A 144,179-nucleotide genomic window follows, 5' to 3' on the forward strand; every position below is an offset into this window, starting at 1 on the left:
TCACATGTAAAACAGGCTGGATGAACGGTGAACTTTTTTTATATGAATGATTTAGTTTGATTTAGTTATGAATCACTTTATCAAGTTCTCGTCTAGTACGAAAGAAAATCCATCATTTTTAATATATGACAATTTCGAAGCGCACTTATCTAAAGCAATGTTAAATTTAGCAAAGGAGCATGGAGTGACCATTTTGACATTACCGCCTCATTTCACGCACAAGTTACAACCACTTGATGTGGGAGATATGGAGCCATTTAAAATTGCATATAATGCAGCAATTGATTTATTAATGCTCCACACTCCTGGAAAGACAATTACAATTTGCGAAGTGGCTGCATCTGTAATATACCTTTCAAAGAGATTGTTTTGTCATTTTGTTGCATGATGTTTTCAACTTTATGATTAAAATGTATTTTAGACTTAAATCTAAAATTAAACGAATACATCTAACCTAAAGCGAAAATATAAATATCATTATTAACCTTACATATTTCAGGGTGTTATCTTTAAGTTACCTCCGACAGTGTTTTTAAAAATAAAATCAATTACTTAAAATTTAAATGTTAAAAACTAAACTAAATAAAATAATATATCATAGAAAAAAATAATGTTAGGTACAAGAAACAAAGTTTTTGTTTTTTTTCAAAAGTGTAGTAAAATTTTTTCAAAAGTATTATATGACTTAAATCTAATTTACTTGACGGTAAAGTAAAAAATTATTTTTATACGCAATTTTAAATCGTTAGATTACCTTTTTTTTTAAAAAATTCAATTTTTTCGGGGGGTATGTCTACAGATGTACAAGACGTACCCTAGATCCACCCCTGGTATTTAACAATAAATTTAGAAAGAAAAATTATTTTTTTCTCTCTAAACTTTTTCTCTTTAAATTTATTCAAAGTTTAAGATTAGTAATGTAAGGTAATTTTTAAGTTTTGAACAAGTAATTCAAAGTTTAAGATTAGTAATGTAAGGTAATTTTTAAGTTTTGAACAAGTAATTAGTTACTAAATTTATTAGTGAAATCACTTTTTATATTTTATATTATTTATATTTTTTATATTATATTTTTATATTTTTATATCCTGTAAGACAGAAAATTTATTTAGTTACTTTCAGCATATGCAATTTATTGTTGCTTAATTTTAACAATTAACTCTTTTAATAACTATTAATAAATTGCGTCACATCAGACTAATCGCTATTACGCAAACTATCAAATTTTATCGTTAAGAAAAATGCGCTCATCTAATTAATAATTAGCTCGGAAGCACGTCATTAAATATGATCATTTTCAAGCCTGAAGATATGATGAAGATAAGCCTGGAGATAAAGCCGGAAGACTTTATATACTTAGAGTTTATTGAGGTAGTATCCAGCCATTATTTTGGTGAAAAATGAAAAAAAAAAAAATATCTTATAATATTAAGAATATTCTTAAATAATCGTAGAATATTAAGAATATTCTTCTAAAACACCTTAAGGTATATTTCAATCACATAGCAACGGCCATAGCAACCTTTTATCCTTTAAGTCAGTCCCTAAAAACTAAACATGCCAGGCCTTGTAACTATTCTTTTTTTAATGTTTTAAGTTTATAATGGTCTAAATGTCATAAATCTAAGTCACATTGCTATTTTTTAACGGTTTAACATTGTTTTGTAGTCTTTTTGAATTCAGATAAAATAGTGCTTTTAATTTTTGTATCTAACCAATTACAGTTAAAGGTTGAAAAGTAAATTATAGCAAACAAAAAAAGAATAATAAGACCAAAGAAAAGAAAGTTTAATGACAATCAGCATAATAATTCCAATAACACCAATAAGCAATTTGAAACAAACACAGGAACTTGTTCTACAAGTAGTAAAAAGCTGAAAAATAATCTTGAAAAAACATTATTTGATAATGATGAATTTATATTTTTATGCATTTTAAACAAATGAAAATTTGTTTTGAAAAGTATGCTACTTGTAATATATGTGGTACAAACCATTCCAGGTTGCATAATCGTTCAAGACGTTAGGAGTTTTCTTTGTTTTTTCAAATTTCCTGCAGTGGTTGTGCATTTAAAGATTCATTTTTCTTCTCCTGTTACTAAAAACAATAAACCTGGTATAAATACTAGTGAAATTATTATACGCAGTGTTATGGCATTCAGGGAGATTGGCAGAGGAAGAGGTGCAATGTTAACTTTTAACACCATAATGAACATGCCACCGAAATAAAAAACCTAGTTTTGACTGTATTAATAGAAAACTTCATGATGCTTATATATCAGTTGCTGAGCAAAGTATGAAAAATGCTGCTATGGAAGTCAGGAGAATACTGAAACCTGATTTTAATATGAATGATGTCATTGATTGTGATTTTTATATCGATGGTACCTGGCAGCGGAGAGGATATTATTCTTTAAAAGGTGTAGTGATGGCAACGTGTCACGACAACAACAAGGTATTGGATACTGTTATATTATCTAAGTTTTAAAAAGGTTATCGAATTTGGAAGGAAAAAAAATGGACACTTAAAAATGAGCAGCGGAAAGTTAATCATTCCTGCCAAGTAAACCACACTAAATCAGCTGGTGCCATGAGTCAGCTGGTGCAACAGAAATGTTCTGCTCTTCAGTAAATAAATATAACATTTGCTTTCTAAATATCTTGGGGACAACTAGAATGTATTGGGCATTACCAGAAGCGTACAGGGAATCGACTAAGTCTTAAAAAAAAAGAATTACAACGGGTAAAACTATCAGATGGAAAAGATAGTTTTACCCGTTACAAAATTATGTTGGAATGGCTATTTTTGCCAAATAGCCATTCCACCATAATTTTGCAACATGTTGCAAAATTTTGTCGGAATGGCTATTTGGCAAAATTCAAATAGTCTTTTAGAAATGAGGAACTCCGTAATAGCTTCTCTTCATTATTGCACTAATTTTACTTCTGAAGAACATCGTCATGTATTTTTCATTTAGGGTGAAAAAAGCTGGTGTAAATGGCAGTCTGATATAGCAACTTGTCAAGTTACATACAAGAAAAAGTTTAATTTACCAGTTGCCATTATGGAAAAGATTAAGGCAGTATTTTAAGATCTAGCCAATACTGATATGCTTACGAAATGTTTGCACGGCATGACTCGAAATGGAAATGAAGCGTTTAATCAATTAATTCGGAACCGTTCCCCTAAAACTAAATTAAACTCTAAAGCTGTTGTTGAAATGGCTGTTTACTCTGCAACCATTACTTATAATGTTATATACTTATAACGAAACATTAACTACTATTATTGTAGCCAAAATAAAGTGTTAAAAATATATTTGAGTAAAAGCGACAACAATTTTTCAGAAACATGCAATTCTTTTTTCTCGTAACATTTTCAGGCATATGCTAAACCCATTACGTAAACTGCCAAGATACCTTGTACTCCATAAAACGCAATGTTTTAATAATAAAACGCATTGCTATTTTGCAACTCTGTTCTTATTTTAAAAGGTTTAACATTATTTTGTTGTTCTGATTCCATCAAGTTTGGTTTAAGTTGTTTGGGACGTTTGAGATCTTTGGGATGTTGTTTGGGACGTTTGGGATGTTTTGGAAGTTGTTTGGGACGTTTGGGATCTTTTGGACGCGATCTACAACGTCGTTGTTCCCGTTACTGTAGCCTTTAAAATTAGAAAATTTTTCTTTATAATAATTTAAGTGAATGTAGCAATTAATCAATAAATGTTAATATAGACAACAAACAAACGCAAATAAAGTTTAATAAACTCATTTAAAAATGTGATACTAGCATATAAATTAAAAAAGAATGTTAAATATAGTGAGGCAAAAAATGTTGAACGAGGCAAAATCAATTTATTTGTCTTACGCATGGCATTTTTATTTGTATCTTACGACAAACATTTTATTAATGGATGTTAAATCACAATTCTAATTATAAACTTTCTTCAAATTTTATTGAATAAAATTTTTATTCCTTTATTCGAGATAAATATTTATTTTTCGAAAAATCTAATTTATAAGTATGCATTATAAATCTACAGTAAAAGCGCTAGTCAACGAATTCAGCTGGGTAAAAAACATTAAAAGGTATCAAGTAACATAGGTGTCAAGCTAGTAATCAGAAAGGTATTTATCATATTTTTTCAGGCAGCACTTGATTATAATATTTTAATATAAAATATAAAAGCAATCTCGATAACCACAGATTTAAAGTAACGTTTCCTTTGAAGTCAGTAAAATAAAACAAACTTAACATGAAAAAAACGACTTAAAAAAATTCGATTGTATTTGTAAATTATACCAAACTAATGCGGGATAACATTTATCTTTCTTAAATATATTTTTTATTGTCCGAATGCAAATGCTGGTTGATAATGAGTAGTAGTGTGAAGCGTTTAAAAAGTGGCAAAAATTACCTGAAAGAACTAGCTATAATCTAGAATGAATTTTGATAGGAATTAAAAAAAAATAGGTAAATTTTAAATGACTGTGAATTGTAAATAATAGATAAAATAAATAAAGAAATAAATGAAAAAAAATAAAGATAACTAATTAGGATTATTCCCATCAGCAAACCGTTTAAGTGAAGCAAAAAGAATAATTAAATAAAATCGAATAAAGGATGCGACTAACATGTACAATAAATAATATCTTTACAACGAAATACTGTGTACTAAGACAAAAACAGCAAAGAAAAGAAGTTTTCAGAGTTTTTCTTTTAGATCTTAAACTGTTTTTCATACTTGTTTATTCTATCTTTTGATAAACTGACTGTAGTTTCAGCTGCATCCATCAGTGTTTTTTTAAAATCCTTGTCATTTCTGCGATTTATGGAGAACTTCTGTTTTGGGGAACTGCTGTGTTTGTAATTTATGGCGCCATGTATATATAGTTCTTTTGCCTGAAGTTTCCTACTAGAAAAGTAGCAAACTTAGAACTAGAAATAGCCTTTGCAATAACCCGTGTATCTGTCCATAAGATGTTATTAGTCGAGCCTATTAAATTTCTGTCATTCACCATATCTACCAGATCATCGTAGATATCACCAACTTGATAAAATAGAGATTTTAAAGTATCGATTTGACCAAGTTGTTAATTAACATTGGTTTGACAATAAGATCAGAAACAGAATACACAATGCAGATTAATATCAAATATATTAACGTAATGCACCAGATTAAAGATCAAAGCCCAAATTCAAGGTATGTGCACAGACAGTTAAATTTAAAGTTGTACGCAGCAAAAAGCTTGGAAATCGACATTGTTGTAAACGTTGATGTCGATTTCTGAGCATTTTTTTATGTAGCTAGCTTTTAGTGCCGCTCAAGAAAATTCTCCGGTCCATCTGACCGCTTTGTTTGGTTAAATTGTGTCAGAATGGATTTGCTTTTATTGCTGGACACTGTACAGTCAAACAAAAGATAACAATCAAATAAATCTTCTAAGCTTTGCTTCATAAAGTTAGAAATAATAATAAAAACAAAACAGAAAAGCTATCTAATTTTATTATAGGTTTAAATTATTGTTTTGACTATCATTGAGCGTTTTAAACTTTCGCTCTACTTTTGAATTTTGAGGGATTCTGACCAACTTTCTCTTTGCAACACTTTTTGTCGAATTCTTCTTGTCTAAACTCCTCTCAAAAGCTAAAAAAAAAAGGAAACCAGAATATGAAACCAATATGCGTAATTACAAGAAAAGCAAGCATATTATGATATTAAAATAAGAATTTAAAAAATTAAGTGAGAAAAAATGTTATAAAGGCATTACAAAAAACTACATAAAAATTAAATAATTAGAATTAAAAAAATTTTCAAATATAAGTTAAATACGTACACTATAACTAGTAAACAATATATAATATTAAACACATAATAAACACGACTAAATAAGTATATGTGTGTATATATATATTTGGGTAATAACTACTAAACACATAATAAACACGACTAAATAAGTATATGTGTGTGTATAAATATATATATTTGGGGTATTCAAAAAAAGTAAATTTTCAAATCTAAAAAACCATACTCCTAAATTTGGACAAGTGTATAAAAAATGAGCCTCACAAAGTTTGAGCACTATCAGATCACTTTTGACCCCCCTCAAGCTAATAATTTAGGGAAAAATTGACCAAAAATTGTCATTTTCGGGCCCCTTGAGGGAGAGGCAATTTTTTTTTTTTTAATTTTTTTTTTCCTGTAATATGTATATAGGCCTATATTTTTGTTTAAAATATATGTGGTTTTTTTCCTACCTCTCAAAAATTTATGCTTGGTAATATTGAAAATCATGAAAATTAGTATTTTTGTACTTAAGGTTTGATTTATATGTACAGTACGTGCCAAATTTGTCACCATGTCTAAACAAAGAAATATTTTTTTATTTTTTTTAAATAGGAAAGCTGTGAAGAAAAATGAAGTTTTAGTTTTATTAATTAAATTTAAGACTTAGCTAACTGAAAATATTGCTTTTTATTAAATTTAGAGGATGTTGAATTTTTTATTTTTATTTTTATGTGAAGAGCTAATGGTGACAATTCGTCGCAAATGAAAGCAAATAACATATTGTAGTAAATTAGTTTCTAGTGTATCCTCGCTTAAATTTAATTACAGCTTGAATTCTTTCAGGAACACTAGCAACCAATTTGCGGCATTCCTCGGGTTTAATTGAGTACCAAACCTCTTGTACACAAGCCCAAAGTTCATTCTTATTCTTAAGTGGAGTTGGAAAGTTGTAGACCCGTTGTTTAACTATTGCCCATAAATTTTCGAGTGGGTTAAGATCAGGGCTCTTCGCTGGTCAGTCACTGACTTTCAATTTTTTTCTCGTGAAGGAATTTAATGGTCTTATCAGCCTTATGCTTGGGGTCGTTGTCTTGCATGAACATCGTGTTACTTACAGTTCTGCCACATTTTTGAAGGGACTTGAAATATCCGACCTTAAGGATGTTGATATAGTCATCAGCGTTTATCATTCCATTAATTTCCACTAATTCACCGACTCCACGAGCACAGAAACATCCCCAAAACAAGCGTTTTCCTCCGCCATATTTAACGGTTGGTGTGAAATCTTGAGCACTTAATGGTAAATTAGACTTTCTCCAAGTTTATCTTATACCATCTGATCCAAACATATTAGTTTTACTTTCATCTGTCCAAATCCAGTCATAAAAGTCATCAAAAGTCATGTGTGCATGAAGTTTAGCATAAATTAAACGAGCTTGGCGGTGACGAGAAACTAACAAATGCTTCTTGATCTTTCTTCTGGATCAAAAACCAATTCTTTTGAGCTCTCGATTGACTGTCCGCACTGAAGTATGAGTCCCATAGCTGTTATTGATTAAATTAGTAACATCCTTTGCAGTTTTAAACTCTCCAGAAGCAATTAAATGAGCGATTGTTCTTTGGTCTCTTGGTGTAAAAATTTTTATTCGACTACTTTTAGGCTTGATTACTTCGAAATCATTGCGCAATTTAATTTTATATATGAGATTATGAGACTTTCCAAACTCAGCAGCGATAGGATTTTCCGGATTTAAGCCTTTCCAAAATATTTTTTTTTAGTTTAAGATTTATTTTCCTCATGATGATAATAACAATACTTTTTTTATGTTTTGTAAAATCAAACTTTAAATAATATTTAATCGTTAAAAATCTGTGAAAAGTTGATAACTCAATCATTTTAGTTATAAGGCTATTAATTTATGTCGTATGCCTAATTAACTGTGGAAAAATTATGTTAATTGCTCTCATTTGCGACAAAATTGTCACCATTAGCTTTTCACATAAAAATTGAAAAAAAAAATTCAATATCTTCTTAATTTAACAAAATGCAAAATTTTTAGTTAGCTAAGTCTTAAATTTAATTAATAAAACTAAAATTTTATTTTTCTTCACAGCTTTTTTTTTAAAATATATAAAATATTTTTTTGTTCAAACGTGGTGACAATTTTTGCACATATTGTAATATTGTTTATGTATATATATATATATATATATATATATATATATATATATATATATATATATATATATATATATATATATATATATATATATATATATATATATATATATATATATATATATATATATATATATATATATATATATATATATATATATATATATATATATATATATATATATATATATATATATATATATATATATATATATATATATATATATATATATATATATATATATATATATATATATATATATATATATATATATATATATATATATATATATATATATATAACCAAATAAATCAGCCCTGTGTGTATTTACATATACACACAGGGCCACTCTGACTATTCCCATGACATGCCAGAGGGAGCAACCAACTTCATTTTGCCAGAAAGAATAAACAGTGGTTGTTTGTGACCTCAGCAATATCGTTTATCTATATTGAAAAAACCACTAATTTTCTATATTGAAAAAACCACTATTTATCTATATTGAAAAATCAAAATGAGCAAGACTAAATAAAAAGATAAATTTTTATTTAAGTTTTAAAACAGAAAAAACGTTCGCAAATCTAATAATAATCAAGTTCAACTCTTTATCTTTTTTCGCATCACACCAAGCCCATCATTAAACTTAATCTTTTAAATTGTACTGGATTTTTGTTCTTGTGATCTGAATACAGATCGAACTTTGTCTACAGTTGTGGACAAAGCATTTATTATATATATATATATATATATATATATAATAAATGATTATATATATATATATATATATATATATATATATACATATATATATATATATATATATATATATATATATATATATATATATATATATATATATATATATATATATATATGTATATGTATATATATATATGTATATATATATATATATATATATATATATATATATATATATATGTATATATATATATATGTATATATATATATATATATATATATATATATATATATATATAATATAATATATTATATATATACACATACATATATACATATATATATATGCATATATATATATATATACATATATATATATATATATATATATATATATATATATATATATATATATATATATATATATATATATATATATATATATATATAATCATTTATTTCAGACAACAAATACAATACAAGGTCCATAGTAAATCAAAAAAAATAAAAGTCAATTAACAATTCTGTTTAATCCATACGCAGCTAAATTATTACTGGCGCAGGCAACAAGCTTTTTTTTTTTAAATTTTTTTAAAACTATGTCTACAGATAAGCAGTAAAGTATCGAGAGTAGGCAGACCCAGCTCCATAAACATATTTTTAGCACTTAAGTACTTGTCATAGTCAAAAAATATTTTAGCACCTTTCTTGTAACATGACTGTAGATTTAAAAAAAGTATTTACACTATAGTTAAGCCACAGAGCAGCATTGTATAAACAGAGGCAGTACCCCTTAAATAACTGTATTTTTACCCTTATTGAGCATCTCTTAAATTGTCTGTTGAGAATATTTGTATGTGTATTCAATCATTTCATCTCTCTATTGATTTCAGCATCATCAGAAAAATTATTTTCAATTATATGACCTAGGTAATTAAATTTTTGAACAAAAACAAGTTCGTAACCAGCTAAGGTAAATAAAGGAAATTTGTTTGATACAACTTTACATTTTTGTTTTGGGTTAAATACCATGATCACTGTTTTCTTGGTATTAAATGACATATTAATGGCAGTGGTTTCAACATTTAATGCAGTTAGCAATTTTTACAATGCAAACCAAGACAGTGCAATTAGTATGATATCATGATCATATGCCAAAAGATTCAAAAAAATCCCACCTATGTTACACCCAATATGCACATTTGTAATATTAAAAATCAGTTTTCGTATGTAGAATCTGATCAAGAATGGTGAAAGAATGCCACCTTACCTTCCACCGTCGCTTACATTAAAACTATCAGAGTTTGCATTCTGCCATCTGACACTCATAGTTTGATTTTTATACCAGAATGCAAGTAGGCGGACAACATTCTTATTTATACCCTGGTCAATTAATTTAGAAAACAACTTCCAGTAATTAACACAATCAAACATATATATATATATATATATATATATATATATATATATATATATATATATATATATATATATATATATATATATATATATATATATATATATATATATATATATATATATATGTATATATATATGTATATATATATATATATATATATATATATATATATATATATATATATGTATGTATGTATGTAAATATACATATATATATATATATATATATATATATATATATATATATATATATATATATATATATATATATATATATATATATATATATATATATATATATATATATATATATATATATATATATATATATATATATATATATATATATATATACAACGGAAAGGAGTACCGTAGCAACAGGTTACAAAAAGTTAACGATTAAGATTTTATTTTAACCCTGCAAAAAAATTAAATCCTCATATAAGCAATAAATGCAAAAAAAGATAAAAGTTTCATCTTGTTGAATAAATAAAAATTTAAAAATATCTACGTTAAAAATTTTTTTAAAAAAGGTTTAAAGATTATAAACAAAAACAGTAAAAGTAGCTTTAGCTGAAAGTAGATTTTATTCACATTCCAAGGTCTTGTATTCTATTTAAAACATTTCTTAGTACAGCTGCAAGTTATTTTCACAATAATTTCATTTTAAAAAGTTGTTAGAAACCTATTTAATTATCTAAAATTAAACAAGTTACTCGTTGTCAATGATAAGTTTTTAAAAACGTTACATCCGTAACCATTTTTAAAATTCTTAATTATTTTTAACTCAACTGCGCTTGCGTATAATAACTTTCTACTTATTTCTTATGTCTAAACGACCGTGCGTTATTGCATGATATTAGAGAGTTGTTAATGCACTTAAATTTAGTTTAAAATGTTAAAAAAATGTGCATATAAATTTTATATACTCGTCGCTCTCACGCTAATGGCATAAAAAGGACCTAAACATTTTAGGTGTTTATTGTTAACAGACTCCGGTTATCGCAATACTTTTGAAAAGCTTGACATAAACATGAACATATAAATGTTTGGAGTTTACTCTATGTCGTTACATGAAGTTAAATTCTCAAACAAAAACAAAAAGCTTGCCACTGGCCTGGTTTTAAATATGTGACTGAAATATGATTGTTAAAATACTGTGCATTTTTGTTAATTTTTTTACTTTTAATTTTTAAAAATTTAAAGTAAAAAAATTTACTGAAAAAAAAAGGAATTTGATGTTATTTAATCTGCATGATAAAATAACATCAAGACACTTTTCTACACAATCGACCATATAATTTTAAATTTGTAAGTGTGATTTTTTTGAACTATTCTACTAAATTCGCTATATTAATTAAATTAAAATAAGCGGTTGGTTATGAAAAGTTATAAATTTTTTTTAAGTTATTTAATTTTACTTTTTTACTTTTTTAACTTTCTTTTTTTTTTAAACTAATCTTGATGTTATTTACATATTACAAACACAAGCAATCTAACCAAAATAAAAATTATTTCTGAAAATGACTAACTAGAATAATTGTTAGATAATAATAAAGAAATAATTATTGTCTGGAATAAACTAATTGAAATTAGTTCAAAAAAGTGGAGTTCTTCAGTTGGCTCTGAAAACAATTTTAAGATGTACTTTTATTAAATTTAAAAATCTGATAAACACTCCTTTAATCATATAAATTATATCAGAAAGTTTAAAGACTTAATAAGTTTTTGAAAACAGTTTTAGCAGTCGATGTCCTTGAGGATACCTAAAATTTTATATTGCGTCATGTTACCATAACAAAATACTTGATTGAAAAAGCAAATCCAAAGAAAAAAAACTAGCGAAAAAGCACGCTCTAACGAACAGTGACTTAGTCAAGGTTTACACATTCATTAATTACCCATAGCTTGGAAGTTATGCCCTCTTCCCCATTCCTTCTTCCCCCTTTTCCCCGACAAAGTTTCATTATAGCCGCTTACCTATTTCTGCTCAACAAAAAAAGGAAATAAAAATCAATGATTATTTAGCAACTCCTATTAGCACTCATGCGGCAGGGAGCCCGCTCTATACTACTGGTATACCCGCATGTTTGCTACATTTGACCCTAATTATAATAGAACTATCCTTTTTTTTTTTTTTTTTTTTTTTTTGGTTTACATTTGTTAATCGTTGTACAGCTTAAAATAAAAAATAGTAAAAATAATAATATAAACTTACAATGATAAAAAAAAGTAACAAATATAAACAAGGTATCTGAAAGAAGATCACAAGGATCTTGTCGTCAGAACCTCAAATAAGCATTTAACAAAGATAAGATAAAAAAAAAATTAATAAACTTTTACAAAACTACAAGGTAAATAATCTGATCTGAAGAAAGATCAAGATGATCTTGTCATCAGAATTGTATACAAGAGTAAACCAATGTGGAAGTTAAAAAGTAAAAAGTATATGAACAATAAATAAAATTAGTAGGAATAAAATTCTATAAACGTAAACATGTATATAAACAATAAAAAAGTAGACCAAAAAATATTTTTAAGTTTTACTATTAATAATAACTCAAAATATTATCTAATGAAAGAATGAGATTTTTCAGTTTTTTTTTAAAAAGGCAAAAAGTAATAGGTACTTTAAAATTAAAATTCGGCAAAACAAGTTTATTCCAAAGGTGTGGCGCTCGATAGGTAATACAAGAACTATCCTTTATGATATACGTGAAAAAAAATCTTTTCCAAATGCCCCACCACAAACACCGCCTACATGCGTGAGATTATTACCTGAAGAATTATCCAGAAATGCCCTTAGACAGGCAATGGATTTGAATACGCTACCTATCTCAAAATTTATTTTAAATCAACATAAATCAACTGTTCTTTGACATAGTAAATAATATAACTTACATTTTACTTACTTAAAAGTAAAGTATAAAATTTCAAAGAAAAAATTTACTTTTATTTGTAAAAGTAAATAACAATTTTTTTCAAATTACTTTTATGTAAGCTGTTATTGCTTATTAGTTACTTTTACACGTAAAAGTAATTGTTGTTATGATGTAGTTTTGTTTTACTTTGTAAAGTTTTTTTTTTCTTTTCCATTTATTCAACCAAAATTGTAAAATTACAAAAATTACTTTTATAATTTTACAAAATTAGGTTAGGTGTCACTCATATAGTTAAAAACTAGTCATTGGAGTGACGTAAGTAAGTGATATGTTTTTTAAAAATTATTTTTACGTAAGTTTACTTCATAAATAACTTTTTTCACATTTAAAAAGTAAATTACATTTCGGTGTAAATTTTTTACATAATTATAACCAAAATTACTTTTCAAAGTAATTTACTTTACACGACTTACCATTAAAAGTAAGTTACATTTACAAGTAAAAATGCTAGTAACTTTTACTTGTAAAAGTAAATTACTTTTTCAAGTAACAGTTTCTCATTTAAAAAACTTAAGTTAAATAATTAAGTTTTACACGTTAAATAATTTATGTAAAAAAAAAAAACGAATTATTTTTAAAAGTAAGTAAACTATATATTTTTATATGAGTTATGTAAAGCAATTTATTCGTAAAATTAATTTGCGTTTTTAAATCAAAATAAGTAAAAGTGACATCCCTATTCTGAAACGTTTCCGTATCGTCGAGTTGCTTTTCTGTTTCTGATAACTTAGTTGACTCTTAAATGCCATAAATAGTTACATTATTTTCTCGCTTTTTTTCTTTGTTGTTCAATGGAGAATGCGTATATCTGTTAGATGTTTAATGGGGATTTTTTATTTTTGTTTGCAACTGGATTTTTGGACAAGTTTCATCTAACTCCATTTGTTGTTCCTTTTGACTTACTCTAGTTAGGTTATTTTGGCCAGCCATTTTGCAGATTCAACTTCAAGAAGTTTTTAAATTGCGTCATCAACTTGTTTTAATTGAGTTGGTCTTAAATTGGTCATTGCAAATGAGATTTATTTAACAATACAGATTTAAATTTAATATTTAAATGTCAGGCCCGTAGAAAAAAAAAATTATTTGGATACATCTGATTTTTTTTAAACAACTTCTAACCCCCTCCCTCTTTAGAAAGGAAGGGTAGCGATTTCAAAAAAAGACCAACTAGCCCATGTTACAATGTATGCATATATATATATATATATATATATATATATATATATATATATATATATATATATATATATATATATATATATATATATATATATATACATATATATATATATATGTATATATATATATATATATATATATATATATATATATATATGTATATACATATTTATATATATATATAAATATGAATATATATATATATATATATATATATATATATATATATATATATATATATATATATATATATATATATATATATATATATATATATATATAAAGAGAGAGAGAGATCAGAGTGTAAACTAGCCCTGTGGAGACCCGCCAAACGCGGTATCTTCCCTTCCTCTTTAAAAGAGGATGGGTAGAGATATATGTATATATATATATATATATATATATATATATATATATATATATATTTGGTTTTAAAATAAACAGTTCTACGAAACATGCAATTATCTAATTTGTTTGTAAAATTACAAATTCTTTTAAAAAATCTAAATATACTTTAGGTGTTTTCATCGACCTATCGAAAGCAATCGATACTGTCGATCATCGAATTTTGACACAAAAACTGAAATACTGTGGAGTAAATTACAAAGTCATAAAATGGTTCAGAAGTTACTTATCAAATCGTAAACAGTTTGTTTTTAGTAATAATAATTATTCTAATGAGTTTCTAAATATTTCATGTGGCGTTCCCCAAGGCTCCATTTTGGGACAACTGTTGTTCTTGATTTATATAAACGACCTAAATAAAGCCTCAAATTTAATGAGTATCATGTTTGCTGATGATACCAACTTATTTATTTCCAATAATGATATTTAAAAACTCTTCTCTAGCATGAACGAGCAACTTAAAAATATATCCAAGTGGTTCAAATGCAATAAACTAACTCTAAACAGTAACAAACCAAAATGGACTCTGTTCCATCCTGGCTCAAAAAAAGCTTATTTACCCCAAATTTTCCCAAAATTATCATTGATGATACTGAGATACAAAGACACTATGTCACAAAGTTTTTGGGTGTTTTTCTTGATGAAAATATCACATGGAAAGCACATATTGACTATATTAGTACAAAAATTTCCAAAAGCATTGGAATTTTATATAAATCGAGAACATGTTTAAGTAAAAAAATTTTCACTTTATATTTGAAGGTGAGATAAGTGTGAAATATATCAAAATTTGACAAAACAATCTTATTCCAAAGATACGGTGCGCGATAAGCAATACAAAACTTATTTAACTTGGTTCGACAAAAAGGTTCATATATGAGAAAATTATATCTAAGTGAATATTTATTTATTGGTTTTTCACAAAAGAGATCTTTAAAGACAGATAAGGACAAGTCATTTTTCCACAAATACGTAAAGCATAAGACATTAAAGACATTAAGCTCATATATATTGAGAATTTTCATTTCAATAAAAAAAGGTTTGGAATGAGTGTATCGATCCGCAAAATTAATTAAACGGATTGCATGCTTCTGACGGCGGTAAAGACATTGTAACTTTTTTCTGTGCTTCCCCATACAATATTTGCATAATTTAAATAACTATGTATAAATGATTAGTAGAATCAATCAATCAATCATATATATTCTGAAAAATAATTTCATGGATATTTACAAATAGTAATTCTACTAATCTTAAGTAAACACCAAAAATATAGATCTTTATATATTTATAATTAGTAATAATTATAAGAATAGCAATAATAAAAATAATATAAATAAAATAACGTTTATAGTAATAAACAGTAGAAATTTATAGTAAATAACAATAGAAAAAACAACAATGACAATTATAATAATAATTATAATAACAAGAATAATTAAAATAATGACATGTTATAAAAACTTAAAAAATAAAAACTTGTAAAACTTGTTTTACAAGTTTTTTATAATTTAACAAAATTAGGTTAGGTGTATGTAGTTAAAAACTTGTCATTGGAGTAACACCTAAATAAAATTAACAAACAAACAAAAAAATTAACAGCAATAACAATAAATAAAATCATACGTAAATTAAATTCATTTTTAAAAAAATAAGACAAAAAATAAAAAAGTAATACAAATAAATATGAAAACGCTCAATAACAAACAAAAATGAAAATAATTAGTAAAACAACACAAATAAAAACAAACTTTACACAAACAAAAACTTATGTTATTTTTGGCGAAAAAAGAAAGGTGTAGAAAATGCGGTAAAATCGAAAAACAGAGAACAACCAAAAAAAACAAACGCACTAATAATAACACACTTTACGCAAATAAAAAGGCAAACACATAAACTACAAATTGAAGGCACAAACTACAAAACGAAAATGCAAACACAAAAACTTCCTCAAAGTAAAATAAAATAAAAAAGTAATAATAATTTGTTTTATCTATTTATTTTTGCTGAAAAAAAAAGTTGTAAAAAAATTGGTAGCGATTTATTTTTACGTTTTAATTAGTTCTTTCTATTATTACTTCGAACTTTTTACTTTTAAATTGGTACTTTACTTTTAATTGATATTTTTTGTTTTGTTTTTGTTCTATTAAATCTGTTTGTTCTTTTATTCTTTTATTCATTTTCGTGTTTCTTCAATCCTCTAATTCGTTTATATCTTGTAATAGTTTTCTTATTTTACTTTAATTTTAACTAATCTTTTTGATTCTTCAAAAAAATTTCCTTCGCCTTTTCTTTTCTCTTTTTTTCCTCTTCACCGTTAAATAAACGCTTCCGCCATTTTTCAAATAGAGGGTTAAACTTTTTTTTATTATGTTTTGTTATGATCTTGTTTTGTTATGCTACTTGGAAAGACTACATATCTTTAAGTGCCTTTTATTTAACCAAAGGCTTAATTAGGTTTCTTTACTATTGCCAAGCAATGGCTTTATAACGTGAGTTTGACATTAGAGAAGTTTAGTTGAATTTCAAAAATGAACTCCAATCTAGTAATACTGAAACATTAAAAGCAACAAACATTTTCTTTACTGAGGAACCTAAAAGGTTATAAGAGAATAGTAAGAAGAAATTGCAAAGCAAAATTGTAGATAAAGTCTGAATGGTATAGTTTAGTTTTTCACACAGAGTCTATAGATAGTAAACAAGTTTTTAATGCTTTAAGAGTTGTGTCTTAAATAAAATTCAAATATAATAAAAGAATAATTTCAAAAAATGTCTTAGCTATCTTTTGTTAAACAGCTATTTTCATTACTAGACGTCTTTGTAAAAACTTCATTTAGCATTGTACAGTTTTTGCAATAAGTTTTTTGACTTTAAGTGTTTATAAAGTTTATTTATAATTAAAAGTTATTTATAAAACTACATAAAAAAATTTACATAGCAAAATCTTGTATTTAAAAAATTATAATCTGTATATATTATACATTACAACAACTGAGTATTTTCGAAAATAATTTTTTTTAGTTTGCAAAAATAATATTTTCAGCTTGTGACCATTTTAGCGATGATAGTGACGTCATTTAACCATCGAAGTCATTTAAAATATTATTAAAACATTTTTGTAAAATACACTCAATCTGGTCATAACTGAATAAAAAAGTGAGGGGGGGGGGGGTAAGCATAGTTTTTTGGACTTACCCAAAAAACTTTGAAACGAACAAACAAACATGTTATGCATGATTTATTCGTAACGTTTTGCGCAATATTGCGGAACTTAGAACATGAAAATTTTGCGAATAAGTTATAAAGAATCTTTACAACTCGCAAATTATGCATGATATATCTTTACTAAAGATATTTCAAGCTTTTAGGAATTTTAACCATAGATTGCCGGGCGAAATGGTTTATATTTAACGTTTCGGGAGAAAATAAATATAAAACATGTTTAAGAAAATAAATATACTATGAAAACATTTTTATATTATATTTATATCATGAAAACATTATTTACAATTAACAATTTACTTAATTTCAGACACTCCAAACAACCTTGATTTAATACCAATTAGTAGCAATTTTTGAACATGGAGCAGGTTTCTATGAAAAAGAAGAAGAAGAAGAAAAAGCGTACCAGTGTCGTCAAGTTGACCGGATGTCATTCAAAAAAAACGTCATCAACTAAAAGAGATATTCAGTATTTTATTAAACTAATAAAATGATCTGAGAAGAACAGCATCACAACAACACATTAACAAGAACAGTATCATAATAATACGTTAACAAGAACAGTGTCGTCAGAATACGTTAACAAGATCAGTGTCATAGTAATTTGTTAACGAGACAACACTAAAATAATATTTAAAGTACAAAATTGTAGAATTAAATTTTTTTTGTTTTAAACTCCTTTTACTATTAAACGTTTCACATACGCAGCATGGAGGTATGACAGATATATATTACCCAACTTTGACAACAATACATTTTTAAATTTCTGGAATTATTTTTAGACGAAACTAAAGATTAGAACAAAGAAATTAAAACACAGGGCTTTATAGCACTTTAAAATTATATCATCAAACATTTTGTTAAGCTCAGTACTCAGATGGTCAAGCAAAGAAACAATGATAACCAATTTATAATAACTTGAAATACAGTTTTGAAGCTTCAAAGCATATATGGAGGTGTTGATTAACAACATTTCTAAATATAGAAACAAAATCTTTTAATGCTTGAATAAGATTCAAACTTTAAAATATATAATTATAACTAGGTAAACGTAAATCCGACCTTAACGGAACCTTTTTCTTTGTCAAAATTTTGTGCCACCTTTTTTTTCTGTATTTTTAAGAGCGGTGTAATTTGAAGATGTTATAATTTCTCTGTGCTATATTTTGAGACATTTGTATTAATATAGATTTTTTTTAAGTAATAGAAGCGTTTAACTTTATTTTTATAATGAATTCATTGTTGTTTAAATCTTCCTTGTTGTTTGTGCATTAGGTATGTATTGAAGAAATGCTGAGACTTTTTTTCTAATATATTCAGGAATCAGCAAAAACCTTTTTTCTTGCTACCTGCCAAATTTCATGAAAAAAAAGCACCCCAGACACCCTACAAACTCACCCAAAATACGTACTTATTTTTGACTTGAGTTCCGCTATACACACGGGTAGTTAGGGGAGGGCGTGTCATAATAAACATTTGAACATTAATAATGTTTAAATGTATATTATGATATAAAATAATATTATATATAAATATATAATAGTATATATAAGAATGGTATATATAAAATAATAAAATTTGTCATTAACTTTAGTAGGAGAAGCAGTTGCAGAGGTTGCACCATTAAATATTCTATTGATATTTTATGACAATTTTTGAGACAGAAAACCACAGGAATAAAAAAATTTAGTAAAGTATCCATGCCACGAATTCACACTTCATAACATCCAAAGAAAAATCAGTAACAGCTTTTATTATATATATATATATATATATATATATATATATATATATATATATATATATATATATATATATATATATATATATATATATATATATATATATATATATATATATATATATATATATATATTTCGTCAATAAACAATCATTTTACAATGTTTTTTGTAAAACTTAAAAATTATATCTTTATATTCTGACAAGAGCAAGTAGAAAACAATGCGTCTTATCACCCTCAGGGGCGGATCTAGGATTTATTTCTCCTTTGGCAATTTTTTTTTAGAAAAAAATGACCGCCCCCCAAACTCCATAACCCAATTCCTCCCAGATACCAAATAAATACTATCCCTCCTCCGTTGATTATTTGTGAATTTCCCTTCCCTATCCACTCGGATTCATAATTTTAAAAACTTTCCATTTCCCAGGTGTGGGGGCCTACCAACGCACAGTGGGCCAGAATACACTTTTACTGGACAAAATTTATAACTAGTTTAATATTAGGGCTGTATTGACTAAAATTAGGATGAGTAATAATGTCTGCGCTTTTTATGAAGATGTTATTTTTTTAATTCGTTGCTTTGGATACTAAATTTTGGATAGCAAAAATCTAATTTTGGTATTTGCAGATTTTTTTACGAGTGCTATGTTTACCAAATTTTAAATAAGTAGTTGACCAAATTTTATATAACCTACCAATATGAGGTCGCGCTGTATAAAATAGTGAATATATTTTTTATTTAGTTGCTATGGATACCTAATTTTGTTTAGCAGCAACTAACTTTTATTAGTTTCACATGTTTTATTTGTGATATGTACACTATTTAGCACGTATTTTATTATGAGATCCTCGCTCGTGAAAAGGAAAACTTATTTAAGTTTAATTTGATTAGTATTATTACACGTGCTATTTCACGTTGCTAGATAAACTTGTTTTCCTGTTGAAAAAAATTATATGATTAACTAGTGTTATTACACGTTGCTAGATAAACTTGTTTTCCTGTAGAAAAAAATTATATTCTAGCTTAATTAATCAGTTTTTCTAATTAACAGATTTTACAAGCGTCTACAGAATTTTTAAAATTTGTATGGTCATATTGTTACCATGCATTCACAATCATCAAAAATCTTTGACAATGTATGCTATTAGTAGTACAAGCTTAACAAACAATAACTCACAAGAATTTGAAGCTTACAAAGTTGTAATTTTTCTTTCCTTTGTTTTTAATGATGATTCTTGAAATGATAATGTAGGTCTGTCGTGTTGTATGTTTTTACTACCCTTCATTAATGTGGTATTAAAATCATTTTCAAGCAAGCTGAATTCTTCCTAATAAACTTTGCACTGGTTAGTTTACTTTGAATCCATCTTTTACCATAATCAAAATAAATAAACGAAATTGACTCTCAAACTTTTCGCTTTGAAACTCCCAATCTTGTTCTTTAATAAAGTCGTATGCAAGTATACTGTCTTCTTTTTCATGTATTGACAGACTGTTGAATCAAATAAATTAGTGAATTTTGCTTCTTGGGACACTCGTTAAGCCTTAATAAAAACAGCATTTCAATATCTAAAATGAGTAGCCACAATCAAACCAAGCAAAATAGGTTATTAAATCCATTTGGTTTGACAAGCGCTAAATTAATTAGAACTAAATTTAATTAATTAAATTTTGTTCTTATTAATTAAATTTTGTTCTTATTAATTAAATTTTGTTCTTATTAATTAAATAATTATTAACAATAATATGTTTAAATTAATATTTTACTGAACAGTAATATGTTTATCTTAAATATAGTACTGTTCAGTAATATGTTTAGTATGAGTAAGACCGTATTATATATTTTCCGCGTTTTTTAAAATTTTGTGCAAATAAAAATTTTTGAGCGCAATTACAGATTTTTTGTTTGGTAAAAGAGTTCAAACCTAAAAGAAAACCAAAGTGGCGCCTTGTGGCAGCCAGATTTATGAAATTATTAAAGCAAACATATATAAGCTTTAAAATATCTGAGTATAAAAGCAAGATATAGCAATAAAAAAATATATTGTCAATTAAAAGCAAAAGTTTAAAATGTAACATATTAAAACTTTAAAATATAACAAATTAAACATATTTAAAATTGCTATAAATATGTTAATTACTTACCAATTTTAGTCTAACAACTTTTAAAATCTAGGTAATACATAGAGTTATAATTTAATATTTTAAAAAGCGCAAAATTTTATGTAAATGTTATTTATTGCCATCGATTTTTTAAACAACATATTCACTTTATAATTTTTTTTTTCTACATTTGCGTCTACTTCAACCACAGCATTATTACATTCATTGAAAATTTAAGTGTATATAAACGGTTTTAAATTGTTTTATAATATCTTTACAATGATTTGAAACCATTTAGACATCAAAATTCTGATTTTGGTTTTTATACTTTTGTCCAGTCACTGGCCCACTGTGCAACGCAATGCAACGCTCCCCCAATGGGACCATCCTATTTGCATGATTTGAAATGATTTTTTTTGTAGCCATTAAGACTTGGTGATAGCATCTCTTTATAAAAATAAGAACGCAACTTCTTTAGTAATTTTAATTAAAATAATCTTAGTGATGTTCAGATTGGAATCAGCGTTACCATCAGCGAATCATATAGCATCAGCGCTAACAATGGTCTTTTTTATATGCCGATTTTTAGCCAATTTTGAGGATTACTAATATCATTAATCACATATGACCAAAGATATTTTTCTACAGTAAAATAATGGATTTAATGGAACTATAATTAATCCGCTTAAATGAAACTATTTAGCTTTCTAAACTATTTATTAAGTTGCAAAATGAAAAGATAACCAAGAGCTTTATAACTAAAGACAATTTTTTAAATTAAATTTATAAATGAATATAACATATATACTTATATATATATATATATATACATACATATATATATATATATATATATATATATATATATATATATATATATATATATATATATATATATATATATATATATATATATATATATATTTATATATCTTTAAAAGTCATATCTTGTTCTACAATATGTTTATAAATAAGTTGATTTTAATAAAAAAAGGCAGTGTACAACTATTTTTTTAAATATATTTTAGATATAATAATATATTTACGTTATTTCGTTGACCTTTTGTGGTCAGCGTCATCACGTAATGAAAAAACGTTTACCTGATGACGTTGACCACAATAGGTCAACGAAATATGGTAAATATATTCTTATATCTAAAATATATTAAAAAAAATAGTTATACGCAGCCTTTTTTTTTTAAATCGACTTATTTAAATACATACATATATATATATATATATATATATATATATATATATATATATATATATATATATATATATATATATATATATATACATATATATATATAAATATATATATATATATATATATATATATATATATATATATATATATATATATATATATATATATACAAGTAAAGTTTATACAATCTTTGAATCACTGAAGCGTTCATGTTCTCACGAAAGGGTTTAACTTACGATAATCATTTCTTTGCACTAATTTTTTCATAACTTCTTGAGTATCTGGAACTACGTCTGTATTTGTATACATCAATGCTAAACCATTCAAACGATCTCTAGACATTAATCTTGACCAGGTTTTCAATCTGCGAAGATTTGAAATAGATCTTTCACAAGAACATGTTGTCACAGGTGAAGTTGCTAATAACTGCAAACAAACAAAAATACTGGCAAAAGTTTTAATACATGAAATTGACTTTAGAGTATCAGACACATTGTTTGGAATGGGATAATTAGTCCAGTATATCGCCCGAAGATCACTCCGCTACTAAAGCAAACGGGTTTGGCAAATATTTAGAAAAAAAATCTGAAAAAATTTTAAAACTCTCCCTCCAATTATTTTTTTCTGATGAACCATTAAGCAAAGAAATTATTTTATCAGGGATAATACTCAAGCCATAGAACAATGTTAAATTGTCATTGTCAAACCTATCAGAAAGAGCTAAATCTTAATGATCAACTACAGAGATGGTTAAAACACGTTTAAAATATTCTCATGTATTCTCTGCTGGATAATTATCGCCGTGGATTTGCCTTAGAATAGCTCTTTTTCAACATTCATCAACCCCAAAATTTGGCCCCAATTTGCTAAGCAATAACTTTGGCATCAAGATAGCACTTATCATGAAAACTAACACTTTTGTTTTTAAAAGTCGTTATTCTATTAGTCAAACAGAAATAAGATCTATACAGGTTTGAATATCTAAACTGCTAGATTATAACATTTTAGTAACTACATGTGTTTCATCAAAAACAGCTCTAGTCACAACCAAAGAAACATTAAATTCAAAGGTGGTAATCAATTTAAATAAAGATATAGCTGTTTGAGAGTCTGCCCCAAACTTATTACTGTCTTTGCTTATGGTTTCAAGGGAATAAATTATTGGAACATACAACTCCTTAAATGTGTCTAACTCATCTATTCTTTCAAGCCACCTTGTTCGACAAACATCTTTTAGTTTTTTGTTTTTTTATCAGGATAGTGTTCTGAAATCATTGTCTCGAGGATAGAATTAATTTTAATAGAAAGATTAAAATAATAAGAAACCTCTTTTATGTGGTTCATTGCATTACAGAGAAATTGAACTTCGCAAGAATTACACACAGCTAAGCTCAATTGAGGGCTAAAACAATGAGTGTATAAAGCCTTGTTGTTTAACTTTAAAATTCGTGCAACAATTCCCTTTTTTGTTTCAGCTACAGCTCCAGCACCATCATAACCTTGGCCTCGACAATTAGTAATATCTAAACCTAGGGAGGTACTGGTGTCAAAAATATCTAAACCATTGTCGTTGTGTATAAATTTAACAAAGTCTTCAACAATGTTATTACCACTGTCAACATAATGCAACACTTAAGACATTTGTGATTTGTTTGAAATATCAATGGCTTCATCTGATAAAAAATTTGGCAGTCTTTATATTGAAAACAATTTTATCAGAAATTATCTCACCACAACAGAATTATATTTCATTCTGCATAGTTTTTGAAAGGTGTGATGCATTTTTCTTGTGGTTTTTAAGATGATTTTCTAATTCAGTATTATCACCTCGAACACGATAACTAAGAATCGCCATGAAGTTTCCAACATTACAAGAGGTACTATATTGCCCAACTTCTGAGTGATTCTGAGAGTCATTATTATGTCCTTTTAGAGTCCTTGACGGCCATTCATAATAATAGTATAAATTAACGGCCCAAGTTTTTTTTATTCTCAGATATCTTTGCAAGGGTGTTTTGATCTATGATTATCATAAATAGGTTTTGTATCACCAGCAGCTAGCCTCATATGAGGCAATGATGCTTTTTAATGATGTTATGTAACATCATTAAAAAGACTCTGTTTTTGAGAATGCAAACCATTTAAGTTCTGATCACAATGGCGTTTACAGGCTGGGAAAGCATCATTAAAATTTTTCAGTGGTTCTTTAAACAACCCTGAAACCTTGTAACTCTATGCTAGAAAATCATCTCCAAATAATACACATGGCAAGCAAAATCCACCATTTAATTTTTTAGAATAACAAAGCCAAGAAAATTTTTCTAGCCATATCATTGAAAACTTTTTTTTGTTTTTTTCTTGTGGAAAATTGAAAGAATTATCTGGGATAAACACATTCTTTACTAAATGAACAATTTTTTGACGAAACAATATTTTGTTACATTGTAACTCTCTTCGTCAATTAGAAAGTCAATTGAGCTTTCAAGATTAGACACAATCAAACATTTAATGGTATCACTACTGAAATTATCTTTGGCAGAAAAATCAAGTTCAGATGATTTTGAAGGTTTAGTAGTTCCTTAAGAGGATATAAAAATTCCAAAACAGTTGCCTTTTTTTCCTTTGTTGGAGTTTCATCTAATTTTAATAATAATGCTATACATTTTTTTAACAATATGTCTTCCGGCTATGTATAACTCAAGTTTTATTATAAGTAAATGAATTAAACTTTTGAAAAGAGCCATCAAATTTTTTGTCTGGCATCGTAACAGACAAAAAATTTCTTTTACGTGACTCTTTAAAATCATAAACAACAAATGGTACAAAATGATTGAGTGTAAAAGCAATCCCTGATGGTAACTTACCTATCCGACAGAACATTATATTTATTACTTTGTTTTTTGTTGGCTTCAACTAGTTTACCCTTGGTTTTATTAATCTGTTAAATGCAAAAAAAAAAACAAACGATAAAGTCCAAATTCAGGATAATGACAAAAAATTTGTTAATTGACAACAGATGAAAGACCTAAGATACACATAAAAGATGACCATTGATTTTCAAAGCAATTATTAATTGCTTTGGACCGAACACACTCTTCATTTTTAGTGATATCTTGATCAACGACAGTTTTAGAAAGATTTATTAAATTTCCAGACTATTTATGCCTAAATTATAACCCAATCAACCAAATTTTAGGCAACCATATTTTCTTTATTTCCAGACTTTTTAAGCCTAAACTATAACCCAACCGGCCAAATTTTAAGCCAATCAGGCTAATTTTCATAATTTCCGGACTTTTCAAGCCACAGATTTGGCGAAATTTGTTTCGCCTTAAGCACAAAAAAGCCATTCGCCTAATCATAGTTTTTAACACTATCGGTCATTTCCGCGGTTTGCAACATTGTTGTTTGCCAACTTTGTGCAACCGTAAAGAATAAAAAATTCTAAAGTTTCAAAAATGTAAAGTAAGATCCACTTTAATCATAATACAATACTTCTCCTTCGGCGGCCGCCTAATCCGCCGTACTGTAGGTCCGCCAATGACCCTGCTCCTATGTTTGTGAAAATTTCAATAAAGTTTTTCGAAGTTATGTTTTTCATGTCTTTATTCAGGATATAGTTCCACAAACGTGGTCCTCGACATGTAATTGAGAAGTCTGATTTTTTAAGGAATGTTGTTGGGATAAGAAAATTGCCAATGGAATGTCTTGTAGTGTATTTGTGACTAATTATGGTGAAATGAAGTTAAAAATATGTGGGAAGCATGTTTTTATAAATTTTAGGCATAAATATCAGACTTTGATGGATGTTTGGTTCATTAATATTTAAAACATTAACTTTTTTAAGTAAAGGCTCGGCGCATGCATATCTACCTGCATTCAAAATTAACCGGCTCCCTTGCTTTTGTTTGTTATAATTTTTTTTAAAGATGATGAATAATTAGGTTATATTGCAATAACTAATATGGCTATAAATAAATGAAAAATACAAGCTTTTTAAGCACATTATATTCAAAAGATGCTTCGTTTTGAAAAGGATCCTAAGAGCTTTTGAAATGTTGTTTTTTGCTAATTGGATATGATTTTTCCAATTTAAATGATCGTCAAATATTATGCCCAGGATTTTCATTGAATGAACTCTTTTTACTTTAATGTTGTTTATAAATAAATCAGGAAGTTTCAGGGGTATGTTATCAATTTTCGAAGGTTTTGTGAACAGAATGTATTTTGTTTTATCAATGTTTTCGGACAGTTTATTGACTTTAAACTAGTCATTGAGATTTATTTGCTCTGTGTTTAGAGTAAAAAAAACAAATTTTAAATTTGATCCCGAAAAAAAACTATTAGTATTAACAGTATCATAAGCAAAAAAACAAAATTAAGTAATTTAGAGGATAGACGGATGTCATTAATATATAAGAGAAACAGCAGAGGACCAAGTATTGAGCCCTGAGGGACACCACAACTAATAACTTTTAACTGCGTACAACTTAAATCATACGTCACACATTGTTTACAACTTTGTAGATAAGACTGCAGCCATTTTATATTAGAACTTTGAATTCCATAAGTTTTTATTTTATAGAGGAGGATTCGGTGATCGACAGTGTCGAATGTCCTCGATAAATCAACAAAATCTCCAAGTGTATATTTATTGTCATCAAATCCTTTCAAAATATTGTTAGCCAAATCCATCACTGCATGCTCAGTGCAATGATTTCTCCAATACCCAAACTGTTTAGCATATAAAATTTTGTTTTTATCAATGAATATATATTCTATTATACATAATACGTTCGAGAACCTAAATTTTTCTCATTATGCTTTCGTTTCTTAATAGCCACTTTATTTACCAAAATGGCTGACCTCTTACTCAAAACGTTTTTTCTGGGACTCAACTGGTATGATCTCAACCTGGATGGTTTTGGTTCATCAGAAGAAATCATTAAAGCCGGACAAGTAGAGAAAATGGCAATAACAAAAACAAAACTGTGTTAGTTAAAGTTGTGGTTAACTGCATTGAAACTTTTGTAGCAGATTTTGTTGTTTAGAATACAAAGAACTAGTTGCAGATATCAATCAAATGATTAGAATCTCTTGAAAAAATGTTTGCAGAAAATTAGAATATACTGACCATTGATGCATGATCTGATTTTGACAAACTTAATAGTTAAAAAGGTTATTGACTAGTTTAGAAGTTATTTTAAACAATTCATTGTTGGTTATGATTATATACAATACAAGCCTTTTCTAAAGTCATTGTTTAATTGAGCAGGCAATTGATAGTTGCAAGCAAATAACTTTTAGCTTTACCATAAAATACACTGTGACTCTTTTTGGGGCTTATGATGTACTAAAAAAAGTATCTACAATTATTCAAATAGATCATCTCATTATCAATTTTATTTTTCTGAAAAATAGTAAAAAATATATAATAAAACAATACTTTAATAATATTTATGATTTATATATTATATTGTTATCATATTTACTATATATTCGCTAAAATTATATTAAATAATGTCATAACATATAACTATATACTATAAATAATATATAACTCTATATTAAGTATATATTAAATATAGTAATTATGTGCTCATTATAATTGTGATTCAAACCCAAGCCTCCATAAACAAAGTTGGAAACAAAATATTTGGTAGCATCCATTGCATGACAAAAAAGAGCATGAGCGTTGACAATATTTTTTGATTTATTCAGGTACATAAGAAACTGTTTTATAAAATTAAATGAAATGTTACAAAAATAAATCAACATGCCTTCAACACAAATGCACTTCAAAAACAGAAGCGAAGTTTTCAATACCAATGAAATCATTAAAAACGTTGAGACTTGTGAAAAAATCACAAGATAAAACAAACTTAAAATACCCTACTTTTAAAATAAAGTTTGGATAACAAAATACATCCGCACAACTTCTACTTTGAACAGGCTGTTAAAAAGTGGTCACATATTTTAACTTTAATCTTGGTGCCATAAAAGCTAAAAAAACACGTACCTAAAAAATGCAATATAAGTATAGTACACAATGTAAAAAGACCTTCAAAAAAACGCGTGTATAATTCAAAGTCTTACTAATTTTTATAATTTTTGTTAAACTACACATCGTTTATACTACTCTGTAAAGAATATATATATATTCTTTACAGAGTAGTATAAATATCAGTTTATATGGTAAATATACTTTATAAAGTATATATTTACCATTTAAACTATTCAAAAAACGATAATAGTCTCAAAAACAAGAATTTTAGGAACTTCAAAAAAAAAATGTATTTTTAACAAGTTTTCTTTTTCTTTGACAGTTAAAAAAATATAAATTATTATAAAGGTTTTTTTATTAAAGGTTACACTCTGTTAATATTAATGTCTTTAATTTTCTTTTGTATAAAATACTAAAATACTGAGTATTTTATACGAGGACTCGGGTTTTAAGTTGGAGGGGCACAATCATCGATTTCTAATAAAAACTCCTATATATCTAAAAATATCTCTATATCTTCATAAAAAAAAGGCCTTTCGAAAAACAATTTTTTTTCAAAAGTAAGGGATGGTGTAGGAAGGAGAGAAAAATGGAGGCGGGGGAGGGGAGGGTACAAAAGTATTATACGTAGCTTAGCCACAGCTCAGCCAGGAACAATCACTTCATAAATAAATTAGAAATTATCTTTAATTTTATCATTATTTAAAAGTAATAGTTTTAGTTTATGTTTAAACAGATCAAGAAATGTAATTGTATTATTAACAAACTTTACAATATCCAGAATCGACAACTATCTCATAACAAGTTCCGGACGTTTCTCTCTTAATAGGTTCCGCATAACAATTCGGACTTACAGTCAGATACATCGCAGCATGTCAATAAATGGGTGTGAGACATTGTTTTATAGTCAAATAACTGTAGTGATTTAGAATAAAGTATTAGAGACTTTCAGCCTATTTAAGATTTCTTTTTTTGCATCTGGTACCAACAGAAAGCCGAGTTAAACAAGTATGTCTTTTTTTTTATTATTTAATGATTGTGAATTTTGATTATTTCTAAATTTTCATTTAATGTTAATAAACAATATATTAAGTATTTAATTTGTATAGAAATTAAAGAATGTATTGAAATAGTTTTCAAACAAAACATTGGATATTTTAAATAATATATCTATATATCTATATATCTATATATCTATATATATATATATATATATATATATATATATATATATATATATATATATATATATATATATATATATATATATATATATATATATATATACATATATATATATATATATATATCATTGTGCTCTTCCATTTTGTGCTTATTTACACATTCATACATGACTGACTTGGTATTTCAGAATCAAACCATTTATGGCAGAGTTTTCTACCAACAATTATTTCAGAAAGTAAATCATTCTAGTCAGATCATCAGTAAAGTTAAACCATATAAGTCAGATCATTTTAAATCATCTAAGAGTTAATAAAAATTCATTTTTTTCATGATTTAAATGAGTTTATTTCATTTAAATATAGTTCATGCAGCTCTCTCTAAATTTCTTTTTTCTTTTACATCTATTTTTTGCCGTTTGCATGACTGCCTTTCTGAAATCTCTGCTCTCAATACAGTATGGTTCAGTTGGTTTATCTTTCTTTTTTTGCAAGCCATGTGAATCGATCACATAAGTAACTTTTCTTAGATAACTTATTTAGGCTATCAAGATAATCTTTATTTAGGCTATAAGATAATTTTTTATCTTAATTTGCATGATATATAACCCATTGTTGCGTTAGGCGATCTTCCTTTGGCATCACTAAGAATACTCATTAACTTTTCACTATCTATATTGTTAAGCATTGTACTTGCTGTCTCTTCCTTTAGTGTCTCAGTAATTAAAAGGGTGAAATATCTCTCATATTAAAGATTCAAGACATCTTCTACTGCAATAAGACAAGCAGAAGCCCTTTAGATAAGTCCTTCAAAAGGTAAAAATGAAAGTAATATGATTAAACACTAGCATTGTAATTGGTCTAAAGTAGTAAAAAATTGTTAGCAAAAATTATACAAGTTAAAAATATAAATTAAAACTGTTACTAGGCTGCAAACAGTTATTTGGCTGCAAATAAATAAAAATATTTGTTAAATAATTAAGTTAAACAAAATGAAGTATGAAGACTGAAGAAGAATTCTGACTAAATATTGTGTCTCATCATAAGAAATAAAAATTCAACTTAAAAGTTTATTTTTAAAACAAGAATATTATTTAATAATATTATTTAACTAAAGTATCAATAAAAGTTTTATAAATTTTTTTTTTTATTATTTAATTATATAAAATTTTTTTATAATAAATGTAGTTCAAAAAAAAAAATTTTATAAGCGACGACTTTAAACAATGGTTATCTCTTTAATAAACATTATATAAAAATCATTCAAGTTTATACGCTGGAAAAGAAGAAAGATTTTGTTGAAAAGGAAAATAGAACAAATTTTTTTTGAAAGTTATTAGAACTTTGATCTTTACTTTTTTGATTATTTTTATTATTGTTTTATATTATTGAAATTAATTATTTATATTTATTAATTATTTATATTTATATTTTTATATTATTGAAAGACATTTATAAAAGTAACACATTAACTCTAATGATTTTTATATATATTATATATATATATATATATATATATATATATATATATATATATATATATATATACATACTATATATATATATATATATATTTATATATATTTATATATATATACGTAAGTGTATATATGAATAAAGAAAATATCTTTATATTATCATGTATAATATTGTATACTTGAAAGAGTGCTCAATAGATAAACTAGAGCTATATAGTATATATGTTACTGTTATCCGCAGTACCAGGAATTAGCTTAATGCTAATGTTTGTAATATAATTTAATATTGCAACTCTGAGTTTCATGTGTTATCACAATCATCAGGCAAGTAATAAAAGTTTAATTTTGCTACGATTTGTTTAGAGGATGTTACGGTTTATATTTTGGATCGTTATGTGGCGGAAATCGATTAGTAGTTAGGTTAATAATATTATTAATTTGTTTTTAGTTGGCTAATAATTGTGAACGTGTTATATGTTTAATGTTGTTTAAAATATTTTTTATGTGTTAATGTGTATTATTTGTGTATTAAAAAATAATAAAACAAGAATTAAAATTGATATAAAAATATAAATATATAATATTATGAAATATATTACAAAAGCTGTGTATGTTAGTAATTTATTAGTTAGCCTAGATATATATGGAGTAGATTAGTATAGTTATTTTTATTTTTAGTTGTTAGTCAGGTTTGAAGTGAGCTTTGTAATTTTTTAATAAGAATTTATTTTCGTGGGGGCACTTTGATATAATTTCGGTTCTCTTATTTAACAGTTCTTCAGGTTTTGGATATGATATAATAGCAAATTTCTCATACAGACATAGTGGGCATCTTTTGGTAATATTCTAGTAAATATTTGGAAATATTCGGAAATATTCAAAATATTTGGAAATATTCAAAAAAACATAATCTTTAATCAGTTAACAACGTCTTTAAACCAAAAGTTTAAAGACGGTGGATTTCAAATAGACATAAAAACAAATATTATATCACTTAACTTCCTTGATGTAACTTTCAATTTAGCCCAAAACACCCATAAGCCTTTCAAAATACCCAACAATTATCTTCAATATATCCACATATCTTCTAATCACCCACCACCAATTAATAAAAACAGGCATTCGCTTTTTGAACATGGTAGACCTGCATTTTCAGGTTGGTCTCAAACTTCATAAAATATTAAATCAAAATACCATTAAAATAAGCTACTCATGTATGCCAACATCAAGTCCATCTTAATTCGCACATTCACAGGATATTACATAACCAAGGTAAAGATGAGAGGAAAAAATGCAAATGTGCCAACAAATTCATCTGCCCCATGAACAATCGAAGCTTGTTGAAGAACATTATTTATCAAGCCACTGTGTTGTCAAATAAACCTGACTAGAAAGAAAAAGTATAACTTGGCTAATGCGAAACTCCACTCAAATTCGGTATGCTAATCACCTAAAATCTTTTAACATTAATAAATTTAAAATTGATACCGAGTTGTCTAAAGAAATTTGGGACATAAAAGAGAAAATGTTTACACCCTTAATTAAGTGGAAAATTGTGAAATGTTGCAATCTTTGTTACTTCTTGTCAAAACTTTGCAATCTTTGCTTATACAAAAAATTCCTTGTTTTAACATATAAAGGTGAAAACTTAAATCAACTCATTTCATTAAATAAACGAAATGAGTTGATTTCAAAATGCAGACACAAGAATAAGTTCCACTTATCTTTTTTTGACACCGGTGATTAGCTAATCTTTTGTTTTTTCTTTGGTGCTATCAATTATGTCTTTCAGAGACATAAAGATTTTCATAGTGTTTTGTAATTTTTAGCGGGTTTTTTTGTTTTTGATTTTGTATTTAATGGCTTATGATAACCGTATAGGAATGAAACTTGAAGTACCATAGAAAAAAGTTTTTTATCTTCAATATATTTATATGCATATACATGTATATATATATATGTATATATATATATATATAAATATATATATATATATATATATATATATATATATATATATATATATGTTTATAAATAGGGATGTCTTTTTTGTAGAAACATCAAAATGGGACAGTTTATTTCTTATCCAAAGAAAGATAACATTCTTCATAGTCAAGTGTTTCAGTTAAAATTTAGTGAAAGTGTTGGAGTAGATTGGAGAATTCTTGGACGTTATTTAAATATCGGAGAAAACGATATTGACATTATTGATCACGATATTATTGAAACTAATGAAAAAGCCTATTCAATACTAACAAAGTGGATGCAAATTAATGAAAATCCAACACTTAAGGGGTTAAAAACAGCTTTAAGGAACATGAGGAGAATGGATCTAATAAGAAAAATAGATGAATTAACAAGTAATTATTTTTAAATCACTTTAATTTAATAATAATTTGAAGCCAATTAATTTGGATGCTTGCTGAGGTTTTTATATTTATTATAACTTTTATATGATAATTTAAAATAAGTTTTTTCTTTTGAAGAGTCTTTTTCCGAAAAACCAGGTAATACTCAAAGGTGTTATACTTCAATTACACCCAATTTTTTATATAGTAACGCTATTAGGGTAAAAAAGAAGCCTGTAATTTTTTTTTTCCAATTATTTGTAGTTCTTGAGTTATGGTTGGTTAAGCACTTTTTTTAATACTTAAAAAGTCATAATTGGAATTTTTTATTTTTTAGACTAAATATCAGGCCTTGTTAAGAAGTGTTGCGCAGCTCGCATTTTGCCTGCGAAAAGACAATTTGCCTACGCGTTCAGCAGTTTTGCGCTATGTAAAAACTTTTATCTTCTAGAATATTTAAATTATTTTTTGATGTGGTTAATGTGATGTTTATTCCGAAGAAATAAAGTCGTTAGTAAAAGCATTTAACCGCAATTGTAAACTAATAGTTTTTTTGTTAAAGAAACAGTTTGTTTAATAATTTTTTTGTTGTTGTTAAAAATTGGTTAAAGAAAATAAAGTGTTTTAAGTTTTATCTTGAATTAAATATATAAATTCCTTTTAAATATATAAATTACTTTTTGTCATAATAGTTTAAAAAATGCATGATTTATTTTGAAGAAAATATTTTATTAATAAGATATTTTATTTTAAGTTTATTGTCAATTCAATCTCTGAATTGAAATTGCGCTGAATTGTTTTTATACAAAATAATGCTGATTAATTTGTGCTAATTAAGTTTGCCTAAAAATATAAAGTTTCTTAAAACTAAATAATAATTAATAGGTTGGTAATATTTGGAATAAGGGGTCGTCCATAAAGAACATGCGCTTTTATTTCAACCTCCCCCTCCCCTTCATTTTCACATATGCTTTTTTGAGTACCCTCCACCTCCCTAAAAGTACATACGCTTTTAATCTACATACCCAATATTTTATGATATTTTTTATTTAGTATCTCCTTACTTTTATAATTGACTCCTGCCCCCATCTCTTATATATGCCATTTGCAGACCCTTTCTCCCGCATACGAGCGTGCATACTTTATGGAGAATTCATAACTTGCCATCCTATGTTGGTAATGCCAAAATTATCAGGAGAGCTTTAAAATTAAAATTTACTCCAAAAAATTTCAAAACAACTGTTCTGGCCAATTTTTAAATAGTTTTTGTTTTATAGTTGTGGTATTATATATAATTTATATATTGTATAGTTTATTTTATATTTTTTATTTATATAATTATTATTAATTATATTTATTTATAATTTTTTTGCTATATGCGCTACTTAATCAAAAGTTAACCGAAAATAAAAGATAAGAATTGCAAAAAAAAAAAAAATTAGACCTTCTCTATTGTAGTGTGAATAAAATTAAAAAATTTTTTTAATGTAACTATGTTACATCCAATATGCATATTCGTAATATTGAAAATCTGTGTTCTTATATAAGAATTCCACCTTGTTGTACACCATTGCTTATGTTAATGCTATCAGAGTCTATTTTCTGACATCTGACAAACATAGTTTGATTCTTGTACCAAGATGCAAGTAGACAGACAACATTCTTGGCAATAACCTGATCAATTAATTTAGAAAACAGTTTCCAATCATTAACACTATCAAAAGTTTTGTTGAAATCTATAAAGCATGTGAATACATGGCTTCCTCTAGAAATATAGTATTCAACTGTCTTTTTTAAATAATATGTACAAGGCATTGTGGAATGATTTTTCTTAAAACCAAACTGAAAATCATCAGCATTCTCATGAGATTTGATTCTTTCTAATAAAATACCGTCAAATATTTCAGAGCCAGTGGGAGAGATTGTAATTGCTTTGTAATTATTTACATCTGTTGAGTCTCCAGTTTTAGATTTTACTAAAGGTATTATCGTGGCTTCACGAAATGTTGATGGCAAATGTCCATACAACAAGCATAATTTAAAAAAATACTTAGATATAGAGACAGTCCTCCATATATAAATGATTCCATAAGCAAATCATCTGGCCCAGCAGGTTTTCTATTTTTTTGCTTATGCAAAGCATTAGTAACATCTATAATAGTAACACTAACAGGTATATCTAGCAATGAAGAATGCACTTTCTGTTTAAACTGTGTTCTATGCTGGTAATCATTAAGTGAATTATATAGTGCTTGAAAATGTTTCTTCCATATAGTGGCGATGTCCTTGTCACCAGTAACTCCACCAATACTAGCAACATGATTGGTTGCCTTTACATTATTAATTTTATACACACTGTTCCAAAACTTTAAAGGATCACCATTATTGATATTCTTTGCACATCTGTAAACATACTAGCAACATGATTGGTTGCCTTAACATTACTATTTTCATACACACTGTTCCAAAACTTTAAAGGATTGTCATTATTCATATTCTGTGCGCATCTGTCAGCTTTAATTTGCTCAGTATGACTTTTACAATGCCTAAAAGCAAATTTGAATACTGCCCAAGTTTTTTTCATTTTTTTCAAGATAATTCCATGTTTAGGTTTTCCAGCAACTACCCATTGTTTGAATGCATCCCTGGCTAACTCATGTTTATCTGCAACATAGTCATTCCATTCAGGAACATTAAATTCTGAATTTAATTTTAAACCCCTATGAGGTATCACGTCAGCCACAACAGATTGCATACATTTTACAATATTATTGTAAAAAAGATCAATTTCAGAAGCAATACATTCATCAACCCTCGGAATTAGGAAAAATGAGGTCGGCAATTTTTTGCCGACCTCAAACTGTTAGAGGTCGGCATAAGGTCGGCAAAAAAAATTTGATACAAAGGGGTTACCGTAAAACATAGAAACAAGGTCGGCAATTTTTTACCGACTTCAAACACTTTAAGGTCGGCAGTTAGGTCGGCATTAATTCCAAGGGTTGCATTCATGAAGTACAAAACAACTCTTTGAAGTAAATAATCCACCCTTTGTTCATATTGAGTAAAAATGGAATAGTCACAAGCTTGCCAATCCGACTTTCTAGGTAACATTTTGAAAGAAGAGTTACTATCTATTGTAGCAGCTTTGCTATTTATGGAGCATAAAATTGAAAAAAATAATGGCATATGGTCTGATGCTATGACTTCTGTTAATACTAAAATATTTGCTATTAATTTATCTACAACATGGCTACATAAGACATGATCTAGCCAAGAAGTATTCTTATTATCAACACTGATATAGGTAAAAGCATTATTTAACCTGTTTATATCAGATTTAACTAGATTATTTTCAGCTGCAAGATTTGAGAACTCATCATAAAGTCTTGAACCTTCATGACAATTAAAATCACCTGCAATAATAGTGTATACTGTATCTGTTTCTACTATAATAGCATTCAATTTATCAATATAGGCTTGAAGACTCTAATCATTGTTGTAATAAGTGGGCATGTATACATTCATAAGCAGCAACGGCCCAATATTGGTATCAATACGCAAGCATGTAATCCTTGATTCAATTGATTCAACAATTTTAATACAGCTTGTAAGACTTTAGTGATACAATATCGCAGTACCACCATAAGGCCTTCCATTTAGTACATTTGATGGTATGTTGACTGCAGACAAGTAAATACCATAGAAATCAGGATGTATACTGTTCAATATATTAAGATCACACGGCAATAGCCAATGTTATTGTAATAACACAAAGTCATATGATATACACAAATTTTTAATTTAAAATAAATGGTTCTTTAGAGATCAGCAATTGAATGAACAAAAAGACAATGATTTATAATTGGTAGTCATTTCTAGGTTGAAAATATCTTCGCACTAATAACCCCTTCGGCAAACTGCCATTGGCATACAACAATCAATTGTACTTTTCATATTGAGAGAATCGACACTAACAGCAACATAGAAAGACGAATATCCATCATGCTTTGTTTTTTGCTTTTGACATTTAACTGATTTATTATTTTTAATTTGCAAAATATCATAAGTGCCTTCTACAACTTCGTCCTCCGTAGTAGTGGATTCAAGATGCAGCGCAAACATATGGACAGTGTGTTTGCTAATTTTTGCTATAGATTTCAATCACATATTTGTCACTGATGATCTCAAAAAATAGGCCTTTGATTTTTTTGGTTGTGTAATACTTTGTTCTGGCTGTTGTTGATTCTGCTTCCTTGGTATTTCTCTTTTGACAATCTCAGAACTAAGAGTTTGTAAAGATCCATTCCTCAACGATGGAAAGTCATGATGTTGCAGTGCGCCTGGTCTGTCAAGACATGGATTGTGCTTTGCTCGATCAGTTTTGACAGCAACTAGATGATCAAGTGTGGTTCTCATGTTCAATAGATCATTTTTTATCTGAACAAATTGCCTCACTTCGGCTCTAAGATATGCTACCTCCTGTATAAGTGCACTTACATCAATATGTTCTGTACCAACTGAAGGCAACCTTAACAGGTCGCATGCATAAAAAATGGGTAGTTCATTGAATGGATCCAGCAAAACCTTAAGAATATTTCAGACTATTTTTTTTGATTTTTCAACACCTTTTGTTTTCAAATCTGTTTTTCTCAGGCAATATCAATCTCATTTCAATTTATTTAATCATTTAGTTTCCACTTTAAGGTAAAAATCACATGTTATTTTCACATTGTAATCCATTGTTAAAATATCCATTTTGCTTTTCAGAAAACACAAAATTTCACTGTGAACAGGTAGATTGATATCAGCTGCTGCCATATTATCCCTATCAATTGTATTAATTCCAGTATTCTACCATAAGTATGAAAACAGTATTCCATACAAGAATGAATATTAGATTTATAGAGCTAAAGAAAGCTATAGTATATTGTTGTTTCATTAAGCAAACAGAGCCACTTTAGTGGTAAGAAAATTTTAAAGATCATTCATATAATTGAGAAACACAAGTGTGGTGGCTCTATAAGCCATTCAAAAATCTTGCATGAGTCTTTTTATTTGAATATGGGCCTATTACCTCTTTTTACTTTTTTTCTGAAAAAAATCCACAAATATTTTTATATTTACTTTATTTTTTTATTTTTTTTGAAAGATGTTTTGAAAGTGTTAGTCTTTTCAAATTTAAAATTTACAATTTTTTATGTTTTGCATCATATCATAAATACATTAGAAAAATAATCGTCAGCAACAGTTGTTTTTCTGATATTTATTCATAATGTTTCCTAGAAAAATTGTTAATATTTATTTAAGCATCATAATGTTTTAAAGCATCATAATGTTTTTAAGCATCATAACTGTAGTTACTTAATATAACTGAAGATATTTGAGACCAAGCATCATTAAATCAATACCAACAATGATCACATCAGTAATATATACTCAAGCAAAGAAGCACCATTTATAATAATGCTCTCAGTTCTTGTGTATTCAAAGGTAAGACCAATTTGATTCCAAATATCCAAAAATATGATACAAAATCTTGAAAAAGAATCATTATCTGGTTTAACCCACCGCTCAACGCCATAACAAGCATAGCAAAAACATTTTTGAGTACAATTGATAAATGTTTCCCTTAAGGCCACAAACTTCACAAACTTTTTAACTGAAACAAATTAAAGGTTAGTTATAGCTGCCTTCCAAACATTGAGTGTATTATTACTTCTCATAATAAAAGTATATTATTTAATTCTCATGAAAATGCCAATTAATTATGCAATTGTCGACAAACCAAATCTTTTAACCACTCATTGAAAAAATTGTTACAAAAAATTTTATTTATTTTTGCAATGTAAAAACTCACCAAGAAGAAAAAGGATATTATTACATTGGCCTTACCAAGATAATTCAAAGATAGGTGGTATAAACATAGAAATTCTTTTGTTTATGAAAGTAAGGCAAACTCCACTGAACTTTTCAAATTTGTGTGGGAATGCAAAAATTTAAGCTTTAGAACCTGTAATAAAATGGTATATTTTCGATCAAGTGGAGCCATTCAAACCTGGTGGTAAATTTTGCAATTTATGCTTGACAGAATTACATCACCATTATATTTTCTTAACAAACGAACTGAGCTCGCCATGAAAATAAATTTCTTATAAAGAACCTTAATGTTATCGAAACAGACACTCCATAGCTTTTTTTGTATATAATTTTTGTCATTACTTTTTTGTTGTTGTTACAAGTATATATATATATATATATATATATATATATATATATATATATATATATATATATATATATATATATATATATATATATATATATATATATATGGGCATTTCCAAAAAATCACTCACGGAACATTGCATCTGTTGCATTAAATATTTTGAAAATAATGCAATTTGTAATAACCGATTTACTTTTACTTAATTGACATCTATGTATATATTACCTCTACAAAGTATGTTAGCTACGGGTTGCTTCATTATAGAATAAATTAATTTTTTTATGGAGTCACGCACGGAACAGAAAAAAGCAAAAAATAAAAAATTATTAAATGAACCCTATTTTCTCTGAAAATATATTAGTGACGAGTGTTTTGTTTTTTATAGGTAATAATACAAGCATTCTTAAAGATTATTACAAAGTTACAGAATTCAACAATGTATCTTTGCTCCACAGTAGTAGTTTAAACTAAAATCCCGCACAGACAAAAAAAAGTAACGAACGGAACATGCAAACATTAGTCATTTTTGGATTGTATTTTTAAAAATAAATCAATTGCAACTATCATAAAGAACATATATATCAATACCAATTAATTAAATACATGTTTGATTAAAAAACAATACTTTAATTTATTATATTAAAGATATATAATGTATTATATAGTTACTATATTATATTAAAGATAAGAAAGATATATCACATTTTTAAAAATAGGTGAAGTTGTAACACTTTGGCTCGATAATAATGTGTCCACGGTTATCAAAGTGTGGTTGCGGTACTAACGGTTTTAACTCACACAAGTCATGCCAGGAGAGGTCGTCTACAGATGGGTATATAAAAATGAGTTCGTTTTGTTCTTTTAAAAATTTTATATGTGCCATATTATCTAAAATTTCTAATACTTTGGCAAGGTATGTCTTTGCTCTACCAGCAGAACGCAATTCTACAAAGACAAATATACCTGGGGATATAGTATTAAATTTGTACATTTCAGATGGAGATGATACCGTGTTTATCAATAATGAAGATGATGAATTTTTAACAATGTTTACCATTTCTGATTGGTTACAAACTGCCATAAAAGCACCACCAATATTAAAAAGAAAAGAGTGGTGCCGACGAATACCCTTGACTTTAAACTTATCTTTGAGAAGCGTCTCATCGATCTCACTTTGGTTTGCGGTAATACACTCATTTGTAATCGAGATGATCTAAAAAAATGAAATTTAATAATCAAAAGTTTCATATCTACAAGCTTCATTTTGAGGTTTTTTCTCTAAATAATGACTTACATTAATTTTGGTATTTTTTGCAATGCTCACAAAATCTTCTAAACAGCGACAGTATCGTTTTCCAGATTTTACTGTTGTCCAAACCATTCTTTTTATTTCTCCACCTACGCCATCAACTGCCCCCTTTCCGTGTGATGTTGCAAAAAATGACCAACGAATCTCAACAAGATCAGATGATAATTTGTACAAGTTATTCATGGCTGTCATGACATAAGAGTTTTTGAATTGAGATAAAGGACCATCAGTGAAAAAAATGTACTTTACAAATATTATGATAACGACTTAATAATTGTTTGATAATGAACAAGACAGCATATTTATCATGAAGTAAACAATCGGATACAATGACATAGGAATGTGTATTGTTCTTGCTCCAAACTGCAGCAGTGAATACTGTTAGTTGCTGATGAACCCAGTAAGCAGATTGAATTTCACTTTGCTCCATTATGGTGTAATTTTCACTGAAATCCATTTGATTTTAGAAGAATTAAAAATATAAATAGATGAATAGTTAGTTTATAAATATAAAAAAAAAGTTTAATACAAAATTATTTAATTTTGTTATCGTACTACAAATAAAATTACAGTTTTACTTGTATATTCAATTCATTTTCTGATACATTTTGGCCACATAAACGAAAATATGCACTTAGTTGTCGCTTTATATACACATGACATCTATAATCTAGCAATTGATGATGCAGTAATATGCACGCCTCTAACAAAGATGTTAGTGGTTGTTCAATTTTCTGCGCATTTTCTGAGGACCATTGGTCAAAAACAAAGAGCGGTTTATTTGAATTGTCACCAAATGAGTCTATTACATTAGAAACATAATCATCAAACTTTGGCAACCCACAGTTTGCTATACATTCCATAAACATGCAAGATTGGTTGTTTTGATTACACACAGTTCTGTCAATTATGTCTGACATAATATTAAATTTTTTTTGAAGGGCATTTGTTAACAACCTGAAATTTTCATAGTATAAGCAAAGGCAAATATCGTGGGGAAGATCGTTTACTAGCTTGACATAGAATGGCCGCAGATCGTAAAACTTAGATTTCCCCACTTTTAAATTGATATGCTCACTTTTAAAAAGTGAATATGCTTCTCCTATGGTCATCAGCATGTGATGAATTTGTTTCTAAAAGAAAAAAAAATTTGTTTACAAAAACTGAAAACCTTATTAAATAAAATGCGATTCCTACATAAAAACGATGTTTCATACCTTCTCTTTTGTTTTCTTATTAATAGCAACATCTTTGCGTCCTGGAGCCATTCTACTAATATCTTCTCGCAAATAAAAATCAAGAACTTTGCAATTAACATCGTCCAAACCGGCGTAGTCAGGGCCTGATTCTGAAATATCAGAAAGTCGTATGTTTTCACGTTTACAAACTGCTTTTAAAAGGTATTTTCTTTTGTTTGAATCGGCTGGTAATGCTGAATTAATTTTTTTAAGTGCCTTTCCAAAACTCTGCGGAGATAAAAAGGATTGTTCAATATCAGATGTAGATTGGTTCACCTCTCACTTTCGCTTCTTTCTTTCGCAATCTTTTCGACGTACTTCCTCCTTTTCCTTTTTGCTCATGTTAGCTCTTTTATTTTTCATTCGATTAGTTTCAGTAATCCGATATTCTGGATGTTTCTTTCTAAATTTTTTCTGAACTATTGAATGCTTAACTTTGTTCATTGTAATTCTAAATTCTTTTAAGCAACTGTTATCAATCTAACTAATATATACTCAAACTAATTAATTAGCAAATATGCGATTCAAACGTTATTAAGCCAAAGGAAAATAATTATCACGCATGGATTAATATTTGTCCGTGCGTGATATGTCTGTGCGTGATGCAAAAAAACAATGCTAAAATGTCGTAGAAGAAAAAAAATACTTTTGCCATTCTATTCAGTTAAAACAAAGTAAAAAAAATTACTTTGAAACTTTTTATCACTTCTTTTTCTAAATAATTAGATCTTTTAAATCACGCACAGAAATTCAAAATGCCGTTCACTTTGGCATAAAATTTCAAAGATACCTAGTTGCAATTTATGATAATGAAATATTAAAAGACATCATTATCTTTAAGAATCAAAAAAAATCTGGGCCATGAAATCAATTTTAAATATTATAATCACATGTAATAAGAATTTTTATTTTTTATCTCAAAAAATTTTTTTATTTATTGTGAAGTTTGAATAATTAAAACATGAAGAAAAACTTGTCTTCTATAATTTTTTTTTTTTTTGGATAATCAAAATATCAATTATCTTCTTTTGAATTTCATCTTCCGAATTAAAAAAAAATTTGTTTTAAAATTTAATTTTTTTTGACTCACTGGAATGGAAATGCCCATATATATATATATATATATATATATATATATATATTTATATATATATATATATTTGAGGCAGTTGTGTCAAATGACAATCCAACAATTTTTTTGCCAAGTACAATTCTTTGAAGGCACTTACAACAGTGTTGCTTAAGATTTATAAAAGGTGGAGGGGGAGAGGGTGAATAGTGAAAATCTATCAACAGAGATAGTGTGGGAGGGGGACTATGAGCTTTTGTTCCTCAATATAGCTGAATACATTTTTACCCTTAACTTTTTAGAAAAATACAGCATATTTTTTTAATTTATAAATTCTATTTTTTGGTTTATTTAGGACCAAACAAACATTTTTCGCCCTGAATATTAAAGTAAAATTTGTTTTAATCATAGCCTACTTTAACGCACAGACTTCTAAATCCTCTCATTACCTTTTAAAAAAACAAATTTTATACTTAAAAATAGAATTGTGGCCTTTTTTTAGTAATGGGTATAACCCTTTTAGTAATTATGGTTAATAATTGCTGTTGTTTAAAACAAATATTTGAGAAAGGTATTGTTTAGATTTGTAAGTTTTGGAATTTCAAAAGTAAGTTTTGGAATTTCAAAAGTAAGATTTGGAAGTTTTCAGAATTTCAAGTACTGTAGAAAAAATTAAAGTTACAAGTTTTTTAAAATAAGTTTTGAAACTAAAAAAAAATCCAATCAACTGATTAAAAATATGAAAGGAAATATTTTTATTTTTTTAAGTTCAACAATGTTATTTTTAAGCATAGTTGATGTGCCCTAATAATCTTGACCAACTAAGTAATAGTTGGTCAAGATTATTAGGGCAATAATAATCTTGACCAACTTTTTTTTTTTTTTTTTTTTTTTTAAACATCTTCGCTTCCAACAAGGCTGCAAGCAGCCACTAATTAAAGTTGGAAGTTACTGTAAGAGAAAAGATGAAGATTGTAGAGCAAAATAACGATTGACGGACGATTTAAAAGATTGCAAATTATATGAATCAGGAAAGCAAGATGAAGGAAGCAAATTCCAAAGAACTGATGTTCGAGGAAAAAAACTAGACGAATAAGCGTTTTTGGAGCACTTAGGAACAGTCACAGAAAAAGGATGACACTTAATTGAATGACGAGTAACACGAGAATGAATTTTAGTAGATGGCACAAGAGACGCTAGCTCTTTAGAGCAGTGCCCATTATAGTATTTGTAGAAAAGAGAAAGAGAAGCAACATTACGACGATGTGATAGTGGTTGTGGGTTGGCTGCAAGAGCAGGTCCAACTATGTTTACAATGCATTTTTGCACCTTGTCTAAAAGAGAAAGGGCATCATTAGAAGATCCGCCCCAGATATGGCAACAGTATTCCATACAAGGCCGGACTTGAGATTTATAGAGATAGAGAATAGAATCCAGAGTAAGAAAGTGGCGAGCTCGATAAAGAGATGCAACCTTAGCAGATGCTAATTTTGCAACTGATTTGATATATGGTTTCCAAGAAAGATTGGAAGTAAGAGTTAATCCTAGAAGATGAAGAGTAGGTGACTCATCGAGTACATCACCGTTCATAAATATAGGAAGATCTAAATTATTGCGATAATGATTGGCTGAAAAAAATTGAGTTTTATCTGAATTAAAGTTCACCAGCCACTGTGAGCCTCATGCTGTAGCAGAAGTGAGATCCTTTTCAAGCTCAAATGCCCCCTCCAAGCAATCAGAGGGTGTAGGTTTCTTATCACGACAAGAATAAATGGTAGTATCATCAGCAAACAATGCCATCTAAGAAGTGAGAATATCTGGAATATCGTTAATATAAATTAAAAAGAGTATAGGGCCAAGGATAGAACCTTGAGGAACCCCTGAAGTTACAGAATAAGAAGAAGAGTGTTGACCATCGAGGACAACTTTTATGCTACGATTGGAAAGGAAGGATTCAATGATCTTAAAGATGTTGCCGGATACACCATAAGAAGAAAGCTTATGGAGAAGACCAGCATGCCAAACTTTATCAAACGCTTTTGAAATGTCAAGAGCGATGGCCTTAACCTCTCCACCTTCATCTAATGCACGATAAAACCTGTCAGTTATTACTGTTAGCAAATCAGCTGTAGAACGAGAAGATCGAAATCCATATTGATGGTCAGAAAGTAAGTTATTAGATTCAAGATGAGAAATTAGGTGTTTGTTAATTAAAGATTCAAAAACCTTGCTTATGATAGGAAGAAGACTTATGGGACGGTAGTTAGACGAATCAGATCGCTCTCCAGAATTTTTGAAGATAGGGATAACAGATGCCGCTTTCCAGCAGGCTGGAAAACAAGACTCTGATAAGCACTTGTTGAATAATTTTGAGAGTATAGACGACAGCTCCGGAGAACACTTCTGCAAGACAATAACAGGTATGTTGTCCGGGCCACAAGCTGTAGAAGAGTCTAGGCATGAAATCACTTTAGATACAGATGCTGGAGTGATATGAATGTCAAGCAATGGATCAACCTGTTTGTTGGCAATATCAGGTAGAACGCAATTAGTGGAATCAAGAGATGATATTGATGAAAAGTTTTTAGCTAACAGTTCGGCTTTGTCTTTAGGTGAGGTGACAAAGTCTGAACCATACAAGAGAGGTGGAATTATAGATTTGCCCTTATTATTGATATTATTAAAGATTCTCCAGAAGTCACGAGGGCCTAATTTTTGAGATGAGATACGAGATTTCATGATCTGAGAATAGCGGGTTTTGGCGTTAGACAAAACCTTTTTACAGTTGTTTCTAGCAGTAATAAAAAGACGTCTGTTTTATGGAGAATTGTTTTGCTGATAAATATGAAGTAACGGTTTCGATTGGCAATCGCAGCAGCACAGTGTGAGGAAAACCATGGAGGAGAGTGAGGCTTGACCTGGAATCGTCGAGAGGGAATAAAAGATTCCATGCCAGCCTGAATCCACGAAGTTATGTAAGAAGCACATTTGTCGACAGGAAGTTGAAAGATTTCTACCCAAGGGCCATCACGAAGAAAATCACGGAAAGAATCCCAGTCAGCTTTACTGTAGTTGTAAGAGGTTCGATAATAGGGGTATTCAGGTGATGAAGAAGAATGAGATATTAGTTTTAAAGAGATCAAACTGTGATCAGAAGCACCTAAGGGTGAATGTGGAGAAACTGAGCACTGACTAGGATCAGAAACAAGACATAAGTCGAGTAGAGAAGGTAAATGATTAGGGTTGTCAGGAAAGCGAGTTGGAAAGTTAACTATTTGAGTTTGGGATTGAGAAAGGCAAAAGTTGTGGGCTTTAATGCCTGCAGAGTCACTGACACTAGAGCCAAGCCATTCAGAGTGGTGAGCATTAAAGTCACCGACAACAACTATATTAGCTGATGGAAAAAGAGAGAGGGCTTGGTCAATATGATCAGAAATAACATCAAAAAGAGTGCAGTCTTGAGATGAAGGAGAGCGATATAGAACAAAGAGAAAGGCAATAGAGTGAAGTGGTGCTAAACGAAAGCACATGAAAGAATAGTCTGTGGATTCAAACCTAGTTTCACGACAAACAGGTGAATTCTTACGAATGTAAATGCCCAGGCCAAGCATGTGACTATTGGAGTCTTTACGAATCAGAGGAAGATAACCATCAACACTAAGATCACAAGATGAGACAGCCAAACTCAAATTAGTCTCACAAAGAGCAAGTAGGTCTGGTGAACTTTGTAAGAGATAAGACTCAACAGAAGAAAAGTTACTTCGAAGACCACGAATATTAGTGAATGATAGGTTTAGAGAACTTGGTGATGATGATGGTTTTTTGTGTTTTATAGTTTTTGGTACTTTATTCATTTTTAAATTAGATTGAAGAACTTGACTCAAAGCATAGATAGTACTCAGAACACCGTTTAATAGCCCAAGCAATTGCCTCATTACTACTAATAAACCCTAAGCCGTAACAAAGGGCTCCAAATGTGGCCTCCGCAATGCACACCAAAAGTACAAACAGGGACACCATCCATGCGCAACATGGCACTGTTAATACTTTGATATTTTTCAGCTGTTGATGGAATCAGCCTCTCTGAGAGCTACCACAGAGTTCGGGAAACCTGACTACCAGCCGGCCTCAGAACCATAAAACTGAGTTTTAGAGCTGTACCCTCATAAGGAGATAATAGAATGAGTTGCCTAGTCATAAAAACAGTGACACAAGCAAACCCATGCATTGATTCAAGAAGATCCAGCATTCAACATCCTAAACTGGAAACAATGTATTAAAAATACATCTGCGCCAGCCTAATAGATGAAGAAGGGGTGCGAGACTGGTCAACAGATAAAATCTGTTTACCCCTTAAGTCTTTGCCTAGGAGGCCTTCTACAAGACAGTAGCTGGGTGCATTTAACATCTGCCCAAGATGAGTATTTTTATCGAGACACCATCTCTAGCCTTTACTCAACCAAGAGCCCCAAGGCAGGGGGTGTTTTAAATCGGAGTTGGCATCTCCTAGCCTTTGCCTAAAAAGGCGTATCCTACAAGGCAGCAGGACATGAAGCAGATTGTACTGGGTTACATGTTACCAGTAGCAGGATAACCTGATCTGACAAAGGATAACCTGATCTGATCTGACAAAGGATAACCTGATCTTTTTCAAACAATATCACTTTTTTTTACCACCTATCACTTTTCCACTCAGATCATTAGTTTTCTTTAAATTTAAAAATTATTTTCTGTTTGTGGACAATCACAAATGAGAAAATTTATTTGATTTGCTGAAAAATACTTTTTAACTACTTTAATTATTTTTTTTTAAATGTAATTTTCATTCCTGAACTTTTTAAATGGTGTTCTATATCTTTGTTTCCAGCATAAACTCAGTAAACTAATAACATGTTGAAGCATTTTCTAAAATGCTTTTATAAAACCATCATTTAAAGACTTCCATTGCCTTCATCCCTTCTGGCTCATTATGCAATCCTTCGTCTACCACGAAGCTTATCACTTTTGATAATAGAAACCAAATATTCAACAGACTCTTTGAATGTAGCATTGTACTGTGTTTTTAAACTCATATCTGATTTCTTAAACCGTAAAAAAGAATTGATAAACAGACTTTTTGTGGTATTGGTTATTTAAATGTTTTATTTGTCCATTATTTCCTGTCAATGAACTTTTTTGCTTAAGTTTTTTTTCAAATATTAGTTTTTTGAGTTTTGTAAGTTTTATTTTTTGTTGTTCTGGTTTAGTAGCGTTACAATTTTCACTCAATTTTATTCACAAATAAAACACAAATGACACATAGTTTCAAATAGACACTATTGGACCGAATAAGTGTTGCAAACCTGAATATTTGAAAGTATTATTTTTGCATCTCAATGCTTTGCTGTCAGTTTCTTTTAATCCACCTCATTGGCTTTTTTTAAAAAAACTCAATATTTCTGTCACCCAAAAAAATGCAAGCACTAATGGTGGATGACAATAATCTTTAAATACCTTGGTACTGGATTCTTCAAACATGGATTGAATAGGTACATGTAAGAGATTGTGAGAGGTTGTCAGCTGGTTCAATCAGCTTTGTAATGCTGCAATCAGATATAAAGATGTACATATAATACAGAATAGATGTACAAAGTGAATCATTGAAGCTCTAGAAGGTTTTTTTTGGTAAAAATTGTAATTAAAAATCTAGATTTTTTTAGCGGTTATTTTTTGCTTATTGATCTAGGAGGACATTACCTTATAAAATTATTTTTTTAAAGTTCTATAGTTAATAATCACATAAAATGAGAAAAAAAAGTACTTAATGTATATTATTAGCATATAATAATAATATAACATATACTATTAACATATATAATACTATATGTTGTAATATACCTAATGTGTATTACAACATGTAGTATTAACGCATCTTTATTTTATTTATGGAATGAAATGATTAAAAAATTAGTGAAATGTTAAGCAGTTGTTATATGTAAAATTTTTAGATAAGGAACACGTGTTAATATAATTATTGCAAATCTTTTTGGGTTTTGAATGCATGGTAAGAGCCTGGCTGTTATTTAATAAATATTAGTTATTAACTAACAAATTTAAAAACTTCATTACCAATACCACATAAAGCATTGGATAAGGCTTTCAGCCTTGTTGGAAGTGAATTAGTATATAAACAATTTAATTTTTTTTAATAGTTTAAATTAATTCTGCAAAAGCCTCAGTCGCATAGTATAAATTTAAAAATATAGTTATCAAAATAGTAACATTATATATTTGTTACTGAATCTTTCAGGCTTCAGTAAAAAATTAACATTAGCATTACCATAGTTATATTATATTTAGTAAATAGTTTAAAAATATTGTTTTGTAAATATTTTGTTGGCCACATCATTTAACTCAGTTTATAATGCCATACTAAATGCTACTAAATGTAGATCTAGACATTATCATCAAATTGAATATTGTCAAGTAGTGTTTTTTGTTAAGATATTTGCTTAGGAGATAGTTGTCATTTTTTAGATTTTAAGAAACATGAAATAAAAATAGATTTATTTATCTCCTTATCTTTTCCAAGAATTTTAATTTTCTTATTCTTACTTAACATTTACATCTACAACCTTTTTGTTTGCTAGGTAAATTCTTACTTAACATTTACATCTACAACCTTAGCATTTTTGTTTCTTAGGTTTCATTATTAAGATAGTGCCTTTACACCCAACAGTCTCTGTCTTTTATCTTTATGTTTTATCTATATCTTTTTGTCTTTAATCTATTTTTCACTTTAAACATGTGAAAGTTTTTGTTTGCTAGGTAAATTCTTACTTAACATTTACATCTACAACCTTAGCATTTTTGTTTCTTAGGTTTCATTATTATTTTGTGCAAAACTGTAACTTATTTAATTAATAATAATTATTAATAACTAAAAAACTATAAAAAAAATTTTTTTTGAACAACTTTGTTAGCAGTACCACATATCATATTATTAAGAAAATTGTTTTGTTTGATATTATTTTGTACAAAATTTATTTATTTTAACTTATGTAACTTATTTATATTGTTATATATAATTTGTTAAATAAATAATATATATTATTAAGAAAATTACACTTCATTTGAATTCGAACTATTCAAATTCAAAATAAGGCTTCATTGTATTACCATTGTTCTTTTGTTAAGTTTTTGTGTTCATTTGCTTACAAAAAAGATATTTTTCCCCCTATGGTCTGTGGGCTAACTTTTGTGTTCCTGGATAGTTCTCTCATAAATTCTGCAGGATCTTCAAAAGAACTATCTATAAAATGCTATTTTGGTTTAAATGACTTTGGAAATACAGAAATATTCCAAAACTTTTTTTGTTGATGCCTTTTCTTTGAATGCCTTTTTTATCTAAACTATGAACTCTAACATTGAAGATAGTGCCTTTACACCCAACAGTCTCTGTCTTTTATCTTTATGTTTTATCTATATCTTTTTGTCTTTAATCTATTTTTCACTTTAAACATGTGAAAGTTTTTGTTTGCTAGGTAAATACTTTAATATATAATTTAGAAACTTCAAATTTACCAGAAAGTGCTTCCAGATTTTCCGTCAATAAAGGTAATTGTAATGTTTACTTTATTTAAAAAACTCAACATTTACTGAAATTTCCAAAATGATTGTTTACAATTGAATTTCAGTGTGCTTTGTTTACTTAAAAAGAACTATAAAAATGGTGACAGATTTCAGTGATTATTTATTTTAACTATGATTTTTATTACATTGTGGAAGAACACTTAACATTAAATTTATTATTTTTGAATCAAACTTAGTAATTTCTATAAAATTTAAAATCCTAAAAATTCAACTTTTTTCATTATGAATCTATATTTATGTTAGCTTAGTTCCATTTTTTTTCCCATTATAAGTACATTTTTACTTGTTGGCTTCATCATTATATTATGCATTGTTGCTGTTGCTGCAAACTAAATGTTTTTGTTTTACTATCATTGTGGAAGAATACTATCATTGGTTGCTTTGAAACTATTTAAGTAACAAAAACTTGTTTTTCTTATAAACTAAAAATATTAATTTGTTAGTTATATATTAAATTTTATAAAGTTTGTTGTAATCATATATCAAGTGTTACATTATTTTGATTTTTCTTATAAACATAGTATAACTATTTGTTTTGATCTTCTTCTTTAAAACATAAAATTTGAAGAAAGACGAACAGGTCATTCCAGCTCAAATCAATTTATGCTTGACACCACGCTACCTCAGATTTTGACTGAAATAATGAAAAAAAAATTCTTACGATTTTAGAGATATGGATACTGATTCCCAATCTCTGTTTTGATAATTTTTTACCCCATTTATTTTTTAAGCTGATTGCATAACCCAATTAGCTTTAACTTGAAAAAATACTTGCTCGATAGTGCTGAAAATTTGTAACTATTTTTTAGGGAGAGGAGCTCAAAAATGATGGCTAAAACACTTACAATTAAAGCTTCTATATAAAAATTCAATTTCAAAATGGTGTAACACTTTTTATAAGTTTTCTGATGCTCCGTACAAAAAAAGTCTTGAGATGCCTAAAAGGTTTGATTTTTAAATTTTTTTTTTGTTTCTATATATAACAAATTCCTTGTTACAAAAAAACTGCAAGGGTTTTTCAATGCAAATAAATCAGATTTAAAAAAGAAAAACCATGCAGTTTTTTTGTATTATGTTTGTTGTATATAGAACATTAGGAAAATATTTCCGAATCATTTCTTTTAGGCGTCTCAAGATAAACTTTTATTTGTATTGGGCGACAAAAAAGTATTACACTGTTTTAAATTTGATTTTTTATTTAGAAGCATTCAATTAGCAATCAAAAAGGAGATTGGGACTAAGTATCGATATCTCTGAAACCTTAAGGAGTCAGACATTAAATTTAAGTGAAGTTTTCTTTTGTAAATTTAAGCTTGTAATCCAAAAATTATCAAAATCCGAGATGTCATGGTGCTATAAATTTTTTTGGATTGATTAGACACGAATTGACCTAAATCTCCTTGGTATTACCTTGCTCAGTTTGTTTATCTGTGCAGAGACCATTGTTTGAGTTTTTTGAGTTTGTGCTTTAGAGCTATAGCTTTAAAATAGGGTTGTATCAACATTAAAAGTAAGATTTAAAAATGAATTAAGTATTCTATATATAGTAGCGGCCACCTTGTTGACCTTGCGTTGGTGATGAATATTGGTTGGAGTTGAGGTAAAGCATTTGAGGTAAAAAAAGTAAAAAGTATGTTAAAATTCATAAATGTAGTAATAACACAATTTTGTTCATGTGAATAACCATTCAAAGGTTTTTAAATTTTTTTTTGTAAAATAAATTGATAAAATAACCTTATATAAATTTATGAATAGTTGTTACCAACTTATAAATAATTAAAAAAATCTTAAATCATCTTATAATATTTGGTGTTAAATAAACATTCATTATTCACCAAATAACCCATCTTAAACTTTGATTAATGATTTTTTAATAAGGTATTAAGTTTTGAATAGCTCATTAAAGCAATATTGAATATTTTGAATTTTGCGTATAGCTCTGTCATATCCATATAATCATACACTAAAGTGGTTTTCTTGGATCCCATTATAACCATTGAACGACATTTTTACAGACTGTTATTTTTCACTACATTAAGACTGCAGTTGCAAAGATGTAATGTTGAAAAACAGACAATGTATGTTTTAATAAAACACAGACATAAGTACATGGTTTAAAGACCTGATAATTTTCAGAAGACATAAAATAGTTTTTGTTTTATAAAACAAAGCAGCTATAACTACACAAGTTTATTTCATCTGTTTTCAGCTAAACAATATCTATTACAACAAAAAATGTTTTGACTTTTTAATTAAAAAAAAGTTATAAAAAGAACTAAAATGATTATTATTTGTTTTAATATCAATGTGCATTGAAATCAATTTTAAAGAAAAACTGCAGTTCTTATATTTTATTGTTTTTTTAAAAAAGTATATATATATAATTTTGTAGCATCTTCGCTTCCAACGAGGCTGCTAGCAACCACTATTAGAGTTAGATGTTACTGGAAGAGAAAAGATAAAGTTTATAGAGCAATATAACGATTGACAGACAATTTAAAAGCTTGCAAGTTATATTATTAAGGAAAGCAAGTTGAAGGAAGCAAATTCCAAAGAACTGATGTTCAAGGAAAAAAACTAGACAAATAAGAGTTTTTCGAACACTTAGGAACAATCACAGTAAAAGGATGAGATTTAGCTCTTTAGAGCAGTGCCCATTATAGTATTTGTAGAAAAGAGAAAGAGAAGCAATATAATAACGATGTGATTGTGGTTGGAGGTTGGTTGTTAAAGTAGTCCAACTATGTTTACAATGTGTTTTTGCACCTTGTCCAACTGAGAAAGGACATCTTTGGAAAATCCGCCCCAGATATGGCAATAGTATTCCATACAAGGATGGATTTGAGATTTATAGAGATAAATAATAGAATCTGTAGTAAGAAAGTGTGGAGCACAATAAATTGAAGCAACCTTAGCAGTTTTTTTTTTTTTAAACATCTTCGCTTCCAACAAGGCTGCAAGCAGCCACTAATTAAAGTTGGAAGTTACTGAAAGAAAGAAGATGAAGATTGTAGAGCAAGATAACAATTGACGGATGACTTAAAGGATTGCAAATTATATGAATCAGGAAAGCAAGATAAAGGAAGCGAATTCCAAAGAGCTGATGTTCGAGGAAAAAAACTAGACGAATAAGTGTTTTTAAAGCACTTAGGAACAGTCACAGAAAAAGGATGACACTTAATTGAATGACAAGTAACACGAGAATGAATTTTAGTAGATGGCACAAGAGATGCTAACTCTTTAGAGCAGTGCCCATTATAGTATTTGTAGAAAAGTGAAAGAGAAGCAACATTACGACGATGTGATAATGGTTGGAGGTTGGCTGCAAGAGCAGGTCCAACTATGTTTACAATGCGTTTTTGCACCTTGTCTAAAAGAGAAAGGGCATCATTAGAAGTACCGCAGATATGGCAACAGTATTCCATACAAGGCTGGATTTGAGATTTATAGAGATAGAGAATAGAATCCGAAGTAAGAAAGTGACGAGCTCGATAAAGAGATGCAACCTTAGTAGATGCTAATTTTGCAACTGATTTGATATATGGTTTCCAAGAATGTTTGGAAGTAAGAGTTAATCCTAGAAGATGAAGAGTAGATGACTCATCGAGTACATCACCGTTCATAAGTATAGGAAGATCTAAGTTATTACGATAACGATTGGCTGAAAAGAATTGAGTTTTATCTGAATTAAAGTTCACCAGCCACTGTGAGCCCCATGCTGTAGCAGAAGTGAGATCCTTTTTAAGCTCAAATTCCCCCTCCAAGCAATCAGAGATTGTTGGCTTCTTATCACGACAAGAATAAATGGTAGTATTATCAGCAAATTTGCTGATTGCAAGGTAGCATTGTTTGCAAACAATGCTACCTTAGATGTGAGAATATCTGGAAGATTGTTAATGTAAATTAAAAAGAGTATAGGGCCAAGGATAGAACCTTGAGGAACCCCTGAAGTTACAGAATAAGAAGAAGAGTGCTGTCCATCGAGGACAACTTTTATACTATGATTGGAAAAGAAGGATTCAATAATCTTAAAGATGTTGCCGGATACACCATAAGAAGAAAGCTAATGGAGAAGACCAGCAAGCCAAACTCTATCAAAAGCTTTTGATATGTCAAGAGCGATGGTCTTAACCTCTCCACCTTTATCTAATGCACGATAAAATCTATCAGTTATTACTGTTAGCAAATCAGCTGTAGAACGAGAAGATCAAAATCCATATTGATGGTCATAAAGTAAGTTATTAGATTCAAGATGAGAAATTAAGTGGTTGTTAATTAAAGATTCAAAAACTTTGCTTATGATAGGAAGAAGACTTATGGGACGGTAGTTAGACGAATCAGATCGCTCTCCAGAATTTTTGAAGATAGGAACAACAGATGTCGCTTTCCAGCAGGCTGGAAAACAAGACTCTGTTAAGCACTTGTTGAATAGTTTTGAGAGTATAGACGACAGCTCTGGAGAACACTTCTGCAAGACAATAATAGGTATGTTATCCGGGTTACAAGCTATAGAAGAGTCTTGGCAGGAAATCACTTTAGATACAGAAGCTGGAGTGATATGAATGTCAAGCAATGGATCAACCTGTTTGTTGGCAATATCAGGTAGAACGCAACTAGTGGACTCAAGAGATGATATTGATGAAAAGTTTTTAGCAAACAAATTAGCTTTGTCTTTAGGTGAGGTGACAAAGTCTGAACCATACAAGAGAGGTGGAATTAAAGATTTGCCCTTATCATTGATATTATTAAAGATTTTCCAGAAGTCACGGGAGCCTAATTTTTGAGATGAAATACGAGATTTCATGACCTGAGCATAGCGGGTTTTGGCATTAGACAAAACCTTTTTACAATTGTTTCTAGCAGTAATAAACAGACATCTGTTTTCTAGAGAATTGTTTTGCTGATAAATATGGAAGTAACGGTTTCGATTGGCAATCGCAGCAGCACAGTGTGAGGAAAACCATGGAGGAGAGTGAGGCTTGACCTGGAATCGTCGAGAGGGAACAAAAGATTCAATGCCAGCCTGAATCCACGAAGTTATGTAAGAAGCACATTTGTCGACAGGAAGTTGAAAGATTTCTACCCAAGGGCCATCACGAAGAAAATTACGGAAAGAATCCCAGTCAGCTTTACTGTAGTTGTAAGAGGTTTGATAATAGGGGGATTCAGGTGATGAAGAAGAATGAGATATTAGTTTTGGAGAGATCAAACTGTGATCTGAAGCACCTAAGGGTGAATGTGGAGAAACTGAGCACTGACTAGGATCAGAAACAAGACATAAGTCGAGTAGAGAAGGTAAATGATTAGGGTTGTCAGGAAAGCGAGTTGGAAAGTTAACTATTTGAGTTTGGGATTGAGAAAGGCAAAAGTTGTGGGCTTTAATGCCTGCAGAATCACTGACACTAGAGCCAAGTCATTCAGAGTGGTGAGCATTAAAGTCACCAACAACAACTATATTAGCTGATGAATAAAAAGAGAGGGCTTGGTCAATATGATCAGAAATAACATCAAAAAGAGTGCAGTCTTTAGATGACGGAGAGCAATATAGAACAAAGAGAAAGGCGTGAGGTGAGTGCTAAACAAAAGCACATGAAAGAATAGTCTGTGGTTTCAAACCTAGTTTCACGACAAATGGGTGAATTCTTACGAATGTAAATGCCCAGGCCAAGCATGTGACTAATGGAGTCTTTACGAATTAAAGGAAGATAACCATCAACACTAAGATCACAAGATGAGACTGCTGAACTCAAATTAGTCTCACAAAGAGCAAGTAGGTCTGGCGAACTTTGCAAGAGATAAGACTCAACAGAAGTAAAGTTACCTTGAAGACCACGAATATTAGTGAATGATAGGTTTAGAGAACTTGGTGATGATGATGGTTTTTTGTGTTTTATAGTTTTTGGTACGTTTTTCATTTTTAAATTAGATTGAAGAACTTGACTCAAAGTTTATATAAACCATATATCAAATCCATTGCAAAATTACCAGTTGCTAATTTTGCAATAGATTTGATATATGGTTTTCAAGAAAAATCTTAAGTAAGAGTTATTCCTAAAAGATGAAAGGTAAATGATTTATAGATTACATTACCACTCATAAATATAGAAAGATCTAAATTATTATATATATTTATATAGTGGGTAAGATATTCCCCTTCCCCTTTTACATAAAGGTATTATTTGTTTCACATTCTAATCTTTTGCCTTTTACTGAAGATCAAAAGATTAGGGGTCTATCTTAACAACTTTACTATCAGCTCTTAGTATCATCACTTCCATGTCTACCTAACTGGGCGGTTCTGTAAGTCACCTGTATGCAATCACTGTGTTGCAGAAACAATATTTATTAATTTTTTTGTGATTGGTGAGCAATGACTACTTCTAATTTACACCACAACATCAAAACATACATAAGGCTCACTCGCTGGATGTGGGTATGACGCTCAAAACATTACAACCACACTGACCACAAATGTACATGTTTATTCAGTTGCTCTATAATCCACATCGGATCAGCACTTGTATACTATGTGCTTAAATCTAAAATCTCTTTTGGCAAAATGAAGTGACCTAAGAGTGAAATAATGTGACTTAATGTAATCTAATGTAATGGTAACTAATGTGTGCAACAGAAAGTCTATTTTATAGGCAAACATCTTTAAGAGTCTTTTGTACTAAGAAATTTCTTAAAGATTTTTGTTTCTACTCACTTCTTATCTGTTAATATGGTTAGTTCTTTTGCCTTCTGTTAATATGTTAATTCTGTTGCCATTTATTACTATGGTTAACTCTTTTGGTATTATGGTTATTTCTATTGCCTTCTGTTACTATATTTAATTCTATTGTCTTCTGAAGAATTTCAGTGACTTTTCAAGTGGCTTTTGATGGTTGCTATAGAGTTAAATTATTATTAAAATTGAAAACTGAATCATTAAATTTCTTTAAACAAAATTTGCAATCTGACAGAAGTTAAAATGTAAAAGTATTTTTTATTGTTTTAACTTTAGTTGCCACTATTATAATTATTGTTAATAATATTTAAAAATTTATATTATATATAAAAGTATATATAATATATTAATATATATGAAGGGTCCAAGTGGAAAACCAGTGATGTCACATATTAACAAGTTTTGAGTTAATATTCCCACTATGTTGTTGGTAGGTTAGTGCATCTTTTAAGAAGATGAATATTAAATAAAAAAGTTAGATCATATCTAAATTTCCATTTGTAAAAAGGGGTCACAAGGGGTAAACCATATTTGTCCAAATTGTTCAAGAGTTAAATCGGAGATGTCCACTCTGTATAGGAGCGCTTTGTTATTGTAAAAATGGAGGATAAATGTCAACTTCCAGATACTACAGAAATTCCCAAAAAAAGAAAAATACTTGGTCGAAAGTGGGAACTAGACAGAAATAAACAATTATCTTCGCATACGATGGGCTTTCTGTGTAATTGCAAACATTATATGTGTTTTCAGAATACGACAGTAGAAGAGAGGGAGTTTTTACTTTTGAACTTTAAAAATTTGCAAAATAAAGATCATTAAGACAACTTTCTTGCTTCAATGATTGAGGTTTTAATGAACAAATGTTTTAACAAAGTTTCTCTCTCAAAAATATCAACAGCAAAAATAGATGTTATATGAGCTTAAAAGTTAATAGTTTGTTTTAGTTAAGTTAATAAAACATTATAAAGCTTGTATATTTGATTATTTTTTAAGGAGTTTTCCTAAAAAGCACCAATGAAAACATACAGATTGACCTCTAGCCTTTTCAGACCATATTGTAAATAGTATTATTGATCATATCAAGTCTTTTAAAGGACGAAAAAGTCATTATGTATTACATGACACTAAAAAGCTTTATTTACCAGAGGATCTTAACTTATCAAATATGTAGAAAATGTACAAGGAGTGCTTCCACTGAATAAAGTTTGTCAAGAAAGCTACAGACACTTTGATAATGTGTGATTATTTCAGAATATAATTAGATATTATCTAATTTTCTACTTTTTTTTCTTACCAGGAAAATATTTGTAGAAAAGTTTAACATTAGCTTTGGTTATCCTCATAAAGATACATGCTTCACATGTGACAAGCTCAATATTATACTTAAAAACCAAAGCACCTCTGTAAAACAATTCATCAAGAGTCGTCAAGAAAAAGAGCTTCACTTGCGGAAAGCAGAGGTGTTTTATGCTAGAAAGAAAGAAACACATTGAAATGCAAAAACTGCAATGCAAAAATGCAAAATGAAAATACCGGCCAAGCAGCTCTAGCATTTGACTTTGCTAAAAATATATATTGTCCTAATGTTTCTACAAACGATATTTATTATCGTAGACAGCTTTCTATGTACACATTTAATATACACTGCTTAGGATGAAGCAGTGCTCACTTGTTTTGTTACGATGAAACTTACAATAAATCTTCAAACTTTACTTTTTTTACATATTCTATAATACATATTTTATATACAAAAATATGAATAAAAAAAAATGAATTGAATTAGGTAAATTTTATTCAAAAATAATAAAGATTTTTAATCAGGATAAGCATATAGTAAAACAACAACAACAACAAAAGAACAAATTAATATATACAAAAAATTGTATATATTGTTTATACATATATATATATAACTTCAGCGTGAAGTGAGGGGTGTGTGGGATGTGACACACCCTTTCCCCCATCCCTCATTAAACGCATATTTACGCCATTCAATTTACGCCATTTTTACGCCAGGAAATTCAAAATATTTTTTAATATACAATCAGCAACATCTTGACTGTTTTTCCTTTTTTAACAATGCTTACATTGTTATATACAAAAAAATTGTATTTTATACATAATTTATACAAAATAACAAAATAATATACTGAAAAAAATTTATTTACAAAAAATATTCAATAAAAACTAAAATTAGGTTAACAAAGTACAAATTGTCATTAAATGTTTTCTAATCCTTTCTTAGCATCTTCTATATGAAGCAACTTTCATATAGAAGATGCTCTGAAATGAAACAAGGGATTTGCCCCTATTTCAGATCCATACTCTATGCTCACCATAGGATGTTAGCCCTCTATTTCCTTTGATAGCATAAAAATACTTCAAACAATAAATCTAAAATGAAAATAGTAATGAAATAATTTTAAATTGTTTAAAATGACAAAGTATGAAATTATTTTGAAATTTTAAAATATAAAAGTAATGAAATAATTTTGAAATATTTAAAATGAAAAAAATAATGAAATAATTTTAATGTTAAAAATGAAAAAATAATGAAATTATTCTTTTCATTTTAAACATATTAAAAACATATTTAATTCTCTTTGTTCTTTATTGTTCTTCTTCTTCCCAAGACCAAAAACTTTTAGATGTAATTTCTGATCAAATTGACCTGATCCTATCTTGTGTTGAGTTTAAAAGGTAAACAGATTCTAACTGTTAACCAGCCTCACACCCCTTCTTCATTTATTAGGCTGGCGCAGATGTATTTATAATACATTGTTTCTAGTTTAATGTTGAATGCTAGATCTTTTTGAATCGATGCATGGGTTTTGCTTGTGTCTCTGTTTGTATGACTACTTTATGGCAACTCAATCTATTATCTCCTAATGAAGGTACAGCTCTAAACTCAGTTTTATGGTTCTAAAACCAGCTGGTAGTCAGGTTTCCTGAACTGTGTAAGAAGGGGTTTGAGGCTGGTCAATAGAATTATTTTACTTATACCTGAAGTTTTTGCCTAGGATTGCCTATTTTACAAGGCTGTAGCTGTTAACAACATGCAGTTAACATCTGCCCAATATATTTAACTTTATCTAGACACTCTCTATAGTCTTTACTTAACCAAGAGCCTCAAGGCAGGGGATTTTTAATTGGAAACAGTTAGCATCTGCTCAAGATAAGTTATTTTATCAAGACACCATCTCTAACCTTTACTTAATCAAGAGCCTTAAGACAACAAACTCCAACATAAAAATGCCCTATTTTTAGGAGTTTGTTTCTCCTGAATTAAGTTTCAGTTTTGTTTGTTTTAAAAGTACAATAGAAAATGATGATTTTATTTATTTCAGTGTTGTTATTGTGACTTTTATTACATTAAAATATTTAATTATTTTATAATTTTAATTATTCAAATTTTATTTAAATATTTAATTATATTGCGGTAAAAAAATACTATAAATCAATGTCATTATTTTTTTCATGTTCTTTTAAATAAATATACACCAATTTTTTTATATATTGTTTAGAAATTTCAAATTCACCAGTAAGCTCTACAAAATTTTCTGCTAAGAAAGGTAATTCATATGTTTTATTTAACATTAACAATCAGTACTTTTTAGAGTTTTAAATGACTACACTCTTTTTTATAATAAGGGGTGCCAAACCTTGATCTCGCATATACAAAAAAAAAATCCTTAAACAGGCCCTGATTTAATAAAATAAAACACAGCTATTAACTAATTAAAAATAATCACCGTCCTAGGTAATTTTAAGTTTAATCATGTAATATTTCAATATAATTAGATCAGTCCGTAATTGGACATAGCATAAAATAAAGTTTTAAATAGCGGTAATTCAAACGGGTAACTCTTCTCAATTAGACTTATGTAATAATTTTAAGTTTCATAGTATTATCTCTCAGCGTTCGAAAATTGTAAAGTTTAAAGTTTAAAATTTTATATATTTAAATATTTAATTAAACTGCGGTAAAAAAATAGTATAAATCAATGTCATTAATTTTTTCATGTTCTTTTTAATAAATATATACAAATTTTTTTACATATTGTTTAGAAACATCGAATTCACCAGTAAACTCTACAAAGTTTTCTGCTAAGAAAGGTAATTCATATGTTTTATTTAACATTAACAATCAGTACTTTTTAGAGTTTTAAATGACTACACTCTTTTTTATAATAAGGGGTGCCAAACCTTGATCTCGCATATACAAAAAAAAAATCCTTAAACAGGCCCTGATTTAATAAAATAAAACACAGCTATTAACTAATTAAAAATAATCACCGTCCTAGGTAATTTTAAGTTTAATCATGTAATATTTCAATATAATTAGATCAGTCCGTCATTGGACATAGCATAAAATAAAGTTTTAAATAGCGGTAATTCAAATGGGTAACTCTTCTCAATTAGACTTATATAATAATTTTAAGTTTCATAGTATTATCTCTCAGCGTTCGAAAATTGTAAAGTTTAAAGTTTAAAATTTTATATATTTAAATATTTAATTAAATTGCGGTAAAAAAATAGTATAAATCAATGTCATTAATTTTTTCATGTTCTTTTTAATAAATATATACAAATTTTTTTACATATTGTTTAGAAACATCGAATTCACCAGTAAACTCTACAAAGTTTTCTGCTAAGAAAGGTAATTCATATGTTTTATTTAACATTAACAATCAGGAATAAGTATGCTTTGTTTGCCTTAAAATTATGTTATAAATGGCGATGGATATTTCAGATGATTTAGAGACAGATATTTAAGTGGTTATTGATAATATGATTTTTATTACATTGTAAAAGAATACTGTACATTAAATTTAGCATCGTGTTAGCTCAGATTGCTTTGATAATGTTACAATCATTAGTTTTGTTTACTTTGTCAGTTGCACATGTAAACGATCATTGATTATCAATGCTTATTATCATTGCTTGCTTCAAAACTTCTAAAAAATCTCTTAAGAATTACTTGATTGAACAACACAAATATTTTATATTCATTTATCAAGTGATGCCTTATTTTGGTTTTACTTAAAAGCATGAGATTTAAAAAAAAAAATTAGTTGTTTTAATCTTTTTAAAATCTGTTTAAAAGTAAAAAATTATGACCAAGACCTCACTGTGTCATTGGAAGTATCATGCTCAATTCATCTAACCATGCAGAGGCCTTGTTTGAGTTTCTTTAGTTTGTGTTTAGAAGCTATAGCTTTTAGAGAAAATTGTATCAAAAATAAAAAATTTTGTTTTATAAAGCATAATAGCTTTATCTATAAAAATTTCTTCTGTTTTCACCATAATAATAACTTTTTTCTGCCTAAAAAGATGTTTTTAAATTTAAGTGAAAAGATAAATTTGTAACAAAAATTTGTTAAACATTAAAATCATTATAGTCTATATTCCATCATTAATGTATATTGAGATTAATTTTGTTCTACTGAAAAAAAATACAGTTCTCATATATATATATATATATATATATATATATATATATATATATATATATATATATATATATATATATATATATATATATATATATATATATATATATATATATATATATATATATATATATATATATATAGTTTGTTGCATTTGGGAAGCACGGAAGGAAAAAAATGCTTCTTACGCCAACACATACGTCACTTTTAATTACTTTTGACTTTCATCCAACATTAGCGTGTTGGACGAAAGTAAAAACCATTAATTTAATTACAAATTAATCGTTTTTTTAAAAAAACCACAAAAACGCAAATTTAATTGACCAGAATGCCAGAGTGTTTTTAAAACATTCTGAATATTTTTATAAACATTTTGTTCTATCGTATTTAGCAAGTTTTTTTCTATTTCTAAAAAATTCATTCCATTCTTCTAACAATAATTTTTTTCACCTTAACTGTAATTCTTCATTTGGTTTTACTAACGTTTTTTTTATTTTTTGGCAGTTCTTCATTTCATGCTTCTAGCAGTTTTTATTTTTCACAATTATTTTGTTTAGTGATTTTCTAATATTTTATATACATATATATATATATATATATATGTATTTTACATATATATATATTTTTATTTTTTTTACTGTAAATCATACGCGAAGTGTTGCTACATCGACTATCTTATAGCCTAACTCGCAAGGGAGTGCTGCTACATCGACTGACAAATAGCCTGACTCGCAAGGGAGTGCTGCTACATCGACTGACAAATAGCCTGACCCGCAAGCGAGTTCTGCTACATCTACTATCTTTTAGCCAGACCCGCAAGGAGTGCGGGTCTGGCTAAAAGATAGACTCCCTATAAAAAAACGTACGTAAAAAAATATACGTTCTTATTTAAGGTTCGCATTGATCTTATGATTTACTCTTCTAAATATTTAGAGTCATTTTTTTTTGAAATTGCAAAACATTGCAAATTAAATATAATAATTGGTTGCATTTATTGTTATCCCTCAATGAATCAACATGAATTAACTTCTTCCCACTTAACTCCTCTACTTGAAAAGTTAATTAATGAAAAAAAAAAATCTTTCTAATGGGTGATTTTAGTATGGATCCATTAAGTCACAGTGAATCTAACCTTGTTTCTACATATCTTTAACAACTTAATCACTAAGTCCTTCTGTAATTTTACCATCACACATAACAGCTACATCAATAACATTGATAACATATTCACGAACTTTTACTCAGCTGATTAATTCTCTGGTAAGCTTACAATTTCAATTTCAGACCACATGGCACGATTTTTTTGCATTCCTGGCAAACCCAACCACTCCAAAAAAGTAAAAACTTTCTGAAAATGCTTCAAAAAATTTAATAAAAGTATATTTATTGAAGAAATTTCTGATACCAACTGGGAACTCTCCATTAAAAAAAGATGATGATGTTAATAAATCCATGAATTTCATTTTAAAAACATTTGATGAAATCTTAGACTAACATGCTCCTTACACAATACTAACCAACCAACAAGTTGAAACTGAAATCAAAACCTTGGATTATGTATGGAATACGTATAATTTCAAAACAAAGTTTATATAAAATTCATAAAATCAACAATTTTTATAAGAAAAACAAATTGTTTGCAAAATTTAAATTTTATAGAAACAAAATTTCCAGTTTATTAAAATTTAGCAAAAAAACATACTTTATTACATATTTTAATAAGAATCGGAACAATTTTAAAAGCACCTGGAAGGGTATAAAAGAAATCATTAATATTAGACCTTCTACACACAATACATTTTTTAAACTTAAATTATACGAAAATTTTATCACCAATCACACTGCTGTATCTAATTTATTTGATAATTTTTTTAGCACTTTACATAACAAATTACTTAGTAAAGCCATACCCCCTAAGCATGTATTTAGTGAATATCTAAACATGTATTCAGTGAATAACATTCCAAATGCCTTTTTTATTAATCCTATAACTGAAAATGAAATACTGGTCTCATTACAAACATGCTCAAAACTGAAAGTATTGGTCCTAAAAGCGTACTTACATTCCTTTACATTATTTCAAAACCGCTCTGTACTGTTATAAATAACTCAAAAAAGGTGGTATTTTCCCAGATATTTTTAAAGTTGCTAAAGTCATTCCGATGATTGAAAAAGGCTCTCAACTAGATTTCACCAATTACAGACCCATCTCCCTGCTTTCTAATATAGTTGAACTCTTTGAGAAGGTGATGGTTAATAGGCTTTATGCTTTTCTTAAAAATGCTTAACACTTAAGTGCTTTTACACCCATCAGTATGGATTTCGTGCCAATCACTCAACAACTCATACTCTCATTGAAATTGCTGAATTGATTAGAAAAGCAATCAATGATAAATATTTTGCATGTGGTGTATTTGTCAATTTACAGAAAGCATTTGATACAGTAGATCATTCAATTTTATTGAAAAAATTAGAATATTATGGGATCAGAGGCATACCCCTTAAATGGTTTACTACATATTCAAACAAAAGAACTAATTTGTTTCTATCAATGACTCAAAATCTACCCTTGTAAAATATTCAAATGCTGTTCCTCAGGGTTTAGTATTGGGACCACTGGTTTTCCTTCTTTATATAAATGATCTTCATACATCCATCAAGTTTACTACTATTTATCACTTTGCTGATGATACTAATCTAATGCTAATTAATAAATCCGTTAAAAAAATAAACCAACACATAAACCATGATCTTGCCAATCTAGTTCAGTGGCTTCGCTCCAACAAACTTTTCCTAAAATCTTATAAAACTGAACTCATTATCTTTAAATCAAATAGAACAAAAATCAATAGATTGAACTTTAGTAAAAATTTAGTAATAAAATTGAACCTGTTAACTCAATTAATTATCTAGGTATAAAAATTGATTTAAATCTTTCCTTTTTATTCCAATGTAAAGACTTAGCAATGAAACTATGTAGATCTAATCGCATGTTGGCTGAAGTTTGCCAATATTTTAATCTTGAGACACTCTTGAACATATACCATGCTATTATTAATATCTAAATTATATTTATTGTTGTTATTATTTATACTTTTTCTTTTCTTTTTTTTGTCCATTTATTTAACCTCAAAATCAAAAATTGCATATTTAATTATAATTTACAAAGATTGGTTTGGTGTCACTCATATAGTTAAAAACTAGTCAATGGAGTGACACCTTCATAACGTAAACAAATAAGATTAAAAAATATTAAAACAAGGAAATGATAAACTACAATACAAGTAAAAAAAAAAGAAGTAATAGGAACATTAGTATTAAAAAAGTTGGAATCAGAATAAAAATAAAAGGGAGTAAGGCTCAGAAAAATGAAAAAAAAAGAAAGAATGAACGGATGAGATAAGATAATGAGAAAAAAGTTTAAGAGAAAACAAAAATTTTAATCACATAAGTTCAGAAGGATAGAGTGAGGGAAGAAAATATTCGCAGAAAAATATAAAAAAGCAAAATAAAGGCAAACTTAAATAAAAAAAGTATATACGTACTACTACATACAATATTAAAGTCTACATTACACATTACATAGATGAGTTAAACAAAAGTAAATATCAAGATATAGAAAAAGCAACAACAACTAAATTGACAGAGAAAAATGCAAACAAAAAAATGCATTCAGCATTTTTTATATACATAAATACATGGCATAAACAATGTATAAAATTAATAAAAATTTTGTTTTCTTTTTTTTTCATAAAATATTATACATACACTACTACATACAATATTAAAGCCTATATTACGCATTACTTTTATTACCAAAATGTTTTTTGATTTATTTTTCTTCATAAAATTTTTTTTTTTTTACTTTTCACTGTTAAACAAAAACTTCCTCCATTTGCGATTTTGTTTCAAATTTGTTAACATTAAATGTATTTACATCAATTAGAGTTTTTACTTAATTTTAGGGGGCTTGATGGGCTGTTTAGATGTTTAGCAAGAGATCGAATTCTATAGCAGGTTAATGCCATCATTTTGCTGATTTTTTTCTTTTTACACCTTTTTGGTGGAATATACCACTTTTTCTGAGTCCTTTTTATATTTTGTTACTCCACCTGTCTTACAGAGAACTCCCTTAACCATTGCTCAAAAATCTTTAATCTTGTGCAATCTAGCGCTCTTCAAGCTCATTACAATGATTAGGATGATTTGCATCTTTAGGAACATTTTTCACATTATTATCCTTGAAAAACTGTAGAACTTTTTTAGAATAGTGAGAAGCAGCAAGATTGGCCCAAAGAGATATTGGTATTTGTGTTTTTTCATAAGTCTTTTTTAGGGGCATTCTTTGATGTAGAGATCGGCAGTCAAAGTCTTCTTAGTGACAAAATAAGAGGACTGCATACCACAGCTACAAATTGCTTGCCATACAAGGATGCAAATTTTTATTTGGACATTTTTTTCGTCCAATATTTATTTAAATTAATCATTGACAGATTTACCTTTGTTCTCACAGTAAAATTGTTAACAAGGAAGTTGTGGAAAATCTGCTATTTACAACTTTCTAAGTACGTCAAAAACAACTTTTTTACGCATCTCAATTTGTTTCCAAACATTTTGCAAATCATGGATTTGTCAACAAAAGTTTATCAACACAACTATAGATAAGGAAGTAACGTTTAATTAAAAAAATAAAAGAAGGTAAAAGCATTTGTAGTTTTATAGAAATCTCAATTTAAAGTTGATTGGATTTTTCCTTTTCCACCCAATATATTTGCTGTAATCCAGAATATGTGATTTTTCATTTTGGTCTATAAGAATTTTACTATTAAATGCTGAGAACAATATGACTTTTCTTAGGTACATAAGAAGTTATTGTAGAGTCATTTTGAAAACCAAAAATGGAGGCACTGAACACAAGCTTGGGTTTGAGAAAAGATAGAAATCAAGGAGTCAAGGTAAGTAGTTAGGGTTTTCTGGAAGAAAACCCTAACTACTTACCTCGTCACAAAGTTAACTCTCTGAGTTAGAGATTGAGAAAGGCAGAAGTTATGGGCTGTTGTGCCAGCAAGGTTATTAGTGGTGTAAGAATTGCCATGCCACTTAGTGTGATGAGCGTTAAAGTAACCAATAACAACAATATTGGCAGAGGGATAAAGAGAAAAGACAACTTTTAGATTTTTATGATGTAAGCTTTTAGATGAAAGAAATTACATCTAAAAGCTATCATCATAAAAAAAGTCTTGAAAAGTTGGAGAGCGTTAAAGAACCAAGAAAATAGTGTTAGAGTGAAGAGGTGCTAAGTGGAAGCAAATAAAAGAATGATCAGAGGTTCGATGATCGAATTGGTGAATTGATAGTTAAGTATATTCCCGACTCAAGCATGCAACTATTGGAGTCTTTGCAAATCAAAAGATTGTACCCATCAATGCTGAAATCCAAAGAAGAAATGCTAAATTTAAATTAATCTCACCAAAACCGAACAAGTCTGGCAAAATTTTGTAAGAGGAATGATTTGACTGATGGAAAGTTACTTCGAAGACCAAGATTATTTGTGAAAGTTGTATTGAAACAGTAAGGTGGTGAGGATGATTTTTTATGATTAATATTTTGGGTTACTTTAGGCATAATTTAAGTTTAAAAAGAATTTGACTCATTCATAGACAGACAAATGCAACTTGACTCATTCATAGATAGAACAAGAGCATTGAGCAGTTGTGTCAGTCCTGCCAATTAAGTCAAAGTTGTGACTTAGCTCTCCTTATGTGGCCTCGTTAATGCACACTAAGCATTAACAGAGACACTATCCATGCACAACATGGCACTGTTAATACTCTGATATTTTACAGCTGTAGATGGAATCAGCCTCTCTGAGAGCTATCACAGAGTTCAGGAAACTTCACAACCAGCCAGCCTCAGAACCACTAAACTGAGTTTTAGAGCTGTATCTCATTAAGAGTTAAAAGGAAGAGTCACTATCAAAGAAGGAAAACAATGTAATACATGTTTACATCCAAGCCAACCTAATAGGTAAAGAAGGGGTTCAAGTCTAATTGATAGAATCATTCTAGTTACCCTTATAGTCCTTGCCTTGGAGGCCTTCTACAAGACAGTAACTGGACGCAGGTAAGTAGCTTGATCTGCACCTTATAAATATTTTTATTGAGACCATCTCTAGCCTATACTCAACCAAGAGCCCCAAGGAAGGAAAGTTTTAGCTGGATACAGTTAACGCCTGTCCAGAATGAGTATTTTTATTGAGACACTATCTCTAGTTTTTGCTCCAAGACAGGGAAATTTTTAAGTTAGAGTATATTTCTCTTAACCTTTGCTTTAATAAATAAACCCTAAAAGACAGCAGGGCATGGGACAGGTAGTACTTGGTTACATGGTACCAGTACCAGTGTGATCATGATGATCCTGAACCTGACCTGACCTGTTTCTGCATTTGTTATTCTTATTTAAGATATAATTCAGTTTAATACATGTCATTTCAATATAAAATTTTTAGTAAACAATAACTTATAACAAATTGTAAAATATTTCAAATCCACTAAAAATGAATTTATAAAAAAAAAATATATTTTATATTTTAAACCTCAAAATATTTTTCAGATTATACTAATTCAGTTTTTGTTGTCAGTTCGATTTTAAATTGTGTCAATGACATGAAACCTGTTTAGACCACTCTCTCTTTATAATGTATAGCGGTTAAGGGGTTGTCTATAAATTACATAACACTCTGGGGGGAAGGAGATGGGTTGATGGGGGGGGGAGAGAGAAGGAGATTGGTTAGTTTTTTTTTTTTTATATTTACTTGATTGGGACTTGTTACTAAGGAGTTACAATGTTGTGACAAGGGAAGTGGTGGTAAAAGTTAAAAATTGCATTGTGTAATTTATGGTTGACCCATAAATTACCAATTTGTAATAATTGTGAATAAGTTATATTTACTACTAATAATATGCAGTGGTTAATATAAATTTTTTATAAAAATTGCTTTTATTTAGGCCAGTATAATGAATTATTAAAAAAATAGATTTGGCATAAGAGATTTGTTCCTTGACGCAGGCTATTTTGAGAATGGGTATAAGCTATTAGTATTTAAATAATTATAAAAACATGCATTACTTTTAATGTGGAAATGTTCTAACTGATTTACCTTATTATGAACGTTTATCACCTTTAAATTACAAACTACAAAAAATCTTGTTCTTGAGCATGTAACATAGGGTTCGCCCTATCATGCATATATTGATCTAGCGACATAAATTTACCCTTATTGGAAAAAAATGAAAGTGAAAAAAAATGGAAAACTGAATTAATTTTTTATAATAGTTTTTTAACTAGATGATATAGCATGAATAATCAGTTGACAACAAAAGACCATACCGCTCAGCTGAAAACATCAGCTTAATGGTATGGTCTACTTGTTTTTCGTGCTATGTCATCTAGTTAAGAATTTTATAAAAAAAATATAAAGGCATTAGTAAGGATAATAACATTCCTCTACAAGAAGTGTCTTGGGTTGGCTTGACAGTGACTGTTCACAAGTTATTTTAGTTCTGTAAATTAGAAAAAAAATTAGACATTACATTTCTTGTTCATAAATCCAAAAAAAATAAGTAAAACTTGGTACAAATTTATTACTATTATATTTACAAATTATTATTATTATTATTAAAATTATTATTATTATTATTACAAAACTTGGTAATTGCTAAACTAAAATTAAATATAATAAAATGCACTCAAAATGATATATGGTTTAGTATTACCAAATCTCCAGTTTTTTAGACATATAATGAAATATTTAAAATTTAAGTCTGTTTTTTTAATAGAAAACAAACTTTTTTTTTTATTCAATTTTTGTTTCGACTTGGCTGTCTAGGTTATTATAAATATAAAAGAACAACTTTTTGGCAGATTAATCTGGTGCATATATTTTCAATAAAAAATATGTACAAAGTATTTTTAAACTTTTTCTTTAATTAGTTAATTAAAATATTGAAAGGTCTTCATATTTAACCATGATAATGACTTGTAATCTTTTATATTTGATGATGATGATGATGACGATGATGATGATGATGATGATGATGATGATGATGATGATGATGATGATGATGATGATGATGATGATGATGATGATGATGATGATGATGATGATGATGATGATGATGATGATGATGATGATGATGGTAGTGTTAAAGTTGATGATGATGATGATGATGATGATGATAATGATGATGATGATTTGATGATTATGATGATGAGTTATTGTATTTAGATATATCAGAGATATGCACAGCACTCAAAAGTTTTTATCTTATAAACTATGGGAAAATATGTGAAGTTCAACCACCCTTAAAATTTCCTGCAAATGTTGATTTAATGCATAAATTTGTTGATCTATGTATCGTTGATGCAGTTAATACTCAAACAGATGCTGTATTTAGTGTTGAACGAAAAGAATTTCTTGAAAAGCAATTGCGATATAAACCAATTCCATATAGTGAAATATTTATGAAAGAAAGATCTGTAACATTAATATCTGGAATAGCTGGTATTGGGAAAACATGGTTGCTTAGAAAATGTTTGCTTGATTGGTCAAATGGCCTAATTTGGGAAAATCTTAAACTTGTTTTTTATTTGGAATGCAGGAGGCTTAATCTATGTCCTAGTATCGGTAACATTAATCAATTAGTAAACTTTTTCTACAAAGATGTTATAAATGATTTTGATATTAGTATTCATCCTGCACTCTTTGTAATTGACGGGTTAGACGAGTTTAAATATTTAAATGAATTAATAAATTGCAGCTCGAGTCAAAACTATCCAATTGTTAATGCTTTAACAGAAATTCAAAAATATAAATATGTAGTTGCTGGTAGAGTTTATGCAATTGATAAGTACCAAAGTATAACTACAGAGCATTGTGATAAGATAAACATTCAAATTATGGGATTCAATGAAAGCGGAATATATAATTATATTGAAAATAGCGTTTTAGAGGAAAAAAAAGATGTTGTGAAAGCAACTTTAAAGGAATCTGCAATTGCAAAGTCCATGGCATCTGTTCCATTTTATTTATCTTCCATGTGTAAGATTATTAGTAATTCAAAAAATTTATGCAAAAGTTCTTTTTTAACAATGACAGATTTGTATGCAAATATTTTTTTATACTTTTTGCAAAATCACATCATCAAAAACAATGAATTGATTTATCAATTGATGGAAAACAATTCCAATAGAATATATATTTTAAACATTTGTAAAATTGCATATCAATTGTTTATTGAAAATAGAGTAATTTTTTCCAAAGAAGATATTCAAACTTTTATCATTGACTTTGATGAAAATGTAGAAAATTTTTTTGGATTTATTGAAAGGATTGAAACAAATCTAGGTTATTTTTATCAATTTGCACATTTGACAATAATGGAGTTTTGTGCATCTGTATATGCATACAATTGTTTAAGTATTGAAGAGATTATAGACAATGAAAAGCTGAAGAGTTGTTTATCAATGATTTGTGGTTTAACCGATAAAAATGAAAATAGTTTATTAAAGTTTCTTATTAACCTGAATCCATCTAAAAAAAATTGCAAAGTATCTTCTTTTTTGTTTTTTATTTTTGGTAAGTTCTTATTACTTTGTTGCATTATTATAAGTCATTTTAGATAAAGTTTATCTATTTATCAAAAGTATATGTTTATTAAAATCAAAAGTTTATAAACATTAAGTTTTTTTTAAAGCTATTTTTTCTTTACTTTGCTAAATGATAGACTCTATTCTTTTGTATTTAGTATGTTTAACAATATAAGTAAATTCATCTGTGTCACACATCTTATACAGTAGGAGATATAATTACCTGAATGAAATTTATTAAAAAAAAAAAAAATCAAAACTTTGACAAGAAATTTCAGAAGAAAAATAAGTTAATATAAAAAATTTATGATTGTTATAAATGCAAATATAATGAAGAATTCAATAACTTAAAAGAATTAAATAAATTAAGTTAACTTTATGTGCTAAAAACTTAATGATGCATTCAAACAATGCATTTTTTTAACTTTAAATAAGTATCCAAACAAATTTTGAGTATTAAACATTTCTTCAAGTAATCAAATTTTTTGACTTTTTAATATCGAGTTATCTTTAGCTTTTAAGATTTCTGCAAGTTGATTTTGCATTAATTCAACTCATTTCTTTGTTGTATCTGGACTGATTTGAGTCTTCCTTTTGCTTTAGAAATTGTCACTTTTTTGATCCAGAATGGCGCATATTGGTGTTCAATTGCAATAAAATCTAGGCTTTGAACCCGCTATTTATGTAACTTAGTCTGCTTCTGGATAAAAAATACTTTTACTTTCTTTGACGTATGCTTAGTGTCGCTTCTTGTCTATGCTAATTCAAACATTTTGTACTTTTTAATCAGATTGCTGATGGTTCCTAATGTCTTTTCAGTTGCTTTTTTTCATCAACCTAAATGTTTTACCTTGTCATTCTTTTGATTTTTTTTATTGAATGCTTATTAAGTCTAGAACAAAAATAAATAAATGATTAAATAAAAAGTTTCCTTAGTACAATAAAATTTTTTAATTTTTCTCCTAATTGGAGTCATAAGATTTTGTACTAGGTGAGATCCATACTTTGTGATCAGTACTTAGTTTTGCTTGCCTAAACTTTTTCTGTTATTTGGCTTTAATAATTGCCTAATTGGACGAAGTTCGGGACAATTTGCAGGATTGTGCGTTCTAGGTATAAATTTATACTATTAATAACATAGATTTGGAGTATTGACAAGACGCTAGGTCAGGCAAAAGATTGCATTATTGTCATGGGTGTTCCACATTGGCAATAATCCAATTTAATGCAATTCAGGTTTTATCAAAATCTTTTTCAGAAGATGAGGCCAAGCTACTGAGCTAGTAACCTGAAATAAATTTCCCTTCTTATTGTGAAATAAGTGACAAGACTTAATGTTTTCAATCCACATTGACATCTGGCTTGCCAAACCGTAATTTTTTTGGGAATTTTTTAGTTTTATGAAGTGACTATTAAAGTTTAGCCTTTGCCTTTTTCCTGGAAACTCCCATATAAAAATGATGTCTTGGAATCGTTTTGAAAATTAATTTTACATAAGTTTTATGATCCATGATTATACTTTTTATTTCTACAAAATAATTTGAATAATTTTCCTGCATGACTTTTTGCCACTAAATTTTCTTCAGCATTGTGATCAAGGGCTTTATACATCTTGAAGGGCTTGATTTTATGCTTTTTCTTGATAGTTCAGACCATTTGTCTGCTAGTTTTGCATTTAGAGCCAAATCTTGTATTTACCTATAATTGTGGTTATCATATATACAATTACTCTTTGAGGGCATCATTTTCTATAATCTTGATCTGTGTTTCAACAAAGTTACTAGCTCTGTAGCTTAGCCTCATCTTCTGAAAAGATTTTGATGAAACCTGAATTGCAGTGGTGGCAGTTTTTTCTTGGGTTTTATCAGCTGCTCCCACTAAACCTTGCTCTTACCCTCAAAAAACTTAGTCGGATAACCAGCTTTTTCTGTGGTAGTGTTCTTACTGTCCCAGAGACAAAGGAAATTGGAAAATTATACAATAAGGGCCAGTAAAATGATGCCAATTTTGAATCTTTGATGACCTCTGTAGTTGTTATACATCAAGGCACTTGAGAGTCTTGTCCTTGAGATGCGTAGAATGAACCATCAGAGCAGAAGGGTAGTTGTTTTCATTGTAAACAACTTGGCTTTGAGTTTCTGAGATAAACTGTTTTCCACAGAGTTTTCAGCCTTATAATTAACTTGATTCTATGATCGTTTTTATCTGTGGTTTGGCTAAGGTATAAGCTCTAACCTTATCCTCAGACAGGTTCTGGAAAAGATTTTTATGAATATGTGCATTGATTTTCGGTATTGGCAGTGTTTTCTGGAGTTCTAGCAGCAGCTTCCACATTGCTCTTTCCCACAGAGAACTCACTTTGTTGTAGCCAGTTCTTACCTTTTGTAGTGAAGCGAAAGATATTGAGAATTAGTTTGAAAACCTTGAAGTTCTAGTAGAATAATATAATAATGCCATTTTCAAGTTTTTGATGACCTCTAGTCATCATACATCAAGGTACTCATCAACATCTTGGCACTAGTCTTGTCCTCCCTGAGATGCACAGAAGAAGCCAACAGAAGGGGCGGCCACTTTTTATCATTGGGAAGCAACACGGCTTTGAGTCTCCAAATGAACTGTCTATAAAAAGGTGCTATTTACTTGGCTTGTGATACTCTTGGCTTTGAAAAAATCAACCACAACGATACAGAAGCAATGGGCTTTCTGACTGAATAGGTTGTAAAATTTTTGATGGGTTTTCTCTGAATTGTGATTTTTTTTTGTTCAACAAATTCCAGTTTAAGCTTTGATATCAAAAGTTCATCTATGACTTTATAAAACCTTGGTCTCTCATTAAATCATTGTCTTTTTAACTAGGCAATTATGGCCTCAACAATTATGGTACAAGCTATAGTTTATCAACCTCACCTCTTAAACTATAGCTTGTACCTCCGATATCCCCTTTGCTGTTAGACTTGCTGCTTTCTCTTGAAGATGGCTGATCCTTCTTAGGGGGAGAAGAATAGGTAGTTCAAGGCTGTGTAGTCCTAGGGTATCAGTTGAAGGAATATCTGAATAAATGAATGAGGTACCTTTTTTGTCAGAGTGAAATTTTTATGTGATTAACAATGCTAAAGTAGCAGTTGCTTGAATGGTTCATTGATTATCACCAAATTTTTAGAGTTGCAAATGTCATGACTATACCACCTGTAGCATTGCGTTTATAACTATTTATATAAATTTGAAGACAATAAATTTAAAATATCACTTCAGGGTATAATATTTTCTTATAGTGCATCAATATATATATAAAAACTTTGTCATTTATGTATCTAAATTATAGAAATTCAAAAATAAAGTACATCTAAGCAAGAAGCTTAGATGTACTTTATTTTTGTAATTATTATAATTTAGATACATAAATGACATGTTATCATGTAATTATTGTTCAAAAAATGTTATTTTATTAAATCAATACTGTTTTGTTTATATTAATTTTTTGATGTTCTTTTTAATTTGCTAATGTTAACAAGAACAAAATAACAATACAACTTTTTTATATATAATACATATAATTCAACACTGTTTTAATTTAATAAAATTTAATAAACCACTAAAGCAATAGTGACTAGCATTGTTTTTTATAATTTTTTAAAGTTAACAAGAATAATGTAACAACATACGCATGATTGTATATAAATACATCAAATGTGGTCCTAATGTGCGTAAAAAAAAATAGGATAATTAAAAATTATTTATAAAGGATTTTGATTTTTTGTTCATAAATACTAAAAATGGCAATCCTGTATACAGGATCCCTTTTTTCCCTTTTTTTTATTTAATTTTTTTAACCCCTATTTTATTAGGTCCAAACAGCATTCCCATAATTATTTTTATAGATTTTAACTATGAATTTTCTTGATATTTTGAAATTATCTCCCGTTATCCCAATATTTAAAAATGGCTCTAAACTTTCATGCACTAACTACAGACCTCTCTTTTATCTAACATTATTAAGTTTCTTTAGAAACTTATGTATTCTAGAGTGTACTCTTTTCTAAACTCATTCAATTGTTTAAATGGTTTTTGATTTGGTTTTCGATCAAAACATTCTACTTGCCATGCATTAATAAGTATAGCAAAGAAAATTAGGAAAGCTCTTGATACTGGTTGATATTCCGTTTGTGGTGTTTTTATTGATTTACAAAAACCATAGTATTTTGATTTCTAAATTAAAACATTATCGAATTTGCGGTATTGTAAATGACTGGTTTTGATCTTATCTTTCAGATCAAAAACAATTTGTAAGTATTAATGTTTTCAATTCTAGTAATAAATCAGTTTTGTGTGGTGTTCCTCAAGGTTCTGTTCTAGGTCCTCTTTATTTTTAATCTACGTTAACAACCTAATCAACTCTGTTCACTTCTCCTCAGTTCATCTGTTTGCTGATAATACAAATCTTTTGCACATCAACAAATCGTATCGTTATTTATGTAAAAATGTTAATTCGGATCTAAAAGGTATAGTTACTGGTTAAATGCTTAACTATTATGTCTCAACACCAAAAAAACTGAACTAATTTTCTTCGAAAAACTATCTCTGTAAAAATGATGAAAATAAAATCAGAATTAATAAGAAATGGCTATATCCCTCAAGAGTTATTAAATATCTTGGTGTATTAATTGATTGTAATCTTACATGGAACATTCACATTAATGAACCAAGCAAGAAACTCTCGAGCTAACAGTATGCTTTCAATAATTCGTCATTATGTCAATAAAGTTGCACTTAAGAATATTTACTGTGCATTATTCTCATCTCATCTTAGATATTATTGTCAAGTTTGGAGTCAAGTTGGAAACTATCTTATTTAGTAGTTGCTATAGTCTCAGAGTCAATCCATTAGAATAATAAACTTCCAACCAATTAAATCTGATACATCGAAGTCCTTCAAAAAACTTTTTATTCCAACATTTCCAGCGCTAGTAAAGTATGCTAATTTTCTTTGTTTTTGACTCATTAAATAAAAACTTACCATCTCCTATCACAAACTTGTTCACAGAAAGTAGACTTACATTCTTACTCTACTAGAAACAGTGCGTCTGTGAATGGAACAGGAGCCTTGTATGCATTTTGAATGAGTCCAAAAAATTATATCCTAAAATACCTTTATTCCATCTTAAACAATATCAATTTGAAAAAATTCTGAAAAACATTTTATACTAACTTTTACGCATATTATCCTTATGATTAAAATATTTATAGCAGATGCAATTAAATAGGATAACAGATTAAATAGGATAACAGATGCGATTAAATAGGATAACAGATGCCGCTTTCCGGCAGGTTGGAAAACAAGACTCTGATAAGCACTTATTAAAAAGTTTTAAAAGTATAGATGACAGCTATGGAGAACACTTCTGCAAGACTATAACAGGTATGTTGTATGGATCACAAGCTGTAAAGCAGTCTATGCAGGAAATCACTTTAGATACTAAAGCTGGAGTGATACGAATGTCAATCAATGGATCAACCTGTTTGACGGCAAAATCAGCTAGAACGCAACTAGTGGAATCAAGAGATGATATTGATGAAAAGTTCTTAGCAAACAATTCAGCTTTATCTTTAGGTGAGGTGACAAAGTCTGAACAATAAAAGAGAATTAGAATAATAGATTTGCCCTTATTATTGATACTGTTTAAGATTCTACAGAAGTCACGAGAACCTAATTTTTGAGATGAAATACAAGATTTTGTGACCTAAGATGGCGGGCTTGGTGTTAGACAAAACCTTTTTCACAATGGTTTCTAGCAGTAATAAACAGATGTCTGTTTTCTAAAGAATTGTTTTGCTGTTAGATACAGAAATAATAGTTTTAATTGGCAATGGCAGCAGCACAATATGAGGAAACCATCAAGAAGAGTGAGGCTTGACCTTGATTGTCAAGAGGGAATAAAAGATTCCATGTCAGCCTGAATCCACAACGTTATCTAAGTAGCACATTTGCCAGCAGGAAGACAAAAGATTTCTACCCAAGGGCCATCACTAAGAAAATCAGAGAAAGACCCCCAGTCAGCTTTAAGGTAGTTATAAGAGGTACGATGATAGGGGGATTCAAATGACGAAGAAGAATGAGATAATAGTTTTAGAGAGATCAAACCGTGATCAGAAGCACCTAAGGGTGAATGTGGAGAAACTGAGCACTGACTAGGATCAGAAACAATGCATAAGTCGAGTAGAGAAGATAAATGATTCGTGTTGTCTGGAAAGCAAGTTGGAAAGTTGACTCTTTGAGTTAGGGATTGAAAAAGGCAAAAGTTGAGGGCTTTAACGCCAGTAGAGTCACTGAAACTAGAGCCAAGCCATTTAGTGGTTAACATTCGCAAGCATTCACCCATTAAATGGGTGAATGCTTGCGAATGTAAATGACCAGGCCAAGCATGTGACTATTGGAGTCATTACGAATTAAAGGAAGATAACCATCAACGTTATGATCACAAGATGAAACAGCTGAACTCAAATTAGTCTCACTAAGAGCAAGTATGTCTGGTGAATTTTGCAAGAGATAAGACTCAACAGAAGAAAAGTTACTTCGAAGACCACGAATATTAGTGAATGAGAATATTAGTTTTAGAGAACTTGGTTATTCATTTTTAAATTTGTTAAAGAACTTGACTTGAAGCATTGACTGTACTCAGTACACTGTTTAATAGCCCAAGCAATTGCCTCATTACTGATAAAAAACCCTAAGCTGTAACAAAGGGTTCCAAATGTGGCCTTGACAATGCACACCAAAAATACAAACAAATATACCATTTATGCTCAACATGCCACTGTTGATACTTCAATATTTTTTAGCTGGCAATGGAATCAGTTTCTCTGAGACCTACATCAGAGTTAAGGAAACCTGACTACCAGCCGGCCTCAGAAAACTGTGTTTTAGAGCTATGTCCTCAGGAGGTAATAGAATGAGTTGCCTAGTCATAAAAACGGAGACACAAGCAAAACCCATTCATTGACTCAAGAAGATCCAGCATTCAACATCCTAAACTGGAAACAATATATTAAAATTACATCTGCGCCAGCCTAATAGATGAAGAAGGGGTACGAGGCTGGTTAACAGATAGAATCTGTTTACCCCTTAAGTCTTTGTCTAGTAAACTTTGCCTACAAGATAGTAGTCGGATGCATTTAACATCTGCCCAAGATGAGTGTTTTTATCAAGACACCATCTCTAGCCTCAACTTAATCATGAGCCCCAAGGCATGAGGTGTTTTATGTCAGAGTTGGCTTCTCCTAGCCTTTGCCTAAAAAAGTGTATCCTACAAGGCAGTAGGACATGAGGCAGGTTGTACTGGGTTACACGTTACCAGTAGCATTTTAGTTGAATTGTTCAACGATATTTTCTTTATGTGTTCCAAAATCCTGCACCAAAAAAAAACACTATGTTTATTAATTTAAGAAATATGTTGTACTTATCTTTCACTGATTACGATAAATAAATTAACAGTTTGGCTATTGTAAAGTGATTTTTTGTTGATCTTTGAAACTTTTTACTTCATTTTGGTATCAAACGATGTTTTTATTTAAACACTGCTACTGGAGTCTTGGATCAAGCAAATCCAAATCTAAAATAGTTTTCTTAAAAGATTGGGTAAAGGACTTTCGATCTTTTGTTGTAAACTAAACTAGACCCAAACAAATCAATGTAATTCAATAATATATATGCACATTTTTCTGTGGTTATTTTAGGTGATCGAAGATCTAGTGGTCACATCACTTCAGAAGGGCATTTAACTTAAAAGTTTGTGCTTGCTTCATATTGAAAAAAAGCCTAGAGTAGGCATCGAACTACAGATCTGTGAATGATCCAGCTCATTATCTCCCAGCGTACATAAATTGTGACCATATAAAGTATAAACCTCCTCAGTTTGAGGGAGTCACAAATTTTATTTGCTCATGATTTTTGAACACTTAGAGATTGTAAAACAATACTGAAATTTTATCAATGAATATAAATTTCGTTATGAATAGTAAAAAAATTATTTCATCAACTTCTTGCTCTCGCGTTTGGGGCAGGGGGATAAAATTTTAGTGCTTATTTGTTCCCAGCCTCCATTCATTGCAACTTTTTTAAAGCATTATTTCTTGACATAAACATACAAATGCTTCGATTTTACTCCATGTTAGCTATCTCAAACACCATAAAATGCTGGATCCGTCATTACCACAGATCTTATTTTTCTTAATCAAATTTGCCTCAGACTTCAGCGTTTAAGCACTGCAAATGTACAATAAATATTTATATACATATAAGACAAATATCTCAAGAAAATATGTAAAAAAATAATTTTTAAATGTAGTTTTAAGGTTCAGAGTCTGCAGTTAGGTTTCGGATCAAAATTCAAGTTGTTATATCTATTTAATAACAAGAAAGCGAGAAGAGTTGCTGTAGAAAAAAAGAGTCACCGTAGCAAGCTCTTTTAATCCACTCTTCTTTTTTAATGTTTTTTTAAAGAACTCTTTATTTGAAGTAGCTTCTGAAGCTTCCTTAAGCTTATCACACATTCTACATTATCTTGAATAAATTTTAAAACAAAAAATATATTTCTTGTTTTGAGAAATAAGATTTTTAAACTATGCTTAATAGATTTACGATTTTGCTGTGAGTTCTGATGAATTGTAAGCAACTTTAAAAGATTTTTAAAGTTTTGAAATTCATTGTGTCCAAAAATTCTACAGGAGTTTCATCCATAGGCATTTTTCAAACTATGACCTAGAATATCAAAAATTAACTAGTAGACTGGTGAAGTATACAACTCAAGACCTAGTGGCTGGTCTTTATCATCAAAAACTGCTTTCACAAGGATTTCATCTCATCTTTCTGAACTTTTCAATTCATCCATAAACATTTCACACTATATTTGTCAATTCTAAACCCTCTCCCTCCTTTAAACAATCACATATACCCCTCTTCTAAACTGTGATAGCAATTTTTACGTCACAAATATTTTAAAAGATTTAAATGTACTTTGCAGCATTTTAAAAAATTAACCTTATGAAAATAAAGCAATACGCATAAACGTAAGAAGTGTAAGTAAATACTTCAACAAACCAATCACATAATTAAGTAATAATAAAGTTGTAATACTAAAATAATTTTTTGAAGTTGCTCTTTGTCTGGCAGAAAAACTGTTATGGATTTGATAACTTTGATGAATGTTATGAAAAATCACTGAGGAAGAGTGCCACTAGTTTTTAAAAATTTCCTTTGTTAATTATTTTTAAAAATTGTTTTTAACAATTTTTAACAAATGAGTTCAATACTTTTGCAATTCTTTTCTTATGTAACTCTAACTCTTAATTATAGATTAAAAAATTCACGATAATAATCGCTTAATAATCGCTCGATAATGTAAGTGATGTAATGTAAGTAAAATATACAATATCAAAAAAAATTTATTTTCCTTAGCCGGTTAACTCTGATAGATTTTTATATATTTTTTAAATTGGTATAGAATTCGCAACATCTTGTGAAAGTGTCTAAAACAAACCGCTTCCAAGCTCTTTTGGACAAACTCAAAACTTTTTAACTTATTTTGTTCATTAGACTAACAGCTTTTATATAAAATAGCTAAAAGTTTAATTTAAAGTTTAAATAAGCAAGTATTTGGTAAAGTTGTTGCGCATTTAACATTAGTTAAAAATGAAATTGCCCATATATATATTATTTTTATGTTTTTATTTTCTCATTAATAACTATAATAATATATTATTAGTAAGAAAAATAAAATAATATGACAAATAAGTTTGTTTTTTTCAGCGCGTTTTTAAAATGCACTATTTTTAATATATGCAAAAAATTGCGGCAAAGATATCAACAAAAAAATATATGCGTGGTAATTTAAGGCATGCAACCGCACGCTACTCCTGAGAAGGCCTACTTATTTGAGAATCCCAATTATTTTTTTATTTTCATATAAAGTTATCTAATTATTGCTATAAATTTTTTTAATATTTATTGATTTCTTTTAAAAGAAATAATGGAGAAAAGAAAACCTTCAGGTTGTGAGTTTAAACAAAAATGCCTACGAAAAGAGGAACAATTGAAATCAAATCAAACATCTTAGAAAAATTTCTATCAAAAACTCATCATGATAAAAATGTCAAAGAAAGTCCAATAGTTCAAGATCTGGTTGATTCTGGAAATGAAAGCAAACTGACTCTACTAATTCAATTGAAACTATTCCAACAATTGAAAGATTGACTGAAACTGGTGCTACCTCTGAATGCTTTGACGATATTAGCGATTGGAAGGAAAATTTAACCTATGATTTCATACAAGATGCTGTTATAATAGGTCCTAACAGTATCAAAGACGATTCTAATAACTATCCAAGAATTTTTGATAATTTGAGTTTTTCAAATCATTTTTTTAACTGCATCATGGATAATGGTGAAAAAAATCATAGAACATGGTTAGTTTATTCAAAAAAAGCTAACAAAGTTTTTTGTTTTTGTTGTAAACTTTTTTTTTTAAATCCTATTATGTTGGCTCATAATGGTGGTAATGATTGGTGCCATATTTCCATTTAATTTTTAAAAGACACAAAAAAAGCCTTGATTATTTTGACTGCTACAGCAAGTGGATGGATTTAAAATATAGATTACAAAAAATCACTTTAATTGATAAAATTTTGGATAGAAACTTATTTAAAGTAGAACATTGGGACAATGTAGTTAGAAGAATAATTTCCCTAACTATTTTGATGGCAAAGCAAAATCTGCCATTCAGAGGCTCTTGTGAAAAAGTCTATCAAAATAATATTAGAAACTTTCTTAAAATTTTAGAATTTTTTGCCGAATTTGATAAAAGATAAGATTGAAGGTAGAGGATAAGATTGAAATTCATATTAATTAAAGTTTTCTTGGATTTTACTTAATTGAAGGTTCGACAGGACATGACTTTTCAAATGAGATATTTGACTCCCTGGTAAAAAATAGCTTGTCAGTGGAAAACTGTAATTTTCTTGCAGGCAGCACAACATTACAATTTTAAAATCTTACTTTTTACTCATTTAAAAAACTTTACAATAATTTTGCGTTCAATTTATACATTACAAATCACCTTAAATATGCTCATAAAAAAACCACTTATACTATATATATATATTTTCTTAAGGAAACTACGTCAGTCAAAACCTCCGTACATAATTTCTCCCACGCAATTCAATTACAAAAACATAAGAGGTCAGACCTATGACAATTGTGCAAATGCGTAAGAAATGGTGATCAAGCTTTTATTCTTAAAAAAAGCAGCTGAGCGGTTTATATTCCATGCTGCAGACACACATTAAATCTGGTAGTTGTTGATTCTAAGAGATGTTCACCTAATATTTCTATGTTTTCTAATATAATTGATCAAGTTTACTTTTTTTTTCTGCTTTAACAATATGATGGTTAATTTTGCAATCAAAGTGTCAATCTTTAACAGTTAAACCATTAAGTGAGACAAGATAGGAAAGCCACATCAGCGCTATAAATACTCTTCAATTTCTGGCGAGGAACTAAGCTTTGAATTAACGTCTCTTTCTTTTCATTTTACTAAAAATATAGATCCTGAAAATGCTATAAAATATTTGTACACAAACGATTTGAATGAAATCCACGCAAAAGAATCTATTGCATTAAGAATTCTTCTCACATTACCAATAATAGTAGCTAGCGCTACCAAAAATTATTTAAGATCAACAATGGGTTAGGACAGGTTGAACAATCTTGCAATTTCCATTGAAAATAAACTTGTTGCTGATTTAAATATTGTAGATATCTGGTTGAAATTTTCGAAAATGGAAGCTCCAAAAGTACTAATTTCGAAATAATTTATTTTATCGAAAAGTTTGTGTTAAAGTAAGTTAAAAATATAAACTTTGATTTATTAACTTTGATTAAGGCTCATAATTTTGAAAAAAACTAGTGGAATAAGAGTTTTTGGAGCACTTAGGAACAGTCACAGAAAAGATGAGACTTAATTGAATGACGAATAACGAGAGAATGAATTTTAGTAGATGGCACTAGAGACGCAAGCTCTTTAATATATGGTTTCAATGAGAGTAAAGACGTACAATAAAGAAGAATCCAAGATGATGTAAAGTAGAGGACTTAGTAAGAGTGTTGTAAAATGATGACTTAGTAAGAGTGTCATCAGAGGGTTGGGTAAGGTGTTGTCATTCATCAGTATCAGAATATCCTCAATATTGCAATAAAAATTTGCATAAAAAAATGAAAGTTTTTAAGTGAGTTGTTTTTATAAAAAAGATGAATATTTCATTCATTGCGTTTAGAAATAGAAGGTTCACAAGTACAAATGAAACCTTCCATTCCTACCTGAATCCAAAAGAATGTTGAGGAGGCATATTTTTCAGTATTAAGATGAAAAACATCTGCTGAAGTACCATTACAGTACATTAGAGTCACATAGTTGACTTAATGAATTGGAGATTGAAAAACACAAAAACAGTGACAACAGTGTTAGTTGTACTAGAGTTAAGCTATTCAGTGTGAGGAGCATTAGTTTCATCATGATAATTTATCTATAACCATGTTACTTAATCAGGATTTTTTTTTATTAATATAATTGATTGATGTTTTCTAGTCATATATTTCTATTGACTTATATTATTTATGTTATATGAATATATAATTCTGTGACTTAATACAGAGCACAATAATTTTACTTTATGTTTTTTCTTAAGATTAATATTATTTGTTGTTATGATAGTAATGATTGCATAACTTTTTATTTATATTATATTACTCAAAATAATTTTATTTTGACTAACAACATTAAAAAAAAAAACCTTCAGCTGGATATAAATCAAGCTAAATTTTTCAGGTTTTTTTTTTTAATGTTGTTAGTCAAAATAAAATTATTTTGAGTAATATAATATAAATAAAAAGTTATGCAATCATTACTATCATAACAACAAATAATATTAATCTTAAGAAAAAACATAAAGTAAAATTATTGTGCTCTGTATTAAGTCACAGAATTATATATTCATATAACATAAATAATATAAGTCAATAGAAATATATGACTAGAAAACATCAATCAATTATATTAATAAAAAAAAATCCTGATTAAGTAACATGGTTATAGATAAATTATCATGATGAAACTAATGCTCCTCACACTGAATAGCTTAACTCTAGTACAACTAACACTGTTGTCACTGTTTTTGTGTTTTTCAATCTCCAATTCATTAAGTCAACTATGTGACTCTAATGTACTGTAATGGTACTTCAGCAGATGTTTTTCATCTTAATATTGAAAAATATGCCTCCTCAACATTCTTTTGGATTCAGGTAGGAATGGAAGGTTTCATTTGTACTTGTGAACCTTCTATTTCTAAACGCAATGAATGAAATATTCATCTTTTTTATAAAAACAACTCACTTAAAAAGTTTCATTTTTTTATGCAAATTTTTATTGCAATATTGAGGATATTCTGATCTGATGAATGACGACACCTTACCCAACCCTCTGATGACACTCTTACTAAGTCATCATTTTACAACACTCTTACTAAGTCCTCTACTTTACATCATCTTGGATTCTTCTTTATTGTACGTCTTTACTCTCATTGAAACCATATATTGAAGACTGCATTCTCTAGTGCCATCTACTAAAATTCATTCTCTCGTTATTCGTCATTCAATTAAGTCTCATCTTTTCTGTGACTGTTCCTAAGTGCTCAAAAACTCTTACTCCACTAGTTTTTTTCAAAATTATGAGCCTTAATCAAAGTTAATAAATCAAAGTTTATATTTTTAACTTACTTTAACACAAACTTTTCGATAAAATAAATTATTTCGAAATTAGTACTTTTCGAAGCTCCATTTTCGAAAATTTCAACCAGATATCTACAATATTTAAATCAGCAACAAGTTTATTTTCAATGGAAATTGCAAGATTGTTCAACCTGTCCTAACCCATTTGTGATCTTAAATAATTTTTGCATAAGCCACTAGCTACTATTATTGGTAATCTGAGAAGAATTCTTAATGCAATAGATTCTTTTGCGTGGATTTCATTCAAATCGTTTGTGTACAAATATTTTATAGCATTTTCAGGATCTATATTTTTAGTAAAATGAAAAGAAAGAGACGTTAATTCAAAGCTTAGTTCCTCGCCAGAAATTGAAGAGTATTTATAGCGCTGGATGTCCTATCTTGTCTCACTTAATGGTTTAACTGTTAAAGATTGACACTTTGATTGCAAAATTAACCATCATATTGTTAAAGCAGAAAAAAAAAGTAAACTTGATCAATTATATTAGAAAACATAAAAATATTAGGTGAACATCTTTCTGAGAATCAACAACTACCAGATTTAATGTGTGTCTGCAGCATGGAATATAAACCGCTCAGCTGCTTTTTTTAAGAATAAAAGCTTGATCACATTTCTTACGCATTTGCACAATTGTCATAGGTCTGACCTCTTATGTTTTTGTAATTGAATTGCGTGGGAGAAATTATGTACGGAGGTTTTGACTGACGTAGTTTCCTTAAGAAAATATATATATATAGTATAAGTGGTTTTTTTATGAGCATATTTAAGGTGATTTGTAATGTATAAATTGAACGCAAAATTATTGTAAAGTTTTTTAAATGAGTAAAAAGTAAGATTTAAAATTGTAATGTTGTGCTGCCTGCAAGAAAATTACAGTTTTCCACTGACGAGCCTATTTTTTACCAGGGAGTCAAATATCTCATTTGAAAAGTCATGTATGTCGAACCTTCAATTAAGTAAAATCCAAGAAACTTTTAATTAATATGAATTTCAATCTTATCCTCTACCTTCAATCTTATCTTTTATCAAATTCGGCAAAAAATTCTAAAATTTTAAGAAAGTTTCTAATATTATTTTGATAAGACTTTTCACAAGAGCCTCTGAATGGCAGATTTTGCTTTGCCATCAAAATAGTTGGCAATTATTCTTCTAACTACATTGTCCCAATGTTCTACTTTAAATAAGTTTCTATCCAAAATTTTATCAATTAAAGTGATTTTTTGTAATCTATATTTTAAATCCCATTCCACTTGCTGTAGCAGTCAAAATAATAAAAAGTTTTTTGTGTTCTTTAAAAATTAAATGGAAATATGGCACCAATCATTACCACCATTATGAGCCAACATAATAGGATTTAAAAAAAAAAGTTTACAACAAAAACAAAAAACTTTGTTAGCTTTTTGAATAAACTAACCATGTTCTATGATTTTTTCACCATTATCCATGATGCAGTTAAAAAAATGATTTGAAAAACTCAAATTATCAAAAATTCTTGGATAGTTATTAGAAATCGTCTTTGATACTGTTAGGACCTATTATAACAGCATCTTGTATGAAATCATAGGTTAAATTTTCCTTTCCAATCGCTAATATCGTCAACAATTCAGAGGTAGCACCAGTTTCAGTCAATCTTTCAATTGTTGGAATAGTTTCAATTGAATTAGTAGAGTCAGTTTGCTTTCATTTCCAGAATCAACCAGATCTTGAACTATTGACTTTCTTTGACATTTTTATCCATGATGAGTTTGATAGAAATTTTTCTAAGATGTTTGATTTGATTTCAATTGTTCTCTCGTAGGCATTTTTGTTTAAACTCACAACCTGAAGGTTTTCTTTCTCATTATTTCTTTTAAAAGAAATCAATAAATATTAAAAAAATTTATAGCAATAATTAGATAACTTTATATGAAAATAAAAAATAATTGGGATTCTCAAATAAGTAGGCCTTCTCAGAGGTGTGGTTGCCTTAAATTACCACGCATATATTTTTTTGTTGATATCTTTGCCGCAATTTTTTGCATATATTAAAAATAGTGTCTAAAAACGCGCTGAAAAAAACAAACTTATTTGTCATATTATTTTATTTTTCTTACTAATAATATATTTGTATAGTTATTAATGAGAAAATAAAAACATAAAAATAATATATATATGGGCAATTTCATTTTTAACTAATGTTAAATGCGCAACAACTTTACCAAATACTTGCTTATTTAAAGCTAAATTAAACTTTTAGCTATTTTATATAAAAGCTGTTAACTCTAATGAACAAAATAAGTTAAAAAGTTTTGAGTTTGTCCAAAAGAGCTTGGAAGCTGTTTTAGACACTTTTTCACAAGATGTTGCGAATTCTATACCAATTTAAAAAATATATAAAAATCTATCAGATTTAACCGGCTAAGGAAAATAAATTTTTTTTGATATTGTATATTTTACTTACATTACATCACTTACCGTCTCGAGCGATTAGTAGGCGATTCTGATCGTGAATTTTTTAATCTATAATTAAGAGTTAGAGTTACATAAGAAAAGAATTGCAAAAGGATTGACCTCATTTGTTAAAAATTGTTAAAAACAATTTTTAAAAATAATTAACAAAGGAAATTTTTAAAAACTAGTGGTACCCTCAGTGATTTTTCATAACATTCATCAAAGTTATCAAATCCATAACTTTCCAGACAAAGAGCAACTTCAAAAAATTATTTTAGTGTACAACTTTATTATTACTTAATTATGTGATTGGTTTGTTGAAGTATTTACTTACACTTCTTACGTTTATGCGTATTGCTTTATTTTCATAAGGTTAATTTTTTAAAATGCTGCAAAGTACATTTAAATCTTTTAAAATATTTGTCAATTAAAAATTGCTATCACAGTTTAGAAGAGGGGTATATGTGATTGTTTAAAGGAGGGAGAGGGTTTAGAATTGACAAATATAGTGTGAAATGTTTATGGATGAATTGAAAAGTTCAGAAAGATGAGATAGAAATCCTCTGAAAGCAGTTTTTGATGATAAAGACCACCACTAGGTCTTGAGTTGTATACTTCACCAGTCTACTAGTTAATTTTTGATATTCTAGGTCATAGTTTGAAAAATGCCTATGGATGAAACTCCTGTAGAATTTTTGGACACAATGAACTTCAAAACTTTAAAAATCTTTTAAAGTTGCTTACAATTCATAGAAATATGGCAGGTCGTTGAGAAATCTATTAAGCATAGTTTAAAAATCTTATTTCTCAAAACAAGAAATATATTTTTTGTTTTAAAAACTTATTCAAGATAATGTAAGAATGTGTGATAAGCTTAAGGAAGTTTCAGAAGCTACTTAGAAAAAGTTGTTTAAAAAAACATTAAAAAAGAAGAGTCAAGAAAAAGAGCTTGCTACCGGTGACTCTTTTTTTCTACAGCGAGACTCTTTCTCTTTGCTTGTTATTAAATAGATATAACAACTTGAATTTAATGCGATTCCAGACTTCTGAACCTTAAAACTACATTTAAAAATTATTTTTTTACATATTTTCTTGAGATATTTGTCTTATATGTATATAAATATTTATTGTACATTTGCAGTACTTAAACGCTGAAGTCTGAGGCAAATTTGATTAAGAAAAATAAGATCTGTGGTAATGACGGATCCAGCATTTTTGGTGTTTGAGATAGCTAACATGGAGTAAAATCGAAGCATTTGTATGTTTATGTCAAGAAATAATGCTTTAAAAAAGTTGCCAATGGAGTGTAGGGAACAAATAAGCACTAAAATTTTATCCCCCTGCCCCAAACGCGAGAGGAGTTTGATGAAATAATTTTTTTACTATTCATAACGAAATTTATATTCATTGAATTGAGAAAATTTCAGTATTGTTTTACAATCTCTAAGTGTTCAAAAATCATAGCAAATAAAATTTGTGACTCCCTCAAACTGAGGAGGTTTATACTTTATATGGTCACAATTTATGTACACTGGGAGATAATGAGCTATGGCATTGGTGACATTAATCTTTTACTGAAGCCCAAAAGATTAGTAACAAATATATAATGTTAATATTTTGATAACTTTATTTTTAAATGTATACTATGCGACTGAGACTTTTGCTGAATTAATTTATTATATTAACCAGTGTTCCTTATCTAAAAATCATACATATAACAACTGCTTAACATTTCATTAATTTTTTAATCATTTCATTCCATAAATAAAAAAAAGATGCATTAATACTTCATGTTGTAATACACATGAGGTATATTATATTATTTTAAAGATTATTAATGTTAATAGTTGATATTATTTTATTGTTATATGCTAATAATATACGTTAAGTACTTTTTTATCTCATTTTATGTGATTATTAACTAAAGAACCAAAGAATTAAAAAAATATTGTAGTAGATAATGTCCTCCAAGATTTATAAGCAAAAAATAACTGCTAAAGAAACTATGGTATGGTAACATTAATTTTTTACTGAATTTTTAATTGAATTTTTAGTTAAAAAGTGAAATCTAGAAAGTAAAACATAAAAGAAAAAAGTTTCAATGTGTTGGCACATTTGATAATGAAGACAAAATTCATAATAAAAAAGAAAGAAAGGTACTAATGCTAGACAGATCAAAAAAATCAAGATATTAGAAAACCCTAAAGTTTCCTTAATGGCTGATAGGTTAAATCTATCCAACAGAGAAAGATCTGGGATCATTTTAGCTGTAACTGAAGCATTAGTTCACAATTCAGATATCAAAAGGCACAGCGAACAGATCAGGTAATAAAATTCAACAGCAAGTTTCTGATGATATTAAGAAAACATTTATTTCACCTATGTACTCTTCCATTCACTGGGATTCAAAGCTGGTATCTGAGGTTGATGGTAAATTGGAACATTTGGCTATTGTAGTAACAGGAAAACCAAGTGCACCTGAAGGAAAATTGTTGTGTGTATCCAGGATTCCTGGCTGGATAAACTGGGCAAAGTCTGGCAACAGCTACCATAGATGCTGTAAAGGCATGGAAACTAAAAAAACACTTGTGGCAACGATTTTTGACACAACTCCATCAAATTCAGGTTAGATAAATGGTTATGCAAATTTAATTGAAAAACACTTTAATAAAAAGTTACTTTGGTGCATCTGCTGACACCATATTTTTAAAAGAGTTTTGTCTTCTGTTTACTTAAAAGTTTTTGGAGAGTGTAGATCTCCAAATACGAGTCATTTAGACACTTTAAAAATGAGTTATGGCCTAAACTTTCATTAACTTTAGATACTACTTTTAGAAAAACAAAAATCAAAGAACCAATATTAAAGACCAAACAAGCAGAAGTTATATTTTTTTGCCTGGTTTACATAACCAGAAGTCTCAAAAAATATTAGGAGATGATTATCAAGAATGTTATCAACGTGCTTTGCAATTAATCAATCCAAAACAAATTAATATACAGTGGCACAAACCTGGAGCCTTCCATCATGCTAGATGAATGTGTACCAGATTGTACACATCAAAAATGTTTGTTTTTGTTGACCTGGCAGAGTATGAAGAAAGTATTATAGAGAAATTACCACGGTTTTGTAAACTTACTTTACTATTCTCTTTGGTATTTAACCAAAGAAATGTCCTCTTAACCAAAGAAATGTCCTCTTTTTATTTTTTGATAAGGTATCTGATCTTAATAAAACTAAAATTGCTAAAACAATTTTGAAAAATATAAAATAAAAATTTGAACATGATATAGGCTTTCCACAATTTCTACTTATGAAGCGGAGTATTTGTTTGACTGATTTAATTGGACCAAAATCCATAAAGTTTTGGAAAGCTAACAGAAATTTTAAATACATGTTTGAGCATATCAAATCACTGAAATCTGTAAACAATACAGCAGAACGAGCTCTTAAACTAATTCAAGACTATGCAACATTACAAAAGACGAAGAGCAGAAAGAATTTCTTTTAGAACACCACTGAAAAGTTCTTCCTCACATAAATAAACAAGTAATTCAAAAACTTAATTTTTGAAAATATGCTCTAAACAATCTCTTTTCTATTATACCTTTAAATATTGAAATTTTGTTTTTATAATTTAAAAAAAAATGAGATTTTGAATTTCTTAGTACTTATTCCCATTGTGATTTAATATTATAAATTTACACCAATCATTTCTTTGCTTCTTTGTTTGATAATTGAGTTTTTAACAAGTTTTTTGTTTTAATTATAAATTATAATTTATAAAGTTCCATATTTAGTCAGAAAAAAATCATACAACAAGGGTATTATTAAAAAGGATGAGGGACAGGGGAGGGGGGGTCATAAATCAGGTGCCAATTTATTTTTATTAAATTTTTATTTTTATTTATTACAAAACTATTTGTAACTATAATAATAATTAATTATATTGCATATATAATATATATATAATATATATATAAAAGGAGTATATTAAGGATTGTTTTGGGGCAAAAACACTTTAAAAGGGTTATGAGGAGGGTCAAATATGAAATTTTTTTGAAAATAACATTTGATTAAGTTTTATTAAACAAAATTACACAAGGAAATTATAAAAAATGCGAACACAGTTGATTATTAAAAATTATTTTAGTCCTTTGTGTTGTTTTTTTAGAATTTTTAAAACACAAAAAAAAGAGGGGAGGATCAAAATGAAAGATCAAATGTGAAAATACTTTACTTTTTTTTTTTTTTTACTTTTAGCAGATAAAAATACATATGAAACTGATTGAAAATCTAAAAATAGTTAAAAATATGTTGCTGCTACAAGAATATATATATATATATATATATATATATATATTTATATATATATATATATATATATATATATATATATATATATATATATATATATTATAGAAAAACCAAAAAAAAGTAACCACAAAAATTATATACAAAAAATGCTATGGAGTGTCTGCTTTGATAACATTAAGGTTTATTAGAAATGTATTTCATGGCAAGCTCGGTTCCTTTGTTAAGCAAATTTTATGGTGATGTATTAATGTGGTACTTTTCTGTCAAGCATAAATTGCAAAATTTACCACCAGGTTGTATGGCTCTGCTTGATCGAACATATTACATTTTTGTATAGGTTCTGAAGCTTTACTTTTGCATTCCCACACAAATTTAAAAAGTTAAGTGGAGTTGTCTTTACTTTCATAAACAAAAAAGTTTCTATGTTGTATGTTTATATTTCTTTTAAACATAATTCAAAAACATATTATAAATGCAGTTAGACTTGCTCTCACTCCTAAGTTTGTGGTTATACATTTGATTTTATACATTTTTTTAAACTTGACATCTCTAAATAGAGATTTTTTTACAAATATATTTTGGGGAAAAAAACATTACAGAGCAGTTGTCAGTAGGAGACGAGATAGGCTGGTGTGTCAGTGGAGGACACTCATGACAGGGCTGGATGGAGGATTATGATCCGCTGTGGTGACCCCTAAACGGGAAATAAGAAGAAGAAGAAGAAGAAGAAGAAGAAGAAGAAGAAGAAGAAGAAGAAGAAGAAGAAGAAGAAGAAGAAGAAGAAGAAGAAGAAGAAGAAGAAGAAGAAGAAGAAGAAGAAGAAGAGCAGTTGTCAGTAACTATTCCTAGAAATAAGTCAAGATTTATGGCTACAAAATTGAGACACAGGATACATCAATGTGATAAGGTCCAAGTGATGTTTAATATTATCTAAACTTATAGTTGTTGTATTTACACCTTTAATTGTAGTAACAATTTGTTCATAATAAGCAAAACGAAGCATACTGTAGAGAATCTTTTTATTTTAGTACACAACTTTTATTAGTAACGAAACCATGTTGATTTTTATAGATTAACTTGTTTTAAGCGAAACATTTCATCTTTCATCATTTACTATCTTTGCTGACTTTAACATATTGTACTTGTAAATTATAAATTTGACTGTTTAATGAAAAAATTTCATATTTAATATAATTTCCAACTTCCTCCCATTCTAAAGGAGGCAGTTTGAATAATTTACCATTACAATTTTAATTTTGAAAGAGCAACCAAGATCCTTTCATTTTATATGACAGACGCTTTGAGTTGTCTTAAAAACTGTAATTCAAAATTTGTCTTGCTTATAGGGAATTTCCTGAGGAGTGTTACTGACTCAATAATACTATTGAGTCAGTAAAAATTTTGTCAGCAAAACTTCTATGACAAAAACGCCTAAGCAAAACTATGTTTTGCAGATTAAATTTTAAAACTTTGATTTCCAAATGTTCGCAACTTGGATTTCAAAATGTGTACACTGCCTCCCTAACCTCAGTAAACTATTCATAAAAATTACAAATAAATTGCAAATGATACTTTAGATGCAACATGCAAGTTAAATTAAAACTTTAATTAAAATTTCATAAACTTAAAATAATGATTTCAGACTTAATACACTATATTCTAACTTATTAAACATTTCTGGTAGTGGGTAAAAAATTAGGCCTTCCTAGAAATTAAAATTAATTTGAATAGAAAATAATTTAAAAATATTTATAATTTAAATAATTTGTGCTGTTTTTTTCTTATTTTTCTTTAGAGTGATTGTTAATTTCAGCGACAAAATTAGATAAGGCAAAGCAAAAAAAAAACAAAAAATAGTTTAAAGTCGACATTAAAAAAAATGATTTTTCTATACTCTATTTATCTTTTTTTTTTAAGGAGAAAAACAAAAATATAAATTGCTATCTGTTGTATAACTTTAATATAACAAGTATTGTGTTTATATGAATATTTATATGGATATTTATATGAATATTTATATGAATATGTCAATGAAATGCATGAGTATACTTTTATGTATAACTTTTTATTATTTGTTCAAAAGTATATCCACAGTTTAGGAGGTTATGAAATTAATGGATAATTTTTTAAAATGTGAAAAAATCAAATAATAGATATTATTGCTCCAGAGTTATTTATCAACACAATGATTTGTGTTTACAATTATTTTTAAAATGCAAAAAATTAACTTAGTTAAACAAATGCTGAGTAACTAGATAATCCAGGCATTATACAGACCTTATTGAAATTATTACTAATATATATATATCAAGTTTTAAAATAAAAATTTCTTGATATGACTTTTAGACTTAAAAACCCATAATTTATTCAAGTGTTTAACTTTTGTTATCAAAAAAACGCACATGTTACTTTAAATCCAAACAACAAAAGCCATACTAGAGATACCAAAGAGTATTTCTTTTGTTGTTTAAAACTAATTTTTTACATCCAGCAACACAGCCATACTACAAATGACCTATGATGGATACAGCATCCATACATAAAATTTATATAATCTTCTGATTCTAAAAGCTAGCTCAAATATGTTACAGAATCAAAGTTGAATTACTTTGAATTTAAACAAAAAAAGTTTGACTAGAGATATTAAAAAATATTGGTGGTTATTTATTTTGTTGCTTAAAACCAATTTCATACTCTGAAACACTTTTGGTTTTAATAACTTTTAAAGCATAGAAACTTAAAAATTTGATTCAAAAAACATACTGGGCCTTATTCAAAATTATATGTCTTTGAGAACAATTCTACAAATACTGGAACACTTAAAGGTGTGCATGAATGAAATTCACACCTTATAGAAAAAAATTTTTTGTTTACAAAAAAAAAAGGAAAAAGAGTAACAATACTCAATGCAGCTATTATAAGAACTGTCTCTTGAAAATTTGTAAGATACTGTGGCTAACTTTAGTATAATGCATATAAGATATTTACCTTTTGGTTAATGACTACACTAAAGGGTGTTTCATACGCTATCAATTTTTGAAATTAAACTCGCGAATCGAAATTTCCATTTTTAAACAAAATTTAAATATGAAAATAAGTTTAAGCATAAAAAAAAAATTATAATTTTTAGGGCTCTCCCCAGTTTGATTTTGGGCCAAAAATGCTGCGTGTTTTAAATGCTTGATGGGTACCCTAAAATTTATCCTAATTTTTTATTCTTTTAAATATTAGATGTTGGATTGAAACACATAAAAAGGACATGTTGAAAAAATTAAGAAATTAGTCTACAGATTCTTCTAAAAACGGTGAAAAATTTTTCTTTACAAAAACTTTTTTTATAACTTGTTGGAATGTGTTTGATTTTCTAATAAACTATTTTCAGATGCTGAAAAAACAATAACCTGGATAGTTTTCATAATAGTGTCTAATGAGGTTTATATAGGTCTTTAAATAAATTTCTTTTACCCTTGGAGATAACCTGACTCTTACACTAACCTTAAAAGCCTAATAATAATAATTTATTTTAGTTTTTTTTACGATAAAAAATCTTAATGAACTTACTGCAAAATGGTTAAAAGTGGTATTGTTATTAGTTTTGTTGCGTCAAGATTAGCAAGAATATTGTAACTCTTTAACTTTAAATGATTCTCGTGGTATTGTTGCATAGTTGCTTTTGTAAAAAAGCAAAAAAAAAAAAAAAAAAATGTTTAAGTACTATTAAATAAAAAATTTATATTTACAATTCAATATTTCATCATTAAATAAATGTTTACAAAACTTTATTAAAAACTATATTTATAAACTCATTAAAAAACAATATTATATATTATGCAATTGCTTCATATGCTGATTGCAAATCTTCCTTAGTCTTTGCCTAGTGAAGGCTTTCTCTCCTTTGGTAAATAGCTAGGAGTACCTCCTGACAATCATCTTCATTGTGAATATTGTTTACAAAGTCTGATGAACTTTAATAGATCTTTCAGAAATGCTGTTAATCACTGCAAAGTTGGAGTCAAATTGGGAAAAAATCTCAAACTGGTCAACATACTCCCTTAGTGGTGTAAGTCTGTTTAACCAAAAATTATCATTCAGTTTAGTGAGGTTTAGCAAACTAAATATGAACTAAGAATTTTCTCCCACTAATTATGTAATACTTGGTGGTTTTTCTAGCTTAAAGTTAAGAGCTTTTAACAAATTCAATTTCTAGGAATGCCAAAAAAATTCAGGAACTGGTCTTGAGAAGAGCATTTTTACAACATCTTCTCTCTCTGAAACAGAAATTTTTTGATGTAAAAAAGCAGGTGGAACCAAGATTTCATCAAGGTACAATGAATGTGATTTAATATAAACCATTTTGGCGTCCATTTAAAATTGTTTCAGAATTCTGTACATATTGTTCTTGGTATTCTTTATATTTCATCATTTGCAATTATGTGGTAGTGGCGTAGTGGTAGAGCGCTCGCTTCATAAGTGAGAGGGTCTGAGTTTGATCCCCACCAGGTCCCTGGTAGTACTCATTTCTCCGCGAAGCAGCCTTGTTTGTCAAGGTTCGTGTTTCGGAGTAATAGAGTTGAGAGAGGGTTATACCACAAATAAGTAGCCTCCTCGCCTGTAGTGGCCTTCTCAGCTTTGAGGTGGTGAATTAACAACAACAACAAAATTTGCTAATAGTCTTTTATATCTTGGTAAGGCGCAGCATAAGATAAAGAAGTTTTTAAAAACCAGACTGAATAAAAGATTGAGATAACTTGGCCGTAGACTGCACTTATTTTTTTTGATTATCTGTCAATTCATATGAAAGTTGCGAACTCAATATTTTAATCTTGAGATCGCTTTGGACATAAAACGTGCATGCGACACGCACCCTGGAATTTTAATTTGAAAAACTCTTTCAGGACATAAGTACATAAAAGCCAGTTTCAATAGCTCTTTGTAATCTCTTGTGGGGAAAATGTTTTCCTTTAGAGCCATCTCGCAAAACTTCACAGTGTCAAGTCTACGGATTCCTAAGAAAGTGTTAGCAATAGATTGGGTATCATATTTTACAAACTTTAAAGAGTCAATGCTACTCTAATTTCATTCAAGTTAAATTGGAACCATTTAAACATTAAGTTTTCTGGAGATTTAGCTTTTCCACTGCACTATTTTTCACAGAAGTGTTTAAGTATGTAATTCATTTTTTTTGAGCTCACCAAATAGTTGAATAAGACAATGAAAATTCAGCCATATTTCCGCCTGAACTTAAAATTAAATTCGTACATACATGCATTAGATCTCTTAATGAAATATTTTTTGAAACTGATGTCATAGTAATATCTTTAACAAAACCCTTATATAAGTTTTGTTTTCGATTACTTGGGCCGGATTGCGCTAAATCAAAAGAAGCATCTGATTCTCTATTAATATCACTAATGTCTGAGAAAAGCTCTAGCTCTATAGCTGATTCATCAACTTGGGATAACTGTTCAATATTACAATTTTTTAACTGCTTCTTTTCTTTGTTTACAGTCTTATATCTAATGTCTTTGCTCTCTAAAGTCATAAGGTGACTGGACTTTTGGTCTCTTATAATCCATCTTTGTAACCTCAGTCTAACCAAGATTTTTTTACTGCAAAAAGAACACAGTTGTTAGGGCAATTGACAAGACTGGAGCACTTTGCAAACTTATCGGGCCCATCAGTACAACCAATAAACTTTTTGAATAGAGATAACTTGTTTTTAGATCTTTTAAACTGAAAGTTAAGAATTAATTTTTTATTTGTTGCAAAAGTTATTCGAGGTTAGATTTCTATTTTTATTTTTCAAATAAATGCGCTCCAACTTTTAGTCTTGTAATTTTAGCCATTTTGAAAACAATTTAAAAAAATATTAGACTACTTGTTATTCGTAACGCAAATTTAGTTTTAAATATTTTGTCTTAGCATTGGAAAGTAGTTGCTAAATTTCAAACTATTGTTTAAGCACTTTGGTTTATACATTTTAAAATTTTGCGATCAAATTTCCAGACTTTAAATTTATTGCGCTCTAATGCTAGAGGCAATTAAGGTTAGTTTCTGGGGCAGGTTACTCCATGGATCAAATTATTTTTTTTTAGACTTAATTTGAGACTTAATTTTTTAACTTTTTAGACTTAATTTTTTTTTAGACTTAATTTTGAGTTAATCTATTTATAGTTTTTTCCATGTCTGGAAACAGTTTATTAAAAAAATCAAAAACGTTTTTTATACGCCAACGAGTTATAAAATAGGTTTTTGTGAAGGAAAATTTAGATTTTTCACTAATTTCAGAAAATTATGTTGACTAATTTCCTAATTTTTTCTCCTTTTATGTGATTAATATTCATCCTAACATCTAATATTCAAAAGAATAAAAAATTTTATAGGATAAATTTTGAGGTCCCTGCCAGGCGTTTAAAACATCCAACATTTTTTGCCGAAAGTCGAACTGGCAGGGACCCTAAAAATATTAAATTTTTTTTTTTAATGCATAAATTTATTTTCATATAAATGGTCAAATTATAAATCAATTCAGGAGTTCAATTTCAAAAATTGATAGAATATGTAACACCCTATTACACAATCATCTGTGCAACACGTGATTGTTGCATATTTTGCATACTGTATGTTTGTATTTTCATGTAAGTATTTATCATAATTAAGAACGGTAGTATTTTTTTGACCTAAATAAAAAAAGCAGCAACTATTTTTAATAAACAATATATACAGCAATATAATTTTAATAAAAGATGTTTGGAAAAATAATTTTTGCTTTCACAAGTAACAAATAAAAAACTTTAAATAAATAATGTAAATAAATTAATGCTTTTATTTGTTACTCTCTCTTTTTTTTAAATAAAAAACATTTGTAGTTGCATAGCCGCAACTAGAAATTTGAAAAATAATCATTTACAAATTAAAAAATTTAACATACTTTAATTCATTTATGCAAATGTCAAGAAAAGAAAGAAAATTGTTAATACCGAACATTTTTAAAAATATCAATTTTAATTATTTAATATAAAAAAAAAATTAAAAAAAAATAAACATTCCCTCATAGTAATAATACATAAAAAATTAACATTTAACTTGTTTTGCGGTAATTGATATTATTGCAGTAATTTAAAAAAGTTAATGTCTTTAAAAACTAAAAACATAAAGAGAATCTCATGACATCAAATTCACATTAATCTATTACGTTAGGCATTTTTTATTTAAAAAAGGCCTGATAAATATATATATATATATATATATATATATATATATATATATATATGTAAATATATATATATATATATATATATATATATATATATATATATATAGAGAGAGAGAGAGAGAGAGAGAGAGAGAGAGAGAGAGAGAGAGAGAGAGAGAGAGAGAGAGAGAGAGAGAGAGAGAGAGAGAGAGAGAGAGAGAGAGAGAGAGAAAGAGAGTGAGAGAGAGAGAAATTAATATAAAATAGACTTGAAAAATAAAACTATAAAAAAAAAAAATTATTTTATAGTTTTATTTCAAAAAGCCTTTAATTGATAGACTATCTTATTTTAGGCATTATCAAAGTTTAAAATTTAAAAATATCAAAACACGCAAAGAGCATGGCCAAGTTTTCAAAATAAAAAAATATAGATGTGGTCAGGACGTGCAACTGCATGAGCCTCCTGTAAAAACCAGATATAAAAAATATAATACTATTATAAAACTCACTAGAAAAATAATTTGCCAGGTCATTCCTTTTGATTTTATTAAGTACCTCAACAAAATCATCATAGTTATCAATCCCTAGAAGCATACAACATTCTAAAGTTTGAATTAATTCAATAGGAGTTTTAATTCTTTCAAGATGACCACCTCCAATTTCTTGTAAATATAAAAACTTAATTGCTTCAACGTCTTTATCCAACAGATTATCTGCAATCTTCAGCAAAATATCTCTATATTTCTTATTATCCATTTCTTTAAAATAATAATCTAAAATTTATACAACATTTTAAATTATTTCACATTTCATAATATAAGAATATTATTAATAACATAATAACAACTAATTAGTTAACTAATTATATAATAATATTATTATTAACATAATTACATAACTGTTTAATAATAAAAATAATATATTGTATACTAATATAATACCAGTTTAGTAACATAATATATATATTTACTAATATCAGGGACGAACCCAGACCTGTTTTAGTACCTCTAGAGCAGTATGGGCGCCCAAAAAAAAGTCGCCAAAAATTACTTCTATTGTTTAATTTTTATTTTGCTTTTTTATGAAAACTAGAAAAAAAATTTTAAGTTTTAAATGCAGTAGGGTCATTCCATATCAAATCACATAATGATCCCCAGGGTACCTCCTCAAATTTGCTTCAAAAATGGAATGACCCTACTGCATTTAAAACTGAAATTTTTTTTTTCCATTTTTGACCACCCACAGCTTTTATATAAAAAACACAATCCTGAAAATTTCAGCTTGATTGACCAAACCGTTTAAAAGTTATAATTGAATTAATATTGACCAAAATCGGAAAAATTTGAGTATCTGGAGCTTACAGTAGATTTTTTTGATTTTAACCAGATCATAACTTTTTAAATAAAATAGATGATCACCTGAAATTTTTTAGGATAATAGTTTTTCACCCAAATTATCTATTTTTATAGGTGTTTTTGACTGACTTTAAACAGTTTTTGAGTTCTTTTACCTCAAAGTTGCTAAAAATGCAATATTAGAAAAAATTTTAGAAACTTCAATGTGCTACAGTTCAATACCAACAGACAAGCTGTGTCAATTTTTTGTTACTTTTGTGTACTTAGAGTAACCACTTGTGGAAAAAATTAAAGTTATATGTTAAAAGTTATTTTAGCACATGCAGCAGCCTGTTAAAATATCACTTTTTTAACAAAATACAATAAATTATATTCACTTTGTAGGCATAAAAAGTAGCGTAGACAATTAATAAATTATGAAACTTTTTAATGACAAGGTCCTCTATATAGACAATCACCAAAAAAAATTGAAAGACCTATACTCTATCTTATGGCATAATTTTATCATTTTGAGTGCAATGTTTTTTTTAGTTTGAAAGGATACCTAATAGCGCAAGTTATATTATACTTCAAAAAAGTAAAAAATGCTGAAAGAAGAATTGTATATGCACATAAAACACAAGTACACTAATTTCTCTCTGATTTACATAACTCATAATACTTTCGTAATCATTATTAGCAAGTTTGTAGCTAAATTTATTAAATTTTTAACAGATTTTAATAAAACTGTTATTAAGTTATTATAATTGTTATTTTTATTATTTTAAAAGTCAAAAAAAATAATGAAAAGAAACAAATCTTTCTGAATAAGTTTACGTTTCGTTTTTTCGTTTTCCTCATGTAAACTAAGATAGCAAGCTAAAGATCAAAAGTTCATTCATTCAAAATTAAATTTTCTCGTTAGCTATTAGGACTGAAATTTTTTACTTATGTTCATTTATTATCAAAAGCAGTTTACTCTTTTTTGCCAAAAAATAAAAGTTAGCTTTACTCTGAATGGATATTTTAAAATCGCTCTATCTTTGAATAAAGCAAATGACATACATTCCATTGTTATAAAATTTTACAAGTTTTTAAAATAAAATTCTGTAATGACATTCATTTTTTTTCAAACTAATATTCAGTTAGTAACCAAAGAACAGTTATGGTTTACATACAAAAGCAATTTCTTTTTAATTTATTTTATTGTCCTGAAGAAAAAATAAGGCAGCTTAAATAAACTGAAAATTATTTATATACAACTGGGTTATTCCATATGAAATCACCTAGCTATTCAAAAATGCCCCAGGGTACCACCTCAAATTTGCTTCAAATTTTGACCACTCACAGCTTTTATGAAGAAAATACAATCCTGAAAGATTTTTTTCTTTTTATACTAAGGTGTAAAAAGAAAAAAATCTGCGAAATGATGGCATTAACCTGCTATAGAATTCGATCTCTTGCTAAACATCTAAACAGCCCATCAAGCCCCCTAAAATTAAGTAAAAACTCTAATTGATGTAAATACATTTAATGTTAACAAATTTGAAACAAAATCGCAAATGGAGGAAGTTTTTGTTTAACAGTGAAAAGTAAAAAAAAAAAAATTTTATGAAGAAAAATAAATCAAAAAACATTTTGGTAATAAAAGTAATGCGTAATATAGGCTTTAATATTGTATGTAGTAGTGTATGTATAATATTTTATGAAAAAAAAAGAAAACAAAATTTTTATTAATTTTATACATTGTTTATGCCATGTATTTATGTATATAAAAAATGCTGAATGCATTTTTTTGTTTGCATTTTTCTCTGTCAATTTAGTTGTTGTTGCTTTTTCTATATCTTGATATTTACTTTTGTTTAACTCATCTATGTAATGTGTAATGTAGACTTTAATATTGTATGTAGTAGTACGTATATACTTTTTTTATTTAAGTTTGCCTTTATTTTGCTTTTTTATATTTTTCTGCGAATATTTTCTTCCCTCACTCTATCCTTCTGAACTTATGTGATTAAAATTTTTGTTTTCTCTTAAACTTTTTTCTCATTATCTTATCTCATCCGTTCATTCTTTCTTTTTTTTTCATTTTTCTGAGCCTTACTCCCTTTTATTTTTATTCTGATTCCAACTTTTTTAATACTAATGTTCCTATTACTTCTTTTTTTTTTACTTGTATTGTAGTTTATCATTTCCTTGTTTTAATATTTTTTAATCTTATTTGTTTACGTTATGAAGGTGTCACTCCATTGACTAGTTTTTAACTATATGAGTGACACCAAACCAATCTTTGTAAATTATAATTAAATATGCAATTTTTGATTTTGAGGTTAAATAAATGGACAAAAAAAAGAAAAGAAAAAGTATAAATAATAACAACAATAAATATAATTTAGATATTAATAATAGCATGGTATATGTTCAAGAGTGTCTCAAGATTAAAATATTGGCAAACTTCAGCCAACATGCGATTAGATCTACATAGTTTCATTGCTAAGTCTTTACATTGGAATAAAAAGGAAAGATTTAAATCAATTTTTATACCTAGATAATTAATTGAGTTAACAGGTTCAATTTTATTACTAAATTTTTACTAAAGTTCAATCTATTGATTTTTGTTCTATTTGATTTAAAGATAATGAGTTCAGTTTTATAAGATTTTAGGAAAAGTTTGTTGGAGCGAAGCCACTGAACTAGATTGGCAAGATCATGGTTTATGTGTTGGTTTATTTTTTTAACGGATTTATTAATTAGCATTAGATTAGTATCATCAGCAAAGTGATAAATAGTAGTAAACTTGATGGATGTATGAAGATCATTTATATAAAGAAGGAAAACCAGTGGTCCCAATACTAAACCCTGAGGAACAGCATTTGAATATTTTACAAGGGTAGATTTTGAGTCATTGATAGAAACAAATTAGTTCTTTTGTTTGAATATGTAGTAAACCATTTAAGGGGTATGCCTCTGATCCCATAATATTCTAATTTTTTCAATAAAATTGAATGATCTACTGTATCAAATGCTTTCTGTAAATTGACAAATACACCACATGCAAAATATTTATCATTGATTGCTTTTCTAATCAATTCAGCAATTTCAATGAGAGTATGAGTTGTTGAGTGATTGGCACGAAATCCATACTGATGGGTGTAAAAGCACTTAAGTGTTAAGCATTTTTAAGAAAAGCATAAAGCCTATTAACCATCACCTTCTCAAAGAGTTCAACTATATTAGAAAGCAGGGAGATGGGTCTGTAATTGGTGAAATCTAGTTGAGAGCCTTTTTCAATCATCGGAATGACTTTAGCAACTTTAAAAATATCTGGGAAAATACCACCTTTTTTGAGTTATTTATAACAGTACAGAGCGGTTTTGAAATAATGTAAAGGAATGTAAGTACGCTTTTAGGACCAATACTTTCAGTTTTGAGCATGTTTGTAATGAGACCAGTATTTCATTTTCAGTTATAGGATTAATAAAAAAGGCATTTGGAATGTTATTCACTGAATACATGTTTAGATATTCACTAAATACATGCTTAGGGGGTATGGCTTTACTAAGTAATTTGTTATGTAAAGTGCTAAAAAAATTATCAAATAAATTAGATACAGCAGTGTGATTGGTGATAAAATTTTCGTATAATTTAAGTTTAAAAAATGTATTGTGTGTAGAAGGTCTAATATTAATGATTTCTTTTATACCCTTCCAGGTGCTTTTAAAATTGTTCCGATTCTTATTAAAATATGTAATAAAGTATGTTTTTTTGCTAAATTTTAATAAACTGGAAATTTTGTTTCTATAAAATTTAAATTTTGCAAACAATTTGTTTTTCTTATAAAAATTGTTGATTTTATGAATTTTATATAAACTTTGTTTTGAAATTATACGTATTCCATACATAATCCAAGGTTTTGATTTCAGTTTCAACTTGTTGGTTGGTTAGTATTGTGTAAGGAGCATGTTAGTCTAAGATTTCATCAAATGTTTTTAAAATGAAATTCATGGATTTATTAACATCATCATCTTTTTTTAATGGAGAGTTCCCAGTTGGTATCAGAAATTTCTTCAATAAATATACTTTTATTAAATTTTTTGAAGCATTTTCAGAAAGTTTTTACTTTTTTGGAGTGGTTGGGTTTGCCAGGAATGCAAAAAAATCGTGCCATGTGGTCTGAAATTGAAATTGTAAGCTTACCAGAGAATTAATCAGCTGAGTAAAAGTTCGTGAATATGTTATCAATGTTATTGATGTAGCTGTTATGTGTGATGGTAAAATTACAGAAGGACTTAGTGATTAAGTTGTTAAAGATATGTAGAAACAAGGTTAGATTCACTGTGACTTAATGGATCCATACTAAAATCACCCATTAGAAAGATTTTTTTTTTTCATTAATTAACTTTTCAAGTAGAGGAGTTAAGTGGGAAGAAGTTAATTCATGTTGATTCATTGAGGGATAACAATAAATGCAACCAATTATTATATTTAATTTGCAATGTTTTGCAATTTCAAAAAAAAATGACTCTAAATATTTAGAAGAGTAAATCATAAGATCAATGCGAACCTTAAATAAGAACGTATATTTTTTTACGTACGTTTTTTTTATAGGGAGTCTATCTTTTAGCCAGACCCGCACTCCTTGCGGGTCTGGCTAAAAGATAGTAGATGTAGCAGAACTCGCTTGCGGGTCAGGCTATTTGTCAGTCGATGTAGCAGCACTCCCTTGCGAGTCAGGCTATTTGTCAGTCGATGTAGCAGCACTCCCTTGCGAGTTAGGCTATAAGATAGTCGATGTAGCAACACTTCGCGTATGATTTACAGTAAAAAAAATAAAAATATATATATATGTAAAATACATATATATATATATATATATATGTATATAAAATATTAGAAAATCACTAAACAAAATAATTGTGAAAAATAAAAACTGCTAGAAGCATGAAATGAAGAACTGCCAAAAAATAAAAAAAACGTTAGTAAAACCAAATGAAGAATTACAGTTAAGGTGAAAAAAATTATTGTTAGAAGAATGGAATGAATTTTTTAGAAATAGAAAAAAACTTGCTAAATACGATAGAACAAAATGTTTATAAAAATATTCAGAATGTTTTAAAAACACTCTGGCATTCTGGTCAATTAAATTTGCGTTTTTGTGGTTTTTTTAAAAAAACGATTAATTTGTAATTAAATTAATGGTTTTTACTTTCGTCCAACACGCTAATGTTGGATGAAAGTCAAAAGTAATTAAAAGTGACGTATGTGTTGGCGTAAGAAGCATTTTTTTCCTTCCGTGCTTCCCAAATGCAACAAACTATATATATATATATATATATATATATATATATATATATATATATATATATATATATATATATATATATATATATATATTTATATATATATATATATATATATATATATATATATATATATATATATATATATATATATATATATGAGAACTGTATTTTTTTTCAGTAGAACAAAATTAATCTCAATATACATTAATGATGGAATATAGACTATAATGATTTTAATGTTTAACAAATTTTTGTTACAAATTTATCTTTTCACTTAAATTTAAAAACATCTTTTTAGGCAGAAAAAAGTTATTATTATGGTGAAAACAGAAGAAATTTTTATAGATAAAGCTATTATGCTTTATAAAACAAAATTTTTTATTTTTGATACAATTTTCTCTAAAAGCTATAGCTTCTAAACACAAACTAAAGAAACTCAAACAAGGCCTCTGCATGGTTAGATGAATTGAGCATGATACTTCCAATGACACAGTGAGGTCTTGGTCATAATTTTTTACTTTTAAACAGATTTTAAAAAGATTAAAACAACTAATTTTTTTTTTTAAATCTCATGCTTTTAAGTAAAACCAAAATAAGGCATCACTTGATAAATGAATATAAAATATTTGTGTTGTTCAATCAAGTAATTCTTAAGAGATTTTTTAGAAGTTTTGAAGCAAGCAATGATAATAAGCATTGATAATCAATGATCGTTTACATGTGCAACTGACAAAGTAAACAAAACTAATGATTGTAACATTATCAAAGCAATCTGAGCTAACACGATGCTAAATTTAATGTACAGTATTCTTTTACAATGTAATAAAAATCATATTATCAATAACCACTTAAATATCTGTCTCTAAATCATCTGAAATATCCATCGCCATTTATAACATAATTTTAAGGCAAACAAAGCATACTTATTCCTGATTGTTAATGTTAAATAAAACATATGAATTACCTTTCTTAGCAGAAAACTTTGTAGAGTTTACTGGTGAATTCGATGTTTCTAAACAATATGTAAAAAAATTTGTATATATTTATTAAAAAGAACATGAAAAAATTAATGACATTGATTTATACTATTTTTTTACCGCAATTTAATTAAATATTTAAATATATAAAATTTTAAACTTTAAACTTTACAATTTTCGAACGCTGAGAGATAATACTATGAAACTTAAAATTATTATATAAGTCTAATTGAGAAGAGTTACCCATTTGAATTACCGCTATTTAAAACTTTATTTTATGCTATGTCCAATGACGGACTGATCTAATTATATTGAAATATTACATGATTAAACTTAAAATTACCTAGGACGGTGATTATTTTTAATTAGTTAATAGCTGTGTTTTATTTTATTAAATCAGGGCCTGTTTAAGGATTTTTTTTTTGTATATGCGAGATCAAGGTTTGGCACCCCTTATTATAAAAAAGAGTGTAGTCATTTCAAACTCTAAAAAGTACTGATTGGTGTACGTCGACCTGCCGGAAAACGCCTCGATTTACGTTACTGCCATAAGACTGTGAAGCATGGTGGAGGCAATGTAATGGTCTGGGGGTGTTTTTCTGCTAACGGTCTACGTCCAATACATCGAAACGATGGAATAATGGACCGTTTTATGTATAAAATTATCCTGAATGATGTTATGTTACCTCATGCTGAATGGAATATGCCAATAAAATGGGTTTTTCAGCAAGACAATGATCCGAAACACACTGCAAAAGTAGTCAAGCAGTGGTTTCAAGACAACCACCTATCGGTGATGGATTGGCCGCCTCAATCTCCGGATCTCAACCCTATCGAGAACCTGTGGGAGATCGTCAACTGCAGAATTAATCGTGAAGGTGTTCGTAATAAGGATCAACTGTTTGAACAAATCCAAAAGGCCTGGGCAACGATTCCACAAAGTTTCATTGATCACCTGATCGAATCTATGCCTCGAAGATGCAAGGCTACGTATTCTTCGTAGCATGCAACACAAATCTTTATATAACCTAATAAAAAAAAAGAAAACCAAAAACTGAGTTAATTGTCAATTGTTAAAATAAAGAATTTGAAAATATCAAAGAAAATGAAGAGTAAAAAAAAAACAATAAAAAAAAACTTATTAATAATTCTTGAAATTATTTAACGAGATAACTGTAACTATGCCCTTTTGATTTCACTTGTTTTGACTTAAGCCTTTTTGTCCTCGACTTATGCTCTTTTGAGTTCACTTATTTTGACTTACGTCTTTTGTACATGACTTTTCAAATAAATAAATTATCAGATAAAAATAACACTAAACTAATGTCTAATACATAGAATATAGTAATAAACTAATAACCACTAATTACAGTTATTTTTAAAACGTATATCATGTTAAACAATTACTGTTATTATAATACGATTTTTTATGAATTTATAGTTAAGTTGTAGAACAAAAAATAAGTAAGAAAATAAAAAACTAAAAAATAACAATAAAATAATAAAAATATATAAAAATATATAATATAGAAAAATATAGTAAAAATATATAATTCAAAATTTTTTATATATTTTTATATATTTTATATATATTTTTGATATACTAAGTTTCTATAAGATAAAGAAAACTAAGTTTAAATACTAAATAAGTTATTGGTTTTTATAATTTATAAATGGAATAAATAATTTAGCATCGGTTACATATTTTAAAATTAATTATTCAAACGAATAGTAAAAAGATTTTTATAGCGATTTGTTATATTTTTCTTTTTTTCCTGATTTTGAAACTAATTTTATATTGAAGTTTCCTAATAAAAAAAAAAGAAACCAAAAAAAAATAAATAAAAAAAATAGTAGCTAAAATAATCTTTTTTAATTATTTTTTTATTAAATTTTTTAAAGTTTTTAATTATTAATTATTATGCCAGAAAAATTTCCTACAATATGACCCTATAATAGAAATGGCACGGAACGTTGTATCGACAATTGATTACGTTTTATTCAAAGGAGTGATTGATAAGAAAACAGCAAATTATATACGTCCAAACAATCCTTGTCGCCCTCCCATGTTCTATGGACTCCCCAAAATACATAAACCTGGTATTCCTTTACGACCTATTGTATCTGCTTGCGATGGTCCCACGGATCACCTCTCATACTTTGTGACTAAGTTCATACAACCACTTGCCGAAACACTTCATTCATACTTCAGAGACTCCACACAGTTTCTCCACATGCTCAATAATCAACCACTACCGCCTCACCAATACATCTTTGTCACCGCCGACGTTACCTCCCTGTACACTAACATACCCCATAAAGATGGTATAAAAGCTATCAAACGACTTTTCAATAACACACCACATAACCTTAGACCACCCAATTCACCACCTATAGCATATATACAGATTATGATTGACACCATTCTGACAAACACGACGTTCCAGTTTGACGACCGCAACTATTTACAAATGACAGGGACATCGATGGGTAAACGCATGGCACCACCATACGCTAACATATTCATGGGCACGTTAGACGAAGCCATCACTGTACAATTCAAAAAGAGCATCACCTTCTACAAGAGATTCATCGATGACATTTTCTTCATATTCACAGGCTCCACCGAAGATCTCGATCATGTTAAAACATTTATGAATAACCTGCACCCCACCATTAAATTCACTTTTAACCACTCAGATACTTCTATTGACTTTATGGACATAACTCTCTACAAAAACCATCTAGGTAAAATACTAAGCACACTTCACCGTAAACCCACCGACACAATGAGCCTCCTGCATTTCAATTCATACCACCCACATCATGTCAAATCAGGTCTCATCCACAGCCAAGCAATGAGATACAATAGACTGATATCTGACTCCCACCACCTATTCAAGGAACTCCGCACATTAGCGCGCCAATTAGTTCTTAAGGGGTACAATCTTGGCATCATAAACAGATTCATTACTAAAGCCCTACAACACACACAAAAAGATCTTATCCACAAAAACAAAGAAGCCGACGACACCCACATCTTCTCCGTAGTAACACCTTACAATGATCAAGGTATTCGAATCAATAACGTTATATTACACAACTGGCACCTTATCCACAATGACCCGGAACTCTGCACACTGTTTCCATCAGCATCCACCCTTACACATACTAATACACTTTCCCTCAGAGATAGACTTATTCGCACTAAATACACTGCCAACAACAATAACTAAACATCCACTATTTGCTCCGGTTCGTATTTAGCCGGTAGGACATACTTCAGCCCCCACCCGCATGTTACAATTATGTATTTTTAATTACTTTACACATTTGTATGGTATATTTTCTATGTATTACTATGTTGTTTACGTTTTTTACTTTGTTTAATGATTATTCAATAAGGACCAAGTGTTATACTATTACTCGTTCGACCTGGATAGTTACACCAGAATACACTAGAAGGCTTTTATAAATACCCCTTTAACTAGCAGGCCTAGACATATTCACATAAAAATACTAGATGTATGACTTACACACTTAACTGCTATTTTAGAATAAACAAGCTATAGAGATATTACTTCGCCAAGCCACGGAGGACGCGAACGCATCATCTCACGCAAGTCTTGATAGAGAACGGTCCTTTGTTTATAAGGAAATGAATGGGATATGCTTCCACCCTATGAATACCTGGCCACTATCCATACAGATAATATTCTGGAACATAACTACAACCGACACTGAAACATTTAAACTGACAATTTTTTTCATTGGTAATGGATGCTCTCCATACCTAATATTCAAATTCTTAATTCTCGGCTTTAGAAAAAACCGCGCAAAATATAACAAAAGTACCAACTGTTGTGGCTAGCTAGAAACATCGAGAACCACTCACATAGATGGTTTTATTTTGACATTTATCTCAATTCTATGAGATATTTAAACATGGATCCTTGTCCACGAGAATGTAATAACCTCGAGGAAAAACAAAATGATTTGCCCATATTTTATCTTGAATAAAAAAATATAATATCACAATATATACATTTTATTTCTTATTTGAATACATACTAAGCACACAAGGACTACAACAACCAATCTATGCAATATACTTTTTAAATACGGTAAACCCCATAATAACACAGAAAGAGATTACGTGTAGCATGCGGTCTTTATAAGACAGATCCATTTGTTCGTTACTTTTACCATCCATTAAATGGTAGATTAGTCAATTGATTTACCAATTTTTGATGTACTCGTATTTTTTATTTTCATTTTTGTATATTCATTTTTTATTAACTTTCAGTCACTCATAGCTTACACCATGAGTTTCGCATGCTTTTTGTATTTGACTACCATATTGTTAGATTCTCAGGAATTTTATCTGACGTCGATAAGTCAGTTTGTTCTAGTTTTGCACTATACAGTCTTCTGTAGCGTTCTTATGGTTATTAAGTAAACAATCTTTGTTTTTAACTCGATTTTTTCAGTCCGCTAGGTACTGTTTAATTTAAATTAAAATTCATTCTACATCAGAGGCGTAGAAAGAATTTTTTGGTGTTCGAGATAGGTAACTTCCAGACATGGAGCAAACTCCAAACATTTATATGTTTATACTTATGTCAAATAATGAGGGTTTGAAAAAAATTGCGATGATTGGAGGCTGGGAACAAAAAAGCCCCAAAATTTTCGCCCCCCTGCCCCAAACGTGAGAGCAACAAGTTGATGAAGTATTTTTTGTACTATTCTTAACTAGACTTATATTCATCGATAAATTTTAAGTACAAGAATAGTACAAAAAATACTTCATCAACTTGTTGCTCTCACGTTTGGGGCAGGAAGGGGCCAAAAAATTTTGGGGCATTTTTGTTCCCAGCCTCCAATCATCGCAATTTTTTGCAAACACTCATTATTTGACATAAGTATAAACATATAAATGTTTGGAGTTTGCTCCATGTCTGGAAGTTACCTATCTGGAACACCAAAAAATTCTTTCTACGCCTCTGTTCTACATATTTATTTATTTCTCATTTTTGGTGTATCCACTAATTATATTGTGTATTAGCTGGCGATCTTGAGTGATCTATTTATCAATTTGCTATTACGTTACTATTTTCAGTTAGAAGTTATCTCCATTTCTCAGGTGAGATTTATGTTCCCTGAACTATTTATTTTACTAAATTTTACATTGCGTTTGTGTACCTTTAGCACGCACTACATTTTTTCCTAGTTCATATCGTTGCTATCGTTAGTCCTGAATTCTTGGATTGTTATATATACATATTTATGTACATAGATTAGACATATATCAGGCATATCATTATCGCAAAAATGGTAAGCCACTTTGAAGTACTATGTGCTATCTGCTTTTTATTGATTATTTTGTTGTCATTGTCACTATTCTATATGCTTTATTGTTACTATTTTGTATATATATGTTTATGTGTATGTATGTATGTATGTATGTATGTGTGTATGTATGTATGTATGTACGTATGTATGTATGTATGTATGTATGTGTGTATGTATGTATGTATGTATGTATTTATGTACGTATATATATGAATGTATGTATGTATGTGTGTATGTATGTATGTATGTATGTATGTATGTATGTATGTATGTATGTATGTATGTATGTATGTATGTATGTATGTATGTATGTATGTATGTATGTATGTATGTATGTATATATGTATGTATGTATGTATGGGTGGATGTATGCATGTATATATATAGGTATTTATATATGTATATATGTAGGGATATTTGTATATTTTTATGTTATGATTGCGTGTAGTTATACACATATTTACAGCCACACCACGCGCATCCCTCACCAACCTCATGAGATCTCTAAGAATGTTGGAGCTATATTAATTACTGGGATAAGGATTGGGATTTTTGGCTTTTGTAGTGTAGTCCTGTTATATTGCAATATTGACTAGCATGACGTAGAGTGCAGGCGGTGAGATCTGATGCAAGGACACGCCCCTGACGAGTGGCGTTAGTGCAGGTCTCGGGCTCTCCGAAACGTCATTGGTGATCGCAGTGCATTCCTGAGGAGGGGGATCACCATTATTCACTACTTAATTCTGATTGGTTACCATGGCACCAACATTTTTTTACCTTTTTTTACCTATTTTTAGACCTATTTTTTACCTCTTGTACCCATATTTTTACGCTTTAGTAGCTTTTGAATATATATTTATTTTTTACACGATAATATAGTGTATAATATTTTATGCTCAGTATATAATTATAAAAAAAATAAAAATATATATATTTTTTTTTTTTCACTCATTTATATTGGTACTATAGCGTAGTGGTTAGTGCGTTGCGTCGTGATCAGGAGTGTCAGAGTTCGAACCTCGTTGAGCATGCGCGAGTTATTTTTTCTTTTTATGTTGCCCGTACCATTATTGATTACCGACTTTTTATTTACTTATTTTATTATTTTCTATTGTATGACATTTTGAGTCATGACAGTCATCATTACAACTAGGGATTTACACATACTTGTTCACTCATAGACCATCGTTTTATCAATTGCTTAGGATGACTAGAGCATGAGTTATTGTTCACCCTCTACTTGTAGCCCCTAGTTTTATTCCCTCTACAATATAGTCTGTACATTCATTCATGATTCTTACCCAATGACATCATCTACAATCTACTTTTATATTCACATCTCCCAGGTCTACGTAACTGGACGGCTCCGTTGGTCACTTTTTGCGACCATTGTGTCGCATAAACAAACAAATTTATTCTTTGTGGCTGGTGAGCCCCGACTCCTTCCAATGTACACTACAACGACAAAACGGACATTAGGCTATCCCGCTGGATGTGGTTACGGCGCTCAATAACCTAATGGCTACGCTAACACTCACGCACACGTTCATTCGGAAGCTCCACAATGCACGTCGGATCAGCGCTCGCTGACTATGTGCTCGGATCTAAAATCTCACTCCATAGCACATCATTCCACACCAGCAAGGAGCAGTAGCTCTTTTGACTAAGAGCGATGGCTTGTGGCCTACGGTGACTAATGTGTGCATTTGATCAATTGAAATCCATTCTGTAGGTCTTACGTCTGGCTCTGATGTGCTAGCCCATAAGCGCAAGGAGTGAGTGTGTTTAGCTTTCTATTCACCCGATTTGAAAGTGAACAAAAACATAACGAGACCAGACGAGACGACCAAACGCTACATACTAATGCACTACACCATCACACCTGTAGACATCAACAGTCTCTAAAATCAGTATATCAAATATTTGTTCTTTGTTGCATATGTTCAACACTCAGAGTGACTAGAGCCTTAGTTGTTCCTACCCATACCCCCTTATTGTCTATTCTTTGTTTTTCTACTTCACAAAAGTCTTGCCACACATTTTATATTTTCTTATGATTTTTATTTTTTATTCAATGACACCACCTACAATCTGTTTTTATTTTCACATCTCCCAGGTCTACGTAACTGGACGGCTCCGTTGGTCACTTTTTGCGACCATTGTGTCGCATAAACAAACAAAAGAAAAGAAAACCAAAAAAAAATAAATAAAAAAAATAGTAGCTAAAATAATCTTTTTTAATTATTTTTTTATTAAATGTCAGAAAAAGCAAAAAATAAGAGAGTACAAACAATTTGTAACATAAACTCTTTGTAACACAACTTATTTCAATTTGTAACAAAACTTGTATAACATAACTTGTAACACAAATTGCATCAATTTGTAACACAAACAATTTGTAACATAAACAAACAATTTGTAATAAATTCATAAGAATCATAAATTCAATAGAGACTGATTCACCTTCAGATGCTGTTTCTGTTTCACTATTGTATTCTACAGAAATAGATTTTCCTGGTTCAATTTTAAGTCTTTTTTTGGATATATTTTTTTTATTTCTATTTTTACTTTGTGTAACATCTTTCTTATCACCACCTTCATTTTTTTTCTCATTTAATATGTCTAAAAGGCTCTGGTCTAAAGCTTTACGAGGACTTAAGACGTTTTCACTTGGTAATTTGATATACACAACATTAGGATTAAATGGCACCAAACCACAAGCACTAAATCCACTGATTAATTTTTTTCTCGAACATTCATTAATGGATGTCATTAAATCATTCAGCAGCTTAGAGAAATCTTCTTTTGGTAACGTTGCAAATTTTTTACCACGAGAAGTAAGTTTCCAACCCAGAAGTATACTTCTCCAGGTTTTTTTTAATGGTGCAAAGAATGCAACATCAAGAGGTTGAAGTAAATGGGTTAAATTGGGCAGAAGGCATATGAATCTAAGGTTATGTTTTTCACAAGAATGAATAACTTTATGACTTAAATGGGAGGAGAGATTGTTACCTATTAATGCTTTTTTCCCAGTTTGTTTCTTGATGCATGGCAATAATGTTCGAAAAAACCAATCCTCAAAAGTAACTTCATCAAACCAGCCAGATTGGGTTCTATTAAAGCGAGAATTTTTTGGACCATGTTTTATCCATAATATCGTATAAATGTGTGCTTTTAAAAACTGTGTATGGTGGAAGAATTTCTCCAACACCATTTCCACAAAACATTACAGAGAAACAAGCTTTACTGCTAATCATTATTCTCTCAGGGTACTTAGTTCCAGGTTTCATAACAACTTTTTTATTTCCAGGGTCATCACGCAAATTTGTTTCATCATAATTCCAAATGTTACAAGGTGGAACTCCTTCAAGCTCAAGTCTAATATTGTCAAAATGAATTTTTAATTGCTCTTTGTTTATAGCTGCACGTTTTCTTTTAATATTTGACGCTATTCTATGGGTTAACTGTGAACGTTTCATAAAACTTGAGACCCAATCATCACCAGGAATATTGTTTTTAAATATTTTTACAGTACAATTTTGCGATTTTAAATAACCAGCTACTAACATTTTAACATCAAGTTTATTTAATGGAAATCCCCAATCACACATGACCTTGATTCTAGATGAAAATAACTGCTCCTTATCATAAGTAAATATGGTTGGTGAACCAATGCATTTTTTATGCTTTGACTTCATTTTATTATGTATAGTGCTTCTTGGTATACTAAACCTTTTTGAGGCTTGACGAATAGACATACCTTCATTAATTGCACCCATACACTCTTTCAAAAGAATGGTATTAGAACAGGTGTTGTATGCACGTTTTCCAACACTATGCTTGTTATATTTACGAGGCATTATGCTTTAAACAAAAGTGAATATAAACAACACAAGCAAACTGCAATGTAATAATTTATTAAACTATAATATAATTTTATTAAATTGCAATTAAATATAAAAATAAGAGTCTCTAAATTTTAATTTTGTTATAAAGTTAACAAAATTATGATTTAGCAACAACAACAACAAATAGTTTAACAAGAAAATATACTTTTTTAATAATCCTAAAATACATTCATGCTAAAAACTGTTTTTCAAAATAAACAATTCGGATAACATGCTTCAAAAAAATATTATAGTTAGAATAAATAACGATCAAACTACTTTAAAATGAATATTATTTACATGGCCAAAGATACCTCAAAAGAGTATAAACCTAACGGGTAACCGGGGTAACTTTGACCACCCTATAAAAAAACCAGAATGTTGTTAATTGAGCCAAAAACTTTTCACTTAATTTTATCTGAACCTTTGTCTTTAAAACAGAAGTAAAACTGAGTTGTTTGCTATCATTTTTATCTTTGCCCAGACAACATTCTGTTTTACAGTTTTTGATTGTGTTTTACCAAGATTTCATTCTTTTTCACTTATAGTAAAGAGCATTTGCAACAAACTTCATATCAAAATTTAAGCAAGAAAGATTGTATTTACAAATAAAACAAAAATAGTAAAACGTTACTTAAATGTTAAAAAGTTACAGATGTTTAATTAAAATTTTTAAAAATGGCCAAAGTTACCCCGCTGGCCAAAGTTACCCCGGTTTACGGTACCAACTTTTCTACACCTTTTTTTTCGCCGAAAATAACAAAAAATTATTATTATTATTATTTTTATTTTTTAGAAGTTTTTGTGTTTGCATTTTCATTTTTCATTTTTTGTGTTTTGTCTTTTCGTATGCGTAAAGTTTGTTTTTATTTGTGCTGTTTTGCTAATTGTTTTTATTTTTGTTTGCTGTTGTTATTAATTTAGTGCTTTCATATTTTTTGTCTTATTATTTAATTTATTATAGTTTTATCGATATTATTATTATTTTTAAGTTAATTTAATTTACACATGGTTTTATTACTACTTTTTTTGTTTGTTTATTTTATTTAGGTGTCACTCCAATGACGAGTTTTTAACTATATGAGTGACACCTAACCTAACTTCGTAAAATTATAAAAAGAACTTGTAATTTTTCAATTTTTAGTTGAATAAATGGATAAAAAAAAAAAATTAAACTTACGGTACTTAGAGAAAAAACTAACTATAACTGTAACTTTTAGCCCCATTTAAAAAACTGTTTTCGGTATTTAATATTATTTTTTGAAGTACTTGGGAATTTATTAAATTATGTTTGCTGATGATTCTTACTTATTTCTTAATCATAAAGACATTTTTACACTTTTTAGCAACATGAACATTGAACTAGCCAAAATTTCCGAGTGGTTTAGATTGGTTTAGTGAAGAAGGTGAAGTTCCGAGTGGTTAAGATTGGTAGAGTGGTTTAACAAACTATCATTCAATATTGAAAAAACTAAATGGATTTTTTCCATCCTTATGGTAAATAGCACCAGCTGCCTAGCAACTTACCTTTTCTTTTTATCGATAACATAATTATTAAAAAAGTTCTAGTGACAAGATTTTTAGGTGTATATATCGATGAAAATCTTTCTAGGAAAAGCCACATTGCTAACTTGTGCAATTAAATTTCAAAGAGTATAGGCATTTTATACAAAATAAGAAACATTCTTGATAAAAATACCTTAATTCAACTATATTATTTGCGAATTAATTGCCATATTAACTATGCAAACATTGCTTTGGGTAGCACTTATAAAAGTAAACTTAAACCTCTCTATCGGCAACAGAAGCATGTTGCATGCCTTATAAATTTCAAGGACTGTTTTGCTCATGCCAAGCCTCTTTTATATGATATGAAAGCACTCAATATATATGAGTTTAATGTTTTTAATATTCTTTTTTTTTTTATGTATAAATGCAAGACCCACCTATCACCCGTTTTTTTTCGTAACTTATATTTACAAAGAGATAGAAATAAATATATTTTAACGGAACGATAATTTAATTCGACAACCATTTTCTCACACTAATTTTGGAAAATATTTTATTTCATTTCGCGGACCATTTTTATGGAATAGTATAGTTCTAAATACCTCTAAAAATTTTTCTCAAAAATGTAATTTTGATTCTTTTAAACAAAATCTTAAAAAACTCATTTTTTCAACTGAAAATATACTAATCTACTTTTAAATTTTTGAAAATACCTTATCTATATTAGTATGTGTATATATTTAATGTATATTTTTTTTTATTTATTTTTTTGTTTGTTTTTATATCCACAAGCAATTAATATGTTTAGTTTTAGTGAATTATTTAACATGTTTTAGTTTTTAAGTTTTAGAAATCTTATATTGTAATATTGTATGTTTATTTTAATTTTAATTTTTAATATTATATTACGAACTTTATATACCGTTCCCTATACGCGCATCACTAGTGATTTAGTACTGCTCAACGGTGATTTAGTGGTGATCACTAGTGATCGCCACTCAATCACCACTCTATCGCCACTAATACATTACTTATTTATACGCAAATATCAAATATCCCGCAATAATTTTATATTAGTGGTGATTCAATGCTTATTAAGTAGTGACTGTTTAGTAATATATCAAAATACGAAAATAAGTTATAACTTGTCTCAATAAAAAATGGCAGATAATAAGCGCAAGCACTACATGAAAACATGAGAGGTTATAGAAGTTTTGAAAAGTTGTTTAATGAAGAAGAAGAAGGCAAAGAAGAAGATGAAGAAGAAGAAGGTAAAGAAGAAGGAGAAGAAGAAGGTAGAGAAGACGACGGCGAAGAAGAAGCTAATGAAAACGACGACAAAGAGGAAGAAGGTAAAAAAGACGACGACGAAGATAAAGAAGATGATTAAGAAGTAGGATATAACGAAAAAAATGGTAATACAGAAAGTGAGGTTTCTCAATCTGTCAAGACTCTAAATTTTCTTCATAAATGGGCTGTTGAAAATAATATCAAGTCTAAAAAAGCAAAAACTAAAAATAAATTAAAAATCAAATCAAACAAATTAACGAAAGAAAAAAATGAGATAAGAAAAAGGAAAGACAAAAAACCAAAGTTATAAGAAAAAAAACATTCGAAAATGGAAAGTAATTAAAAAGAATTTTAAAAATGTATAAAAGTTGCTCCGTTTTTGAAGAAAGGAAAAAGAATGTTTTTTAAATTTTGCTTGATATGGTTTACTTTTTTATTTTAATATTGTCATTTATAATGAAAACTCTATACTTTTTGTGACTAAATGTTTGTATGTAAGTGGGTGCCACGTTTTTATTTGTGAGTATTATTGAAAATTTTTTGTTTGTTTATTTATTGTTGTTAATATTTATATTACTTTTATTTATATGATTATTGATATTAAGATTATTATATTTATTAAATCATTGTTACTTTTTTTTGCAGTAATTGTTTTAGTTACATGGTAGGTTGTTACGTTTTGTCAGTATATAACTGTTTGTAACTTTCCTGTCTGTGCATTATATTCAATTATTGTTTTAAAATTGATATTGATTTATTATCATTTAATTTTCTTATTATTCTTCTAATTTATCATCATTATTATTATCATTATCATTTGTATTATTAATGCTATTTCATGGTATTTACTTAAGATTAGTTTTTAACTATTTGTAAATAACCTCGATTGTAAGATCTTTTATCGAAAATATATTTATATTGATATTGATATTGATAAAACTAAAAATATATAAAACTAAAAAAAACTAAACCATTAAACGAGCTTTTGACACATTTGAACTCTTTCATAAAAGACATTCCTAAAAGTGGAACATCTTTAAAAAATACTTTAAGAAGTGTGGATGTTGAAAACGTTGCTGAAGGTGATTTTGTTTATATTTCTTTAAAAATTGCACTTAGCAATTATGTAAAATGCTTCAGAAAGCCAGCAGAGTTTCATCTTATTATAAATGTTGATGGCACTCAAATATACAATAGTAAAAAAAAAAAAAATGTGGCCTATACTGTGTACTATAAATCAACAAGGTCCATATGCAATTGCTTTATGGTATGGTGAAGGAAAACCTACAGTTCTTGGAGAATACCTCAAAAAGTTTGTAGGAGAGTTAAAATTCTATTTTATAAATGGGTATGAAGGCCTAAAGGTGATAATTAAGGCATTTGTATGTGATGCACCAGCCAGAGCATTTTTAAAATGTTTAAAAAGTCATAGTAGATATGACAGTTGTGAAAGATGTGCAGAACATGGTGAGTATCATAAAGGTATAAGATTGTTAGGTACTAAATCTTTAATACAAGATGATAAAAAGTTTAAAGAAAAATTTTATTCATGGCACTAGATTGGTAAATCACCATTATCCAAATTTGAAATTCCAATGGTGACTGGATTTGTACTTGACTACATGCATTAAGTTTGTCTAGGGGTTACAAAGAAACTTATGAAGAGTTATATTAACAATATAGGTTCCTCTGTACACAGCAAAATTTCTTCGCAGTTGCTCGAAATAAGAAAATGCACACCAACAGACTTTCAAGGTTGGCCTAGAAGTTTGGATGAATTTTCTGATTTTAAAGCAACTGAATTTCGCTTTTTTTAATTATATACAGGAATTGTAGTTATGAAAGGTAAAATATCGCATGATGAGTATAAACTTTTATTGGCTTTATCAGTTGCAATGCACATTCTTTTATCTGAGACAATGGTTAAAGATAACTCAATGGTTTCTTACTGTAAGAATTTGTTAGAATGGTTTACAACAGAATCAATTGTTTTTTATGGACCATTGTTTGCATCTTATAACGTGCACAGTATTATTCACTTAGCTGATGATGTAATAAATCACAAAGTATCATTGAATAAAATATCTGCATTTCCTTTTGAAAATTACCTTGGAAAAATTAAAAGAAAAATTCATAGTGGTACATATACAGTTGCTCAAGTTGTTAAAAGGCTTGGTGAACAAAGTAAAGTAATACATCTATTACCAACAAAAAAATCAGTGATCTTTAATACAAATTTTAGAAATAGAGTTTATTATATCAGCAAAATAGGTTTTGTAGTTGTTGAGAAAGTTGTAGAAAACAAATATTTTTGTAAATTGTTTAAATTTTCGAAACTAACAAATTTTTTTGAAAGTCCTTTACCAAGTTCAGTCATTCATATTTACCACTTAACAACTTTGTCAAGTTGCAAGGAAATCGAATTGGAACAGAATGCATTGCTACACAAAGCCATCATGATGCCTTGTGATAAAGAAGGCTATGTACTTATTCTTCTTCTCCACTGTGACCTTAATGACAATTTTACAAATCTATAGTTTTGATTATTACTTTTACACATTTGGTTTTACTATTAGAATTGGAAGTTACTGGATCAGAAAGGATGAAGTTTATAGAGCAAGATAATGATTGATAGACGACTTAAAAAATTGCAAATTATATGAATTAGGAAAGCAAGATGAAGGTACCAAATTTCAAAGAACTAATATTTGAGTAAAAAAACTAGGCAAATAAGAGTTTTTGGAGCACTTAGGAATAGTCACAGAAAAAGGATGAGACTTAATTGAATGACGAGTAACACGAGAATGAATTTTAGTAGATGGCAGAAGAGACACTAGCTCTTTAGAGCAGTGCCTGTTATAGTATTTGTAGAAAAGAGCAAGAAAAGCAACATTACGACGATGTGATAAAACTATATTTACAATGTATTTTTGCACCTTGTCTAAAAGAGAAAGGGCATCATTGAAAAATCCGCCCCAGATATGGCAACAGTATTCCATACAAAGTCGGATTTGAGATTTATAGAGATAAAGAATAGAATCTGGAGTAAGAAAATGTCGAGCACGATAAAGAGACACAACCTAAGCAAATGCTAATTTTGCAACAGATTTGATATATGGTTTACAAATTAATTTTATAATGATTTTACTCTTAAATTTTTATACAATGTAGCATAACAAAATGAATGAAATTGTTTAGTTTTATGATAACTGTTGTTTAAAATGACTTTCTCATTATATATATATATATATATATATATATATATATATATATATATATATATATATATATATATATATATATATATATATATATTATATATACTCTACTATACTCAATACATATGTTAGGTCGCAATTTCCTAATAACATTTTTGCTCTTATAAGGTAAAAACAAAGAATAATGAAAGAAAAGATAGCTGCCCCTGCCAAAGCCTCAGTCGATGTAGTAGCACTCTAATTCAGGTCAGGCTATTTGATAGTCAATGGATACACTGAAGCCCCTGCAACTTCTATAAATATAATTGTAAACTATATATATATTTACATAGTTTATAATTTACTTATCGCCTCATAATATTACTTTCGTTTTACTTTTCTTTTTAGTTAATTAGGCATTTTCTTGCTACAAACATTTTGACACTGGATTTTTCATAATGCTCTGTTTAATTATATTATTCACTCTAATTTTTTTATTGATATCTGTTTAATACTGTCCCTAACTATGTATATATAAATAGTTGTTAATAATAACAATAATAATAATAACAACAATAATAATAATACTAATAATAACAACAATAATATATAATATTGGTTTATTTTTATTATTGTAATTACTTTTTATTATTGTTCTAATTGTGAATTATTTATTACTTAATTATTTATTTCAGCTTTTATCTTTAAATTAAAAAAAAATGGATAAGTTTGTTAAAGTGAAATGGCTCGAACCTCCACATTCCATTGAATATGGAACAATTCCTTCAAATTGGGTAGAAGAAAGAAATGATAGCTTTCGGGTGTGCTGGCCTCCAGTTCTTTATGTGAAGCCATTAATTTTAAACAGGCAACTACCAAAAAAAGACTGGTTCAGGTTTATTTTGTTAAAGAAATATGGAAGTGGAAGTAAGTTTAAGTCATATTCAACTTTTATGAAACAATTATCTATATTTTATAGTACTTGCATTTTCATTTTTTTATTTTTTATTTTAGGCAGCTTTTCTGAATGTGAGCTTGTCCCCTCAGCCATTGATACAAACGAAGATACAGATGGTGATAATCTTTCCAAGCGAAAATGTTGAACGGGTTTACCATATTTTATGAGTGATTCTGATGATTTGGGTTATTTTAAGTTATTTACTTTATTTTGTTTGGTATTATACTAAAAAATTTTTGCAAAAATTTGTGAACAGGTGTATTGTTTATTATAGATAATGATGTTGCTTCCAATCAACCAAAAAGGCCTAAATTGGTTTGCAGCAGTGATGAAGAGCAAGAAACGATAATCAACAAGTTTCCGTTACTTCCACCATCACTACAAAAATGTTCTTTATTTTATCTATAATTAAAAATTTATATTTATAAACTTTTTTTTTATTGTGTTTTCAATACTGGTGTATACATTTTTCTTCTTTGAGACTAATTTTTTACACTTTGGTATAGCAAATAATATTTAGTAAGATCAATGAGTATTATTTGTTATGCTAACAAAGATCTTTGTAAGACTTTACAATATACGTCTAAAGTATATCAGATATCTTTTAAGAAGTTTATTTTTGCAGATATTTTAAAGTGTAGTTTTCTATAATTAAATTTAAGTTTTTTTTTTTTTTTTTTGAAGTGCCTTCAAATCTGAATTTGATTAATAAAAAGAGGCAAAGAATTGATTTGGAGATTGATCCAGAATCTCAAACTAAAGTACCATCTTCTCAATCTTATCTCCTGCAGCATAACACAAGCAATAGTACAGTTTTTATTCTTTATATATGTTGGATATTAAATTCTTATAAAATTTGTGTATATAAATAAACAAAGTTTTTTATTGCAGGTTGCACCAGTAAATCTTTGGATGACATAGATAGTACACCCACTGTATCACAAGATGGTATAGTTGAACTTTAAATTTAAATTTTTAGGCTTTCATACAAAACAATTAATTAAACTAATAACTAGATTTCTAGGTATTTAATTAGGCATTTTCTTGCTACAAACATTTTGACACTGGATTTTTCATAATGCTCTGGCTGGGACATTTTTATTATATATATAATATAAAATCTGATATTATATTATATATAAAATAAAAATGTCCCAGCCAGAGCATTATGAAAGATCCAGTGACCAAATGTTTGTACCAAGAAAATTCCTATTTAAATACCTAGAAATCTAATTATTAGTATATATATATAATATTAGTATTATTACAGGTGGCAGTTTTAGCTCGTGCTTGTGGCATCCACCCTAAAAAAAGTATCTATGAGGCAATGAATAAACTTTTAACTAAAGATGTTGCTTCAAAATATAATATAACAGGGACTGCCAAGAAATGTAATTTTTGCACGGAATTCAAAAATATTTATTCAGCCATTATAGGTATATATACAAAGGAACAAGTTTACACATATTTTATTAAATGTGACTAAGTCACGTTTCAAATATACAAAGGTATTTCAATTTCATGTTTTAAAGTTCTGTATTATTTTCATTTAGAGGCAGTTAGTAGTCGGCATGCTGACACCAAAGATATTCAACTCCACAGTTTTATTGGAGAGTGGTTACGACAAGCTGGTGTCTTGAATATTCGAACTGAGAAGAAAAAAATTGAAAATCCAAATAAAACTTTATAAAAAAAAAATTTGTTTTTCTTTTACTAATAAAAATATTTTTAACTGCTGTTTAGTAACTTTATAAATTAACATATTTTTTAACTTTTGTTATTTACATTATTTCAATTTAAAAAACTGATTTATGCCTTCTATTATTATTTTTTTTATTTGTTTATGATGTATCATCATACTCTAATAAAAAATTTTAATAAAATATTTCTTTCTAAATTTTATCAATGTTTAATTTTCTTTTTTTTTAGATGCAGTCAGGAGTCAGCATGAAAATGTAAAAGATTATGGATAATTAAATAATCAACTCCACAGTTTTAAAGGAGATAGTCACAATTAAACGTTATGAAAATATTTTTAATTATAGTTTATTTTTCATTTTATGTATTTGATCCTATTTTTTGTATTTCTTTATTATATATTTCTTTTGTATTATGTTTTGTATTATTTCAGAAATAAAATTTCAGAAGTCTAACTGTAGTTTTATTAAAAAACAAATTAAGGATTTTGAATGATTATTTTTAAATGTTAATTATCGCAATCCCTGTAAACACTGGAATTTGGCGTTCAAATAGTTATTTATCAATATTACTTAAATATACCATAAATGATATATAATAAGTACCTTATCACTATTAACAATATCTAAACTAAATCACGAGTGCATTGGCGTTAAATCAACTGTAATCATCTTTACATATTTGCTAGTGATAAATCACCACTCAATTACGGTAATACAAAGTTTACAAAATCACCGTGGAATAAGTACTTAATCACCGCTTACGATTAGTATTGAATTACTACTATATCAATAGTGTATCGGTGTTAAATCAACGATGATAATCACTACTTATTCACTAGTAACAAATCACCACTCAATCACTAGTGATAAAAAGTTTACAAAATCAACGTTTAGTAAGTACTTAATCACCACTTACGATAAGCATTGAATCACTACTAAATCATCAGTGATGCGCGCATAGGGGTTATTATTAAATTTAATTTTGTAATAAAAATCAAGAATAAAATATTGAAAAAAATAATAATAATAATAATAATAATAAAAAAAACAATAAAAAAAAAAGGTAATACAAAAATATTAAAATATATATATATATATATATATATATATATATATATATATATATATATATATATATATATATATATATATATATATATATATATATATATATATATATATATATATATATATATATATATATATATATATATATATATATATATATATATATATATATATATATATATATATATATATATATATATATATATATATATATATATATATGTATAGATCTATAGTTTGTTGGCTTTGGGAAGAGCGGAAGGAAAAAAGTGATTCTTACGCCAACATATACGTCACTTTTAATTACTTTTAACTTTCGTCCAACATTTCCGTGTTGGACGAAAGTAAAAACCATTAATTTAATTACAAATTAATCGTTTTTTAAAAAAACCACAAAAACGCAAATTTAATTGACCAGAATGTTTTAAAAACATTGTGAATGTTTTTAACAATATAAACAATGTTTTTATTTTATTTTTTTTAATAAAATGTTTTTATTTTTATTTTTTTTAATAAAATGTTTTTATTTTTATTTTTTTTACTGAAAATCATGCGCGGAGTGTTGCTACATCGACTATCTTATAGCCTGACTCGCAAGGGAGTGCTGCTACATCGACTGACAAATAGCCTGACTCGCAAGGGAGTGCTGCTACATCGACTGACAAATAGCCTGACTCGCAAGGGAGTGCTGCTACATCGACTGACAAATAGCCTGACCCGCAAGGGAGTGCTGCTACATCGACTGAGGGTTTGGTTAGGGCAGGCAGTCTATCATTATTAAAAAAAAAAAATTCCGGTCTTGCATTTTAATTTTTACTTTTTGTCAACAAAATATCGAAAAAACTTTCGGACAACATCTAAGGGTTGTATATATATATATATATATATATATATATATATATATATAACTACAAAATTGATAATAAACAATATAATGGAAAAAGGTATGCCAAGCAAAAAAAACAATAATTGAATTTTTGAAATTTGAAAAAAGATTTATTTCTTTTAAATAAATATATAAATAATAAAAAGCACTAGAGGCCTTTCACTATTTTCATCAGTAGTGCTATGTTTAATGCTTTATCAAATTTTTTTATATTACTGTAGAAAGTTAGATAATAGAAAAATTAAATTGCTATATTGTAACTATGAGTTACCATTGTAACATTTTTTTAAAAAAGGAAGTTTCAATTAAATGTGTCATGTTTTTGTTTATGTAAATGACTTGAAAACTATTGTAATTTAAATAGTCGACAACAAACATATCAAAACAGATATATTTTACAAAGAAACAAATACCCATGACTATTTAAATTACAATAGTTTTCATCCTTTCCACATAAAAAAGAATATACCATATAATCTTGCTAAAAGAATAATTGTTTTTACCTCGGATTATGCTACAGAAAAACTACGTTTAACGGAACTAAAATTATGGTTAAAAGAATGTCTTTACCCAGATAATATTATAGAAAAAGCATTTCATAATGCCAAATTACAAGGACCAGCACCTTTAAAAAAATCGAAAGAAGTTTTTCCTCTGGTAACTACATTTTATAGCAATTTAAACTGCCAGCCTATTTTAACAGAAACTAACCTTTTACTTAGTCTATCTACTAATGCAAGGGTAAAAGAGGTTTTTTCAAATATACATCCAGTAATAGCCTACAAACAACCACCAAATTTACTTAGACAACTAACTTCTTTAAAATTTCATTCTATTTCATCTATCAAAAAAACGGGTTTATTCAAATGTAAAGATATTCGTTGTAAAATTTGCCAATTATATTTACAAGAAGTTGATAAGTTTGAGACGTCTAATGGAACTATTTGGAATATTAAAAGTTGCATTACTTGTAATAGCAAAAATGTTATTTATTATTTAAAGTGTTTATCATGTAATGGTTTATCTACTTACACTGGAAAAACAAATAATTTAAGAAACCGTACTAATGGTCATATTTCCAGTTGCAGAACAGGAAATTCTACAGACCAATTTGACAATCATGTATTTGAATGCCAGAGATTGCACAACAAAACTATAGAACCTTTTTTCCAACTCTTTGTTTTCCTTGAATTAAAAAGTGAAAAAAATTTGTTGTCATATGAAAGTCATTTACATAAACAAAAACATGACACATTTAATTGAAACTTCCTTTTTTAAAAAAATGTTACAATGGTAACTCATAGTTACAATATAGCAATTTAATTTTTCTATTATCTAACTTTCTACAGTAATATAAAAAAATTTGATAAAGCATTAAACATAGCACTACTGATGAAAATAGTGAAAGGCCTCTAGTGCTTTTTTATTATTTATATATTTATTTAAAAGAAATAAATCTTTTTTCAAATTTCAAAAATTCAATTATTGTTTTTTTTGCTTGGCATACCTTTTTCCATTATATATATATATATATATATATATATATATATATATATATATATATATATATATATATATATATATATATATATATATATATATATATATATATATATATATATATATATATATATATATATATATATATATATATTTATATATATATATATATATATATGTATATATATATATATATATATATATATATATATATATATATATATATTGGTGTGGCTTAGTGTTTTTTTGTTGTCAGAAGCGTAAACGGAAATTTGGTAATTTGGCTTAACACACAGCGATAACCATCGTATGGCTATCTAGGTTCCTTTTGCACAACTTTTTGAACAATCTGGAAATACATTATATTCAGTCTGAAAATGGGATTATATTGATTATATTCAGTGATATGTAGTGAATAATAAATATGGAGAAAATTAAGATTCAGTAATTATTTTCGACAAATTAGATTTATCTCGTAAACTATGGGCATCATTGTTCGCATGAGTCAGCTCATAGTCGGAAGACATAGTAATTTGATAGATGCAAGCCGTAAACACCATAACAAAAGAAAATTTCCATTAAAAAATTTAAAAAAATAAAAAAAAAAGTTCTAATATTTTCAATAGCGGTTGTGACAAGACCTCTGTGACAAGACCTGGTGGTCTTCTCTGAATATTCGCGTTCTTTATATTTATTTCTTTATATTTTTGTATCTGTATCATAAATATTGTAATAAAAAACAAAAAAACAAACAAAAAAAAATAAAAAATTTGGCCATCTTGAAAAAATTTATTCCATTAAGAATGCGTAAACAATTAAAAAGCAGAGGCATTAAACTTTATAAACAAATTACTTTCGGTTTCAAACTCGTTTCGTTTTTAAATCAGTAGTAAACTTTAATTTGATTTCTTTTATTTTTATAACAATAATTCAAAAGTAACAAAAGTTATTTTTAACTTATTGTTATAAAAACAATTATATCTTTGAACACAAAGTCGATACCTTATAGTTTTTCAGAACTTTGTCCTAATTGGAGTAATTATGATATAAATTATATAATATATAAAATATATGCTAAAACTTTTTAATTTTGAGAAAATTGCTTGTTGGTTGTTATAGCTAGCCTTGGTAATTTGAAATATTCTTTAATTAAAAGCAATTGTAAGCAATAGATGATTTAATTTGGCCTCAGTATTGTGTTGCAATAAAATATTACAAAACATCAGAGGCGGACGCAGGTTTTTAATTTACCCCGTCAAAAAAAAGCGCCTTACGCCATGTTGTAAGTGACGCAACTACGTCCACAAGACAAATAAAAAAAAGTTGGGGGCTGGAGCAAGGGTGGATTCGGACCATAAAGTAAAGGTAAAAGGAGACAATTTTTATGATTCCAACAATCAAGACTATCGATTTACCAGATTTAATGATTTTTTAAAGAGAAAGACACAAATAGAAATAGATTTGTAAAAAGATTATATATATTTTTATTTTACAAGACTTTTTCTTTTTTAGTGTTTGTCTGAACAATAACTACTAATCATATATATTATTTATCTATATATCATTATAATCATATATACTATATATATCATATACATAATCCCAAACAAAAGTATGGGGTTACATATAAGCCATTCTGTTAAAGACGCAATTGATGTCTTGGTCTTCCAAGGGGTTTCCATGCATTTTTGTTAGCTGTTATAGGAAGAGCAGTAATAATGGAATTTTTTAATATAAAGTAGTTGGTGTGTCTTAGAATAAGCAACATAAACAGTAGGCAGCACTAATCATTGAAATGAAGTCGTCAATTTTTTTAAAGAAAATCTGTTCACAACATTATCAATACAAGGAAAAAATTTTAGATGGATACACATTAATGCAAAACCGTTAAGTTGATCTTCTGACATTATTGTTCTTGTATAGCCTTTTAACAGACGCATTACAGAAAACTTCTCTCACATTAAGTATCCTTAAGCTATATTTTTAAACCCAGGAAATAATATTAATTTAAGAGTTAGGGATATTATTAGGGATGCAAACATGATGCTTTATAGCAGCTTTTTCGAAAACTATATATATCATTTCTGATGGTAACAAATTTATTTCTAAGAACTGTAATAAGGTTCAAACCGTCTAAGACATCAATAGTTTTTGATTGCAGTAACAGGTAAAGTAAAATCAAAGACATATGTTGCGAAAAATTAGGTAAAGATAAACTGAAAAGTGCTAATGGAATTTTAAAAAGTAGAAGATTTATTTTTAACAGAAGAGAGAGTTAGCTGAACTCTCTGGGAAAGCCATGATACATAAAGCATAGAAAAATGATGAATAATGTTCAAGAAAAGTGTTTAAACCCATCTATACACTCAATCCATCTAGTTCTACAAATATCCTTTAATTTTTCTTATGTGTTTGAGGTTCAAGCTTTAAAATACTAGCTTCTGAAAACTTTATCTATTTTCTGAATAATTAATTCTGAATAATTAGAAAAAACCTCTAAGACTAATTGGGTATTACACGATTCACAAACAAATAAGTTCAGTCGATGGCTATGACAATGTGTATACAGCCTTTGAATTTATAATTAAACCTGAGCAGAAAGACCATATATATACTCAGAGACAGAACTGGCTTTATCATATCCTTAACCGGGAAAAGAATACGATGAAGCCAGTTTTGTCTGAAGGGGTTAAACCCCTACATTTTTTTACATCTAGATTAAAGTTGCCTACACAATTAACACAAATTAACTTATTGTATTAAAATAAAATAAGATAATTATTTTTGAAGAAAAAGTAAAGTGACTTACTTCTGAGCAATACAATGCTTTTTATTATTTTTTAAGTAAGACGGGATATAAACTTCTGCACATATATTATTTTTTATTGTGTCATTATGATGGCACATTAAAATGTTGATATCAACAAAACGACTTAAAAGAGCTTTATTAGTAACCATTTTTGTTATTGTTATTAATAAATTTATCCAAAAAATTTTCATAAAACATATTGACAACATCATCAATTTCAAAATCCTCAAACAAGATCGTCTGTATTTAATCTTTTTATAACATCTTCAATTAAGTTATGGGCCATGCTTATTCATTAAAATTCAAAAACTCTATATACGATTTAGAGGAAATACATTGTTGTATGTGTGCAACCAATCAAAAAACTACTGCAAATGCTGCAAAGTTTAATTAACACTACGATTTAAAAAAAAGTTTTATTTTTAAACAAATGTTACTTTTAATAGCGTAAACCAACTACCCAATCCGATTTTCTAATATCCTGCAAAGTTTAATTTACATTAGCAAGTTTTATAAAATAATTTTCTCATATCCTGCAAAGTATAGTTTACATTAGCTCATTTTATAAAACAATTTTTGCAACCTCTGCAAATCATAGTTTTCACTGTAAACTTTTTCCTTATTGAACTTTCTAACAAAATATAACAAAAATATAAAGATCGGCAATTCGTATTAAGCGGGTGTTTGACGTCATAGTACCAATATTTATATTAATTTTTTTTACCCCGTCACATGCAGCACTTAACGGGGTTTAAATCCGCCTCTGAACATTGTTGCATAAAGTCTATGACCTGATGTCTACACGTTTGTTTTGATACTTAATGGAAACCTAAGGGTAAAGAGGTAGGAAAAAAAAAATAGCACACATGCAAAATCATGTTGAATGTATTATTTAAAGAATTTACATTATTACACATTTAAAGAATTTACATACAAAACACATGTTTGTTAGATAAAGTCGTTAAAAATACTAGTTATTGTATTCTCTAATTGGTAAAGAAAATAATAAAAAATTACCCTCTAACAGCAATGGATTTTGAATAATTTTAAATAAAAGAATAAACTTTAATAAATTTATACTTATTGTATTATTATATAACATTATTTTATATTAAATACTTTTGAAGAGCAAAAATAAAAATTTGTTATCTAGAGTAACGATACCTCAGATAAATTTACTACAATAAATATATATTTTTACTAATCATGAACGCTACAACCTAACTTAATGATACCTCAGATAAATTTACCTCATTACCTCATTACAAGTAATAATCATAAAGCATTACAACATATTGCATTACAACTGGCTCAGTTCTGTTTTCTAATAATTTTATTGTCTTTTCTTCATTACTCTTTTTCAATGAATTTGTTCAATTTTTATCACTTAGTTTGGTTTTTTTAAATTAACTTTTTTTCAATTATCATAATACAAAAATTTGCCACAACCATTTGCATTTTTTTGATGCCATAATCCATCAATACTTCTTTTTGCTTGTAATGTCAGTGTTTATATGTAACTTTACAAACAATTATTGTTCAGAAAGAAAACATAAAGTTTACTTCTTTTGTTAAATTTCCAAATAGTGTCAATATCCCAAAGTCGTTTTTTTATATAAGTGAAGGTGTCAAACCATTTCAAATTTGTCATGTCATCAATTTCACATCTTTCACATCTTGTCATGTCATCAATTTCACACAAATTTGTCACATCAATGTCAAACCATTTAAATTTTTACAAAGTGTTAAATGGATGATGTTTTATGAGAATTATGTAATAAAAAGATATCAGTTTCATCAAAATTAAGGTTGAAACAAAATATGAAAACAAAATCTCCTTAGAAATCATATATTCACATGGAACATGTAAGCTAGTTTTGCAATCAGTACAAATTTTCTTTTTGAAAAAACTCTCATGTTCGACACTTTATAATCAACAAGTATAAATAAAGTTCTTTAACAGTAATCTGGTAAAACTGCAAATCTTCACCAGTAGTCTTGTAAAACTGCATATAAACTTTGTATTTGAGTATGCTTCAAGACCAATGACATTATACTTTAAGAGAAAGACATTTATAGATTTTTTCTAATTTACTTTAACACGTACATTTTTTAACACGTACAATTAACAACAGATAAAATCTTCATCATTAGATAAACTTTATTGAAATTTTGAGATTTTACGAGTGAAAGTTCTCTTGTTCAAACAGATTTTGATACCATTTATATGCTCTGAAGAGTATTAAAATAAAATAAATAAAACAAGACCTGTAGGGTGACCTGGGCAAAGCGAGACAACGGGGCAAAGTGAGACATCTAGCTTACCTAGCTTTGAACAGACTTTTTTTGAAATGATTCAGTAATTTTTTTTTATTATATTTAAAATTTCATGTTTTTTTTTTATGTTTTGAAGTGATTTCCATCAGTTTTTTTTATCTAATATGACATAGAAAAGTGGGTTTAAAGCTTACGTGTAGCGTCAATTTGATTGAAAAACCAAAATTGATTTTTTTTTTTTTTTGTGGAAAAAATCCGCGTACGCTGTCATTTTTTACCACAGAACAAACATAATTTTGAGTTTGTAATAATTTATTTGTTATCTTTCAGCAACCATTCTTCTTTTTATGTCAGGTTATTTTGTTTCAAAGATATTTAAGAAATATATAACTTCACATTTACGGGGAAAGTGCGACAACGCTAATCACTGAAAAAGATCGTCAAAGTAAACGTTTAGGATAGCAAGTTTAAAAACTTGCTATCATCATTTTATGAAAGAACTTTATGTAAAAGTAAATCATAATTTTATTAGAAACTTTAAAAGAATATAACTTTGTGGTCATTTAGTGACCAAAAATTTTTAAATGAGAAACTACAAGAGAAAAACTAATCAAGCTAACTGGAACGAAGATGACATGAAAAATGATATTACAGCAGTAAAGTTAAAGCAGATGTTTTTAAGAAAAGCTTGTAAAAACTTTAGTGCGCAAAAAGATTCACTACATCGTGTTAAAAAGGCTTCACTTGAAAGTAGTTTACATACTAATTTACTTGAAAGATTTAGAAAAGTGCTTTCTGATAACCAAGAACAAGATCTAAAGAAGTATATTAAAGATATGGACAATTCATTTTATGGTCTCTCAATGATGGATATTAGATTGATAGTATTTGAGTTCTGCAAAAAAAATTTAATTCCAAATCCTTTTAACAAAATAGTAAATTAGTAGGAGAAAACTTTGTGCGAGGCTTTTAAAAATGCCATCCTGATTTATCACTAAGAAAACCAGAAGCAATTTCTATAAACAGAGTATTTAGTTTGAACAAAAATAATATTAAAATTTATTTTAGTAATATTGAGAATTTGTTAGATAAATATCACTTTTTGCCACATCACATTTTTAATTGTGATGAGTCTGAGATGTCATGCGTCCATAAGCCATTAAAAGTAATCTCATCTTCAGGAAAACGGAGTGATTCATCAGTGACAAGTGGGGAAGAAGGAGTCACAACAACAATTTTATGTGCATGTAATTCTGTTAGTCATTTTCTACCACCCATGATGACATTTAAGAGCAAAAAAAGAAATTATTACTCACAGATAATGCTCCAGTTGCAACTATTCAAGGATGCTCAGAAAATGGCTGGGTTAATACTGATTTATTTCTTGATTATATTCAACATTTTGTTAAACACGTACGATGCACCTTGATCAACAAAGTTTTACTTATTTTTGACAGTCATTATTCTCATACCAAATGTTTAAAACTTATAGACTATGCTCGTGACTATGGATTGTTTTTGCTATCGCTACCACCACACAACAACTTATAACTTCAACCACTGGACTGTGGACTTTTTAAGCCTTTGAAAGCTTATTTTAATCAAGCATGTATGAGATGGATGCAAAACCATATAGGAAGACAAATATAAACGGAAAATCTTGGAGAAATTTTTAATAAAACATATTTAAGAGCTTCTAATGTGGAAAATGCTACTTCAAGTTTTAGAGCAGCTGGAATTGTCCTATTTAATCATTTAGTTGTTAGAAAATGAATATCCAAGGACATCTTTTAGTGATGATAATAATAAAATCAGGTTATCCATACCTTATGTAATTCACTTTGAACGCGATAACAAAAAAGAGAGTGAAATTTTACAGCAGCCAGTGTTGACTACATTAGAATTAATGAGCAAAGCCAATTGAAAGTTTTTCAAAGACCACTGTTACTTTACCAAGTTCTTTTGAAGACATACTTCAAATTCCAAAACTTTATCCTCCAAAAAGAAAATGAGCTGAAAAATCTCAAATTATAACTAGTTTTCCATATAGGAAAAAAATTTTACTTGAAGAAGACAATGGCAAAAAAACAATAGGAAAAAAAAATAACAATAAGAAAAAAAATTTACTGGAAAAGAACAATGACAATAAATTAAACAAAAAAAATATAAAAAAGGACAAAAAGAAAAGAAAATTAAAAAAATGCTTGATTGAAAAAGATGTAAACAATGAAGAGGAATGGTTTTGTCCAGTTTTTCAAGGGGAATGGTGCAATGGTACCCAAACTGACGGGATAGCTTGTTGTGTATGTACTGTTTGGGTACACGAAGGCTGCACATTAAACAGTGTTTGCTTTTTATGTGAATAGATTTTATTCAAATTTTTTGACTAATATGAAAATTTGCGAATGCATTTTTTTTATTATTGTTATTTTTTTAACTCCTATCATGTTTTTTGATTTAAAAGGAACAAATTCATTATAAAATGATACCTTTGTATTTCTATTTGCATTCTTATATTTAATCAAAAATTTATCAAAAGTCTGCTTTAATTTTATTGAAAATTAAATTAATTTTTAATTAGTATTTTCTTCAAATGAAATCTGTCTCACTTTGTCCCTGGTTTTGGGGAATGTGAGACGGGGTAGGTGTGGCCATTTTGAATTTATTTATGTACCAATGCAACAACCTATTTAAGAGATCATTAGACACATAATGTGCTAGTGGCCTGAAAAATTTCTTGTTGTGAAACGTGATTCTTCTCAAGTTATAAACATTCTCCCTGAAAGTGTCTTGCTTTGCCCCAGATTACCCTATTGATAAACTCAGTTTATCATTAAATCTGCTTGTTTTGATTTAGTTATTATTTTCAACAAAAGCGCACTTGCCTCACTTTTAAAATCAGCGAATCAGATTTCTCATATTTCTGCTTATTCTGAGCATATATTGGGTTTCAAAATATGCAAGCGGGCTGACGAAAAAAATGTAATTGTAACTAAAAAATTTAACAATAATTGTATTATTACCCGACTAAACAGACTAAAAGCCCATTTAGTCGGGTAGTAATACAATTATCTTTTCATCTGATTATTATATAGATTTTTTATTTTTTCATTTAAAATGATAGAGTTATTTTTTCATTTAAAATGATAGAGTTATTTTTTCATTTAAAATGATAGAGTTATTTTTTCATTTAAAATGATAGAGTTATTTTTTCATTTAAAATGATAGAGTTATTTTTTCATTTAAAATGATAGAGTTATTTTTTCATTTAAAATGATAGAGTTATTTTTTCATTTAAAATGATAGAGTTATTTTTTCATTTAAAATGATAGAGTTATTTTTTCATTTAAAATGATAGAGTTATTTTTTCATTTAAAATGATAGAGTTATTTTTTCATTTAAAATGATAGAGTTATTTTTTCATTTAAAATGATAGAGTTATTTTTTCATTTAAAATGATAGAGTTATTTTTTCATTTAAAATGATAGAATTAAATCAAACGAAAAGATAAAAATATATAAAATAATAAATAAAAAGAAAATCTCGAGTCTTTGAAACAAAGGGGGAGGAGGGAGGTTTAATAATTTTTGGGAAATTTTTCCATCCATCCTACAATGGGCCAGGTGGTGGAAAAAAGTATTTAAAAAATATTCTCAAAAATGACATTGTTATATACCATTTTATAGCTTAAACATCCGGCTTTTATAAAATATATATGTTCCTGTGTAACTGCATATTTTGTTTGCATTTTAAGCTGTTAATAAAAAAGATTTTTTTTCAAGTTTTTCTTTTTTTAATTGTTATAAATTTTTAAAACTTCATTTTTTTATTGCATAATTAAAAAAACTAAGTACCAAATGAGCTATTGCAAAATTATTTTGCACGTAAGCTATATTAAATAAATTGATTTCCAATGATGGCGTATTTAAATTACTTTTTTCAGTGAAAATTTCACTTAAATAATGAAATACTTTTGCGGTCCAGGGTGCTCTAAAAATCTGAGACTTGAAATATTTTGCTCAATATGTACATCATCGATATATATTTCACCAATTGATGGCGGATGTCAGCTGCGTCTCTATACATGATTTTTACAAGTTTCAACTTTTGGTAGGGGGCCAACAATCTGGCTTTTTTTGTGTTCCCAGGCTCTAATCATTGCAATTTTTTAGCAAAACATCTTTTTTATCACAATAAAATAAACATATAATTATTTGGAGCTTGTTTCATATCTGGTTGTCCAAATATTTTATGAATAATATATTTTTTGCATTTCTAGGCTGAAAATGAAATATTTTAACATCTATGCATTCATTATGCATAAGCCTAATAATCTACAAATATCTGACTCTAGTATTACAAACTTATTGATGCTATGAATTTGGATTGCAACAAGCAGCAATTAGAAATTATAATAACGCATCTACGAGATAAGTGGCGCACGTCATATAACAGCATGGCTCGATTCGAAGAAAAGAATATAAATGAAAGCCATGTTTCTGAAGATTTAAATGTAACACCAATACCTAATAGAAGACCAATTAAGGCAATCTTTGATAACTACTCTACTAAAACCAAAAAACATAAAGTTAATCATTTAACTGAAATGTATTCTGCTTCTGCGATACAATGTGCTTCAGAAATTAAATGGAGAAAAGAAAATCCAAATAAAAAGAGCACAAAAAAGATTGTCTAAAGATGAAGCTCTTTGCCTTCTTTAAGATGCTATATTGACAAAACCTTCCTACCTAATTATTCAAAATCAAGCATTTGAAAAGGGAGTTAATATAATGATGTTCGAGATGCAAAGCTGTTATGCTATCCTGCAGATTTTTTATGCTATGCTATCCTGTCTCAGATTTTTCAGCTGAAATAAAACTGCAAGCTTTGGTAGATCATACAGCAAATAGAATATGCAAGGCACAGTATGATGTCCTTAGCACTGAAGGTACTCCAAAAAGACTTTTTCTGAGATACAAAATGGCTTTGATGGTGCCACAGGACAGTCTATATATAAACAAATATCACAAGATATTTTAACAATGAGCAGGCACATTTTATTACTTGCCTTGTTTCATTGGACTTGTGTGGCTTTTCAAATGGAAAACGGTACCCAGCTTGCCAAAATCCACGACCATCATCAACAATGTACTGTAGACCTCTGCGATTTAAATTTGAAAAAGAAACAGCAGCAGTTTCTAAATCAAAAGAAGAACTTATTAGGTTTGAGATTTTAAACTTGCAAGATACTGAAGTTGATATAAATAATAAAAAAATCAAAATACATCATATAATACAAATTACTATGATTGATGGAAAAGTTCACACTGCTCTTTCAGATATTACAAATTCTAGTCAATGCTGTACTATATGTGGGGCAAGTCCCAAAGCAATGAATGGTATAGAAGAAAATGGTTTTGAAAAAGGGTATGACAGGCAGTTATTCATTTTTCAAAAAAACGCGTTTTTACAGTCTGTGAAGAGCTCAGATAAATTTGGCATAAAAATATTGTTAACTTTATTGGATACAGTGTTTGTGACTTTGTGTTTGTGTAGTAGTAGTAGTTGACAGCTTGTATTTCTAAAATAATTTGTTAAAAATTTTCAAGAAACGTAACAAATTCACAAATTCTTATGGTTGTTGCCATGTGGTTTTTTTATACTCCTTATGTTTTTTGTTGTCAACTTGTCATAATTTATAAATTGAATGGTAAGACAAACTTAATGGTTATCACAAACTTTAGCCCAAAAACTGGCATTTTTGACTGTAGCTTTAACACATGCTAGACTGAACAAAATGTCAAAGGTTTGACTTATGCTAATAATCTTGTGTTTAAATTTCAAAAAATCCGTGCTTCTGTAGTCTCTGTTGTTGAAGAAATGTAAGGGCCTGTTACAACTAAAGTGCCAAAAACGATAAAACAATGTGTCACAAAACTCTGTGTTTTGAAATATGCTGTGTTTATGTCCATAACACTTTTGTCTTCTCTAAAAGAATTAATAAATACTTTAATTTAGCTGAAAGAATATCTTATTTAACGCAAGCTTGCGATGGAATAATGTACCTCCATGAAAAAAACATTATACATAAAGACATTAAACCAACCAACATGTTGGTCTGTGGTTCCATTCAAAATTTGATAATAAAAATATCAGATTTTGGGGATATAAAGCACAGTTACATGGACTATCAATGACAACTTAAAAGGAATAACAATATGTTATGTAGATGGAAATAAAATAAACTTTCAGTGTTTACTGACATTTACGCCTTTTCTATATCAAGTTTTGAAATTTCGTCAAACCTATGTTCGCCATGAGAAAAAAATCTTTCTATAATTAATGAAGTTTTACTCCTCCAAGCAATAAAAAACAATGAAAGACCAGATACTTGTATACTCAGTTTTGTATACAAAGAATATCAAAAATGTAAATGATTTAATTTGTAACTATCAAAATATTTTTATTTTGTTAAAGACTTCCAAGACACATTCTGATAAAAAAAAAACTTTCAAAGAGACTTTCTTATACAAAGACTTTCAAAGAAACTTTCTGATAAAAAGACTTCCAAGACACTTTTTGATAAAAAGACCTCCAAGAGACTTTCTAATAAAAAGACTTCCAAGTGACTTTGAAAAAAAGAAACAAATTGTAAACTCTTGGGAAGCGATTAGGCTAATAGTATTGTGATTTCACAGACATACTTGACATCTGTGATCCCACAACAGTTTAGAGTTAAAAATTGGAAACCTAAAATTCCTATAAGCGCTAATATACATAATATAGTATTTATATACGCTTATAATTAAATGAAATTGTTTAGCAACTATTGGAAAATTATAAAGCACTCAGTTGCAATAAGAGCATTAAACTACATTTTCTGCATTGCCATCTCGCCAATTTTCGTGAAAATATTGGTGCTGTCAGTGAAGAGCACGGAGAAAAATTTTATCAAGACTTGAAGGTCATGGAACAACGTTATCAAGGTAGATGGGATGTACATTTGATAGCCGACTTTGTTGGAGCATAAAACGCCATAGTCCTCAATCTGAACATTCCAGAAAGAGCTAAAAACGTACATTTTTTACCTTAACTACTTAAAAATTGATATATCCAGTAACCATAATATTTGTAAAAACATTATTTGTGTTCAATAAACATTGCAGTTGCTTAATTTTTCTTTTGTATGGTAATATTTGGATAAAATAAGCTTATACCGGCTATGTACTATATAATATACATTTTATCACATTTTTTAAGAAAATGAAAACCCTATAATTTAAAAACTTGACGTGTTAGAGAAAAACTAAGATCATTTTTTAATTTAGCACCTATAATTTAATCAATAACTACTATGAAATTCCATTTTAAAAAAAATTTGGGTTCTCCAGTGTTTATTATTATTATTATTGTTTTTGTTATTATTATTACTTATAGGGCAAGAGGAGCTTATTAACGTAGGATGTTAATCTTCCTAGTGATGGTGTCACAATAAAAATACTTAGTTTTACAAAACAAAAAACAAGCCATAAAAAAAAAAGGTTAAGAGGAAAAAAATGTTCTGAGCGGAAAACAAATGTTTATAAAAATAGGAAATGCTGTTGAAAAAGTATATTAGGGTTGTTAAAGAGATTGAAAGATGTTTAGGTTGTTAAAGAGCTGGATAAAAAAGTTAAAAAAAAACTTACAATTGAAGCACTTATAAAGGTAAAATTTCAAACAATCAGAAGAAAAGTTGAAGAGTAAAGATTTACAAAGGAGGTAAAGAATATGGTTTAAACAGAAAAATAAAATTGCTTGAAAAAGTAAGGAAATTTAAAAAAAGAATTATTACTGACAAAATAGGAAGCAGTCATGGGCGCTTGCATGATTTTTTGATGTTTCAGGTAGGACATTTTCACACATTGTGCAAACTCTAAACTTCATTATGTTTATACCTATGCTAAATGAGGAAGCTTTGCAAAAACTTAGGTTGGCGGAGGCCTGGTAACAAAAAAGCCCTAAAATATTTGTCCCACTCTGCTCAAACGTTAAGGTACTAATGTAGTAAACTTTTCTACTTTACTATCGTAAACTAAATTTAAATTTATCGACAGATTTTAAATTTCGTAGAAAAATATTGTAAATTACAAAAGTTATGACCATGCAAAGTTCACAACCCCTCATTTTGAGGGATTTAGAAATTCGCATTCTAATTTACAATTTTATTCTACAAAATTAAAAATCTGTCAATTAATTTCAATTTAGTTTAAGATAGTTAAGTTGAAAAATTTACAACATTAGTACCCACACGATTGGGCAGAGGGGGGAGAAAATTTTAGGGTTTTTTTGTTCCCAGGCCTCCGCCGACCCAAGTTTTTGCAAGACTTTCTCATTTAGGTACGAACATACCAAAGTTTGGAGTTTGCATAATGTGTGAAAGTGTCCTATCTGAAACATCAAAAAATCTTGCAGGCCCCCATGGAACCATTGAATATACCATTATATGCAGTTAGGTAATTTTAAGCCAAGAAATAGAGAACAATAGAAGCTATATTTCTTGTAAGACAAGCTAAGGCAAGAATGTTATTAGAAAAGCAAAGAAAACCTGTGAATGTAATTTGTAGACCTTTAAAAAGTTTTTGACAAAGTACCAAGAGAAGTAGAGTGGTGAGTTTTTAATTAATTAGGTGTTAAAAAATGGCCTGTAATAGTTTTCAACTCATATATTCAGATAATTGTAAAACAGCTTTAGCTTCTTTTTCTTTACTATCTTGGTGCAAGCACTGCCCTGATACAAACAATAGTTCTTAAGATGAATATGATGCAACTAATTGCGTCAATCTTCATTTTTTTGTTTTTCTACTTAAAGAATCAAAATTTGCCTGGGGTCTGCCAGATACTACAGTTGGATAAGAGCAGAGTTTTCTTTATCAATGGAAGCAGAATTTTCTCATTATCAATTGCAAATTAAACTGATATTGGCTCATTTTGTATCCATTGTTTGTTATTCTCTTCAAAATAAATTTTAGAGTTTTTGCATATATACCCTCATCAAAGATGCTTTATGAAATTAGACAGGTTATGATTTGCAGTTAAGTTTATATTATTTACAACTGCATCCAAAATAGTAGGATTAGCTAAGTTTTTTTGTATTTTATATGAATAAAT

General features: G+C 28.2%; 2 protein-coding genes and 1 long non-coding RNA gene across 4 annotated transcripts; 2 read left to right on the forward strand and 1 right to left on the reverse strand.

Moving 5' to 3' along the window:
* Nucleotides 1-5,567: 5,567 nt before the first annotated feature.
* LOC136076318 (uncharacterized) lies at nucleotides 5,568-10,082 on the reverse strand. Its single transcript, XR_010636161.1, has 2 exons — nucleotides 9,941-10,082; nucleotides 5,568-5,650 (listed from the first exon to the last, which is right to left on the reverse strand). It is a non-coding gene; the product is annotated as an uncharacterized LOC136076318 (long non-coding RNA).
* Nucleotides 10,083-29,710: 19,628 nt separating this feature from the next.
* Nucleotides 29,711-95,909, forward strand: LOC136077036 (uncharacterized). The gene is made up of 13 exons (XM_065791388.1): nucleotides 29,711-29,904; nucleotides 33,611-33,915; nucleotides 51,294-51,341; nucleotides 61,632-61,679; nucleotides 62,176-62,223; nucleotides 62,720-62,767; nucleotides 71,848-73,197; nucleotides 78,586-78,821; nucleotides 80,046-80,147; nucleotides 91,545-91,628; nucleotides 91,770-92,097; nucleotides 94,498-94,686; nucleotides 95,758-95,909. Exons 2-13 carry the CDS (start codon nucleotides 33,621-33,623, stop codon nucleotides 95,907-95,909), a joined length of 2,928 nt encoding a protein of 975 aa, XP_065647460.1. The 5' UTR covers nucleotides 29,711-29,904; nucleotides 33,611-33,620.
* A 28,621-nt stretch (nucleotides 95,910-124,530) lies between these two features.
* LOC136076319 (uncharacterized) lies at nucleotides 124,531-126,628 on the forward strand. 2 transcript variants are annotated; one of them, XM_065789790.1, is made up of 7 exons: nucleotides 124,531-124,758; nucleotides 124,846-124,974; nucleotides 125,064-125,177; nucleotides 125,474-125,596; nucleotides 125,681-125,737; nucleotides 126,060-126,225; nucleotides 126,343-126,612. In XM_065789790.1, the coding sequence occupies exons 2-6, from the start codon at nucleotides 124,953-124,955 to the stop codon at nucleotides 126,095-126,097; spliced, it is 354 nt and encodes a 117-aa protein (XP_065645862.1). In that variant the 5' UTR covers nucleotides 124,531-124,758; nucleotides 124,846-124,952; the 3' UTR covers nucleotides 126,098-126,225; nucleotides 126,343-126,612. The 2 variants fall into 2 exon arrangements, with proteins under 2 accessions (XP_065645862.1, XP_065645863.1); XM_065789791.1 differs by lacking the exon at nucleotides 125,681-125,737 and having other exon boundaries at nucleotides 126,343-126,628.
* Nucleotides 126,629-144,179: the final 17,551 nt, after the last annotated feature.

Source organism: Hydra vulgaris, chromosome 02 (genome assembly GCF_038396675.1).
Source record: "Hydra vulgaris chromosome 02, alternate assembly HydraT2T_AEP".
NCBI lineage: Eukaryota > Metazoa > Cnidaria > Hydrozoa > Anthoathecata > Hydridae > Hydra > Hydra vulgaris.

What these genes read in the sequence shown, in the direction of transcription:
- LOC136077036 (XM_065791388.1), top strand. Translation starts at nt 33,621, where the DNA reads ATGGGACAGTTTATTTCTTATCCAAAGAAAGATAACATTCTTCATAGT. An exon ending in AAAATTTTCTGCTAAGAAAG is followed by an intron (nt 61,680 to 62,175) that starts GTAATTCATATG and finishes CATATTGTTTAG; the next exon opens with AAACATCGAATTCACCAGTA. An exon ending in AAAGTTTTCTGCTAAGAAAG is followed by an intron (nt 62,768 to 71,847) that starts GTAATTCATATG and finishes TATTGTATTTAG; the next exon opens with ATATATCAGAGATATGCACA.
- LOC136076319 (XM_065789790.1), top strand. Translation starts at nt 124,953, where the DNA reads ATGAGTGATTCTGATGATTTGG. An exon ending in GCAGCATAACACAAGCAATA is followed by an intron (nt 125,597 to 125,680) that starts GTACAGTTTTTA and finishes TTTTTATTGCAG; the next exon opens with GTTGCACCAGTAAATCTTTG. An exon ending in ACCCACTGTATCACAAGATG is followed by an intron (nt 125,738 to 126,059) that starts GTATAGTTGAAC and finishes GTATTATTACAG; the next exon opens with GTGGCAGTTTTAGCTCGTGC.